The sequence below is a fragment of the Anopheles cruzii genome, chromosome 2, assembly GCF_943734635.1.
Source record: "Anopheles cruzii chromosome 2, idAnoCruzAS_RS32_06, whole genome shotgun sequence".
NCBI classification, from domain to species: Eukaryota; Metazoa; Arthropoda; class Insecta; order Diptera; family Culicidae; genus Anopheles; species Anopheles cruzii.
The window spans coordinates 57056650-57191412 of NC_069144.1; the positions used below are offsets into that span (position 1 = coordinate 57056650).

Sequence of the window (134763 nt, forward strand, 5' to 3'; positions counted from 1 at the left end):
GCGCAATAGAGCCATCACTGTGTGCGTGGGGTTGCGTCCCGGGATCGCTGAACTTATCGCGGGCGTGACCTACGAGATTTGCTTCGCCGTCCCGAAAACCTCCAAATGCGGCACAGCGAATCGATGATAAGTGGGCCCCGCACGGACCCGTGTGAGGTTTTCCTCGCTCGTGGACCGCTTGCGGTGCGCCGAACTAGGTGCGATTCTGCTAGCTCCCATCGGGGCCACGGATCACAAGAAATGTGAAACCCGCTCCAAGGGGCCCACGAGCCCGGGTCTTTGGTTTCTATTTTTGATAACCATGAAAATTCCCCAAATAGCACGCCCCAGCCCCTATCGAGCCGGACTGGATCAATGACAAATTGTTTCTCGAAAATCGGCGACACTCGGCCCCGGGCATGGGGCGCCCGGCGCTCGCGCGCGGCGGGATACCCGGTTCAGCGTGGCCGCACGGGTGGATCCGTGGTGAACAAATTACTCAACAACATCGGCCACAACATCGCACCGGGCGCACCGACAGGCCGCGCGCCAGTTTACGATGGTAATTAATTTGATAAATTAATATGTTAATGGTGTCTGAGCAGTACAAATAGGCACGAAGCGATTGCCGAGCTCATTTCTCATCGACTTTCCCTTCCCTCGACCATCGGGTGCTTGGGGCTCGGCTTCCCTCGGCAACGATTGGAATCAGTTTTCGACCGATCACGTCCCAACAAGACGTCGCGTCCAGCCAGCCACCGACCAGCATAATGGGACACGCCAGGCTCCAGAGTTCGGGAGAGAGTGTGCTGGTAGCCGAGCCTTAGGCCCACTGATCGCGCGCCTCTATCGCGGACCACGGACACCTGCTGCGATGGTAACGATTTTTGGAGATTTATAGAGATCGACCAGAACCATGCCCGTCGCGTCAGTGACTCGGGAAGGGACTATGGAAGGAAATGGAACGCGAAGGAAATCTGAAGATCCCGGAGTCGCCGGAATTAGCGAGCACGGAACAGAACGTCGGAACGGAAGTTTTCCCACCGTAAAAACTGTGGCGCACATTTGATTACTGCAACTAGACCGCCCGTTAATCGCTGCTCATCACCCGAGCGCCCGATTCTAGCCGGGAGCCACCACCCTTTCTGGGGGGACCCTAGTGCGCGGATTATGATCGCCGCGGCGTGCTCGGTTGACTAATTGCTGTTTATTGCCACCCTATTTTTACTGTCCGACCGGGCGCCTGGTACGTGTAATTACGGCGATATGACGATGCCGATGGTACCTGCTGATGGTTCCCAGGCGTCCGACGGAGCACGGGATTTTCAGAGTTTGATGGACAGGCTTTGAGGCGAAGAATTGGGCGGGAAAATGGTTACCGATCGGACGATTGATCCGAGAGTCGCTGGATGTCTTCTGCTGGATTGGGAGATAGTAATTTATTGACCGAAACGTGTTGTCTCTGACGGAGCGGGCCATTTACTGGAGTCCAATTTTCTGCGCATGCGTAAACTAGACGCCACGCACGGCCGACAGGTGCAAGTGGCCACGAGGGCTTGATTAGGGTCGACGAAACAAATCTTGATAAGGTTTAGTGAGCATCATCGCAGCAAGTGGATGAAATCGATCATCCTGGGAGTTTTTCAAAGCCATTTTAAACTGAGAACCTCAATTGATGTTACACTTTGTGATAAATCTGAAATAAATGAATACTATAAAAGATAGATTGAAAAGTTACTTCTAGAAACGGTTTACGTAGCTTAAGTTGTAGTAACAACTAAGAATTTCAATTAATTGAAATCTCAACATGATCGCTTTAAACATTTTACAACTGAAGTTAGCCTTTGTTAGCCTTTAACAACTTTATAATCGGATAACATAACTGCAAGAAGTATTAACGGTTAAGTGTCTGTATGAAATAATTCCTTAATCCATCCTCTGAATAACAGGAACTCCTAGTAGCTAACGGTATCGGAAGCGAATTGTTATAAATCGCAGGCATCGTTCACCTATCTGGGTAGTTGCTAACGTCAAGGTCCCGTTTCAGTGCCTTAACCCGCGCGGCCCGCAAAAGTCTGCCCGCCGAATTGGGCGGGTTGGGCAGTCGCCGGACAGATCGAGCCGAGGTGAAATATGCATCCATTTTTCAGTTCGCTACGGAGCTCGAAAGCTGCCCGAATTGACCACCGCCCGCCCGAAGAAAACAATCCAGAAGCCAATCGATTCGATTACCGATCGATTTCGATTCCCCGTGGAGCCCGTGGGTTCACGTATTGGATTTTGCTCGTTTTTTTCCCGAGTATTTATTTCCCCACCGAGTTCGCGGTTCGGGTTTCGCGCAGCGCGCGCCTTGCGCGGTTGCGTTAAAGTCTCCCGCCGTTTTCGAATCATCGCTGCACATCGGTCATCGGTGTCCGCGCGGACAGAAGCCAATGCCAGGCGCGCCGCGCCGTCGTCGCGCCGTCGGCTGCTGCAGCAGGATGCACCGCTGGGTGCAATCTTTGGCGCGCGCGTTTTCGGTTGCTGCCGCTGCCGCCACTGCCGGGGCACCCATACTGGGTTTGTGTTAATAATAAAATAAATTTTAGCACATTGCAAATTATCATTTGACAGTTTGGCCCAGCGGAGCTCCTAAGCTCGAGCTTCACGGGGTGAACGGTGTGCGATTTATTCGATGCAATTTCGATCGCCCGCGCGGAGGATCGCTCGCCCGTCGTGTGGGCCGCCTCGTTGACCCCTTACCTACGGTGTCGGTGTCACACTAGGTGCGCGATGTTTGACGCGAGCGGGCGCGAGGCGGCCAACATTGCACCACTCGCGGGTTCTCGGGAAGACTATTAATTTCCGCACAATTGCTGACTCAAATCGATTACAAATTTATTTACACGCACCGCGGGCAGGCACCGTGAGCCGGGTCGGAGCCCAACTGTGAGCTGTGGGCCCCTCGAAATCGATCCTCAGGCCACGGCAGCGAGTGAGACCGGTTGGCTCCCCATTGCGAGCGCTCGGCACGGATTCTCGGGACCTCAAGCGAAGGCTCAATAGGGGAGATAATTGCGCTGACGGGATTTGTGGAAGCGTGATGGGTAGTCCAAACCATCCAGTCCGTCCGGGACCGTTCCTGCTCCAAGGAGGCTCCTAGACCTAGAAATTCCACTGTGCCACTCGCATCTCGCCATAATGCGCCGTAGCGCCATCTCCCGCCGTGCCGTGTGTGGCTTTGGGGCGAAAGGGATTGTTTGCCGTGTTTAAGTACTCGCATAAAGCGTAACAAACGGCTGGATGGCCGCTGGACGCCACGGATCGTCACGTGGGGGGCGATTCACGTCGGTTAAGCGGATCAGACGACGTTCGCTTCTCGTGCAGCCCGTTGGTCTTAGGGGTGGAAAGTCATTTTTCTTGCCCATTTTAGCCGATGACGGCGGGCGCTTGGGACGCGATAATAGAAGGAGTTCCACCAATAGACCGATGTGTTTTTACACTGTGTGTGACATAGTGTTCAAAATATGTTTGCTCTTCTACAAGAGGTCCTTGATCAGTGCGCGTCGAGAAGATCGTTTTTTTTTCAGCAATGGATCAGCGAGATGTTATACTTCTTAACTCCTCAAAACATGAGTTAAAAAAGGCACCTAATTCAGTAGTCAGCAAAAAATTGTTGTTTAAGTTTCTTGATGAGCGTTAGGAACTTCATGTTTGCATAAGTTTTTCTTTCGAACTTCATTCGATGGGTTAAGAGTAGAAACCCGAAGTAATGGCGTGACAGTTAAGTCACGTTTTCTCCTACTGCGGTCCACGTGGCCACCTTCGAACGGGGAGGTTTCCGTGGAACCAACCGAGCGGTCATGGTTTTACAGCTTTTACATTCCACCGGCCCAGCCGGACCTCTGTGCGTTGTGTGACTGACAGGACTCGTAAAATGTAATCAGCAAAAGCGCGGAGACCGAATGCCAAAAAAAACAACAAAACGACCGATGGGAAAAAGGCGATCCGATGGATCAACAAATAAATAAAACCATCCCCTAGACACACACACGCACGGGTGGCACGGTGCGGGGAAAGGAAAGCGCCGTGCTACGACCACCAACCCGACGCCTGACCACGGCGCGTAGTCGATAATAATTTCTTAATTGAGAAATAGTGTTTTTCTCCCCGGCAAAAGTCCGGTTCCGTTTTCACCCGACGCGCCCGGGTCCGACCGATTTTCTCTGTCCCTCTGGTGGGTTTATTAGAACAATAAAAATTCATCAACACGCGCGGTGACCGTTCGCGCGAGGTGAAAAACCGCCGTTGCGGAGAGAAAATTGAAATGTCGGACCAAACGTGGTGCTCCCAGGAAGGGCAGTGGATCCGCGCCGATTGCCATCTGCTGGGCACTTTGACGAGTGTCAGATGATTTACGTGACAGTCCATCGATAGCCACGCGCGGACACACAGGTAGTCGCTTCGTCAACAATGTTGTTTCAGAATCGGTTCGGAAACTCGGAACGCGCGTTGTGTTGGTCCTTCCGTCTGGCCACAAAATGGTAGAAAACGCTTAGTTTCCTTTTTTTTGCTATCTGCCGGGTTTAAACAGAACTGCGCAATGACCGACCATCGGAGAGCCTTTGAAGGGACGAAAAATGTGCCACCAAACCGAACCAAGCCGTCCAATAAATTCATGTCAATTACGGGGTACAACCGTGTGCATCGGTTGTTCCCTCTTTAAGCGTTTCAATAAAATACGCCGAGCAGCTTAAAGCCGTGTGCGCCCTTTAAATTCCCGCATGTCGTTTGGCTGCTAATTGTTTTCGTTGTTAACATCCAATGGCCAGAAAGGATATCGACGGCGCCCGGAGCATAACCAGCGCTGCTAACAAGGGATTGATGCTGCCAGGAGGCTTGGAAAATGGAAAAATGGAAAGGAAAATCATCTCTTGGTTCCGGAAATTCTGGCCGTCGCGAAAAAGGGCGGAGCTACGGGTGGAAACTGTGACAAAACAAAAACGAAACAAAAAGCGTGCGCGCATGCTGCGATCCCTTTTACGCCTGGTGATGGCAGTTTGTTATTTACTCGCGGGTAAATAACGCGGCGGTCACGCGTATGCGTGAGTGCCGACCGTGAGTGCCAGCTGATCTCGGAGTTTGGGATGCGATCGGTGCTATACGAAACCGGAGGTGGTATCGATCGGCATCGGTATGGCTTTAAGCCGCCGGACGAGGAATGGAGATGTCCCGGTGCCGGTCGAGAGAAGGGTGCGCTTCATCCTTGGCCACGGCAGCGCGAAAGAGACGCCGGTGGCAGATTGCATCGAAAGCGCAGCACGCGGACGACGGAGGACGAACGTGAAAATAGCGCCAGGGTGCGCGCCAGAATCCAGTCCCTGGCGAATAACGGTCGCGATTAGACGTGTGCATATTCTCACGGCATTCGGCATTTGCCATTTGGTTTTCGCGCATTTGTTTTGGTTCGTTTTGTGGGAGCTTCGGCCCGAAATCGGAGATCGATCGCGATACGTCATCCCATACCACCGACCGGCGTCCCACCGTCCGTGTGTTCCGTGTTCCTTCTGGAGTCATCCGTTTTCGCGGAAACGAAATCGCATGCGGGTCTCGCTGGAGATGTGGAGAAGCGTGAGATTCACGCCAAGCGTTGCGGCAGTGATATGAAAATGATTTAAGCTAATTTCGGGCGGGCTCCTGAAAAGTTGTTTTGCTTCGCCAAATAATAAAACAAAGCCGAATAGATAGGATGTAAGCCGAGACAATTGAAGGTTTGAAATGTGCGGAGTGTAGTTAGTTAAAAGTAATGGTGACGCACTCGTTTCATTCATGGCTTTTATGAAAATAATATCTCTAAGTGAAGAAAGGTCAACCAACCATTTGGTGGAGCACAGAAACACTGGCAATCGGCGAGTTCATGGATACAGAGGTTAAAGTCACCGATCATGAAGGTGGGTATTAAGTGGACATTATTTTGTGTACATTTTTGTTTGTGGCTCTAACGAAGCAACACAAAATTGTTTAAGAAATATCGCTGCTGCGCCGCAAATTTACCGACGGCTTTTTTACGATCTTGGTCTCCTACTCGCCGGTCATGTGTTAAACGGATTACACAAACAATAATGTACGAGTAAAAAGAGACGCCTTTCCATTAACCATAATTCCACTCGGCCCGCTTTCAGTCAAATCTATACTAAAACTAATTAGTTGTTAGAAGTATACCTTCTGCCGGCCAATGGCGTCCGGTTTTATGACCCTCCAAATAACTTCCCAGGGTACCCTCGACGCCCCGGTTTACCTTTTCCCACCCGGGCTCAAAATGGGCCCATTAAACAAGCATAATATTTGCGGCCACGATTGAATGAATTGCATGCAGGGAGGAGGACGTTGGTGCATTTCGTGTTGGTTGGCTGTTGTCCGCCCGTTTTACGGCGACGCAACTTAGCGCGGCCCGCAGGAATTCCTTCAGTCGCAAGCGCGCAATACACTTGTTCGTCGACCGTCGTCGACGGTGTCCTGAACCGGTTTGATATTGGGCAAACAAAAAATCAAAAATATGTATTACAGTTGTGCCTGCGCGTTCCGTTCGATTGATCCTTTGGCGATCGGGGCGAGCTTTGGAAATTGATCTTTTACTGCTGCTTTTTTGCTCCTTTTTTGAAATTTATTTTGTTGCTCTTTTCGCGAATCGATTTGTGGCCATACGCGCCCCCCTCTCGGTTCCGACGAATCGGGTGAGAGGACTCTAAAGAGATAAATGACGTCCACCCGACGTGCAGACGAAGAAGAGTCGCACATCAAAGCAAGGAGCGGAAGGATTCCCTCGGGACTCCCGTGGCGAGCGTCAAATTCCCACCTGGGCCAACAACTGTTGTCATCGGGATCGGGGAGAAAGAACAAGAAAAAAGAGCAGTGCAAGCAAAAAAGGACACCAACGATTTATGGCCGCGGTCCTCACGGGCGGCGGCCCCAGCATAAAAACGCGAGCTGGTGGGACCCGGAATTTGGCACTCACCTGCGCCGCCCGTATGGAGCCGGCCGGCTCAAATCATAATGCAAATTTATGTTGTCCGCCCAGGGCTTAGAAAAAGAAAGGAAGGAGCGACACAAAGCATCCGAAAGGGGAACACAACCATTTTATCAGCCCTCGCCAAACGGTGGAGCCAAACAAGCGGGTAATCCTTTGGAGTTCGGCGAGCCGGAATTCAAGGCGCGATTCGCACCTCGTGCGGTGCAAATATTTCAAAAGGATCCTCACGCGAGAGACCCTTTTCGAGTGGGGCACAAAATGCACAATTTAACCCCATCATTAGTCATGTGCCGTGTGGCTCGGGCCGCTATGTTTCGGTAAATCTCGTTAAGTCGCTGTGAATGGGCTTTGGCGTTGTTAATGGCGCTGCCTCTCAACGATGCCGCTGGTGACTCCTTCTCAACCGCGGGCACTTTGGGCAATGAGCGAAAAGCTTCCAAAATGGTGCCATTTATTTCAGTTATAAAAATAACGTTTAAAACGTCCGCAGAGATTAGGGAGTGCAATTCCCGAAAGGATATTCTTTGCAATGCGGCCCGGTGCAACAGGTCTGAATGCTAGTCATTGATTTTACTTAGTCACTTACGATCGGATCGTGGCTCCAACGCCCCCGTTGGGTCAACATGTGCATTGAGCAGCATTGCTAAAGTATAAATTATGAGCCCCGCGTGAAGGAACGGGGCCCACAAAGCGATCGCCCACCCAGCCAACCATTGAACTTGGCCGCGAATCGACTTTGCGGACCGTGTCGGGTCGAACCAGAAAAGGAACTCGAACCGTGCGTGGAAAATCCGTCCATTTTCCTCACATTTTCGACGGCCGCCGCCGTCGACCCGGTTCAGAGGCTAAATGGGTGTGGGCCGCAGTGGCTTAGTGTGAAGATAAATGCGTGATTTGTGTCACTGCGTGTGATAAATATTGTCGCCGCAAATACGCGTAACGCGCGTGCAATCGGGCGCGGGAGTGATTTACGATAGCGGGCGCGCGCCAAGCGACGAACCCGCCAAGTCCGTGGGCCGGTCCCGGCTAAGCCGGTGAAAAAGAATTAATCAAAAACACCACCACGACCAGTGTCAGTGGTCAAAAAATTCACTCAAAAGTGAGCCGATCGTAAATCAGGCGTACGGCATCGATAAAACCAAATTTACGACCGCCCGCCCGACGTCCCCGTATCCCCGTTTTACGTAGACTTTGTTGCTGCTTACTTTCGGACCTGTTCGGAGGAACCATATGACGCTCCGATGGTTCCCAAAGGAGCGAAGTGCGCCGGCGAGAAATGTTCCAAAGTCGTCAAGAAAGAAGTCTGCCACGGCGCATGGGAAGGATAATTCTGGGCGCTTCCCGGCCCAGCGATCGGACCCGGCCCGGCACTTTGCCCGGGAGATCAATTCATAAATTTACATAAACGACAAATAAACGGCGGTAATTAAGTCAAACGGGACAGATTACGAACTGGGCCGTGCGTGGCTCGGCGTCAGGTTCTTTTTTTTTTTGGTGGGGTTTTAGTTTCGATTTTGGAACTCTCTATCTCACTCTCGCCTCGCTCAATCCAGAAACTCCCCGCAGTGGGACCCCCGTTCGTCGCTGCAATCGTCGTTCGGGTCGAAATCGAACAGCCTCCCGAGGCTCGGGGCTGGGTTGAACGGTGTGTCATAAAAATATTAAAATATTACACATTCTAAAGTAATTAAAGCGGGAAATGGCTGGGCGGCGGAGAAAACCAAAGAAAATAAAAAAAGAAATCACATCGGTGATGATTTTTCAATCTCTCCGAATCTCCCACGGCGACACTCGGCTGGCGCGGGCCGCCACCGGTCTCCCGTGGATTTAATGCGCGCGTCAAACGTGCCCAAATCATGTGCCGATGGTTCATTTCATCCCGGCAGGCCGGCAGGCTATTGGGGCCCCTTGGGGCCCAATAAAAACATTAACCATCATCAAAGGCCACCAGAGAAAGGGAATCGGGCGGATCTATCGGGCATTGGAAAGGTATCGGTTATCGGCCCAGAAGAAGGCGATCTGGAAGGTTGAAATTTAGTTATCCGACCGGGACACCAACTTTTGTTCCTTCCGATCGTCTTTCTGGCTAGGTTTGAAGGGATTATTTAACGCGGATCGCAAGTAATAAGTTAATTTCGTACCGAAATGCTCACCTACCTTAAAAAAGGAAGAGTTCCTAGTCTTCTCTAGCATAACTTGATTACATTCAAACATAGTAACAACCACGCCAAACGGCTGTATCGTAGTCGAAAACGAACTTTCGCAATCGCATTCCGAATCAGAAGTCATGAATTTTCGCTCCATCGACCCATCGAATCTCGTGTCATGTCTTGCAGCCGCGCCGTGATATCTGATGCGCCGGAGTACGTTCGAGATCTCCAGCGGGATCCAGTGTTTCGCTGGGGCCCTTCGTGGCTGCATATATGATTTCCTCTTATCATCAGCATGTTTCCGATTCCGACGCCGCTTCCAACCGACCGGGTTGCCCGGTATCGACCGAGAGTTGGAGTTGGGCCACACATTCCCACCCTTTCAGCGTGGTGCTGCCGCCGCTGATTGATGATCGCAGCAGCCAACGGAGCATGGGACCTCGACGTGAGCACTCTCGACCGACGACGGAGCAGCAGCAGCAGATGGTGCGCTTATGCGGGTTTTCCATCTGTTTTGGCGGGTGGCGTTGGTGTTTTCGTTTGTCGGACTCACCGATGCCATGATACGGACACGTCGATAAACACGTTCCAACCACAATCTGGAGTGGAGCAGGAACGAACGAGACCCCGAGAGAGGGAGAGAGAGGGAAACCATGGGAGGAATATGGAAATGGAACCGTATTTTTCATGCACAACATTGTCCCGTACGACATTGTCTTCGCCGAGAGAGCTTCGGTGAGGAGCTCATCCATTAGAACGGCACGCCCAGCAGACCGGCTCCAGATTGTAAGCCACCTACCGACCAATGCACAAATGCTAAGCCCACGGAAGTTGTTTGTGGGGTTGCTCATAAAATGGGCCCCATTTTCTTAGAACACTATCCGCCCAGAGCGACCGCCATATCTTCGCCATTCGAGAGGGAAACCCCACACTTTTAGTGCTACCGGACTTCTGACAGCGCCAGTGACACCCAGCACGTGGAGCACCCGGTCAACGGTGCGTGTCTGGGGATCGTAAAACTTGCCGGGCTCCGAACTTGCCGGAAATCGCCATAAAGTGGTCGGGTTTATGTGTTGGGCGGTTTGCCTTGCCGAATCCTTTCGCGCCGGACGGTGGGACGGAAATGGATCGTTCGTCATTGCGTTGGCTCGGCGGTCATTTTCGCACGCAAGCAACTTGGTGGTCAGCTTTTTTGGGTGGGCTTGCCCCATCAAACTCTGCGCGCGTCTGTCAAACGGTTTTACGAGGTTCTTTTGGCTGCAATCACACGACACATTTCGGCTGCTGGTTCGCTGTTCAGTTTGTTTGTTTCTCCGGGACCAACGTCTTCTAGAAGCTAGGACCGTTCGCCAACTCCCCCAGGTTCGCCTAGGTCGAGAGGCTTCGGGTCGTGACCAGGGACCGGATTCTCCGTGGGGGCGCCACGAAGAATCCGGCCCCGCATTGGATTGGGTGTTCACGTTTTTCTTTGCTGCCCTCCAGCGGAAAAGCGTGACCTTTCGTGACCTTTCACACGCACCGCGCTTGAGCGATGGTGGGAAATTCGAAAATAGTTCATAATTTCGCTAGACACGACCATAAACATTTGTAGTTGATGGCCAATGATGGGCCTCAGATAAAGTACAAGATCGCCGGCGACAGTCGTTGTTCGTGTTTCCTAATTAACTCGATGGGCCTTAGGGAGGAGAGGTATCGTATGCTTTTTGTCACTTCAATGTTCTCTTGTTTTGTTTTGTAGAAGACCTTACAATTTCTTTTACTTTAACGCATCGACTGTCACTTGGCGCAAGAACTACAAGATAGTTGGTAGTTGGCGTCCTGGAAAAGATCGCAATCTACGAGTAGTCTTGTAATTGGCAATAAATGTGTTAATACTACATTCGTGATGTGTGAAATTAACATTTTGTTGTGAACATTAAGAAACAATAACCTTAACTCAGATTGGCAATGTTACCACGGCAACGGTTAATCGATTGCACAGGTAAGTAGATCGTTATCGTTGCTCAGACCTGAGCAAGGCTATTAGAAGGCGATCGGCTCTTCGATAGTGACCATCATTAAGCTGAAGAAGATACAGATAAAAGTTAGAAGCCAACATCGGCGCACAATAAACCCTTTGGTCGCGTTTCGCCCGCTCTGGGGGCACTATGGCTTCCCGTGAACTTCTGAAACCGATCGGCGGACAGATCTTCGACCGCTGTCCGGAGCCGGGTGGGAGCAGAAAGAGAAAAATCTTACACCAAACACCCTCCCGAAAGCGAAAGAAATGAAGAACACAGAAAAAAAACAAATTAAATTTGCATAAAAAATCGTTCGATATTATTCTTATTGTCATCGCGGCGACCGGCGCAGGAAGTTGGTCCGAAGTGGTGTCAGTTCCGTTCACCCTGTGTTCTTCTTCTGCTCAAAACTGAGCCCCCAAAGAAGGGTGGGGGTGGGGGGGTGACACAAAGCTGCTGGAACCATTGCTGTCGCGATCGGTGAAAAATGGCCGCACTTTGCCCATGTCTTACTTCTGGTGTTGAACCGCGGGGCCGATTTGAATGACAAAACGCGCTGTCCAGTAAAGAAGGACACGAAAAAAAAGACACAGCTGAGAGACGGGGACCTGGCTCCGGCCCTAGTGCGGCCCCAAAAGGGGTCGGTCAAAGATGAAAGCGGCGCTGCTGTAATAATCGGCCGAAAAGTCAATCTTGGCTCATAAAATAAAACATATTTATTCGGATAAGATTACTCCAATCCCGGCTCTACCCGGGAGCGGAGATTCCGGTGGACACAACCTGGTAGACCTGGTGGAACTGGTTGCGGTCCAGGTCCAGGCCGCAGGTGCGTTCGTGTGAAGGTTCGAACACATTTTGGGACCCTGCACGGTTTTGACGTGTCGACGATCATTTGTAGCGTTTATCAGCGTATCGCCGTGAGCAGCACGAGGATGGCACCGTTTCGATAAAGTCCTCCGTAAACAACGGCTGGGTGGGAAAAAGAGAAAAAAACAATAATAATTGGTTGATCACGAGGCCGCGCGCGCGTCGTGAGGCTTGAGGACACTCGGATTTCGGTCACATCAGATCGGGCACGTTTTTGTCGATCATCCGGTCCCATGTTTATAAGTCTATCGGGACGACACGATCGTGTGTTGCCGCTGCGCTGCGATGGTGTGGAGAGGGCAACATGTGTAGCTGCCGGGATGCTGATCGCGATCTACAACGCTGTGAGCTCGATCGTATTCGGTTACATCGTGAAAGTGTTGCCGATCAGATCTATAAGCTACGGAACACTTTTCACCTGCGGTATATCATCGTGTCATAACAACACGGCTTACGATTATTAATGATTCACAGCCAGAGACCCGATATCAAGCGATACGAAAAGGCCAAAGGGTCTTGCTATAAAAAATGTTACTGAGCGTGAAGCTTTGAGTATATTTTATTGAACATTTTGTGTTCTCCAATGCCAATAGGTTTGTGGTATCTTCAAGGCGACATTGTAAAACATTATGTTTTCTGCGACGTTCGATACGACACTTGGGCACTGATAAGACCGACGTTGCGTGCGTTCGCCTTCCGGCATAGTGCTGACTCTAGCAGAACCGTGTCGGTGGCATAACAGGAGGCAACCCCCCTGCGAGGCCCAATGCCAGAACTTATTTTTAGCACTGGGCGTGTGGGTCGGACCCGCCCGCCTTGTGCCTTCTTGTTTTGTGTTTTGTGCGTAGGCCTCGTGCCGTGATTATGGGGTTGGCGTGGGACAAACCCGCGGCGTCGTCGTATTTGACTCACCACCGACGGGTAGCACTCGCACGCGGGGGTATAGCTCAGTGGTAGAGCATTCGACTGCAGATCGAGAGGTCCCCGGTTCAAACCCGGGTGCCCCCTGACTGAGTTTTTAGTACATAATAGGCGCGCATCACAAAGTTGAATCAGAGTTGTTCCGTCTACTAAAAGAGAGAGAGCGTAACTGTGATTCCACTTATTTGCTGCACGCCTTACAATCTCCTTTTTATTATTTTGCATAAAACTACATATTTTTGTACAAAAAAGGATGATAATTTTGCTCGGCTCCGCTCTACTCCGAATGAGTTCAACCGACACCGGTTTTCGTTATCCAGCTGGAAGATCTCACCCATTTCTTCGAAATAGCATTCAGCGCATCCCAAATGACTTATCGATTCTCGTGACCCCGCAGAAAACCAACGTTTCGAGGGTTACTTTCAAACTCCCTGTCTAGCTGATCGCTTCGGAGCGATTTCCACGAAGACCTAGGGCCGCTACCGCGCACACCAACACCACCGTCACTTTATAGCGCCTCCCCTTGAGAGCGCTTCTGTTCACGATCATTTGTTTCTAATGGCGAGCCGTTTTCGTCGCTTGGACGGCCGCACACATCTTGGATGCTCCGGTGCTTCCTTGGGAAGCTAGCGATCCGCAACGCACGTTCGACGCGCTATCGCTCGCCGGCCGATCTTTCGCCGAGAGACGACACATTAATTAAGTGATTTGTTTCAATCGCCTTTTGTGCGGACCTTCGAACCCCTTCGGCTGGGGAAGGTGCTGATCGTGATTTCGCGGCATCCAGGTCTCGTCCAGGACCAGGCCCGTGCAAAGAAAACTCCCACCGACACGGTTGTGGCAGGGGGGCAATTGGGCAGCCCGCCCCTAGACAGGGGGAGTGTGAAAACTGACTGACCGCGCACCGTGGCCGTGCTAATGATGATCGTTTTCCGATCGCTCCCCGAGGGAACACGCTACAATGTGTACGGCGTTCCACAATCTGTGCGCCGCCGATTGGTTCCGGAAGCTTTTCACCGGACGATCAAGATGTAGCCACGGCGCATCATCGGCATGCCGCGGCTGGCTGGTTTCTTCTTCGACCCCTTTTGTTCCAAGGTCCGAAGATAAACGACATCGCTCGTACCGTATCGCGGAACCCCGGATTGTTCCGGGAGCGCAATTTTGTTCGATTATTATTCGATTACGATGCCGGGGCGGCCATTGGAACCGGCCGGCCGGATAGAGACATCACCGGCCGGCGGTTCAGTATCTGGAACTGGAAGTAGTTGGTCGGCCCGGTCGGTTGGTAAACCCCTGGCGACAATTACAGATTCTTGACGCTCTTGTCTGGTCGGCTGCCACTGTGGGGCAGTTTCTCCCATCTCGTGCGGTTGCAGTGGGTTTCGAACGAAGACAACGACTCGCGCAGAGAGGAATGCCTCGAGATGATTGATCGTCCGTCAGACCAGGTCGTCGGGCCAGCCAGCTTTTGTCGTCTGGCGTACGACGCGTACGATGGACAACGCGGTGCTCGCGCTGCTCTAGAAACGAGCCACATCCATGGGGAGAAAAAAGGGAATGTCCCCGAGACGATGTCGCTGCACGGTAGCCGGTAGATTATGTCAATCCAAAGAAACATTCCTTCCGGCCCTGATCGATCGTACCCGGTGGCAGACATAAATACGTTATTTTCGCGAACTCTGGCTCCGGTCTCCCTGGCTACAATGGCGGTCCACAAAATGTCCGGCTTCGTCCGACTTTGACAGGACGCGCCAAGGCACGGCAGGAAGAAAGTGATCGATAATCGAGCGCAATCGAGCGGACCGATTGGTTCCAGCGCAGGCCGCAGGATGGTTCAGAACCGAAACCGGTGAGGTTTTGAACTTTTGCTAATCGGTTATGGATGGGCTGGGTTGGGATCTTTCTAAGACGATTTCCACGCTCCCCCCGAGCTCGGCACCTACCGAGCGAGCGAGAGTCTCGTGGTCCCGTGCGCGAGTCCCAAATATTTCCTCCGGGATTGTTTCCTTCTCGCCGAGATCGGGAGATTTGATCTAGACGTCATTTTTCTTCTCGCTGCCGGTCGCCGATTTTCGATTCATCCCCGCGGCAGGTTGATCGTTCCGGCAGCAGCCAGCCAGTAACCTTCGGCGCCTTTTTGGTGCGCGTAGCGAAGTAAGTTATAGACACATCGATGAGGATGTTTTTGTGGCTGTTTTGAGGCCCCCGAGCGCAAGAGATTGCTTCACAAGGTAAGCCGCAACTAAGCCGCGGCGGCGGACCGGGGCAAAGTTTAGACGCTAACTATCGATTGGTCTGCGCTGCGCTGCCCGTGGACAATTGGCCGGGGCCGTGGAAGAAGAACTACTCGCCAAAGTAACGCACGAGAGTAATTTAATAATCATCAATCAATCATTCGTAATGCCTGGCAAGTTTTGGGGAGAGTTCGTTTTTTTACCTTGATGATTTCGTCCCGATTCGGTCCGAACGAGATTGCGCCACCGCTACTGCTCTTGTGGGCCGCGTCTGATGCTTTGTAGGTTTCTGTGTTGGAGATAGCTTTTTGCTTGGGACAGCATCACCTCGCCGAGCGCCTATCCTGGCCATTTTTTCATTGTGCTCCTACAAGGCTAGAGTGTTGTCGGTTCATTGTGCTACGTTGCGTATGAACCAATTTTCCTAACCTCGTTTCAAGCCGGGTTTGGAGGGAAGAAACAGGGCACTAAGCCCTGTTTCTTCATTCACGTCCAAAGAGAAAGTGAATTTGGAAATTCGATTTCTTACTACGCAACCACCACTGGGTGCTTCTGTGAGCATTTTATAAAAGAATAAATTTTTAAAACAAAATAAATTATGTCCATTTAAAAAGTAAAGCTAAAGTTTCTCAATGGCTTGGGCTGGGTCGTCCATTCGTCTTAATCGGCGCAATAACTAAACTAGGATGTTTCCACATTCAACGAGACCCGCCATCTGGCGGGCATTACTTGCGCATGTTTACGATCCGCGCCATCTTTTAAGGCTGAATAAACGACGTATCAGCGTTTCAATGGCTTTCGACATCCCGTTCGGCCCAGGGACCACCTACGAGAACTCGCACCGGCTGTGGCCAGTCGACCCACAAGAGAGTGCGCTTCTGAAAGCCGAGAGAACCTTCCTTCGCCACCCGAAGAGGCAGGAACACCAAGCGAACCGCAGTAGCCGTCGAAATGCAACATCCAAACACCGGAAACTTTGAAACGTTCTACTGCCTTCAGAAGTGTTTCGCGGATGGGGCGCCTTGGGGCCACTAGAGCCGCATGACGGAGCCATGGGCGCAATCCAGAATAAATCCCCGTCTCAGAAAGAAGTGTGCCTTTATGTGGAACGACGACGACACCGACGGACGAACGAAAACTGCAACTGCAGTGGCATGCACACAACATGCACCGCGTTCGCCATCGCACGGCTTGCTTTGGTTGATGGTTTCGGGGACGTGAATTTTAAATTTATCGCTCCCCCGGCAACCTCCGAGTGCTCCGCTAAACCGAGCAACAAGCCGGCCTGGTCCTGGCCAGCGAGAACAGCGAAAAAAAAAACGGTGGGTAATTAAATCGGCATGTCCACCTAGAGAGCGTGCACTGGCGCTGCGCGTCCGAAACGGACTGACGACCGCCCGAAAACCTGTTCCCCAAAGCCCTACCGGCGCGCGCGTCCCATGCTGGCGCGTTGGCGGACCACAGAGTTTGACAGGTTGGCGGTTGCATCCTAACCTTCCTCCTCGGGTGCGCGTCTCGGTTTATGTCCAATGTTTATGCATATTATGCAAAAATTCCTTTACTTTCCTGTTGTCAAAAGTCGATAATTCTCTCGATTAATTAGTGAGGCGCACTGGCCGCCCCGGTCGTTGTTTTGGAGCGGAGCAGTCGTCGCGTATGGCGCTTTATGCGATCGTTGACCGGCGACTAGCGAGGAAGTTCTGGATTCGGGCGTGGGCGTCAGGTTCTGCCGTTCTGCCAATCATGCGATGCAGTTCTGCGAGGCTTCACCATCCGCCCTGGGTCCTGGACCCGGCGGTTTGGGGTCAGTAAGGATGGTGGCACCAATTTTACGCTTCCCGACCGGACCAGTGGCCAGTCTATATTTTATGTATTTTTAAACGGGGAAAGTATCTCCGTGACAACGGCACACCGTTAATTAGCCACCGACGGGGCGGCGACTGGGTGTGTGTATGGCAGGCCTGTCACATCATTCTGGAAGAGGCCGCTACGGGCGATCGCAGGCAGATCGTTAACCGCCACGCAACACTTCACGGCTTTGCTTCTCGGTTACGCAAATTAGAGGCGAACGCACCGTTTTGGATCGGAAGCCGATCCACCTGGGTTTACGATCCGTTGACTGCTCCGGGTTCTGGAGGGTACAGTAGGATTTTATATCATTTTTATACCTACCACAACCCGGGAACCCGGGATGATCCTTGGAGATCCTCGTTGAGCTCGGTATTCCCGTGTGAGTCTTCGGTTACTCGATTACCGTTTTCCAAAATTAATTATTCGTGCTCGGGTATGCAAAAAATAACACTCCGAGAAACGGCTGTAATGAATAAAAATAAGTCTCTGTGCTATGGACATATGAATAAGCAGATAAACGCATTACGCTGTAAATAAGAACTTGGTCAAAATCAACCCAGCCATGTGATAGATTTGAAACGGTCAGAAATAACTCGAAATGAATCAACTGCAAGAAATGCAGGTCAACGTTATCGGTCTACGGTTGGGTCGATAGCTCCTTGGCCAGACTTGAGCCGCCAATCAATGACGACGTTCGACCGTGAGTGCATCTGCAATCTAATCTGTCGCCGTGGCCCCTTCCTAGTTGCATCAGAGTTCGATGCACATTTTCGATTCGCTTATCGTATGCACAAACTGCACCCTAGACCGTGAGTTCAATGCACGGATTCGGGAATTCAGGAAGCGCTTTCCTTTATCCTCCTTATCACCAGCATCAGCATAGTCTAGTGTGTGCTCCGAAAATACTCACTGACCTAGAAAATGTGGCGCATGATATGGCGCATTTTGGCACCGTCTGGGGTAGGTCAGCACAAGTAACGCACAACAAGAAACACAGAAGAGATAGATAAGCCAAATCAGGATGTGTTCCGCGGGTATAAATACCCAAGCGCTCTTCAAACATCGATCATCACAAACTCGAAACGAAGATCGAAACAAGTGCAATGCGGTGCAGATACTTGCCAATTGTAGCTGTCATGCTGGGAGCAGTCTTGGGTAAGGCAACCAGCGAACACGAATCGGGCCGGCCCGTGACTCTAATCAAAATAAGGATCACCCCAAGCAGCGGCGCCAAGTGACATCGACGACGACATCGATCCCGATCGTCGTATCGTGAACGGAACAGACGCGATCATCGAGGACTACCCTTTCATGATTTCGCTCAGGAGCAGCAGCGGTGGTCATTCATGCGGTGGTAGTATCCTATCCGACCGTTGGATCCTGACTGCGGGTCATTGTGTTGGTCCAACCACTCCAGACACACAGACGGTTCAAGTCGGACGTACGAACATCTCGCGCACCGTCGACGACTCGGTGTACTCGATCGAGCTGGTCGTGATCCATCCCGAATACGAACCACGCGATAGCCACATGAACGATATCGCACTCCTGAAGTTGACCCAACGTCTACGATTTAGTGATCGCGTGCAGCCGGTTCGATTGCCGCGGTCCTTTATGGAAGTAGCCAGCTCTTCCGATCTGGCCGTTACGCTGATCGGCTGGGGTCTAAATGCTACCTACGGGTACGCACCGACCACACTGCAGCAGGTCGACTACTACATCGTGCCGAACGCGGAGTGTGACGGGTTTCACAGCAGCACCATCTATCCGTCACAAATCTGCGCGGCCATACCGGAAGGAGGAAAAGGCCAGTGCAGCGTAAGTGCTTTGTGCCATTTGACGCTCTCCAAGTGCTCATCGTTCCACCTTTTTGTAGGGTGATTCCGGAGGTCCACTTCTCTACCATGGGGTGCAGGTCGGCATCGTCTCGTGGAGTATCAAACCGTGTACCATCGCCCCATATCCGGGAGTTTTGACCAAAGTGTCTCATTACATTGGCTTCATCCGTCAGTATAGTCGCATTTTTCACTGAACGAACGAGCTCGACAGTTAATTTTAGAATTAGAATAGTCAAGAATAGTTATAAATAAACTGCTCAATTTGTACTGAGCACAACCTTCAAAAGACTTGACCAAGAGGTCCCAAATATCTTTAGAGCCAGCCCGACGGTATCTGATCCTGTGTTCCACTTTCGTGTGTTCTTCATTCGACATCGATTATTCGATCGCACCTAAAACCGACAATTTTTCATGGTGCCAACCAGAGACAGCCCAACCGTTTTGCTCGACCCTAGGGGTCACTCCTCCGTCGTTTCGGGACCTCACACTCGCACGCCCCGCAAACGCACCACAAATCATTCGTCGCAATAGAGACGATAGCTTCAATCAAACCCACAAAACCCACAAAGCTGCGGTGCGATCGAAAAGGGATGTCCTTCCACGCGAGCTCGAGATCCTTCTGCCCACAACCATCCCCGGACACCTATGGACCCCTGGAACCGGTGCTGCCGTTTGGCACACGCGTGCCGGTCCGCACGGCCAGCTGTTGCTCATAAATCTTCACCCGGTGCGGACACCTTCGCTTCGAGGCGGTTTATCACCCGGCAATGACTCGTCCTGGGCCGAAGGCTGGTCCATCAGTCATCGGGAAGGGCGTTAGGAGACGGCGGAGCCCCCGGTTATGATGATGCAACCACCCTCCCGGTCGGCGGTGCGTCGGCTGGTTCGAAAGGGCGCCTGAGTCCTTACGCGGCCCAACGATCGTAGCCCTCTGTGTCCTCACAACACAAAGCCAGGAGGGCTCGTCTCATCCATCATTGCAGGGTGTGCAGAAATGGCTGAAGTGTTCGCTCGGCAGGGATTCGACTGCCATTGTCCCTGCAGGAGTCAATTTTTGTTCCATTTCTCGGGTCCTGTTCGATGCTCGTTCGAATCCACTCCGGCCGGGAATTTGTTACCGGAAAACAAGCTACATGCGTAAATAATGTAATTGAGTGTGTCGGGCTCGGGTAGGTCCTTGAAAGTCCCGGACACACCGAAGTGGGACACCTTCTGTGTGTTTTTCTACCGCACGGTCAGTGACATGATTGTTTCGTTCCGGGTTCACCGTGGGTACTTATTTGATTTGAATGCTCTTTAAACGATGCTGTTATTATTTAAATTTAATATAATTTTGGAGTTAGTGGAATACTTTTTCTTAGTACTATAAATTTTAAAATAAAGCTCTAGGCTCGGAACCTAAACTTACCAAGTTTCGCGTTTGGTTAGTTTGATTATTAAAATGGAACAATTCCCTCTTCTCTTGACAGAAAGAACTACGCTCCTGCACGGCCTGCGGTGAGCCGATATCGGACAAGTTCCTGCTGGACGTCGGAGGCTGTTCGTGGCACTCGGCCTGCCTTCGGTGCTGCATCTGCCACACGCCCCTCGACCACCAGCCGTCGTGTTTCCTGCGCGAGCAACAAATCTACTGCAAAACGGATTACGCCAAGTAAGCCAGAGTTCCCGACACAGCCACAGACAGCCAGTCCGAGGGGCCATTAATTTGAACACAATTAGTAGTCGTGTTAGAGGAGCAAAATCAGCATCTTAGGTGATGATTTTTGAGCAACATCCGATTGTCCGTTCCTTCCGGATAGCCGGACAGGAAGCGATGCTCGGGCGATGCAAACGGAACACGAAAACATGGGTGAACGAATAATGTATGCACCACCCAGCCCAGCCCAACCCAACCCAACATCATCATCGCCGTCAGCAGCGGTGGCCGGCGTGGCGTATTTATGAGGCCAGCCAGCGAGGGCCGACGGGTTTGGGACTGTGTCAGCTTCATGCTTTTTCATGCTCAGTTAACTCCCATTAGCTATTCTAATGTAGGCGAGTGTATAAATTGTCGACCCTGTTCAACAAATCTACATCCTTGTCCGTGCCCGTGGGGCCCGTCTCCGGTGCTTCCTTCCGTTTGTTTGTAGAGTGTCGATGTTTTCGGTGTTTCGTTCGGGGACCGGATTTTTCCAGGATGGGCAATTTTTGGCCCATTTTTGGCACTGAAAATGCAGATGCTGCAGGCAGACAGCGCGTTTGCATTCCCGCCAATCAGCGTGCTTTGGAAGGAATATTTATTTAAATACGTTGTTTATCATGCCAGCCGGGAGTTTAGCATCGAAAATGGGTGAGAAAATAGAACCCAGCGCGATGCAACAATGATAGACAATCAACGGGGCCCGACAGACCGCTAGGTAATAAGCAAAATGAATTCCGCTTCCGGGGGCAAAAACTATGATCGCAGTCCGTTGACACCGACCGCATGTTCATTGACGAATTGGCCACATTTCGTGGGCATGCCTTTTGAATGATGCGAAAACCGGTCCGCGAAAAGTTTCAGCCCGACCGACCGGTGCGAGAAACCGGTGCCCAGGCTCCGTAGGACCCTGTGCTTTACCGCCGTGCGCCGTCTCAATGGTTTTCGGAACGGAACGAAAGCCCAAAGAGCAGCCCGCAACATAATTCAAGCCGCCGTGTGTCCGCGCAGTGGTTCAGTGGTTCCGTGTCCCAACACTGGCACTGGCACTTTAATTGCTGCTGCGGGAAAACCGTGGCCGCCCGTGGGTCGCAACGCGGAGCCATGCAATAAGTTTGCGCTTTAATCAATGCAACAAAACCCGCAACAACCGGAGAGCTGGTTTCCAGCGCGAGAATGGAGAGAAAATAATAAATATCGACATATTTTTTCACGCGCTTCAAGAACGTTTAACATGCAGTACGCATGTAGTACCGCGCCGATCGCCGCTCTGCGGTTCCTCCGGGGAGCTCCGGTGGCCGGGCTACCGTCCAGAAGGGCAAGCAGCAAGAAGACGAAGAGGTTCGCAAAGCGTCTGGCGAACGGGGCAAGAATCACGAAAATGTGGTACACGCCATGTCTTGGCCAGCAGACACTCTAGCACCAGTTCTAAACAATCGACCTACGACGACGGAACCGACGACGCCGGTAGCGTACTGGCAGCTAATTCCAGAGGCAATAAAATGCATTATCGCACCACCTTTTCGGGGCCTGGCCGGACCAGGCGCTTCCCAGAACGCTTCCCGGACGGAACGATGGTTCTGAAAATGTGCACGACGGCCGCGAACAAACCGGACACGGCCAGCAAATCACTTGCTGTGAATTGTAATGAAGAGGATCGCCTCGGAAAGTGGTTTTGTAGCAATTAAAGCGCAACCACGGCACCCACCACGGCCTGGGTGGGTCCACCTGGGGATCCTTCGGCGAAGCGTGGAATCGATCCGAATGCCAGCGGGAGCCCCACCGGGACCGGGACCGACCGGGAGCAAATTATGCACATAATCTTGAAAATATCTCGAAATTTATCATTCCCGTCTGCCGGCCCGGCCCGAGCTCCTGTTCCGGTCGTCCTTCGCCGGTCGACCGATCGAAGGTGCTGACGGCCCGGTCCGGAAAGCTGGTTGTTGTCGTGTTCGATCGCGATCAAGATCGCGTTCGCGGCGAGATTGCACCACACCGCACTATCGGCCACACCACATCTGCTCCGGTCGAACTTTACTGCGGGCCCGAACGGGTACCAACCTTCCTGGCAGTGAGCGTGTCAAACGGAAGCCAGGCTCTCGGGGGTCGAACGTCCTACGAGCGGGCGCGCGTACGACGGCGCAATCAATAAAGATGTGAAATCGGCCCCGTCCCGATAAAGGGGTAATCTCGGAACGCCATCGCACGGATCAGGTTTTCTACCGTGGGCCGAGTGGGCGCTCACGCACGCACACCGTGCCCATGCACTTGTGTACGCACGCAATTTTTGGGGCAAATGTCCAGCTTGGTGTGGTTTGAATAAGAGACAAGATAAATAAATATACGCATCTAAAGCAACTCATCGAGCTCGTCTTGAAATAATATTTTAGTGACATAGTTTTCGTACATTTTCATCGCTTTTTGTTCAATGCCATAGTTTTGGTATTAAATGAAGTGAATAAATAAAATCATTTGCTTAAATACCGACAGCATTATTGTTTGCTTCGTTTATCATCTTTGCACGACATTTAACAACCCGTTCAACGGGTTAATTAATATTATTATTTACTTTACTTTTCAAATTTTGACTTTCAACGCTTCCGCCGCTTTGCTGCTTTTCGCCCTCCTGCAAACGGTGAGGGACGGTTTGCATCCTTGAATGTCCTTGTGGCCCGCACACACCGATCCCTGACCGGGTGCATTTAAAAACGTGCAAAACGGTAAAGAGAAGCCGCAATCGAAATGCGCAAACAACGAAAGTGCATAAAAATAATCATTAATTTTAATGCTCACCGTCGCCACGGCGGCAAAGGTCGCCTCGAAAAGCGGACAAACTTTTGTGCCCCCGTTTTTTCGGAACGGTTTCCTCCGTTTTTCCCCCCATCCCATTGGGCTGGTCATTTGGATTGGGTTCAGTCCATTTATTTGCCTTCGCAAACCCTTCGCGCAAAGCGCACGGAGTACGTTTCGCAAACAAACACGAGCATAAAAAGCTCGTAAAGCCGATCCGGGGCGAGGCTGTTTGCTGGTGGGAACGGAAGAAAAATGGTGCCACCTTTGCGGGCTTTCGGGCGACAAGACGTGAGCCACTGATCAAATTTGTCCCGTGCTCACCGGTCTGTTGATACGGATTGATTCACTGTTTCACGTAAACTGGACTGAACGACTTCCCTTCGTTTACAAGAGAGCGAAGGCCTCCACAGTGGTGCTGCGGGCTGCAGAACGATGCTGACGACAGTCATGCAAATGAGGTGAAAATTTACCATCTACAAAGTGATGTTCTGCACGCGAAGCACGCGACCGCGGGTGCTCGGCGTCATCCTTGGCGTCTCCGGGGCGATCGCTATCGCGCCACATAATTAATGGCTGTCATAATACGGAACAACACAATGGGCAAATTGAGAGGACCAAGTGTCCACACGTGGCTCTACACGATCGGTCGGTCCGACCGCAGCTCTGATTTTGATCTTGAAACTGCTTGGCGCTTTTATTTCTTCAAGCTGTCCATGTTATTGTTTATTTTGTCAATATTTGTTGTTTAATAAATGCCGTAGTCGCCGACTTCCTATTTGTATAAAAAGTGTCTTATTGAAATACATTCAAGACCGTTAACGCTTCACTATTTGATCCCTTTCAGGACGTTCGGCACGAAGTGTGCACGGTGCAGCCGCACGATCAGTGCGACCGACTGGGTGCGACGGGCTCGCGATCTTATTTTCCACCTAGCCTGCTTTGCCTGTGATAGCTGTGGGCGCCAGTTGTCCACCGGCGAACAGTTCGCCCTCGTAGATGATAAGGTACTGTGCAAGACGCACTACTCGGAGATGTTCGACTGCGGCACCTCGAGCGATGGTACGTGTGATGGGATGTTCCCATGTTTCGTTACTTGTTACTGCTATGACCGTTGTCTTCGTTTTTCCCTTCCTGCAGACGGATGTGAAGCGGATGGCTACCAGAAGAACAGCAAGACCAAGCGCGTCCGGACCACGTTCACCGAGGAACAGCTTCAGATACTGCAGGCTAACTTCAACATCGACAGTAATCCGGACGGGCAGGATCTCGAAAGGATCGCATCGGTGACCGGGCTGAGTAAGCGCGTCACACAAGTTTGGTTCCAAAATTCACGCGCTCGGCAGAAGAAGCACGTTCAAGGTACGATCCGGACTACAATCTGAGTTCGAACATGCTGACCCACCTGACCAATGGCCTCCGTTTCCTGTTTACAGTTCCTAGAGACGGTGAAATTAACCCATTCGCCAGGCACATCAACCTGCAGCTTTCGTACACCTTCCAGCAATCGAACGTGGGGCACAGTCCGCTACACCTCGGAGCTGCCGGCGGACTCGGAGGACTTCCTTACGGTGGTGGAGGTGGTAGTAACAACAGCAGCTTCGGTAGTAGCCACCACCACAATAACAATAACAATAGTAGCAACATAAACAACAATCACTCTTCGAAGTCATCGGTCTACAGCACGCAAGGTATGTCCTTTCGATTCGGTTCGATTGAATTTTGCTAACCAATTGCTAAACGCATTTCAGATTCTTCCCTAGACGAGCTGTCGGAGGACTCCGCCATCCACTGTATGCAGAGCGAAGCGTAGCGTAAGGATGTGCAGCGCAGGATCCGGCGCATTGTTGAACAGTATTAATTTATTGCAGCACCGAACGCGTTAGGGACACGTGGTTTGTTTGAAATTGTTTTACGGTAAGCGGTGCGTTTTATTTTCTCCTGCCCGGTGGTTTGCATAAGGTTTCACAACGTAGCGTCGGTTCGATTGGTTCCATCAGCCCCGTAGTAGTAGTAGAAGTTAGTGTCGTGGCCTTATGTCGAAAGCGGTTCGTTTCAAACGTAACGTGAAATAAAGAGCGGAAAATATTTATTTAACACAACATCCCCCGTGCGATCGCGATTAGTAGTTCAATAAGGTAAAGCCAAAGCTTCCGCTTCAATTGAGGTACGTGTCGGGCATCGCACGCAACAATGAATCAAAGGGTGTATAAATGCGGTGCGGTGCACTCTTAGAATGGACAGTCCGTGAGGTAAACTTAACCAGTGACCACTAATAGCCTAGTAATACTATGGATTCGGTTCGTCAAGAAATATCCGAACGCCACGGCAACGAGGCTAGCGCGATGAACGTTTACAAGAAGCAGCACGCCGTCATGGGGATAGGATTTCCTCCGCCAGAGCTGCTGCAGGAGTGCTGTGAAGCGTTCGATATAGCGACAGCGCACCGAATGGTAAGCGTTCTTGGAGCGATTAAAATCCAGCAAATTTCAAAATATGATCAAATTATGAATTGCTTGTGGTGGACCCCTCGCGGCTGCTGCTGTTGCGCTTATCAAGTACGCGCAACGCACACCACACGTCAGTTGTGCGTAGCTCGTTGTAAACAAAGCATCACCAAACTCTTCAGCTGCCGATCTGCGCTATGCGGCGGTTGAATCGGAAGGGCACGATACAAAAAATCAAACACTACGAGTACCAGGAAGCATTAGTAAATTAGCGAGCATATCCCTGCACAAAGTACGCCCTAATAGACCCGTGCGAGTGTTGAATCGTTGCCAAGAGACCTTCGCGATGGAAAACGTTCGCCGGGAAGTGCCCATGAACCATCTGTTCGATGGCGGAGCACTTAATGTGTACGATCAGGAAATTGCTAACTTGTCTGCGGGCGCCCCGGGACCCGATCTGTTGCAGGACAGTGCGAAACTTATTTGTCAGGCCACGGAAGTGCGTACGGTGAGTGTGGGTCACACAACAATTTGGGAAAAAATACGGCATCACATGGCACGCGGCGATCGTGCAGCGAGATAAGCTGGATGCTGCTCTACACGCATTTGAAATTCGGCCGAATGAAACACATGACGAAGCGGTTTCAAAGTTCTTATCAGTACCTTCGGTCTTTATTGGTCAAAAGTTACTTTTTAAAAATAGATTAGCTGGGACGATTCTTCTAACCATCCTAACGACGGTAACGGTAGCGCTTGAAGTGGAACCAGAGCTGGAAAATGTTGTTCTGGAACTGGCAACGGAAGCCGCGCTTGTAGCTGAACTCCCACTCGCGGTTAACGATTTTAAACGCAATATCCTCGTACGGTGGCCCTGCATGGAAGCGCAACGTGGCAAAGTCCCCGTTGTCGGAGCACGGCGTCAGGAAGTACTGCGGGGTGGTGTTTTTGTTGATCAGATCCGGGTAGAAGATATTGAACTTGTAGCCCTGCACGATCTTCGGCGGCGGATTGTCCATATCGTAGTGCGTCTGGTTGTACTTGTTCCACTCGAAGCCCGTGTGTACGCGATTAAAGTAGCGAGGCTTCCGGGGCCGATACTTGTCCGACCAGAGGTACACGTGCGAATCGACACGCGTTTCCACCGAGAACTCGGCCTCATCGTTGTCCATGCCGCGCCGCGCTTCCTTGCGCAGCAGCATCTCTTCGCGCGAGTACAGTTCCTCCTCCTGATTGATGCCGAGCACCTTCTGCCGCAACACGTCCAGTATTTCCTCATCCTTGTCCTCGCTGATTATTTCGCTGCCCGGTTCGAGGTCGGATGCATTTACATACTTCGGTTCGTAGCCTCCCTTCTTGTACATCTCGAAGCACTCGCTGAGCAGATCGTTTTCGATGCTTTCGGCCGATTTGGCAACAACCGCCTCCGACTCCGACTGGGCAGCACTGTCCACGGACGATTCGTCTCCCGCTTCGGCAGCCCTCGAGCCCATTCCCGACGGTCCGGCCTCATCGTCGTCCGTCTGAGCTTCCTTCTTCACCTGGACTTCCTGTTCCTTCTTGAGCAGCTCCAGTTTGCTGCGCAGGTTGTCCTGGTGCCTATCGCGAAGCCTGGCCCGCGCCATGTGTGCCTTCAGCTGTGACAGTAAGCTCTCCCAGTACCCAATATCGAGCCCATCCTGCTGGCTGTTGATTTTGTCCTCAATCTTCTTCTTCAGCTCCTCCAGCTGGAAGGCCGTCTTGCCCCGAAAGATCTGCGTCACGTCCTTGGCGACACTCTGGTGGATGCCTTCACGGCGCCCCGTGGCCACTCGTTGCTTTTCCGCTTCCACCTTTCGCAGTTTGTGTATCTCGTCGTCCACGATGATGGTAAGGTCGGTCCAGAAGTCCAAGTTTTTGCCCTTCTCCAGCTCGTTGTACACCTTAATGTCGACTAGCAGGTCCTCCAAGTCGTCCAGACTGAGCCCATTCAAATACGTGTACGGTTCGTGCATCTGCATCTCGATCGATTCCTCCAGGTTCTGCTCGGAAATGTACTGCGCTAGCAGATCGATGGGTTTGGCGCGCCCGTCGTGAATGCGTATTTTGCTGCGGAGCTTCGCCTGGTCAAGGTGGAAACTCTCCTCCTGCCGCTGCCACTCATCGAACTGGGCCGCTTCTTTCGACCGCTGCATTAGGTACATGTCGTCCTCACGTTGCTGCTGCAGGTGTTCGCGCTCCATACGACGCTTTTTGATCTTTTCCAGCTCGATCATGTTGTCGAGCTGCGTTTTCCGATTCATCGACTCCAACTCGCGGCGCGAGATGTCCTTCATACCCTGCTTCTCGAGTTTTTTCTTCCACACAAACGGTGCGGTCTTTTCCGTCGGTTCACCCCACATTGTGGCAGTGGAAAAGCACACTGCGCAGTGAAAATACAATAATAAACACCGATTAAACGTGGAAAAGCTGCTGATTTTCCCGAAATCCACTCTTTGTTTGGTCACGACGAAATCAAAATGTAAACAATGCTCGGATGACAGCTGCATGCTTCGCATGTTGACATGTAGGTGGCGCTCAGGCTGCTCCTAAAATTGTCGTTTTTGAATCAACCGTTATTGGTTCTGATTTAATTAATTCCATTTCTGTTGGTTCGTTCTTTATACCCGGTTCGTTTTTCAATTCATTACAGAAATATGAGCTCGAAAATAATTCCTACCTCTTTCAATATGGACCAGCGATTGGAACGATGGAATTTCGCGAGACACTTGCCTCGTTCCTGAGTGAGGGCTACCACAGCGAGGTAAACAAGTAAGTGATTAAATCTGTTTTGCGCTACACAACCCTTCAGATACTCAAGCCGGGGCTTATCATCGATCAGGTCCGATCTGGTTCAAACCAGTGGTGCTACGAATGGTCTGCACCTGATACTGTCGACGCTAGTCGATCTGGGCGGTGTCGTATTCGTCGATGAATACACCTACATGATTGCGTTAGACGCTATTGCTCAGTTTAGCACACTGAAAATAGTTTCCTGTGAGTACAATCTTATCTGTGACCTTGCCAAAAACCAGCGATTCGATCGTACGTATCGTAACTGTTCGTTTGCCCTTCCCGGAGATTAGTGCCCCTTGAACAGGATGGACCCAATATGGAGGTGTTCGAGGAGCTGATCGAGCAGCATCGGTTCGAAGCGACGGCGGGAAAACCGTTCTGGGGCATCTACTACACCATACCGACCTTCCACAACCCGACGGGAATCGTGTTTTCCGCGGGTGAGTGAATCACATGGCACCCACCATGCCAGGCAGCGCCGGCAGCGGCTTTCCTGGTTGGTGATAAGCCATCGCGAGGCCCCTTTCCTATTTAGGAAATAATCGTTCCGCTTGCCGTCGCACAGAGAAATGCCAACGGCTGATAACGCTGGCCCGCAAAAGTGATATCTTGATTGCCTGCGACGATGTCTACAATTTATTGCATTACGCCCAACCGGAGGCGGCACCGCCGAAACGGCTGTTTGCGTACGACATCGAGGGACTGGGAAAAATCGATGGTTGGCGTGGAAATGTAATTTCGAATGGGACGTTCTCGAAAATCCTCTCCCCTGGCATCCGCCTGGGATGGATGGAATGTCCTCCGCGGTGCGTCGAGGCTTTTCGCAAAAGGTACGAATGGCGAACCGGCAATTCTTGCTAACTCTTCCACGTTACTGCTTTCCAGCGGAGTGCTGCAGAGTGGAGGGGCCGCCAACAATTACACCGGTGGCATAGTGACCACAATGATCCAGCTGGGGTTGGTTCAACGGCAGCTAAAGCTCTACAGTCGTCGCTACGCCGAACGCTTACAGGCTATGCTCGAAACTCTCGAAGCTAACCTACCCAAGGAGTGCAGCTTCTTCAAGCCACAGGGAGGGTACTTTGTATGGGTCCGCTTCCCAGATTACGTGGATTGCGTGAAGTTCAACCAGTTCAGCATGGAGAAACATCGAGTGGCCGGCGTTCCCGGTACACGCTTCTCCAGGACAGGTGGAGGACGAAATTTCATACGTCTCACTTTTGCCTTCCACGCGCCCGACTTTCTCCGGCAAAGTGTGGGCACCTTCTGTGTTGCCGCGAGGGAATACATGAGTACCGTTCAGGAGTAGTATTTGCACCAAGCTTTACGAATAAAACACCTTGATAACATTTCAGAAAACAAGCAAACGGCAAGCTTCATGTGGACTTTCGCTTGTAGGTTAGGATACCCTCTGGCGTCAGTTCTCTTCCGTGTTTTAGACCACCGCGGACCGCATGTTGATTGCTCTCGGGTGTAAATAGTATCGTTTTATTTAAATAATTGATAGCGCTGGTGCCATTCAAAGGCGTAGGAACGTGTTTGAAACGACCGGCCGTCTTCATGGCGCGATCTCACGTGTCGGGCGCACGCATGCTCCTGCGGCGCGAACAAGCGCAAAGAAGTGCAATGTCAATATTCGCCACACAACATCTTGTGTGGGACCCGGCCGGTGATTGTGATGCATTGGGCGCAATTATCGTTAAGCGTCGGCCGGCCGATCTCCCTTCGCCATTAACGGCACTCTTGCACCGGGAATTGAATCGCGTTATCGTCTTTTTTTTCTGATCCGTTAAATGAAGGGCCCAGAACAAATGCATTGCGCGGCAGGTTGATAGTGTTCACGTTCCTTAGTTCGCGCCAAAATCACAATTAAATTTCCCCATTCGTGTAGAACATCGTCGCGAGACGTGGAGTTGTTGTCCGCTTCGCGCGTGACCCCCAACGAGCTATTAATAACCGGACAAAGACGCGGCATAAGACTTTTGTGTACTTCTCTCTTCTTTTGCCGTCGAAAATATGTCAATTTTAATTACGCATGCTACCAGCGGCACAATTTGCGTAGCATCGATCATGGGAAAGAACGCTCCTGACGATGGCCGATCTCCGGCGAGTCTGTGGCAGTGAAGGCAAACCTGTACGCGAAAGCCACCTTTTAATCTTGTCTATTTGCTTATGAGATTGTGCACACATTCCCTAAGGGGTGCTATTGTTCCGCACGTGTCTCTTTCTATTATTAGGTATGGATTTTTGCCTTTCCATGGTCAAGGCAGTTCAGCCCCGGTTCGGTTCTTTGTCCACACGCGAAGGTTGGAAAACGCAAACGAAGGTTCGCGAATCCGGGGGGATAGTCGGTACCCATCGCTAGACGAAGATGCTTCGCGTCTCTAGATTTCATCATCTTTTACCAGTTTAGCTCTCCCCTAAAAACGGCACCAGCAATCGATTGTCTGAATCTCTTCTGGCCACGCGCTCATACGCCATAGGCCCGGCCGAAAAAGACGGCACATATGGCGCTGCGAATTTCACAACCCACTTCGTCCGAGGGGGGGCTCCATCGGCTCGCGGTCGGAACCCACAAATTGGTCGCGTACCTGTATCTTATCGGTGGAATGCTTCGCTGATTCCGCGTGCCCGGGCGCGTATTCTGCGTCTCCCTGAGACGCACCTGTGTAACGCGACGACAGAAATGGCGTTGATAAGCCGGGTACAACCGCCGCGTATCGGCTGTCTGTCTGGCAACAGGCCAACCCGCCCGCTGACCGGTAAACGAAAAACCAAACACCCGGACCACCATCGTCTCTACTTCCACCCGTCTAGGGCACAGTCTTCCACAAACCTCCCTGTTGAGACTCTTTGTTGGTTGAGACTCCGGCGAAAAAAAAAAACAGTCCCACGAATTCGGCCGGCTTGATGGCCGGCCCCCACCAATACTACAGCAGCCTCTCGGGGCGGTTGTTGATATGTTTGTTTTGCGCCGAACCACGGGGCGAGCGATACGCAACGGCCTCGCGGCGCGGCGTTCGCGAAAATTGATGCCCCTTTTCTACTCTGCTTTCGACTGGTGCCCTCGCGTATTAACGCGCGGGCGCGGGCGCAGTGTGTGTTTGGTCGCGCACGGTTCGCGCAAACCGTGGAATCAGTCGTTCGGTACAGCTGCGCCGGAACAGTCCGCTCCACGCGCGGGAGACACGGATCACGCGAGACGAAATAACAAACATAGACGAAACGTGGTAAAAAAAACGCGTAAAGGCGTAGAGAACAAACATAGACTTATAGTGGCCTTAGCACGCAAGGTCTGCGCAACCTAGTCCCAACCTAGAGTTCTTGGAAAGGGTAATAAAACCTTCACACCCGGTCAATGTGAAGGAAACGGGCGGAAGGAGCCGAAGAACTACGACGTCGTCGGGCGGGCAGTCAAAGGTCGCTACCACGACCGCATAAGCAATGGACGTCTGTCGATCGTCGAGTGCGCGAAGAAAAGGTGACCGACGGTGGCGAACGTAGGGAGAGGCAAGTGAAAATGAAACCGTAAGCGGGGATGTAAAGACCCGAACAAGCTCGACGGGACGGTCTGCCCCAAGTCTGTGGCGATACAAGTTTGGTGCCAAATGCGCGTACTGATTGCGGCTGGACCGTACGAGGCTACTCGCGAAACGTAGATTAAAGGCGCCCGAGTCCACCAACCTACGTAACTGTGGCCGCAGAGTGTGCGTGTGTTTTTCCAGGCAGAGAGAGAGAGAGAGTGAGAGACTGTATCCGGGAGCGGGCAGTGTTCGCGCCCTAACCTCCCAACACCTGTGTGGCGATCGCGAAGTACAGATCGCGTCAACTTTTAATGATCGCAAGGGATCTCGCCCCGCAAGCATACTTTTCAGCAACCGCGACTCCGCACACATCACACTGTGGCTGTTTGACGAGTAAATAAAAAGCGCATCTCAGGGAACATCAGCACCGTGTCGAAAGAGAGGTATGTTTTGGGGCGTTGAGCGTGGCGTTCCTTCAGCAGAATCTGACAAAAAAAGGGCTCAGGTTTGGCCACCGAAGCGTGCGCCAGAATAAGGCCAAGAAGTAATTGCATATTGTTGCCTCGTGCCATCTTCTGTCGATTTTGATGCTTCAGTGGTCCCGGCACTCCGCGTTGCTGTTTTTGTTCCGGCCTTCGATCATCATGCTTTAAAAGCCTTATCGTCCAAAAAGAACCACGAGAGCGGATCCGGCGAGACACAAGCCTCTAATCAACGAGGTTTTATTTCGCATTTGCGCTGTGCATAATCCTTCACTCGTGGGTCTTATGTTTTTATTTCGTTGTGGGCCATATCTTGTAGCTATGCCATAATGCCTGTGCAAAACCGTCCGTTCTGTATCGATGCCGATGTGGCCGATACACGGCCGCGTTTCTGGCCAGAACGTACGATTATCGAGAAATCTTATCGCCTGCGCCGGACCACGGCGTGTAGCAATAATCCTGGACCGGTGCCGAACATCCGATAAGTGTTACGATTAATTTAAGTTACGAATCGTACGCAGCGATCGGTTTTATTACATCACGCACAAACGGAGCATTAGGCAAACACTGCGGCCAACATTAAAAAATTGCACATTTCCTGATATAAGCTCATCTCACACACGAAAGCACTTCCGGCACAAACACTGCGCTAAAAATAAAACTCAAACACAGGAAAGAACGGGGACAAGTGTTCCCAAAGCACAAAAAACAAATCCCTTTTTTGCCCTCCCTCCGATGCTTTGTGGCCGCTAAACCTCTCGCTTTTTACGCGGTAAGATTTACGATGTGGGTAAAAAAGAAACGCCACGGAAGGTGCTCATGCGTGCCGCGATCGCGCATGGTGGTGGTGATGGCGAGATCAACCGCCGCGTACCTGTTGACAAATGATGATGAGCTGTCATAAAAAATAATAGCAAATCGCGAGGTGGCATCCAGCAGCAGCCCCTCGACGATCATTTGCGATCCCCTCGTGCCGTGCCGTTGTTCTGGCCCAATGCGTTTGGCTTTTAATAATGGTTCCGCCCAACCTACTTCCCCAACGTGACACCAGATGAGCGCTAATCGACGGGCTCGCTCGTCGGCCGGCATTCCTGTGGCCGGTTAACATTACGGACTCCAGCGGATGATTGTCTTCGTGCTACAGATGGACTCCTCAAGGGTCACGTTTCTGATCGTTTAAGGACCTCATTAACACGATTTATCAAGCGATGGCGATCTGCAAGATTGAAGTCCTTGTTTGAGATCATTTTTCACATGCTATCCCGAAGAACAGAAAATATTTAGCTCTAATTGAAGAGTGTTCCAAATTCAGACCCTAACACAGACGACAAACAGCTAGGCTAGTATCTTATCTTGAATTGCTCATTTTCACATACACCCCCTGGTCGGACCCGGACACCCGGAACCCGAGCACTCGAAAAGATCGAAGCCAAAGTCCCAAAATTTGACGCAAGTTGGCGGGGAGCCGTTTAACGTGATTACCGTGGCCAATTGCAGACCCCAACCAACAAGGCCGTCGCCACGCGAGACCGCCCGCCGGGGGAGGGTTCGAGTTCAGGTTCAATGTGAAGACTTGTGGCTTCTTCCAACGGCCCCCCCCCCCCCCCCGCTGCACGTATGTATATGCAGCACGATACCCCACGATGTACGATGCTATATATGCTGATTAGTCGCCAACGGCGGTCAGAGAGCACCGGCCAGGGCACACACAAAACGTGACGATCGCGCTCGTATCGTTGGCGCAGAAAATTTACGCCTCTCTTAGATAGTTGTAGAGTCGCGCACCAATCATGTCCGGGGCGTGATGATCTTCCGTGAGATCGATCTCGCACGAGGGAGCCTGTGCCGGCAGCGTGGCGAGCATGATTGACTACGCTGCCCTCGCTGGTAGTGGCCATCGCCAGCCCCAGGACTTTGATGAGAATTTATTGGATTGTTTTTGATGCACGGCCCACGGCACACAGTCAGTGGCGGAGGGGTAAGAAGGTAACGTGCGCACGGGCCACCGAAACGACGCTCGCAATTCATTGGTCGTAATTGACGCCATTTGCATATTTGTGGCCGGTTTAGAACTTTTTCGGACTTTAGGCTTTCGGTAATGCGATTGTCTCGAATGCAGTTACGGTTCGCTTCGGATCGTTACGTTACGGATTCAGATTCTGCTGGGGGGTTTCGCGCCGCACCGATGATCTTCGGTTTACTGATGGCAACGTTCTGTTTTTTTACAGCTCTCGATCTTCGCGGCCCCGAAAAACCGACGACGATGTTGAACAGTGAAACGGGCGAGATGGAGTACGAGTCCGGTGGAGCGTACCGGGACCGGGAGCGCATCTACCTGGACAAGGAGACGGGCGAAGTGAGCAGCTACCGGGCGGAACCGGACGTACGACGCCCCCGGTCCAAGTTCCTCGTCCCGAAGCAGTACCTGCGCAACCAGTGCGGCATTGTGGCGCGCAAACCGGTGGCCTCCACGGCGGCCCCGAGCGTGGCCTGCGCGTCCATGGCCTGCCGGCAAAAGATGATTCCGATGACGAAGGAGGTACCTGTCAAATGAACTTCCCATCACCACCCCAAAAACCCACTCTACTATCCTAGGCTAATAGACTGCGGGAAGTGAAAAACGAAGTGGCCACACACTGGCCGCACGCAGAAGAGGTATTAGAAGCACGAGTTTGTTTTTTACTTTCACTGTTTCGTTCCGTAGCAGTAGCTATCTAACCGAAGCGAACAGTTTCATCCACAAAATTGTGCGTGAACTGATACGAATGTGTGCGTGCGTGTATGTGATCGTGTCGTGTGATGGCTTAACCCGTTAACAAGAAGAAGGCTAACTACTAACAAAAGCAACGACGTGTGTGCCACCCTGTGTAACGTAACCCTTTTCTTCCACGTGTTCCGTCTTCCAGGAGGTCACGGTCGGCTACAAATGTAGCGCCCATCTGCTCTACCTTCTGCCGCTGTTCTTCATGACGCCGAAGCTGTTCGCGTTGCTCATTTCCTTCGTGGAAGTCATGCTGCACATGTGGGCGCACCGGAAGAACGGGGCCGGCGGCCGCCGCCAGGACGTGTACTTCCGCAGCCCGATGCACGTGGTGACGCGCAATTTCTGCGAAATCTGCCGCCACGAGCAGCTGATGGGCCGCGTCGGAAAGCTGCAGGATGGCCGGATGAAGCAGATGCAGAACTACTTCCGGAGGGTTACCCGAAACATTGCCTGAAGCGCACTTCGGTTTGCGAGCGCGAGTTTACGCCAGTACCGTACACATAAACGCTGCTGATAGGTGGGGCCTGGATTGGCCCCGTGCTTTAGCGTCAGCGCAGCGCTTTCAATAAACCGTGCTACAATAAGGGCTCTGTTCGTACTGTTAGCTTGTATTAAAGTTTGTGCACAAGTGGGTACATTGATTAGCTTATCGTTATCAACCATTCGTACAGTAAACATAGAGCGTGTGCCTCAACAGAGTGCCTCCGAGATGCCGATTTCGTCGTTCAAAGGGCCAACATCTGAAATGCCTTCTGAAAGAAGAGAACAATAGCGTTTGAGTTTCGCCTTCCGACAGCCGTTCCATTCCGGCACCCTACCATCCTCCACGATGTACTGCTCGGGGTCGAATAGCTGCACCTCCGATGTCTCGTCGATGTCTTGAGCTGTCTGGTTCCGTTCCGACCCGCTTGCATCTGCACCGCCAGGTTGGTTCGCTTGAGCTGTCCTGTTCCGTTTCCTACGGATCGGGTGACGACACGAGTGCTTCTTCAGCATAGTGGCCCTCAAGAAGACACTGCCACAACTAGAGCACTTGTGACTTTCCCGCTTGGTCTGCTGCAGCTCTGGCTGGTGTTTGCGCAACATGTGGGCGTCCCGGTTGGTTTTCTGCGAGAACATGGCATCGCAGAAATCGCACCGAAACGGTTTCTCGCCCGTGTGCACCGTCATGTGCTTCAGCAGCAAACTTTTGTACGGAAAGTTGACGCAACAGTAGCTGCAGGTGTACACTGTGGGGTGATTTTTACGCATGTGCTTGCGCATTCCCGACCGGTACTTGAAGGACACGTCACAAACTGGGCACCAAAAGAAACCGTCCTCCTGATGAGCCTCCATTTTCGTGTCGGTGAGCTTATTGATCACGACCACGTTTTCGTTTTGGACGATCGTGTTCAAACATTCGCGCATCGTCGTCTCGTGTCGGTGCCCAACTCGGACGTGCTGGTACAGCTTGGTCACGTCAGAGAACCGCTCCTGGCACGCGTGACACTCGTACGGAAAGTGACGCTTGTGCACCTTCTGGTGCGTCTTCAGTGCGCTGAAGCGAAGAAACTTTAATCCACACTCCCCACACTCGTGGCACCGTTCTGGATGTTCGCCCGTGTGGACCGCCATGTGCGCTTTGAGGTTGTTTTTTTGCGAAAATCTACAACAAAAACCAAGGTAAAGGCTGGTAAATAATGGTGCCCTCGGTTGGTGTTGTCGCTTAGGGTTTCTGTACCTTCGCCCACAAATATCGCATGCGTGAGGTTTCTCACCGTTGTGTACGAGTTCGTGCTTCTTAAGCGAGCTGCGGTACGGAAATCCTTTGCCGCAGTCGGCGCAAAAGTGACGCTGAAAATGGTGAAAATCGGTGCTCCAATGCGCTACATTCCTTACATTTACCGTTACTCACATCAACGCGCTCGGGGCGTGTACGGGGCGGTGGGGTTCGCATTCTCCAACTGTTCCCTCGTACGGACACTTCGTCCAGTGCCTCGATGGAATCGTACTCTTGCGATGAAATGGACATTCGATCTTCATGGACTGCACCGGCTATCCCAAAAAACTCCGTCAAGTACTCCGTCCGACAGGCCTCGGATTCCTCGTCTGAGCTGCTCGGTATCTGCGAAACGGACCGAGCACCTTCTTCAGTGGTGTCTTCGTCCGTAACGGTCTGCTGCTCGGCCACTTTTATGACCGTACCCTCAATCTGCGCTTCCACATCGTCGCAGCCATCGCGGTGCACCGGTGCACTGGCATCTTCGACATCCTCCGCCACGGCGTCCACCGTCGTGTCCGTCTGCATGCCGCCCGATCCGGGATCCATTTTGAGGAAATAGTAGTTACCGTTCGCTGACAATATGCCAATCTCTTCTTCCGCTTCCGGTACTTCCTCATCCGCATCATTCTCAATCGCCAAATCCGGCACTTTGTTCACTTCGGGACTGTCCCAGTCAATCGGCGGTACTTTTGGCTCTTGCAAGAACATCAAGTACCCCTCGTCGGTGGTTTCGGGCAGCGCAATGTCCAACAGAAGCGGGCTATCATGTTCGTCGTCCTCTTTTTCGGCTTGCAGTGCTGGAAAGATCGTGGGAATGGCATCGGGCCGCAGGAACCGGAAGTTGAACCGCGGGTGAATGTCGAAACAATGCTTCTGGAAGTGGTTGCTGCATATTTTTACGTCCCCGGCCATGAGGGCCTGTATCTGGTCGGGTTCGTGTACACCCAACGCATCTAGCCATTGCTCGCGCAGGGCTTCAGTGTTTGGAAAGCTGCGAAAAACACGATGAGAATGGTGCAGTTGGCAAACGCCACAAGTGGTTGCGCGCCTGGGAGCGCCAGCCGTACCTGACGAAAAACACGGACGTCTGGCTCACAATCTGGTCGTCCGTTTCACAGTCGATAATACAGCACCTCATTTGGCTGGCCAACAGCGTCCGATTCACGTGAGAAAAACACTCAATAGCCAAATCAATATCGGATCAAAGTTGTTATTAATCCGCTCGTCCGTGAAGCAAGAAACGTTTGGCGTTTTGTTTTCATCTCACTGACAGTTCCTCATGATGTCGACATGTCAAAAAGTCGACATAAAGATGGTCGGTCGGTTTGGTCGGAGTTCACCCAATTAAAGAGAGTTCATTCCAGAGAGTTCACCCAATTAAAGAGAGTTCATTCCCATTCGTTGAACTTTATTTTTTCATCCTTCGCTCTTCTCGTGTTCTCGTGTTGTAAATCGTTGCTCAACAATTAACAAACTCAGTATCCCTGCTTGAGACTGAGCACTTTCTGCCAGATTTTGTTCTGGTCTCCTGGAATGAAACTTTATCTGCAGGTTCTGTGAAGCAATAAAACGTTTCGAAACGATCACGATCTCTAGCTGTTCCCGGCGCGCGTCGCCATGCCTCAGTTTATCCTCATTTCTCGACCAAATCCGTTATAAATAAAATTTATATGGAAGAGTTTGTTTCTCCGGTCTGTAAAATGAAAACTCTGCAGCCATCGCGCTTTGCCACACGTTTATCTAATCGGACGCCTTATTTAATTGTATAAAACCTAGCATTCGATTACGATCTCTGCCATATAGATCAATCTTTTCCGACGACAGTAAATCCCATCATTGTGTGTCCGTACGTGCCCGTACGCAGTTGATGCAACCAATACTTATTGATAAGCAATTTACGCATTACCAATGTGGAATATAATCATTAGCATGCGCTGCTGTGCGCTCATCCTTCTTTGAAGCTCAGGCTCCAAATTTGGCGCAAATTTGTAATGAAAGCAGCTATAGAAGTGGTGGTCGCAAAGACGATTCCTTTGCTATGCAAAACAGCAATAATGTTTTGAATACATCCAACGGCAACGATCATACCTGTTAGAGCTAGATACGCAAGCCCGTCTCGGGGCATGATCAAAGGCTTCACTCGGAACAGGAAGCCAATCCGGTTCCGATCGCGGTTCCGATACTTTCTCGCGGGCCTTGTTGACCACAGTCCACCACTGCCCACGGTTAGCCCGTGCCACAACGAGCAAAGTAGTACATTGCTTGCAGTGGTCGTGTTAGAGAGTTAAACGTCGACGCATTTATCATTTGCCGTCTTATCTCCGACCGGCCCTGCAAGTGCCGGAAGATAAGCTACGTATGTTGTAATGAACCGTTTGCTGTTGGAGGAGACAACCGATGAGTCCGGGCGCAAAACTAGATACCGTAGTGGTGTATTTACACTGGCAATGGCATTTTACATTGGCATTTAATTTTTCTTGATTTAGGTATCTGTTTTCATTTTGTTGATATTTGCCTGCAGTTCACCCACCGCCACGATTAGCCACGCGGACCAATCAGCTGAGGTGGCACTTTCATTAGCATCTTTCGATGCGTTCGCGCTATTTCTTTACCGTTTAATGACACCAATTCGCCTACCATTGCTCACCCCAAAAAAGGCTGTCCGGCTGTCCGGCTGTCCGGTTTCCTTGCGGCTTGGGTCTCGTGCGAACTCCAGTTTGAGGTGTGATTTAATGAAAAATAAAATAAAAAAATCGCACCGCGTACGGAAACGTTCCCCGTTGGCGGGTTATCCATTGGCAAGCATGTGCGTGCACTATTATCGCGGAAGGCCAACCGAACGACGGCATAGATATCAGCCATCCATCATAGGGGTGTCATCGGCGAACACGCATCCGACCACCCACAACTGACCTCGGTCGCGGTGTATTTCCCCCTTCCGCCCAAAAAGCTAACGCTCCCGCATCAGTTTCCCCAGTCCGGTGAACTTGGGCTATCCCTCTGGTCAGTTTGTAACGCGATCGCCACCAATACGCGCGCACTACCGCGAACAGCACACAAAAAGTGGAACTGTGAATGCAAACAAGTAGACACTCGCTCAAGTGCTCTCTGCGCCGGTTAAGGTGGTGTAGTGTAAGGCCCCGTGGCGCGTATGCAAACAGAGCTCGCGGTTGAACGCATCGCACCCGATACCATCGCATATCGCCGACCGCGGACACGGCGACAAATCGCCGGCCGTAAGCTCTTCCACAGTCTCTCGGTGGCCTTTGATAAGTGAAGAGTTGTGGTCCGCGATCGCCGCACGCTCCCGCGATCGACACTCGAAGGCCGCGCATCGCGCATCAAGTTACACGTGGCTCGTGGTGCGCATCCTGCGCAAGACGCTGACGCTCCAAATTAGTAAACAAAATCAAAACACATAGCTGAAACAACAACAAACAACGGTCACCGGGGGTGGGGGCGGTCCAGTGTCAGGCAGTGCAGTGCTTCAACACCCCCTTCTGTAAGGCGCATTTGCCAAATCTAATCAGCTGCGGCCGGTGCTCGTTGGCGCGATAGACGGTTCCCACCGCGGGCTATTTTATTGTTTTACACACGCACGCGCTGATGTGTGTGCCCAATTTTCGGCCACCGTCCCGATAGGTATCCCGCTGTCCGCGCCCTGACTCAGAGAATGTGGAAACGTGCCCGGGAGCGGTTCGTGGTTGGTGTTCTTCTCTGGCACTCTCTGGCTGTGTGTCGCGGCAACAAGGACTGTTTGGGGTGATCATCTAGATCCAACGGTGGAGTGGATGCTGGAGTACTGTGCGTTGGTCAATAATAAACTAAGGCGAAGCAAGGAAGTGTCGTTTCCAGAAGTGATCCGGAGGGTGTCCTTGGGTGTCCGAAGTAAAAAGGGACCATATCCGGAACAATGGCGTTCAGCTGCACGCTCTGTGGACTGGGCCCACGGGTGACGGTTTTTGTCATCGGGACCATAACGATGGTAAGTAACGAGCGATTAGGCTGAGCCAGAAGTGAGTCATCTGATCGTGTTGCGCCCTCCCCTGAAAATGGTGTCTGTGATTGTGGAGCGATGTTGTTGGGTTACCTCTATCTGCGCCACAATGATAGACGTAATTAAAACACCTTCGCCGCTATCCGGAGGGTGCCCTATGAGCCTTATCAGGGGCTATTTGGAGAGTGACAATTTGTTTAAAAATCGCAGATATTGCAGTGCTATTGATTAGGCATGGGGCGTAGGGTGTTGCGAAAAGGTAAGGCAAATGAGAGCTCTTTGGAGGTCTCAGTCTTCCGGTAGGCATGAGGCGAAAGGACCTACAGGCTATCTTTATGGCAAGGGCATCTAAAAATGGATACTTTTGAAAATGACTCATTCGTTTCCTGTGTCGATCTTGTGCCCCCACAGTATCCTTTAATCCTTATCAGTAATTTGCCCTAATCTATCGTCCATTGTTTCCGCTGTCGTGCGATAGGGTTGTATTTGAGTTCATACAGCATAAGCGTGCTTCAACCATCATCGATCATTAAAGTTTTGCCATTGTGCCGTGACATGAACAGGTTTGATTGGGGGTCCAAATGGGGAGCACCACACAGCCCATAACCAAGCTTCATTTTGTCAAATAAATAATTTAAAGAACTTGAAGAGTGTAAAACAAGGTGTGAAGGAAGTGCTCATTTGATGCAAATTTTCAGTTAAATTTTTGGCCAAAAATTCCGTCAAAATGGAAGCTTGCTTTATGGGGGCTCATTACACTTGTCTCCCATGCTACCACAATATACTTCCCGTTCGTGGAGCGTTTCCTAACCGAGCATTGACGACAGTTTTATTCATTTTTACACCATACACACAGTTGTGTTTTGTGATAAAATTGAGCCGCGAACAACAGAAAATTTATTGCAATCTCTTTGCTCAACCATTAAAACATTTGGAAATTTAAATGAGGTGACCCTTTAAATTATAAGCAAACTAAAAGACATACACTAAGCCTGCAGTAAGACATGGCGATGGTTACAAAACATTAAAACGAGTCCCTTTACAACTTGGCAAAAGAAACAATAAACTCACCTGCCCACTGTGCTCCGTTGTCGAATGATTGCTAATTACTAAACAAGCACTCTGCGGCACGGTGGTGGTGCTAAAACAAGAACCTACACACCTTTGCCAAATATGACCGTAATTAGCCCTGGGCCGCGGGTCACCCACAAAGAGCGTTGTTTCAGGTGCGGTTAAAAAAATCAAAACAAACCATTATTATGCGCGGTGTCACCATAAATGTGGCTCTCCCGTTGCGCACGAATGTTGGGACGTGAAGTTTGTGGATGGCCAAATCAGCCATCGGCCTCCCGATAGGACGATGGTCACTTGTTACCGTTTGAGCTATCACGCAACGCGCAACTTTGCCCGTGCACGTTTACGATTATAGTTGTGCCAGCGGGCCAGCAGGACAAAGGAGATGAGGCCATATTTTTAACACGAACAGTGAGCGACTCTGCAAAAAATAATCCAAACATTTTAAGGGAATTTCGAATGAAATCACAACCATTGTGCCATCGCGCCACACGTGTTTTGTTACGTTGTTATCAACACACACTCAACGAGCGCCAAGAAGAGGGATAAATTCAACAAACATTACACCGGTTCACAAACGCTCCGGCGATAGTGCGGTCTGATTGGGTCACGTACTGGTCACGGCACACGACCCCCTGGGAGCATAAACCCCATCTCCATCCTACGTCTTGCTATTCGGTTCTTGCTATTCTTGCGATTCAAAATGAGCTTATTTACCGGATAACGCCAGCAAATAGCGCAATACCAGCAGGCAATTGGCACCAACAGGCGGGCATTGCGTTATCGCGCGTTTCAGGGCAATGCGCTATCTTCTGCAGACTGAGGTAAAGCTATCTGGTTCACTTGCAGGTATTCGCCTTGCTAATGGTTGGCTTAGCTACGACCGCAATACTGGCCCACAACTGCGAGATCGATATGACCGAGTCGAGGGAAGCGTACGGTCTCTATTTGTTTTACTTCCGGTGTAAGTAGCTTACGGGAATGGGACACCTTTTTACTGCAGCAACTAATCTGTCATCGTCCGTTATCAACTTTCACCGGTTTTTGCGACCTGCAGCCGAAGACTGTGGTGAGATCGATCTCCGGTACCTGGGGATCGATGTTCCACCGCAATTTCCACAACTACTGGTCCCCGACACGACGGAAGCTGTTCAGCGAACCTATGTGTTTGCGCTCGTGGCCGTTGCACTGCACGGTGCCCTAGCCGTAACGACGGTCCTGCTGTTCGGTGAGTCTATATTCCCACCAGGCACCCGTGCAAAACTAATCTCTGGGCTGCTATTTAGGTACCATGTGCGTTTCGTGTTTGGGACGAGGATGCGTCGTGTTTGGATTCTACCCCTGGATACTGGCGATGTTCCTGGTGCTGGCTCTCGACGTAACCGGATTCGTGGTGTATTTGATAGATTTCATCAACGTTATGGTTGGTCCACTATCTCAACTAGCAATGGCTTTGGATGTTAACATTTCTTTTCTCCTACAGGACGTTGATGGAGCGCTCGATTTGCTGGAAATACAGAACTCGGAAATGGTGCGCGATGTGTTTGAAGAGATAGACAGCATTTACCTGGTCGCGCCTTCGCTACTGATGTGGATTACGTTCAGTAAAGGAGTGATATTTTGGTTCATGTTCCTGATTTTCGTGTTCGTCATCATCAGTATGTCGATGCGTCTGTGGAAAGAGAATAAGCCGGCTCCGCCGTACAACAACAACCAGGCAATGCAACCACGCCAGGTGGTGCACCCAACCAGTCCTCCGCCGACCGATCTGGACGACACACGGAACGAATCAACCCGCTACATGGACCAGGCACCCCAGCAGCAGATGGCCTCGTTCCAACCGCCAGCAATGCAGCATCCACAAATCTATCCGGTGTTGCCACCGTCCAACCAGCAGCCCCAGACGCCGCAGCTTCCACCGCCCGCCGGTGTCAACATGCGCCGCACGGTCGAACCACTGAACGATGTCAACGAACTGCACCAGGACGAAAGTCCGCCATATCAACCACCGGCACAGGACGCCAATGCCCTTCCTCTGCACACGCGACTTACAATCGATCCGTACACCGACAAGCGGTTCTCCTATCTACCGGGTCAGCCGGTTCCGTTCTCATACCTGGCAGGACCACCGCCCGGAAGTAGTCCGCGCAGCTCGGTGAATCCACCACCGGAGGTGCGCAATCAGTTACCGTGGTCTTACTTTGCGGCGGCCGGCGATGACAAGAAACCTGGCGGCCGGCACCGGCTAACGACCACCTTGACGGAGCAGAAAGAGTTTCCGGGAGAAGAGAAACAGGCCCCGACCGTGAAAGTGAGCTCGCTCGCAGATGATCGATCCAGTGTAACGACGGACGAAGGAAGTGAGTGAACGAGATGAATCTCTTAACCCTAGTACCCTCTAATGATTCGATTTGTAACCTTCTGCCTTACAGAGTGGAGCGGACCCGAGTACAAATACTAGTCAAGCCGCGAAGAAGCATTGGTACCACAAAACGAAACGAAAATCCTACGCCCAATGTTGTTCCTGTATATAGTACACTAATCCATCCCTATGTCCACAAGAACTTGCGGCAGTCGCGTAGCGGCCGCACAACGTCAACCGATTTTCGTCGATACGAATGATTCATCGTTCCAGAAACTGGCAGGGACGGAACCACCGTGAGCTGAATCTTATCGAGAAAAGGAAGTCGTAAACAATGGACACCGGTTCGGTTGATGGTGATAACGAACAGTCGCTTCCCATACGGATTGCGATAATCTGCCGAAAGTGTGTATCCTGAAAGTTAAATACATTTCTTAAGATTACTTTGAGCTTGGGCTTTGAAATTACATTATCCTTCGATGGTTTGGAGCGGCAAAGAAAGCCAATGATTTTCCGCTTTTCCGGTTGACATTGTGGGCGCACTGCGTATTGCATACCCACCAGGCGCATACGTTTCAATTGGCAGTTACGGTCGAGAGCTAAGATTTGGATTTTCAATTAGAGGTTTACATTTTATTAAATTTTCTCCAAAAACGCAAAGAAAATTTAGAAACCCCCGAAAATATCCATCAGGATAACACTATTCTTATCAATCGAATCGACCTCGAAGTGAAGGATGATGCGATCGCCGCGGTCTTATCTGCCGGACACCATAATCGGGAATTAAATTTGGGTTAATCTATCAACTGGAGTAGTTTACGTTTAGTGCTTCGATATTCGGGGAACTCATGCAAACCACACGTGAACCACTACGGGTGAAGCCACTCACCAGCCGTTATCGATTACGCGACACCGCGCCGCGAGCATGGTCGCGGGCCGGACACGTTTAAACAAATCACGCATACGTCGTTTTTCTCACCCGTCGATATCGAAACACTGCTCGCCCCGTTCTCATCCTTCTCACGGTGAACTGGCCGCCTTATCGTGGTATCGGCTCCGTTTTGCTTGTAAGCGTCAGATAACAATTTGGTCTTGATCAACAAATATTAACCTTCCAATCGGTCCGTCCAGTCCAGTCCAGGAGGTGTAAGTCACCAGGTAGCCAAGAGCTAGGAATTCGTTCTTATTTCTTCGAATAAAAAGTGTATTTCTTAGTATCTACTGATTCGGCAACGTGCACAACAATGTGAAATATTCAAACGGCCGTTGGTGTACCTTCGCAATCGCAAACGAGAGTGAAAATCCGTAATTTCAATCGGTGCCTATAGCCTTTAACGCACAATGTCGCTACCGTCGTACAGTGTCTTCCGCCCGCTGGCCATTTTTGCGGGCATTTTCGGCATAGTAAGTGATTCGCCACCGCGCGATTTGTTGAGTGTTTCAAACGTTGTTTTTCCATTTGTGTGGGGGTATTTCCAATCAGTTTCAATCGCTAATATGGATCGGATTTGCCATCACCGGTATCGTCGCGTACTACTGCGAAATCAACTTCTCCGCCCAGACGGATACGTTGGGATCAATCCTCACATTAACTTTCTTCAACGTATACTTTAGGGGTGAGTAACATGTGGCTAACCGGAATTGAAATGCATTTGAATGGGATGATTAATCATTATTTGGCGTGAACTGCGTGTGCGTGTGAAGTGTGCGCGATTTTAAATCGTGCTTGGCGTTCGTTTCGTATTTTCTGAACAATCAAGTGTGTCGCTGTCGGTGTGATGGAACGGCATCCGCCTACCAAGCTGATAAGGACTAATCTTCCAAATTAATCCTTTTTTTTGTAACCCGATAAAAGCCGCTCGGCAAAGCCAGATTTATCGCCCGGTGCGTTCCTTGTGTGCGACCACGCAACGATGATGGAATGTCGGTTGACGAGGACGATTTTATGGTGAGATTGATGTTGTAAGAGCCGGATTGAAATTTGGTGCGTCGAAACAAATCTGGCGGCGGGCGTTGTCAAACTATCCTACCGCGCAGATAAAGATATACAAGGTTCGGTACAAGCGAAATGGAGGCCAAAATGGGTCGCAAACTGCGGCTGCCAGAACGATTACCAACCGAGGTTGAATCATGCCAACAAAATCTTATCAGCTACACACTCCATTCATCCGATAATGGAGCGAATTTCGAATGTTCGAAATTGTGTGGCTAAAAATTTTGTCAAACCGAACACAGTTCGGGACGACCGCGGGAATTCTGGCCAGCAAGGGTTGCCCTTGGTTTACGATTTAACGGCGGGAAGCTTGGGCCGGTGCTGTAAATAACGTATCAATTCGCCGGGACTTATGTCTAATCTGCCGCCCAATTGCCTAACCAATCTTGCAGGAACTTGCGTACAGACGAATATTCCCGGGATCGACATGACGCTTATTGAACCGTTAGGTTTACTGGCGCCGGGAGATGTGCACGCGTTCGTGTGGGTCTATTTGATACTGCACCTGTTCTGGGCGATCAGCTCGCTGACACTGCTCACAAGTAAGCCCACGATGACCCCCCCAAATGAGCCACTGAACTCTCGTCCCCTATCGACAATTTGAACTTGTTTCAGATGCGCGCCAGAAGTACGTACGTTACATTAACATTTTCCTGTACATTTGGATCGTCATAACACTGATCATCAGCGTCCTGGATCTCGCGCTGGGCATTCTGTTCGCGATCGACTATGACACACTTGTTGTAAGTTTCTCCTACCGGGGGACTAATACCGGGGCACTCGCAGAGAGATGCTGATCATTCATTCCCTTTCTTCCCCATCAGCGGGCGCTTTTCGCGTACCCTTTGGGCCTGAATCCGATAACCGGGGGTCAAGTGGTGTTGGCGACGGCGGTGCACGTGGCCGGCATAATGATGGTGATGGCGTTCCGCGGCTGGATATTCTGGATCGTAAATGTGTCGCTCGCGATCTTCATGTTTACGCAGACGTTCAAGATATACGACTACAACCAGATGCGGCGCAAGGTGAGACAGACCACGCGATAGCGTGAAGTCTGATAAAACATCGAACAAGCATGCAACACATCTTCGCACGATCGGCACATCAATCATTGTAGATTCCAAGTGATTCCGACAGTGATTTGTCTCCGATTACCGTTACCCATTTGTTCCCCATTTCTTCCGCAGAACAGCGGCGCCACGAACGGGGGGTTCGTCCCGGAACGGGAGGGTCCCCGCCGGACTCCGATCGATGCGTACGATATGCGGTGAGTTGGCTGCAGTTCGGGAATCCGGTGTCCTATTTACTCATGCACCATCGACCTTTTCTAGAGGCCAATCATTCGCTGTTCCACAGCAGACGGAATACCGGCGCCCACTGGAGCGTATCAGTGAGCGAGGGATCGAAGTGGAACCACCGGTAGTGCCGCAAACCGACTGGAACCAGCCGCGTAGCTTCGAACCGAAGCCTACCGTCCTCGTGAGCCGTTCGATTGAACCGCTGGCACGTCCCCAGTCCACGGAGCCATCGATCATCGAAGAGCGGCAGGACACGAGACCAATCCCGCCGCCGCCACCGCCAAAGAACTTCATGAACACGGTCGTCCGCAGGGACGTGGCCGCGGCCAAGGTGGCCCAAGAGCTGAGCTACCGGAATAGTTTCAACGTGACGAACAGTGGCATCGGGGCAGTCAATCTGCGGCCAACCGGTATCAATCTGACCAATCCGGGAGTGTCCCCGGGCGGCGATACCGATTTACCGACGCCGAACTACAGCCCACCGATGCCACGCGTTAATCCGTTCGAAAATCGTCCTCCTCTGCGGTCGGTCCTGCGGAACTCTAGGTTTCAGTAGTACTCGCGCGGCAGACCGTTCCACCGACTCATCCTCGACGTTCGTATCATTCCGTTCACCATCCTAGTCTAGACTAGTCGAGGCGAGAAATCAATAAAATCGTGCCGAGAGCACAGCACGAGCTCGGATCGAAAACTCTGAAGCGATTACCAGCTGCGATTTCATTGGGAGAAAGAAATGTGGGCAACCAACGACTGTACTGCGCGGTCCGTAGGGGGTCGTGTAAAGGAGAGCAAGGTTGGCAATCGGTTGGTTGGCGATGAGTTCAGAGATCAAAAGCGATGATTAGGCGGTCGATAAGGAGTAGCAGTTGGAGTCCACCTTCGTGTCGATTGATGGCGAATGAAGCGAACATATGTGAACAGAACGCAAAACAACCGTAAAGAACGAAAGTAAACGTTCTTTAATCTATTGTTTATCTTTTACGGTTGAGAAAACGTCTGTTTTGAATTCTCTCACTTTTATCGTTTAGAGCCACCCTGTGCGAACGTCATGCTGCGAGCGCGCACGGCCTGCTTTGACAACAAGTGAAATTTGTGCCCGATCCCGATCGACGTACCTACTTACTACGAGCCCTTTCGTCACTTATCGCTGGCGAAAACGGCACACAGATAGCGCGATAGAGGTCCGGGTGCCTCTGGGAGCAGCGCCGTGTCGGGCTCGTGAGTCCGTGTATCATCACCACGACCAGGGGCTCCTCGGATGCAGTGTAACCGGGCTGATAACCGAATTGCGCCCCGGGGTCAAATCCGTACGCGCCACTAATCGCGTCCTCTCATCTCGAAACGCTCCAGCTTCTCCGAACCCGTGGACCGTGCAGAGTGTGGCCATCCGTTCCAGTAAGCTTGTCGGTGTCGTTCCGTTCGGGCGTATTCTTTCTCTCAAACAACCGGCCGCAACATGGTGTTATTGTTATGTCACGTCCGCTTGACAGCCCGGTTAGCTAAACTGGTCGCCGGTAGCGCCTACCAGTGCCGATTGTTGAGCGCCACCAGTGTTGCGCTGAAAGGTAAATTTTACGCCCGATTCCTCTAGTGTTTTGCGGCAACTTTAGCAACAAACCGACGAAAGGTGTGCCAGAAATGGTCGAAAAGTGCTTGTGAGATGTTATGCAAAACATTCGTTGTGATGCGAGGAATGAAAACAAAACAAAGGGAACTTATCGTTTATCTGACAGTCGATAACACAGGGTGCCGCGTGCTGTGATAATTTAAATTTTGAATTTCGATATAGTGGTGTTGTTTTCGGTTAACAATTTGGAGTGTCCGCTTAAACTTCTTCTTCTTCTTTTTGGCGCTACAACCGCTGAGCAGTCTTGGCCTGGCACCAGAGACAATGTTAATCTCTGATGCTCTTCTGTAACATTTAATTTTTTACGGACGGGATTGTTAGCCCCGCGCCAACCCCCCTGTCACGCCGGTATCGGGAATCGAAACCATGGCCGGTTGAGTTACAACCGATCCCGGGATTCGAACCACGGCCAGCTGCGCTGACAGCGAAGAGCGTTACCGACTGCTCTATCAGCGGGGGACATCCGCTTAAACAGTTTATTAATTATTTATCATTCTGTGTCCTAAGTAATATTTACGCCAAATCGTTAGCGCAAACGGAAGTCTTGCTCTGGCACCAACAATAATACTACATAACGCACAGCGAAAAACCCCGTGCTGCAATTTACGACGTTTGAAATAGTGCGATTAAACCTTTTCCTCTAACCCTTCTCTATCGATGCGCGATGGCTGACCTTCCGGTTCCCGCGGGCTCGCGTATAACAGTTGGTTCTGATTGCTGGATCGGGCAGACAAATTTCGTCAGCCAAAACTTTTGTACACGAACTGTTGACAAAAGAGCGCGTGATTGGCTTTTTGGGGGGCTTTCGTTAATCTACCATTGGTGCTACTGCCCTAAGCCGATTGCGAGGAAGACAAATAAACAAACCAAAGCAATTAATTCGTGAAAAAAAGTTACAACAACTTCTACACTTCGTCTCGCCCAAATCACGTCGCGGCCTGGTGCGGCAGGTCAGACTGATAAGCGGTTTTATGTAGGGGGTCAAGCACGCCGTGGGTTTGCCGAAATGGTTGTCCGATTATGCGCACAGCTGTGCGGTAGCGTTTAGCACAAACTCTCACACTTATTCGCACTATTTCCTTCCCAGAGCGGCTGTTCTCGGAAAAGCATGAATGGGTGTCGGTGGACGGCGGAGTTGGCACGGTCGGCATTTCGAACTTTGCACAGGTAATTATCGCTGCACATCACCAGCGGCATCGCCGGGGGCATTTGACTGACCGTCCCGTTTCAAAAATGGTTTCAATCACCACTTACAGGAGGCACTCGGCGATGTCGTGTTCGCACAGTTGCCCGACCCCGGAACCAAGTTATCGCAGAAGGACGAGTGCGGTGCGCTAGAGAGCGTGAAGGCGGCCAGCGAAATCTACTCGCCTGTGTCCGGTGAGGTGACGGAAAAGAATGCGGGCGTTGAGGAGACGCCCGGTCTGGTTAACTCTTCGTGCTACGAGAAAGGTATGCGATCCTCCGCGCTGCCTGCCAGTGCACCGATAGTAACTCTCTTATCATGATCACGATCCCACCGACAGGTTGGTTGTTTAAGCTGAAGCTAACGAAGCCGGACGAGCTGAGCAAACTGATGAATGAAGAGCAGTACACGGAATTCCTCAAAACTGCTGCCCACTAGAAGGTGATGCCGGGGGGCTGGGGCCGGTGCTTACCCGTCACCCATTACCGTTAAGTACTATTGTAATGCTGATTGATGATAGTTTGTGGTTTCATTTGTGAACCGAATAAATGAGACACTGTTTGTGAATATTAGCACAGTTGGTTTTGGGTTACTAACTAAAACCGTGGCGATTTAGTTACATTAACTTTTATTTTCAAAGACTTGTCGAAATCCAGGGAAGTAGCCTCAGTGTAGCAAGTTTAAGCAGTTTGCTTAGAGGGCAACCGGTCGCACACCGGCGACGACGCCATGGTGGGCGCAACCGGGGCGGCAGCCGCTGTGGCAGCCGCTCTGGCAGGTGTGGCAAACTGGCCTTTCAACTCCAACCAGCTTGGTGTAGCGGCGGCAGCTGCTGCACTCACCGTACGGATATCCGAAGTACGAGCCCTCGAACGGGCACGGGCGCAGGTAGTTGTGCTGGTAGTAGTTCGTCCAGTCGACCGGCCGGACAGCATAATCGTACTTGGTATCACGAGGACAGTTGTCGCGACTGTAAGGGAACTTGTTGGGCAGGCATCCTGTGGAAAGGAGTAATTGGTTATTGCTCTAGCCTTAAGCGCCATAAGACGTTGTTCTACTTACCAGCGTATGCCATCGCAGCACAGGCCAGGATCACGCAAACGGCAATCATCGACTTCGACATGATGGTTGAAGGGTGGCGTTCGACGGTGGTAGCAACTGAATTAACTGAAGCTCTGTGGCTGTGGTACTGCAGGTGTCTGATGATTCAACCCTCACGGTTTCCCTTTTATACGTACCCCATCGTGTGCGTTCTACGGCATATGTTCCAAGCCCAAGTTCGAGCGACGAACCCACTAGCTTCATGATCTCACGTTTTGGGAGATAAACTGCGTCGGGCATGCGCCAGGGATTGCTGCGTGCTACGTACCGATTTTTTAGTCTCTTCCCTATCGGCATAAAATGTAGCCACACAAAAGTGCATGCGACGAAATGTTCAATTGATAAAATTCAATCTACCATCCACGTGTTTGAAGATGTGCGCGAAGCATGTGAAAACATGCCGAGCCGAGTGACAAACAATGTTTGCCCAATGTTCAGTCAAATGAATTCAAATGTTTCGTGGCTGAGAAGTATAGTAACTTCTAACTATAATAACAGAATAGTTCTATACACTTACTCTATTCTATTTAATCATTATTTTCGATGATAATAAATCAAATCAAACAGGGATTTTAGTGTCGAAAGTGGGAGGGATTGAAATTCTTCTTCCAATACTAATTCTACGTCGTGCAATTGAGCATCGATTAACAGTGAGAAAACCAAGAAATAATTTCGATTATTGATCTTAAGAGCAACTTGAGTGCAAAACATTAAGTTTACGGCTTACGGTTCACGGTAATACGGCACTATTCGTTCTGATAATAATAAAAAATCGAGTTTCGTGAATATAATAAACAGGAATTCGTTTTGTCTTCTTTCCTGTAAGCTACGTGCCACGTGCCTCCGGTCCGGCGTTTTCCGGGAATGATTGTGACGAAAACAGGAAAAAACCAATGTGTTGTCCCCGAACCCACGTGCCTTTTAAAGAACGCGGCGCCTCAGGCAAAACGTGCGAACGGCTTGCCTCCTGCTTGTCATATTTCATTTTCATTTTTCATGTTTCATTCCTACACTCCAACTCTTGGTGCAAATTTGTGTAGACAAGCAGAATGTAGGACATTGGCCCCTCGGAAAAGAAGCCCCGGGTGTTGGACTGGGGGAATGTTTAATAACCAATTCAAACAGCTTAACTGAAGCGCAATTTGCTGGTGTTACAATTTAGGAAAGTTTAATAACCTCAGTACCTACCCAATCCTCTAATTGTTTTAAACGACACCATTGAAAGTAAACGAATAATTGTATTTTTAAACAAAAAGTGATAATTTATTGTGTTCTATATTTCACCTATGTTGGGTGCCCTCAATCAGAAATCCGGATTGAATCTTCCAAGGCCGGTGCTAGGGTCCCCTGCCCCGTATGTATGACAGTATCCTTTGTGGTAGCAGTGATTGTAGTGGCGGAAGTGGCAGACATTGGAGTAATAAGGATGCTGATATCTCGGGTCGACACTGTATGTATGGGAGCAGCTGGGTTCGACATGATCTGGAAGTTAGTTCGGTTTCACTTTAGGTTTCACAAGTGACAAATACCAGAAGAATATGGTTCAATAAAATACTTACGAGCTGCCACTTGCGCAACAGAAACAATCAATAGCATAAATGAGATAATCGACCTCATAGCTACGAAGGGCATCAACTTTTTAAAAGAGAGGTCTAGAGTGTCGAATCTTGCTGCTGGGGATTGGCCACTAACTGCTTACTTTACAGAACTGGCCATTTATACTACTTCCGTGGACAAAACCTTGTGCATATCACATGAAGAAAAAAACACGTCCCACAAATGAAGTGCGCAAATCTCCCATCCCACGCAACAAACATTTTGATGGTTCAAGTTGCACATAAATTTTCGGTTTGCGTATGAATCGTGTCGTGTGTTTTTATTGAATTGATCTAAATAAAGTATTTCTGGTTACAAATTTTAAAGCTAACGAGCTACGTTTACCAAATTTTTCCGGCAATTTGCATGTGTTGTTTAATAATTTCGAACCATTTTGCTTAATACGACGCTTTCTATCTTGTTCATGCCAGCGATCTTTTTCCTATTTTGCGTTACACGAAGCACACCTGCATTGAGGTCCGCATGAGCATGGGTACAGATTGTTGGAGCGTTGGACGAGTTTGACGCAAGAAACGCAATCCGGAACACACTGGCATCCTTCCAACTTGTAGCCTATGGGACACGCTCTGCATTCGACGCACTTGACCTCAGTCGGGCATTTGCAAGGATACTGAGTCCGCAGAAGGAATACTGGCTTGGAGCACGAAGAGCACATCCTGGTGTAACAGACAGACCCTGTGAAGCCGGAAAAGAGTTTGAATAAAGGGCTAATTTTACGATTGTGTAGTCAGTGAAACTACCTGACGAGATCTGAGCCACGACCACAAGCAGAAGCACAATCCCGAAGAAATGTTTCATGATCGTTAGTAAGCTGAAGTTGGATGTGTTGGCTGAAGAACAATTGTAGGAAAGATGTCCCAGTTGATGACTGATTAAAGACCCAATCGATGAACGCTTTTATATCCCCAGTTAGTACCAAACGGTTGTAATGATACGATCACGTTTTCTCTAAACTGTTTTCAAATCAATTGCAACAGCTACGGCGTTCTAATAGTCGTCCTAAGATTGTTTGTCCAAACTTCACGAGCGTCGCTGCAGTTTACTAACAACTGTCTGTTGCATTAGCTCCATTAGTTGGATCGTGGTGTCTTCTTGAAACATTGTAGTCTTTGAATAAATTTTTTTAAACTATCGTTACCATAATTCATGCCTTAAATGGATCAGTGTAATAGGAGAATACAAGTACTTTTGATGGGTTGTTTGAATTTATTTAATGCTTTGTGAAGGCTTCTCGTCATCAGATCTTTTCTAGCATCGGTTCGTTCATTCAGCTACATCCTTCGGTACGCCTTAGAGGGCCAAGCCATAACGGCCGTAGTCGAAGTCATATCCGAAACGATGTCCGTAGACGTCGTTGCGTCCAAGGCAGGTGTTGCAGCTGCCACAGTGGCAGGGCCGCTTGTGGCAGTATCCTCGCTGGTGGAAATAGTTGTAGGGGAAGTAGTCACCCAGACCGGTGTAAGGGAACACTCGGTAGTTCTTCTCTACATCGCACTGTCGCGAGGGCTGCTGTCCGAGGCATGCTGGAGACATGGGAAATTTCACAATAAATGATTGTCTTGTGCCTTTCCCGAGACGAAGAACTTACCGGCGCTGGCGTAGGTCACACAGGCGATGAGGAAAGCAAAAGCGATGAGCGACTTCATATTGGCGAAGTTTGTTGGTTTTGCAAGAATGGTTGTTGAATGTTACTATTACAATTGCTCACTGACTACTGAGTTTACTGAACTCGCCTTATATACTTTGCCAGACTCCCCGGAGTAGCAGGTCAGGACAAAGTATTTTAGATAGCGCACGTTTTACAACCAGGCTAATGATTGCAGAAACCAACATAATTTTTCTGATTGAATTGCTACAAATTAAAACGACACAGTTCCTGCTTTCGATTGGCAGAGCGCTGCGCACTACAAACAACAAATTATAGTAAACAATAGGCTGAACTTAGTTACAGCTGACGGTAGCAGCCCACCATTGTCGCGTGTAGCGCGTACTCTGCTGATGTTTAGCGCAAGACGAAATCAGTGGTATGAATTTCGTGCGCTCTAGCTTTTAACTCGACAAGAACCACGGTGCGTTAACAATTTGGAAATATTCGACTAACAGAGTGTAGTGAAGAACTTTTAATGCTCCCCATCGGTTGAATTCGTGTTTTTGTAACTACTGTTTGTCAAGGCTAAAAATTCCAGACATGATCAGCATGTGCCTCGTACGTTGATCATTACTGGGTACGCTTGAATGCAAAACTTGTGGTTGATTATACGGTTCGGATCTTACTGATAAAATAAATACAGCCATGATCAGCATTTTGTGGTTCTCCAAGATTTTCATTTGTAATGATAGGCACATCCATTCAATGAAGTATTGGCGATGACGAATTAGAGTCGCAACAGAAAATGAATCTGTACGTTATCTGTACACGATCTTGCTATTATCGGATATAATTTTTTATATATGAAAAGGTTTAACATTCATCAGAAATGCGGAAATCCTTTTTCTTTTATTTATCGTTGGAACGGACAGAGACGTTTTAGGCACCAAGTTAGAGTTTTGCCCTCAAATTGATTCGTTCGAGAGCTGACAATAGTTCGAGCTGACGTATTTCGCATAGAATTCAATTGATCGATGCATCGGCAGACGGATTATCTACGGACCAGCCATACCAGAAACATGTTGCAAGACGAAAAACAAGAAAAATTATACAATGAAATATTATAGTTTGAAAATGACTTATTTGCATCTTTTATTATAATTCATTTAGTTTTGCTCCATAATTCCAATAGGTATGTTTCTTCTCCCTCAGCACTTGACGCACGGTCCGTGGGGTCTGTACGGGCACGGGTACAGGTCGTTGGCGTGCACTTTGCAGCCACAGTTCGGAACTCGGTGGTGGCACAAGTTGCCATGGAACGGAGCGTACGGAGTAGCATAGTCCACGTGTCGTGAGAGGCAGCCATAATGGCAAAGGCCACATCCTGACTCAACGGGCAGCAACGGTACTAATTGGGGAAAAATAAAGAAATAGTACATTAATGAGGTTGAATTTAGACAAAGTACACTGTCAATATGTCTGTCCAACATACCGGAATACACCTGGGCAGCGCAAGCCACGAGCAGGACGAAGGCCAATAGCGACTTCATGTTTGCTAACTGTTTTCTTTTGGGTCGTTAAACTTCGGAGTTCTCTTCAGATGTGTTACTGACTCTCGGAATCGTTGGATGTTGCTTTTATACTTAGAGCATAGATTCTACACAAAGCACGGCTAGAAGCAATTACATTTTATATTGACACGTGCGTATAGCGCGTGCCTCGCGTAAACTTTGTTTTATTTCTGTTGCATCAATGAGATAACTCATTGTGCAATGTTCCAATTTAATTATTGATGTTTTATTCTTGGAAACCGTAAAATCATTCATTCGTTCAATTAAATGCCATAAAGGACTTGTCGTAAAATATCGTAAAGCATATGTTCTTGGGTCTTTACAACGAAAATATATTCTTTATGGCATTTGAATAATTGCCTGAATGTTTTTTTATTATCTGAATAGTTTGAAGAAGATTTTCTTCCGGAAATCCGAAACATATGTAAAATTCCGCACACATTTCGTATACGTTATTTCTTTCGTGATTTTGGATTTCATGGTTTCCAATGATTTTGAGGATGTGGAGAAATATTTATTTTCGAGATACTTGAAATTTCGTACAATGATTTACGTTTGCGCAGAACGTTTACTATTCTCTAAAGCTTCTATCTTTTAATCAGCTTCAAAGGTCCTTGGTGCCATTCTAAATTCACTTACAATTGCATGGGCCATGAGGTCTGTATGGACAGGGGTATAGGCTACTGGAGCGTTGGACGAGTTTGACACTGGAAGCGCAATCGGGAACACACTGGCATCCTTGCAACTTGTAGCCTATAGGACACGCTCTGCATTCGACGCACTTGACCTCAGTGGCGCATTTGCAAGGATACTGAGTCCGCAAGAGTAATACTGGCTTGGAGCACGAAGAGCACATCCTGGTGTAACAGACAGACCCTGTGAAGCCGGAAAAGAGGTTTGATACTGCGCAAACTTTACGATCGTGTAGTCAGTGAATCTACCTGCCGAGATCTGAGCCACGGCCACAAGCAGAAGCACAAGCCCGAACATATGTTTCATGATGGTTGGTAGTGTGTTAGCTGTAGAACAATTGTAGGAAAGATGTCCCTGTTGATGACTGATTAAAGATCTAATCGATGGACGCTTATATAGCCCCATTCAGTACCGAAAGGTTGTAATGATACGATCACGTTTTGTTTGAAAATGTTTTCAAATCAATTGCATCAACTGCGGCGTTCTAATGGTCGTCTGTTTGGCCAAACTTCACGAGTGTCGCTGCAGTTTATTAACATGCTTCTGTTGGTTTTTAACTATTTTCATCACAAGAGGCTTCCTTCAAATAGGAAGATTGCAGCATAAGAGAGTATATTGTTTCATAAAACAAATTGTTGGCAAGGCTCTTGGAAAATAGTCCGGAAGCACGATGTGTAAAGTATTTGAGAACAGGAGTTTGATACATGGCTGAGTTCGATGAAAACGTAAAATAGGCCAAGGATTTTAGGACACTCGTTTTGTATTTATTCTATGTCTCACACAAGCTTGATCTGATTCATTCGTGAAGTGTTGCTCGCAGTGTCTGCGATAGGGGCGTCTAGTAGAAGTTGTCGCGCACTCCGCGGCAGGTTTTGCAGGTTCCGCAGTTGCAGTCCCGATGTCCATGTGCATGTCCGTGTTCGTATCCATATCCGTGCGCATAACCATGTCCCAAACCGCACGGATGACCACATCCATGGTGGTACCAATGGCCTGGACGGGTGCAATGATTCACGTACCGATATTCGACAGCTCGGTTGTACTCCGCTGGGTAGGGTTGTCCGTAATAGTCTAGAAAAGAGATAGAATGTTAAAGTTTCCGTTTCAGAATTTTGTACAGGACCCTTCTACAACATACCAGCGCTGACGTAGGCCAGGCAGGCGAGGAGAAAAGCCAAAGCGACGATCGACTTCATATTGGTGAGGTTTTTTTGGGTTTTGTAGGAGTTGTTGTTGAATGTTACTCTTGCAATTGCTTACTGACTTTTGAGTTTACTGAACTCGCCTTTTATACTGGCCCTGAGCATGCAAAGATGCGTATGAAGCGGGTTACCCAGAAGAATATTCGGGTAAAAAGCACGTTTTACAATGGCGCCAATGTAAATCTACAAGCATGCCTCAACACACGAGGGGTAACATTGTGTCATATCAATGAATTTACTACCGCGTATTGTTTCACGCTAAACATACAAAATATTCTTCGCCAAGGAGCAAAAAATAAATCCTGACCATAATGAGCTTTGCTCATTTATGCGTACAGACCAAAAGCTCCGACGCGGCATAAAGGTGCTACGATTGTTGGTTGTTTACATAGCAAAGCATGTACGGTGTGATAATATGAAGCTTGTTGAAACGAAATTGAACAATTAAACATACCAAAGTGACCCATAAAGTAACTGAGCTGGATCAAAATAGTAGGAATTCGTGTTTCGTGGTGAACTGTTTGAGGTGTCAATGACCTATGAATCCCCTCCTCGTGGCTATCACATGAAAGCATAACGCTTCGACAGCACTGAAAGCGTTGACCTTACTGTGGGCGAATTGTAGAATTGTTGATTGTTGTTGATCAACAACATTCCAAAAATTTATAAAACCAGCAGCATAGCTCAACGACTACAAATGATTGGATTATGAGCTAGGTAAATAAGCATGTCGTGGATCATGTAATCATGTGAGTGATCTTGGACGTTTAGATATTCCGCAACACCAAAAAATTAAACACACAGTTTACTTTTTTTCCATTTAATATATTTTTCATTAAATATTTGCCACGCTCTCTCTAACAAAGATTTTAGTTAGCGCTGAATCGTACTCATATTTTCCGAACGAATGTGGACATCTCTTCCATCGACTAAAAGATTGGCAACGAGCCAAGGTACTCGAGGTGCAGGATATTGCTCGTTTTGGGAGTATTTTTAACCATGCTGAACATTACTCTAACTTTAAACTCTAAACACAAGATCCGTCCATCTCCCCAGAGCATGGCACAGTCTTGGTAGTCTTGTGACGCCACAATGGCAATTGTAAAACGACGCTCTTAGGTTCTTGGGTTTTGTAACTATTTTGGTTTATTAAATTGTTTTATGTTTCTCAATTCTTCATTTGGCGTTCTTGGTTCAGCACTTGACGCACGGTCCGTGTTGTCTGTACGGGCACGGGTACAGGTCATTGGCGTGCACTTTGCAGCCACAGTTCGGAACTCGGTGGTGGCACAAGTTGCCGTGGAACGGAGCGTACGGAGTAGCATAGTCCACGTGTCGTGAGAGGCAGCCATAATGGCAAAGGCCACATCCTTGCTCAACAGGCAGCAACGGTACTAATTGGGGAAAAATAAAGAAATAGTAAATTAATTAGGTTGAATTTAAACAAAATACACTGTCAATATGTCCGTCCAACATACCGGAATACACCTGGGCAGCGCAAGCCACGAGCAGGACGAAGGCCAATAGCGACTTCATGTTTGCTAACTGTTTCCTTTTGGTCGTTAAACTTCGGAGTTCTCTTCAGGCGTGTTACTGACTCCTGGAGTCGTTGGATGTTGCTTTTATACTTAGAGCATAGATTCTGCACAAAGCACAGCTGGAAGCAATTACATTTTATATTGACACGTGCGAATAGCGCGTGCCTCTCGTAAACTTTGTTTTTTTTTGTGTTGTTCCAGTGAGACAATTATCAATGTACAATTTATTGACTGTATAGTTGCATGTTTCTTCTAAACACCTTTTTGTACATCTTGAACATTGTATCAAATTAGTAGTGTTCAGGTCTTAGTCCCAATAACATTTAATTATTGTGCAAGACTAGGCAAAATCTAAGACTGCAAGTATTTTGTTTAATTAGTTTCTACCGAGACCTATAGCTATTTAATTAATTATCGGTCATAATAGTTCCGCAACTTCATCGAATGTACAAGTAGAGCAGACTGAAAGCCCAACTTGTTCGATTATTATTTTGAGTTAGTTGTGAAATAAAGATAGAACAAACCCCACAATGCACGCCATAGAGTCACAATTTAGAAAGTGGAGGACCTTCTCCATTTCCTTCTTAATACTAGTGACTCGCTTGACGGCGGGGCTTTTCAACCGGAAAATTGCCTTTCCCACTGAATGAAATTAGCAATCATAACCATAACTAACCAAAAACAGAAATAACGTATTCTACAGTCGGCTGACTATTGGCAATAGCAATAGGTATTAGCTTTCAACACAAATCGCTCGGCAGCTATTTATTTACTTGAATAATGTTTCGACTAAGTTAACTAAATCAACGTGTGGTAGCATCGTAACGCATATCACGTTTAGACCCCATAGCTTAAACGTAGGACAATGGAAAAGTTTGCGTTTTAAGGGTAATCACCAGTTTAAGCTTCATGAGTTTCGTTCTTTTGTCATGCTTATTTTATTTGTTTTTAATCTTAGAGGAACGGATTAGGCCGTGTTTATTGCTCCATCATACTTATGTTTCATCCAACATCGAATATCGAATCGAATATAGGAATAATATTCTAGTTTCCACTGTTCCTCTTCGTGTGGTTTGCTATTTGAAGAAAATGAATGTGAATGTGAAATTTGAAATGAAAAATTTAAATAAACCAATAACAATACATGTAAATAAAAGCAATACAAATATGTGCAATGCAATATTTTTTATATATATTTCATTTTTCGTATAGATCACATTTTGTCAAAGTTTCAGTGGAATCGTTTTTTAATAGTAGCCAAGACCATAGCCATCAGCATTGCTGAGACGTGCAACGCAGGTGTTGCAGGTTCCGCACTTGCAGTCGCGGCCATATCCGTATCCGTGTCCGTAGCCATATCCGTGTCCGTAGCCATGGGCGTGACCACATCCTCGATGGTACCAATTGTTTTCGGGGCACTCAAGTCCATGGCGATAGGTCGTCTCCAAACCGAATGCTCGTGGGAAGACACGTCCGCAGTTATCGGGTTCCACAACTACAAAAGTTTGTTAGAAAATGCTGCCAGCTATGGACAAGTATGACAACTTACCGGCGCTGACGTAGGCCACGCAGACGACGAGGAGAGCGAAAGCGATGATCGACTTCATTTTGGCGAAGTTTGTTGGTTTTGTAGGAGTTGCTGTTGTTGTTCGATGTTGCTCTTGCAATTGCTTACTGACTACTGAGTTTACTGAACTACCCTTTTATACCCAATCTGCCATTGAACTGATGCAGCAGGGCGCACGTTCCAGCACCACGTGGAAGAATCTTCTCATGACCACAAAGTATTTTTTTATCATTTAAACTGTTGCTGCAAAATGTAACATCAACTTAGTAGTATACAAACAAACAATGAACATCGACAATTAAGGACACCTGCCCGTCACGTCGTTATTGGCCAACCTTTGTAACATTGTTATGTACGATAAATCCACACAATTTGAGGAACTCGTTTTTTGAGGGGTATATGCGGACAGCAGGTATTTAAAAGCTTTAAGGTAAAGAAATTAAGATGCTTTTTATGATGGGAAGAAATATTTATTTTCGAGATACTTAAAATTTCGTACAATGATTTACGTTTGCGCATACCGTTTATTATTCACTAAAGCTTCTATCTTTTAATCAGCTTCGATGGTCCTTGGTGCCATTCTAATTTCACTTACAATTGCATGGGCCATGAGGTCTGTATGGGCAGGGGTACAGGCTACTGGAGCGTTGGACGAGTTTGACGCAAGAAACGCAATCCGGAACACACTGGCATCCTTGCAACTTATAGCCTATGGGACACGCTCTGCATTCGACGCACTTGACCTCAGTGGCGCATTTGCAAGGATACTGAGTCCGCAAGAGTAATACTGGCTTGGAGCACGAAGAGCACATCCTGGTGTAACAGACAGACCCTGTGAAGCCGGAAAAGAGTTTGAATAAAGGGATAATTTTACGATCGTGTAGTCAGTGAAACTACCTGCCGAGATCTGAGCCACGGCCACGAGCAGAAGCATAAGCCCGAAGAAATGTTTCATGATCGTCAGTAGTGTGTTGGATAAAGAACAATAGTAGGAAAGATGTCGCAGTTGATGACTGATTAAAGATCCAATCGATGGACGCTTATATAGCCCCATTTAGTACCAAACGGTTGTAATGATACGATCACGTTTTCTCTAAACTGTTTTCAAATCAATTGCATGAACTGCGGCGTTCCAATCGTCATTCTAGTGGAAGTTGCCAAGATCGGCGCGGTAAGGATACCGATAGGTGGTCTCCAAGTTGCACGGTTTCGGGGAGAGTTGCGTGCCATCATGGTAGGAGTTTTGGACTATAACAGAACCGAAGAGTAGAGTTAAATAAATGATTCAAACCTTACGAAACAAACAACCAACTTACCAGCGCTGACAGCGGCCACACACACGACGAGGAAAGCCAAAGCGACGATCGACTTCATATTGGCGAAGTTTGTTAGTTTTGTAGGAATTGTTGTTGAATGTTACTCGGGCAATTGCTTACTGACTACTGAGTTTACTGAACCCGCCTTTTATACTGGCCCTGAGCTTGCTAAGAAGGGCATGAAGTGGGTCACCCAGAAGAATATTCTGGCAAAAAGCACGTTTTACAATTGGGTAAATGTAAATATAGTAACACGTTTCTCCTCCAGACAGCTAACAATGTGCCATATCAACTAATTCGCTACAAAATGCCACCGTAAACAATGGGCAACCACTGATACGGAAGTTCAACTACCAAGGCATGCGCACAATTGACTTGGCTCATTTGTGCACAAAAAAAGCTTACCGAGCCTATTGTTGTTGTGATAGGCAGTAACACGTGTAAGGGTTTTTCGGTTCGTCAGGTTATTTGGTTTGGCTACATTCGTGCATCTTCTGCATATAATTTATGTCTTTAATAAAGGATTCATGTTGGTTTCGATATTTAGCAGATCCTCGCGATCCTCGCATTAAACCAAGTCAGATACCAGATGGATTCGGTGAAGTAAATAGGCCTTAGGTCTTAGATAAGTCGTTACAAAAAAATCCGATAACTAATATCATCATTATTCGTCATAATTGTACGCCAATTTATCATACATTGGTTTGGCACTTTTGTTTTGCGGGCAATCGGGCAAACAGATACACGATCCCTCTTTTTATGTTTGTTGAAGACGACTGGTTTATTGACGGGAAACTGTAATAATCTGTAACATGACATAGAACTGCTTCATAATTTCATAATTAATTTAAATAAATTAAGATATGCTTGGTTATTTATCTTGAAATATGGTTTAAGGTAGGTAAGGAATAAAATGGTTTAAGGGACCATTTGTCACTTTTTCTTTCTCTGTTTTCGAACGCCTCTCACTGTGTTTAATGTACTCTCGTCCTGTGTGAATCACATGTCCGGAACACTTCTGGTTTACAATTGAGACATTGAAAACTCATTGACCTTGTTCCCCTCTCGACCACTGTTGTCTTTAGTGTTGATCAACAACAGATGTGAACCAATAGGAGTCGATAAAGAAGATCAATCGATGACTTTTTCTGAACGTAATGGTGGCGTTATGGATGGCACTTGAGATCCGGAAAGGCTTGCCGAATCCGGAAAATGAATGGGAAATGGGAATTTTGATGTGAAAGGTTCAACTTTCCACAATTCCTTCAGGAGCTAATCATATCATATCATTTTATAATAAAAATTGGAACAAGTTAGAGTATTTTATAGGTACCATTGCCATACCAAGTATAACCAAAATTCTTTAATAAAATATAATATTTCACAGTTTGGTTCAGCACTTAACGCACGGTCCGTGTTGTCTGTACGGGCACGGGTACAGGTCATTGGCGTGCACTTTGCAGCCACAGTTCGGAACTCGGTGGTGGCACAAGTTACCGTGGAACGGAGCGTACGGAGTAGCATAGTCCACGTGTCGTGAGAGGCAGCCATAATGGCAAAGGCCACATCCTTGCTCAACAGGCAGCAACGGTACTAATTGGGGAAAAATAAAGAAATAGTAAATTAATGAGGTTGCATTTAGAGAAAGTACACTGCCAATATGTCCTTCCAACATACCGGAATACACCTGGGCAGCGCAAGCCACGAGCAGGACGAAGGCCAATAGCGACTTCATGTTTGCTAACTGTTTTCTTTTGCGTCGTTAAACTTCGGAGTTCTCTTCAGATGTGTTACTGACTCCTGGAATCGTTGGATGTTGCTTTTATACTTAGAACATAGATTCTGCACAAAGCACGGTTGGAAACAACAATATTTTTGGATTGACACGTGCATATTCAATTGTAACCCTTGTAAACTTTGTTTTAATTTGTGTTGCATCGAGTGGGAAAATTTATGATTACGCAATCTGTCAGAGTCATAACTCCGAAGTGCTCGTTTGAAATCATTTTTGTTCTTTGAAATAAATTATGCCATTCGCATATGTTACCCCATTTTTCTCCATCAATCTATACAAAATCAGTGACTGGATTAATGGTCATCAATTATCAAGTCCAATTCAGTTGGACTCCAAGCAGCGCATCAAAATGATAGATGCAAATAGCATATTACATCGCTACAGTTTTTGGCTACTGCATGTTTCAGAATTAGAACTAATTACGTCTCCATAGCTCTGTTTTGATTTGATTTACACGATCTTGTCGTATGTCGATATGTCGTTGATCTAACTTTCGCCAACTAATAATGTTGATTAATTATTAATTATAGTAATTTAAGTATGTTTCATATTCATGTTCAAATATATATCGTTTAACAGGGATGTGTAATTCTTGACCGAAAATGGAAAGTTGCAGCATAAATACTGTCACTGTTTATTCACCGAATAGAATTGTACATTCACGTTTTCCGTGCATTATAATACATATTCGATGAAATGTAGTCATCAGTTTGTCCCTGGTTTTCCCCGATTTGCTCTTACTTTGCTCTTACTTTTTTGTTGATTAAGCCGTATTTTTTTTAAATAAATAAAAAAAAACGTTTGAAATGCTTTTAGTACAGTTATTTTATTGTTGATTCATATATCACACAAGTTGCTAGGGGTTTTCTTCCAGTTTCAGTGTTCTTGTGCCACGTTCTTATAGTACTTTCTTGGCCGGGAAGAAGCCCAGTTCGTGTCCCGAAGGGCAGTGGCCGCACTTGCAGCCTTCCGGATGGTAGTATCCACGGTGCAGTCCATGGTGTCCGTGGTGTCCATAGTGCAGTCCATGGTGTCCGTGGTGTCCGTAGTGCAGTCCATGATGTCCGTGGTGTCCGTAGTGCAGTCCATGATGTCCGTATCCGTGATGGTGGCCCAAACCGTGAGCATGGCCGCAAGCCGGAACTATAATTGACCATTAGACAATTTGAAATAATGTTTCAGGCTTAACAATATTCAGGACTTACCGTAAGCAGCGCCCACAATGGCAACACAGATGAGGACGAAAGCAAAGGCGATGATCGACTTCATGATCGCAAAGTTCAAGTTGATTTTCAAGGAGTGGTTGTTGTTAATTGTTCCTGCTACGAGTGCTTACTGACTTCTGAAATTACTGAACTGGCCTTTTATAGTAACCCTGCGACTAAAATGATGCACGTACTGAACCGAATAAGAAAACGCACGTCTCGCCTACACGTAATTGAATCTGTGGCGATATGTCCACCGAACAGCAAACAATGTTTTGTATGAGTTAAATTGATACATAATAATATACAGTGTTCGGTGAGTTGACGGTTCGGGGTGTGTTGATGGTTGGTAGACATTGTTTGCCCCGCACAAAACAACACTCAACTCCTCGTTGATGCTTTCAAACACATGGCTTTTCGAACACAATGAACCACGGATATACAATGCAATGCATTGCTAAAACAACACAGCAACAACAATATGTAACGATCGCCGTTTTTGTAGTGATCTTCATGTGAAAAGGGTTATACTTTTTTCATTCTAATGCATTTTGTCTATCAATTTCACCTAAAGCACCGTTTTGTTTCATTTAGTTTTTTTTTTAATAAGTAACAGCTTTGGGAAATTTTGGGCAATGTTCAGAAAGATCAATTCTGATCCTCTGTATACTCGGGATGAAGTATATAAAATGGATTTTCGGTATATTAGACTGCACTAAGAACACGCAACTTAAATTTACGAAATACACAGAGAGTTAGTGGGGCGATCTTTCAAGGATAAATAATTATTCATATGTATGAAATATTACAAAAATATATTCATTCAAATTAACACACCATGTAATTTAATATTGATTGCATCCGATGTTTTATTTCAAAGGTATTACGGCACCAAACAACATTATTTGTGATGTTTTTGGACACACATCAGCAAGGAAGTTTCAATTGACTCGAGTAGTCCTGCATACACAGCTGACCGTTCCATGTGAATCCCTTCGGACACTGGAACTCTTGAGTTGGCTGATCGTTGACTTGGCCGCAGCAGCTCGGGTCATAGTCACAGGGAACTCTCTCGCACGTCGTCCTGCAAACCACACACGTTTGGCAGCATGGGTTCCCCACAAATCCGCCGTTTCCTGTGCGCGAAGAAATGGAAGTGTTACATTTTTCGTACAAACAAAGCCGTTGGACATATTATTACCTGAAACTATGCTTAAAGTGCACAGTACCACGAGACAGTAAAGAACGCGCGTCATTTTGTTACTGCTTAACTGCTTCTGCCGCTACTTCGACAAGAAGGTGCGAACTTTGTTGTAAACCATGGATGCTTGCCGGATCATCCTTTTAAATACGTTTTGCGTTCCACCACCACCACGAGTTGGGTATCGTTTCGCATTGATTCGAGTCTTTGTTTCCTTTCATGGTTGATCGATAAATAAAAAAACGTGTCATCCGAATGGCTGAAGCTGGAAACCGTAACTGATTATGTTGCATTTGCTAAGAACAAAAGCGGGCTTTTGGTCTCAGTTTTTATGGTATAATAGTTTGTTGTTGAAATTTTAATTGAGGAAATTTTAAAATACCTGCACATTGATTTGATTGCTCATCCTTTGATTAAGTCAAACCTAATGCAACAAAATTGTATTAATTGTTATTTTCTTTCTCACAATTGGCACACCTCAGCATCAGCACGCCGAGGTTCGACTGTGCCAGCTCGCTGCAACAACGCGTCCTCTATGAAGCAGTAGCGCAATGAAGCCGCTTCAATTGTTAACGAAACAATATACATTTTGAAATACACGTCGTTTCCTCGCTTCATTGTTGCACGTCACCGTGATAGTAAATTGAAAAACTACGCAACTAAGCCAGGGTTAGAGGGCGTTAGTATTTGAAATTGTCAAAAAACCGTAATTCGAAATAGCAAGTGTGTTTGATTTCAACTTAGCAACAGCAAGGTGCCGAAATTAACGAATAATCAAATCACGGTCACCTAGGAGGAAATACGAGACGAATGCGATTTGAACGGCCGTTCACGTTCCAAACCGAAGGTCAGGTAAGTGGTGCACGGGCAGAGGGGAGAGAGACCAACGATAGAGTAGCCTGTTGAACATTCATTTTTTTCGCACTGACCGCACATCTGACCTTACATTATGGTTTCACGTTACGAACGGGAACGCGCCCGCGAAACGACACACCGGTCAGCACAGAGGAGCATGCGTCGCCCGGAAAGGACACACCTCTCTGCGCCGTTCGGACCACGATAAGAGCCCGGGCGAGCTCCAATCAGCTGGACAGTGTGCAATCAACTGTCTGCTACAGCGCCTGGCCGCCTGAATCATTGGCCGCCGTTCTGTATCAGCCACATTCGAATGACCTCCACAAGATTAGCGCGAAACGTTCGCGGTTCGCAACCACGCGGTCCGCTGCGCACCGGTGACGTCACCATTTGGACGCCGCTTTTGCGCGGATTTCGGGAGAGATGGTGCGTTTTATGAGCGCGGAATTCACGGGAACGGCGAGCGAACGGCGACGGGAAGTACCGCTACCTCACGCTCATTGGTGCAGCATAATCGAACGATGTGGTCACGCCGCGCACACTCTCCGGTCAGCGATCGCGGCACTTGGAAGTGATCGTAGAGTCGCGGCTCGTCTTATCTACATGTTGGCGTGCCGTGGATTAGGTGCGCATGCCCACGGTTTGTGGGACCGTTATGCTGCGGACACTGATTGCACTGACCTTGCTGATAGCGAATTTCTGCTTAACGAATCGTATGATCTGTCGTTGCCATTATGCGTCCATTTTCGGCAGTGGCCTTTGTGTTGGACAGTCGAACAAATTCGTCACCATATTTTGTGATATCGAAGTCCGTCCTTAAAAGTAAAATAAAAAGTCTCGCGGCCCAATTAATCATCCGGCCACAGTGACACACCACGGTTCAATGTTTTAAAATTACCGTCATTGGTAATTGTTCAAAGTTCGCCACCAGAACTGACGAAATCGTCCGTTTCGGCACGTAACCTCATTAGAAAAGGGGGTCTCCAGGAGGAGCATTAAGGCTTATCGAAACGAGGTGTGTGATTTGCAGACAATGTGCTGCGTTTGGAAAATTTCACCCGCCCTTATCGCGTACAACAATCGTTCGCGACCCGAGGCGTAGGGTAATGTAAGAATATATGCTCGACGACACGTCGGTGACGGTGACCAATTCCGCAACGGTGACTTGGCTGTGATGAAAGTGAACTAGTACAGTCGCAACTTGACCGAATTTTGACGAAATCTGTTTGGCGTAACGGTGTTTTTGTTTACGCCGATGGCTCAGGTCGAACTTAATCACGCTTATCGGGTCGTTATTGCGTTGCTACACGAGTAACTTGAAGCAGAAACCCAGAATCGATCGCTGTCAACAGTGTTTTAAAGTAGGTTTCGTTGCACACCATTTCATAGGATATTAGTTTGGAAATTGGAACAGCCGTGAAACTAGCGCCAAAAAAATCTTGCACTAAAATTAAATTAGCTGATCCTTTGAGTGCCGCTTTTTGAACCATGTTTTCTCCAACAAAATCAAAATACTTTTTCACCTAAAAGGCAATTGGTTCTGTATAGTCCTCTGCCAATGAAAAGACACACTGCCAATTAAAAAGTTAATACGAAACGAAAGCCAACGGTTGATGGACGGGATCAGAGTAAGTGAGCCCTAACGCTTGGACATTCGAAAATGATAAAGAGGATTCTCAGTGAACCGTTTTGCCTATACTGTGTGACGTAGTAACCCACACGCACGTACTCCCAGTAGATTGTGTGCCGCTCTGCACGCATTGCCAGAGAGCAAGCTGAGCGCGTTAGAGAACGAACGACCGCATATAACAACTCAGCGCGGTTCCTAGTAACACTCAGTCATTTCAATCTTGCCACTGCGAGCGGAACACGGATTAGCGCCGGCTATTGTTCCGACTGTACCGTGTGAACTCTTCTCCGAAGCCTTAGATTGTGTGAAGCACACCTGGCATCAGGGCGCGAGGGACCGGGATTAGACGGACGGATTCGCTGCCTCGTGGGAATTGTGAGAGCGAGTGAGAAAGTAAGAGAAAGAAAGAGTTAGCAAAAGAGTGAGCAAAGAGGTAGTGTATTTACGCGACCGTAGTGACAGGAATCATATGCGCGCTCAAAGCAGCCTAAACTATAGATACAACACGCGGAGCGAAGCGTGGAGTGTGTTTTCGATATTGTTGACTTTTCGCGGCATCTACTGAGTGAGCGAGTGAGCGAGTGAGAGAGTGAGCGGGAGCGAGTAAACAATCCCTTTTGCTCGCGACGGTACCGATTTTTGCAACCATCCGCCCGCCGTCAGTGCCGATCGATTGCTGCGAGGAGTGAAACGTTGTTGAAGGCGCCTCCATCAGGTGCGCTCTGTATGACCAACCTTTGGCAAGTGGCTTCTTGAGAACCACAGGCGTGCTTAGACAGTGGATTAGTCGCGTGGGCATTCGTTTTGCATCGCTAGTGTACGTGTGGCGGTGCTTCGGAAGAAAGAAAACCCCTTTTGAAAGTACTTCAACAAATCGAAAATGCCTTCGGAACCGCAAATCTTCAATCCGCACCCGGAGGTGGCGGAGAAGGCGTACATCAACAGCATGCCGCAGTACCAGGAGTTCTACCAGCAGTCGCTAGAGAACCCGGGCCAGTTCTGGGCCAACGTCGCCAAGCAGTTCCACTGGGAGACCCCGTACGATCCGAAGAACTTCTTCTCGTACAACTTCGACATCTCCAAGGGTCCCATCTTCGTCAAGTGGATGGAGGGTGCGTCGACCAACATTTGCTACAACTTGCTCGACCGCAACGTCAAGAATGGTCTCGGCGACACGGTGGCGTACTACTGGTAAGCATGGAGGCGCCTAGTGAAGGACGGTTCGCGTGAAGGACGCAATAGAATTATGTAACAGGAAGTAGCTCTCATCGAGTAGAGGAGTTCGAGTTTTCCAGCGTCCGAGTGAAAAAAAACGGGAAGGAAAGAGAGCGCGAGAGCGTGAAAAAGAAAGACCGAGACAGAGTGAGAGAGGCAGCGCTGACATCCCAGCGCCCGGAGCGGAAAAACCAAATCATGCCTTTGTTGCACCGTTCGCGGCAAGGACGCACGACTTACGTCAATTTCGATCATTGATTTTTGGGTTCTTCCCACGCGGAACCCAGAATTACGTCTGCACTTTGTCTGCCGTTTTGGGGTGGGAATTCGTTTTCAGTATGCACTCCGCAAGAGAACCGTTGGGTCGCTGAAGTTTAGATGCACGGCCACTAAGGTGCGGCGGCGGTCGGGCAGTAGACTTCTTGGGCCAATCGCCACAAAGTACGTCTACACCGCGCGCGCAAGCACCGCGTTGGGGACACAAATGAATAATTGAAGGAAACGGAGTGTTAATTCAGGTCGATTTAATTCGCTCTCCGCACCGGGAGGTCGCAAGGCGTAAAGCCCCGAAAGAAAACTGGCCCCAAACGGGCGGGTTTCTGCCGTTTCTGCCGATTCCGTGTTGGTGGTGGTGGTGGCCCCACCGTTTCTAGGCCGACCGCAAGCGATTTGAATCGCCTCTGCATCGGGTGGTGCAAAAGTTCAACCGCACGTACTGGACCCTACCCGTGCTCCGGTTCCCTCGTGTAGCTTTCACTTCCCATCGGTGTGGCCGCACGGTTACGTGACCATTTCGGCGCGCACAGGAAGTACTCGGTTCCATTGTGGTTCTCGAACACGGGCCCTCGAGTATTGTTTCATTGCACTTCGCAGCCCGCTCGGATTCGACACCGATGGAGAACGGAATCCTGCAAGAACGGCCCAAGGACGAGCCGCCCTCTATCTATGCACCGTACGTTACAAGGTCAACGAGAACTTCCGTCTACTGCTGCCACTTCATCTGGCGTTCAGTTCTACATTCACGAGGCGCCATTCTAGGTCTACAGGTGTTCAACCCGGAGGGGTCCTTGAATCCGGCGCACGATTCGCGTTTTAATCAATCAGCATCGCAGGCAATCGTGCATCGCGTTCGCAAGGTGAACTTGTACCTTCGGATGCAGAGTCCAGTTGGTGGCCCCGTTCGAATCGTGTGGCCTTGCCGTGTTAGAACGCACGTACACGGCGCATTCGATGGCGGAGTCTGTGTGTGTGTGTGTGTCACACATGATGTGAGGAGCGTCCCGGAGGCCCCATCTCAGTCGCTAACTTTTTACGCACGCATCGGTCATCGGTTTGTTTACCTATTTCGCAGGTTATACTTTTTCTCCGTAACTGACCAGTAACTTCGGTGCGTTCGGTGGGTCCGGATTTACGTCACTCTTGGCCCACGGCGCCGTTTGACGTTGGCTTATGGAAATGAGCTCATGTGGACGGAAGACGACAGCAAAAAAATGCCACTAAGTTTAAATAGAAGCACCCGGGTCGGCCGCTACTTCGTGCTGCATCACTTCAGCTTGAGTACTTGAGCCCGTGAGAGAGTAGCCTCTTCTCAGCCTCGGGGCTGAAAGGAAGGATATTGTTTCTGAGAAGCTGCAAATGAAAAAGCTGCACGTGACAGATGCACTCTGTACGTGACTTGCCGGACCGGGCGACGATAACGCCCGCGCGCGGTCACGGGGCTCTCGAGTAGAGTTGGTTCCTCCTTCCGGTAGGTGCCTTTTCTTGGCCAGACTGAACAATTACTCGCCGTAATCATGTTGACTCACAGCACCACGACCACCACGGAATCAATTTGGACACGCACGAGTTGTTAATGAGGCGTCGTGTTAGCGATGCAACAGCGAAGCGCTAAATTGTGGACACAACTTTTCGAATGAAAAATTCACCCTCTCCTTTGCGGTGGCGTGATTTTGGCTCCGATGATCGTTCGGCCTCGGGGGGGGATCCGTGCGTGATGCACGCGGGTGTGTGTTACGTGATAACGGACAATTTGTGCACGCTTTTCTGCGACCCGCCCCGCGGTCGCACGGGTCCGTTATCTGTCCCATTATCTATTAATTGTTAAATCACTCGACACCGGCAGTGGGCAGTGATTTAGTGGCCGGTGCTTGACCAAATCGACTTCTTTGACCTGGCTTGGCTCGGATCGGATGGGTTGGATTTCAACAGATGGGCGGATTAGCGATCTTTAGATTAGGTCCTGATTGTTATGAGTCAGCCCGTCAGGGAATTGAGCAAAAGGCCCAATTCGTTTCAAACAACAACCATCATTAACTCATTGTCGTTAACATTCGTAACATCAAAACGACTGTTCAAAGGCTTTAAAGCGCTTCGTCCGTTTTACTGTTTTGACGTCAAACAACGTGCTTGAGCCTCATCGGCAAGCTCTTCGCACTTCGCCGCGCAAACGATATGCGCAATGCTGGTGGAAACAAAAAAAGGGGCCGCACCATCATCAACGCCATCAAACACGCTCTCATCAAACGGTGTTCCTGTTGCGCGGCTGAACTTCAATTACCTTTAGCTGTCGCTCCGTCAAGGTCGCCATCGGTCGGTTAGGTTGTCGAGGACGGCATGCGGCGGCGTCGTGTAGCAAAAACGTGCCCCGATTCGCCGGGTATCAGCCACAACACGTCACAGATTACTATCAGGCGGCCAGGAGTCAAGAGTTCATCTTGGGTTTTTTTTGTTTCGTTTCTCGTTGTCCATTACAGGGAGGGCAACCATCCGGACGATTTCAGCCGCCTGACGTACCGGAAGCTGCTGGAGGAGGTATGCCGCTTTTCGAACGTCCTGAAGGCGCACGGCGTCAAGAAGGGCGACCGGGTGTCGATATACATGCCGATGACGATGGAACTGCCGGTGGCAATGCTGGCGTGCGCAAGAATCGGAGCCGTCCACTCGATCGTCGTAAGTGTAATGTATTCCGGACTTGGCCTGCGCACGCGCTTACACCGTGTGTGTTTGCTTTCGACCCACAGTTCGCCGGCTTTTCGTCCGATTCGCTTGCGGAGCGCATGCACGACTGCCAGGCGAAGGTGCTGATCACCGCCGACGGGGCCTGGCGGGGTGAGAAAATTTTGCATTTAAAAGAGATCTGTGATATCGCCCTGGACAAGGCGGAAGAGCTGGGCCACCACGTGGAGACCTGCATCGTGGTATCGCACATCAACCGGGTCACACCGGGCAAGGCGGACTGGGACGGTGCGTTCGACGTGAGTATCCTGCTGCTGGTCTCCTGGTTAGCCTTTGGCAGTGTGCCTTACCGCCGTCGTACCTCCGTAGACCCCTTGGACGGATGATCGCGATTTCTGGTGGCACCAGGAGATGGAGGAAGCGGAACCGGCCTGCTACCCGGAGTGGATGGCGGCCGAAGATCCGCTGTTCATGCTGTACACGAGCGGTTCGACGGGCAAACCGAAGGGCGTGCTGCACACTACCGCCGGTTACCTCCTGTACGCGGCCACCACCTTCAAGATCGTGTTCGACTACAAACCGCAAGACATTTACTGGTGCACGGCCGACATCGGGTGGATTACGGGCCACACGTACGTCCTGTACGGTCCGCTGGCGAACGGGGCCACGTCCGTCATGTTCGAAGGCACGCCCTTCTTTCCGGACAACGGCCGCTACTGGGAGATCATCGACAAGTACAAGGTGTCTCAGTTCTACACCGCACCGACGGCCATTCGCTCGCTGATGAAGTTCGGCGACGAGCCCGTCCTGAAGCACGATCTCTCCACACTGAGGTACGCACGGTTTGGCTCTTGTTCCGCTGTCCGGTCCGCTAATGGTTCGTGCTTTACAGAGTCCTTGGCAGCGTCGGTGAACCAATCAACCCCGAGGCCTGGCTCTGGTACTATCGGTTGATCGGCAAGGAGCGCTGCTCGATCGTGGATACCTTCTGGCAAACGGAAACCGGTGGCCACGTCATCACGCCCCTCCCAGGAGCCACTCCGATGAAACCGGGATCCGCTGTAAGTATTTCCGGTCTTTGTGAAGGTTCACAATCGAAAGGGTTCACATGGTGTCACTGTTGAATTGCAGTCGTTTCCGTTCTTTGGCGTGAAGCCAACGCTGCTGGACGAGAGTGGCACAGAGATCACGGGTGAGGGCGAGGGCTATCTGGTGTTCTCGCAACCGTGGCCCGGAATGATGCGCACACTGTTCAACAACCATCCTCGCTACGAGTCCACATACTTTTCCAAGTTCAACGGTTACTACTGCACGGGAGATGGTTAGTAGATGCGTTGATCGGCACGCGTGAACGCCTTAATCCAATGTCCTCTGCTCGGTGCTAGGTGCCCGTCGGGATGCGGATGGCTACTACTGGGTGACCGGGCGCGTTGACGACATGCTGAACGTATCCGGGCACCTGATGTCGACCTCGGAGGTGGAATCGGTCCTGACGCAGCATCCGCGTGTCTCGGAGGCAGCCGTCGTTTCGCGGCCCCACCCGGTCAAGGGCGAGTGTCTGTACTGTTTCATCACGCCGAACCAGAGCGAAGCCTTCGACAAGACGCTGGTCAACGAGCTGAAGGTGCTGGTACGGGAACGCATCGGACCGTTCGCGCAGCCCGACGTCATTCAGCATGCCCCAGGCCTGCCAAAGACACGCTCCGGAAAGATCATGAGGCGGGTACTGCGCAAGATTGCGATCAACGATCGCGATGTGGGAGACACTTCGACGCTCGCCGACGAAGCCATCATCGAGCAGCTGTTCGCCAATCGGCCTACGAACTAGGGAGCGGGTGCGGCCCGTACGCTTTAATTTCCTCCATCATGGCGCTAACCTCATCTGGCTAAATCTGCTAAAGTTCACTGTGCTAAAAAGAAAAACCAAAAAAACCACACAAATCGAATGCTGGACATCGGGGAACAAAAAATGGCGCGCTACGTCGGTTAGCAAATGTTTGTTTTCCTGTACAGGACCGCGGGAAGAACAAGGCCACAGGCCACAAATTGCTGTTAACGAGATTGGCATAGTTTATTATCCGCCGGGTGGGCTTGAACCTACCACAGACCTGCGTAACGCTGAGGGATACCTTTAAGTAGTAGATGTTATTGCACACGCTAACAAATTTAAGGCTAATTGTTTTAGTATTAAATGTTTGCTAGGCCAGGAGCCACGGACCGGACGGTCTGCGCTGTCGTACTGTTGGCAATCTCAAACGCTTCATCGGATTTCGCATTAGCAAAAACGGACGACGGAGACGGGAAGGGCGCTGTCGTTGGTTGGTGTTATGGGATGCGATCACTTGGCGATCGTGAACGGACAACGAGAATGCGGAGCATTCGAAGGATAGGATAAACGCTGATCACACACATCTAAGCCCCGAAACATACCCCACTCACAAACCATACACGAATCCATCGTATGGTCACGCCGGAATCATGCAAAGCTATGTAGTTGCTGGTGCGCTTTTATCACCGTGATAGCATGCGTTTAGCATGCGTAGGACAGCGCGTACGCAGTGAGCGCGATAGTTTGCTTCTGTTTTGTTTACTTTTCCTCTCGTTATAAGTTTTATCACAAATAAACTCACTCACAAAGCATATATCCAACGTAGACTACACTTCACTTGCCATCATCGCCCCACGAAACACTCGCACCCTGATGACACACACTCCCCATTCACCCAGAGACCTCTGTTTGTAGAGAGAATTGCTAACAAAAAATATATGGTATAGCTCAATATCAACCACATATCAATTGGGAGGATCGATCGTTATTAGTGTCCGGTGCTACCGCAACGGTTAGATTTTATGAAATGTTAATCCCTCTGTAGTGCTGCTGGTTGGAAGGGTTTTCCCACGGAACGGAACAGAAAAATACGGTTTCCTTTACGGTCGGAGCGTCAGGATTGTGAACGGCAAAAGCACCTAACGTCTTACTACGCTGAACCGATACATATCATTGTAGAGTGTGCCTGAGGGTGGTCACGACGCGCAAGTATTCTTCCCCCCACGTGTGTAGATGGTTTTTGAAAGAATACTTTTGCGACGGAACACGGTGAGCCGGAAGTCCCAACCGCTCGCCGGTTCGTTCCCTTGCGGTTTTACTGTGTAACGCTGTTGATGCCACTATTTGCTGTTATTCGTTGTCGCGAATCTATATACAATTGGACATATTGGACATATTGGAGCTCATTCCAAAGTTAAGGCAAAACAAACGAAACCCTGTACTGACCTAATCGGAATGGAATAAAAATACTACTGTGTTATTGAAATATACATACATATTGTGCAAATAGTTTAGCTATTACGTTTTGCTTTATCGAATTATTCATGTATCGTACCCAATACGATACTTGGTTGCAGATTCAGCTGTGCTTGCGGTTGACCATATGGGGTTCAGTCTCGTATAGCTCGCTGGTGATAAGAGCACCGTGACACACTTTTCTCTCAAACCCTTATCGGCATCGCTGTGACCGCAACGCACCGGAAAGATGCAACCGAAATGCTGCGGCGAACCGTCTCACTATGAGGAAAAGGCGGTCATAAACAAAACTACAAAAAGTTAGGATTTCCGTATTCCTAAAATACATATATGACCATCTATCTTACCCAAATTTCCCATAGTGCGCCCGTGAGCCCTGTCGGCTAAGCTGAGCTTGCTCACCACGCTCCCGTTTGACAGGTATTTATTTATGTTCTCGCGCCAGCTGCTCGCAGTTCGTCTTTAAAGCGCGTAAGTCTGATCGATTTTTGCCAGAGAAAATCACTAATTAGCCTAATTTGTTCGCAAATTCAAGTACATTCCATCATGAGTCTCAATTTGGACGAGTGCTACGAACATGTGCTGGGACTGGTGGAGAGCGCCGGAAGTGTAAGTGTACTATGGGCTGTGGGAATTATCGATTCACTCTATCATGGCACCGTCTTTTGCAGTTGATTGCGTCGCGGAATTCCGATCGAAAACGGGTGTTGGAAAAGTCCAGCAACATCGACTTGCTGACCGAAACCGACCAGCAGGTGGAACGACTGCTGATGGACGGCATTTCCGCCAGATACCCTGACCACAGGTTTATCGGTGAAGAAGAAACGAGCGAAGGCAAGAAAGCCGAACTGACCGACGCCCCTACCTGGATTATCGATCCCGTCGATGGGACGATGAACTTTGTGCACAGCTTTCCACATTCCTGCATTTCGATCGCCCTGCTGGTGGCGCGAACAACGGAAATCGCCATCATTTTCAATCCCATTCTCGGCCAAAAGTTTACGGCACGGCGCGGTAAGGGTGCGTTCCTGAACGGCAAACCGATCCACGTGTCGGGGGAAACGAGATTCGCGTACGCCCTTGCCACCACCGAGTTTGGCACCAGCCGCGATGAGGAGAAAACGGCCGTCGTACTCGAGAACATTGGGAAACTCATTCGCCAGATCCATGGGTAAGTGTCTCCGGGATGACACTTTTCCAGGCTCACCACTAATCCGGTCTTCCTGTACCCGTGCAGAATGCGAAGTCTCGGTTCAGCTGCACTCAATATGGCCATGGTGGCACTCGGTGGGGCAGATTTCAACTACGAGTTCGGCATCCACGCCTGGGACATTGCCGCTGGGGATTTGCTCGTGCGTGAGGCCGGTGGCGTCTGTCTGGATCCGGCCGGCGGTCCGTTGGATTTAATGTCCCGTCGGGTACTGTGCGCCAGTACGCAAGAGCTCGCCGATCAAGTGGGCGCCGCACTGACGCAGTACTATCCCGAGCCGAGGGATTAAGGCTAGTGTCTGCGGTCCCAAACGAAAGTTACCCTTGTGTACTTACCTCAGGAGACGAAGGTATGCCAAGCATCGTTATATTTTTAGCAACCGAACCCCATGTTCTGTGTATTTAGTAGTTTGTGCAATAAATTAAATCCCAGGGCTAGACGATTGGTTATTTCTAAAAACATTTGCTTTTATTCGAACTCGAACGAAGCATTCCGGTCGGTCCGGCAAGTTACAGTTTGAATGGCCGAATTATCGATTCACATTACAACCCAAGAATGGCAAAATACACGGTTCCTTGATTCCTTCCTTCCTGTCGCTTAAACAATCGTCAAATCGAACGCTTTACGAAGCAGCAAAAAAGCGGTGCAAACGAACTGGCTCACCCGAACAAAACGGAAGATGGCGCAAAGTCTCTGTCTGCTCGCCGTCGCTTTTGGACTGATTTCCCACCGGAATCGCTTATCGATCGCTTCCGTTACGGCTCTAATCAAAGGCAACAAACATGTAACAAAATATGTATATATATATAAGTGTATAGTAGTGTGTACAGCTAAACCGTTAAAAATCTCGATCTCTCGCTCCGAGTCCTGCGGTGCCTCGGTGTAATAGATAGTGGTAGCTCAGATGGATGCGCGCCTAGCGGTCAGCAGAGAAGGTCAACAAAGATAAATAGCGCACAATAATCGTGTCGTTTTAGGCGGTTGGGTGTCCCTCTGCATCTCGTTGCACCATTTAAAAAATATATGTGTGTATAAAAATGAATCTATCCGGTCTCTTTTAAAACATCCAGCGCTTACAACCTAGGACAGTGCGCCGCATATAGCAGTGTGTGTGCGTGTGCAAGCGTTTTAGCGTTGTCGGTAAACTAAATGGCCGCCCCCGGCAGGCACTCGGCCAGTATTGTCGTTTGAGAGAATTAGGGAATACTCAATGATTGGAAGCGAACCTCGTCGACGACGTCGCATCGTACTTATTAAAATTATCAACAATATCTCGCCGCGCCGCAGACTCACCTTGCCTCTGCTAGGGTTCCTCCGCCGCGGACGGCGAATCTGGCTTCGCTGGATTAAAAGTACACGGCGCGCTAGGACCTTCTAAAATTAACATCGTAAAGTTACAGCACCAGTTTGTTCACTTAAGTGTTAAAAAAGTCTCAATTTGCCTATTATCATTATCCTTGCTTTTCGGTACTATGATTGTGCTACGTTTAAACTATGGCCCGTAATCGCCCGGTCGGTTCTGCACCCATTGCTCTAGTTATGTCGGGTTTTTCGGGTTACCGGACTCATGTGTAATAATTCATCTAACGCTGCTACGCGGACTACGGAAGGAGACGACCATTGGTTGGTTCCTACGCCCGATGGCCACACCGGCCACTGGGGTCTTTTCTGCGGGGTTTAAAGCAAATGTTGTGGCTTACCGCCACGTTGTGGTTTACTGATGGTGCTACTATTGCCCTCTTTTGAACGACTTTAGAGAGTCACACGGTTAGATAACGGCCTTTGTGGCCGGACGCCGGACGAAGCCTAGGAATGTGGATGGTAGTTGTGGTAGAGAACTTCACATCGATAATCGTGATATGTTGATAGGTAGTATTTAACTTTGATGTGTATATGCTGCTTGTAGATGTCGCGCAGAGCTGCTGCTGCTGCTGCTGCTATCAGTAGGTTGTGTGTGCGATTGTTTCATTTCGAGCTCAAACACGACTCCGGTGTACGGTTTCCGGTGGCCAGTAGAAAATTTCACTCTTGCAACTGGGATTGTTTCGACGGGTCTCGGCGCGGACAGCGTTTTGGCAACTTTTGTTTAACGGTTCGGCGACTCACTGCAGATCCTCTTCGCACTTGGGAACGTCGAAGATTTCCGCAAACAGGGGCGGCAACCGGATGGTGTGCCAGTTCGTCCGGAACCACTCCAGGTGGCCGGAGTGCTTCTCGCCCAGCATGCGCAACTCGTGCACCTTAGCCTCTAGCGCTGGCATGATTTGCAGAGCGTGGCTGATGCCGTTCGCCCGCGACCTCGTGATTTGTACTCGTAGTGCTTCCGCAATGCACTCGCGGGTTTTGAGAATCATCTTCGTCTCCACCAGCCCGGGCCGGTCGGTCAGCAGGATGAGGGCCGAGTAGAGCCCAATCTCGGTGTCGCTCAGGCAGCACCCGTTGAGACCGCTGGTGAAGTTGAACAGCGCGTCACTGTACTCGGGCTGGAAGGAAAAGGAAGGAGATCAGTCAGAAAAGTGGTTGTCGACGGAAGTCCTGGCGTTATACACACATCGTAGATCGTTTCCAGCTGTTGGCGGGTTATGTAGACTCCGTCGTCGAACGTAAGCGTCGCGTCACTGGTTGAGCGGGCCACGTGCGTGAGCCACACCTCGAAGAAGCCCAGCTTGATCAGTATCAGCTGATCGTCCTGCAGAAGCGCCCCGAAGCCCGGCACCCGTTTCGCGAACTCCACGATACGCTGGACGGCCGGCGTCATGCGCATCGCGTACTGCTGCCACAGCCAAACCTTCTGCTCCTCATGCGACTCCAGCGACTGCAGAACAAACTGTGGGCGAAGAGAGGCACACTAGAGAAAGGCTCTTCGGATACCGGCACCGGCGGAAACCCACGTTGTTCTTCTCGCTGTAGTTGACGAGCGATATCCGGCTGAGGTCCTTCACTAGCTCGCTCGTGTAGGTACAGTGGCCCCGGTGGGCCTGCGCGATGCACTGGATGATATCGTAGACGGACAGTTCGGGCGGAGTGAAGGTGAGTGAATCGGGCAGGATCGTGTTGCCACCGGTCGAGGTGCTAATCTCGGTGCAGTTGGTCATCGGATTGGGGTTTGGTGTGCTGCCGCTGGTGCTGGTGCTGCTGGTCGTGGTCGGGGCCTGGGCCGCCTGGGCCGCCGCCACCGCCGACGTACTGCAGCTCAACTGGCCGACCGTCGGTGTGGTCGAATTGACACAAATGTTCATCGTTTCCTCCGGGCCGGTTTCGCGCGCCTTCTTCGGAACCCGACCGTACCGAACGGCTGCAAAAGTGGACGACGAGGGACACGAAACGAAAGCCACAATCGTTAGTGTCGCGCGAGGCGCGAGTGTAACACGAGATCCTGTCCCGAAAAATTTACCGAACCCAACTTTCGCGTATCACCGCGGAGACCTCTTCAACTTTGCGCCTCTTTGCGCACAACATAATTGCTCCGTCGCCGGTGCAACGAATCGATTATGCACTGGTCTGGTCGCCTGTCGGACGCCCGGGGTTCACTTTCATGGCGGCGAATGGCGCACGATAAAAAGGGGGCGAAAGGCAGCAAAAAAACACCGTACCCACCGTGCATTTCGCTGCCCACTTCAAATGGGGAGGTTAAGTGTAGAAACCCGGCGAAGAAAGAATGGGCAACCACCGCACCGCAGGGAAAAGTGCAACTGCACGTTGGTCTATGATGCAAATTTCATTTTACTTCCGCATCGCATCGCGGTTCGCGGTTGGGCAAGAGACTGGAACGTTGTTTGAACTTTTTCACTTTCGCGCTGGCTGGTGATGGGGAGCACCGAGAGATAAAAAGAGATAGTGGCCTGTGGTTGAGGTGCTGGCAGCCTTTCCGACGAAGGGGAAATGAAGGGAGCACCCGAAACCCCGGCACGGGAGACATTCTCTTTGTGCAACTTACAACTTACTGCACGCGGAAGTAACCCATTGCTTTCTGTGCGGGCTTCACAGGGTCTGTGAGTGGTGAAATGGGTGTTGCTTTTATTGTTTGACACTTTTAACACAATTATTTGGGTGAAAATCGCTTCAGTCGTAAAACACTTCAGTAAAAGTGATGAAGTAATTCAATCGAATTCAAAATTGCATAATTTTAGACGTTTTGGGAACAGGCATATTCTAAACAGAACATGAGGTGCTAAAGCGCGAACTGCCTGCATCTAGGCGCACTAAAGAAGCAATTTTGGGGCCACCGTTTCGAGGGAGGCTTGGAAGCAAAATTAGTTTTCATTTTATTGAAAACTACGCCCCAATCAATTAGGAGGTGCACCGGAATGGGTCCACCAAGTGCTTCCAGTGCCCGTTTAGGGGCCCACGATGTAGATATGCAAAAACAGCATGACTAACTGACCCCCGTCGGCGACGACGACGTTCGGTTCGGTTCGGTTCAGCGCCCTTTCGCGCATCGGGAAGTGTGTCATGCCAGGGCGGCACAAAGAAGTTCAAAGAACTCCAGCGCCATTTTCAACACGGAATGCAGTTGGCCCGCCAACTGCCCGCCAGAGAGGGATCATAAATTGCGCCAAGAAAATGGCAAGCATACACCCCACGGGTGAATGTGCATTACTTCATTGCGGCCGCAGCCGCAGTCGTCGGCTTGCTGGCTGGTTCGTTGGCAAAATTATGCTACGATACGAGTTGGCCCGTCCCGACCGGCGGCGGAAATGTGTTTACACCGCACCGGTGCAACAAATGTTGGCGTCCCGGGCCCCCCCCCCCCCCCCTCGGCTGCGCATTATGCTGTGTGTGAGGCTCGGTGGATTCGCACCGCACGCGGCCAGTTCCTGGTTGCGCTTTCGGTTGGGCTGTGATTTGTTTTCCTTTCGGTTTTAGGTTGACTTTCTTCGTCGTCGTCGTCGGCTGGTCGGGGCGGGTTCCGCGGCACGCGATGCTCTGGTTATCGTAGCACCGAAGGAAGGCGGTTTTGTAGCGCCCTTTTGCCAATTGCATCACATTTATGCATTGCCGGCAATCCATCAACCGGGAAATGGGTGCCCCGGGTGCGGCAGCGATATGGGCACACCGTCTGGGTTCTGTGGTCAGTGTGGCCGTTGGCAGGGCGGTGCTTCGGTTACAATGCACCAGCCCGATGGTTTTGTTGAAGTTTGTAATGCATTAGAGTGATCAATTGTGCCCGTAATTTTCGAGTATCACGAAACCTACGGTCCCCACGGGAGAGAGGCCCAGAATTGGTATTAAAACATAAACTAAAGCTTCACACTGAGAGGATTCAGTCACAAGGTTCGAGCTAACACAACTTATGGACAAGTGAGTCAGTTAGCAGCTCCTCTTTAAAATTTGTTCAATAATTTAGTTTCCAATTCAGCTATTAAAATGTTAATCCACATTATAAAGCTACATAAGTAAGATAGTGTTTATGAAACTAATACGCCTTGGTCTTTTCTTCGAGAATAGAAAACTACTTCGAAGGCAAAATTTGTTTCAAATAAGAAGCAACTCCTTATAAGACTACATATTTTTTATTGAATGATCGTAAAAAAGAATGTAATTAAAAGAGCTCTCAAAATTGATCAATTCTGTAGTAAGGTAAGAATTTGGAACTTTGAAAAAATTTAAATAATTTGTGAGGGGCCTCATATTTTGAGCTAAATCATACACAACAATCAAACGTTCTACTCATCATTTAAGCTTCACGAGCGTTGGAACATCGTTTACGCTCAGTCCTCGTTCACTTGAATCCTTGTTGGGAAAGGGCACGCCATTCAACGGGCACGAAACAATATCAAACTTTTTTCTTAACTGCCAGCTCATAAAATCCCAATTCACTGGGAGCACGAATACAAAACAAACGAAAACCGGATAATTACTCGTTACGTTTTGCTGCACGTCAAACTGCATCGCGCGAGGGCATACTAACTCCGGACCTCCCCGGAGCACTGATTATGTGGTACGAAGGATTCTGGCAGGACACTTTCACTCGGAGCCAACAAGAAACCCCTCAAAAACACTCTCACTCACTGTGTACGTTTGTATTGACTCAACGAGCGGCACGAAGGTCCACTTAACACTGGAAGCTATCGCGTCCTGTCCCGTGCCTGTGCCTAGGAGAGTGCCACGGACCGAACTGCGCCGCATAATCCGCCCTAAACAACAGTCCGCCTGCGCAGCTGACTCGGAAGGATTGGTTCGGGCGGCGTGTCGGGCGGCATAAGCCGAACTAAATCGAAACCGTTTTGCAAACGTGTCCCCCCAGACGGCCGACGGCCCTTATTGGCCACCCCGCCACAGGCCGCCGGCGAAAGGTGAGTAAACACACAATCCGGAAAACACGGCTTCGGCTCACACACCACACTATCACTTTCCTTCCGCCTTCGATCGGTTCGCTCGTTGCATCAGCTGCGGGTGGGGCGGCCGGAACGAGGGGTTTGATGCAACGCCGATGCACCGCCACCGTGGCAGTGGCACCGAAAACCTGCACTTCCGGCAAAGGGGCCGAACCGAAACGAACAACACACATCCACGGAACTGCGCCAGCTTCCGGGGCTTCCCAATCTGCCCCACACCGTGCCGTAATGCCGAGCCGAGGAGCGGGACAGCCTCTTGCGTGCTGCACTCGTCCAACCGCCGACGGTGCATCGGGGGGTCGGAAAACTTTCTCCTGCCCGACGCAGATGACACAGACTGAGGAGCCTTTACGCCAGAAAGTGCATGCGATGCGTAGTGCGAAGTGCACGAAAAGTGCGATAAAGCGAACCGAAGCCCCGATCTCCCGGTGAGGGAAATCCCACCATCCTACCGAGAGGTCTTTCTCCGGTGCCAATAAAGGGTGCATCACCGTTGCACACCGTCTGGCTTGGCGCACGAACGTTGTCGGAGCGGCTCGGAAGTGCTCACCACACCGTGACACACCCGGAGGGGTCGCTTCCTATTGCCCTCCTTTTCCAGCGGCCGGGCGAGAGCCAAGGGCTATACAAGGGGTGAAATGCATCCCTCGATGCACCGGTCTCCCGTGCTCTCGGTTTAAGAAAATGCGTGGCAGATTGCTCTTTAGGCTTCGTTTGACAGTTTCTCTTGACCTTCGCTCTGGCACCTTTCGCCAATCCATCCTAAGACGCTGGTCTGGGCGCTGTTCCATCTGTCCGATCAATTTCCCGGTGCAAAATGGATCATCCGATCACGGCTGCGTTCCGTTGCATAATTTGCTTGGGAAGAAACTGTTAAAACTTTTGCCATTGTGACCTATTAAAGTGATTCTCATGACATGACCAGCCGACCGGAGCCTGGCGAGACACATACGGGGCCAACAATCAAACTGCGGAAGTTCCTCTCGGACACGGCTAACAGGGTTTCAGGGTTAGACTTGGACAGAGTCCGTTCTCAGATACTGCGTTCTGGGATTCTCAAAGCACCTTTACTTTATTGCAATAACCCTGTATCGCAGCGTGTCCTCAAACGGACGGACTGTGATCAGTCGAATGTACGCCACTGCAACACCACGTTTGTTCATTGTTGTTCCTCCGCAGCCCAAAGTCCACCAACGTCGTGTGGGCAAACATCATAAAAGCGGGTTGTCCGCGTTGCGAAAGGGCGACCAGAGTGTAACGGTACCGACAACAGTTAGAAGAAGCGCGCCGCCCTTGGTCTCGGTCTGGTCCTTGGTTTGGCCGCATCTCCCGCAAAAGCAATTACCGTGTTTCGTGAAATCTCATTTCCTCCGGATAGTGCGAAAGGACCTGGAACCCGTCGGAGGGGTGGCCCTGAGAACTGGTTCACGGGCGAGCTCAAGACGAAGGAAATCAATAATTGGGAACGTTTTGTTTTCGGAGAGCACGAAGGGAGGCACCCGGAAACCTGGATAGCACGCCATGTCATACCCTTCAATTTGCGAACCCTGTAGCCGAGGGCTGGGGGGCGGCCGCGCAAGCCGAATTGTCGAAAAAGGGTGGCAGAGAAGAGAGCCACGATGAAAGGTATGCAAGCCGACCGAACGACACAGACAGGGAGAGCGAGAAAGAGGACCATAAAACCGGTGTGCAATCTTCGGTGCAACGGCACCCATCATCGAGCTGACCAAGCCCCCCCTCCCACCAGAGGGAAGATTATCTTGAGCGCTCCGCTTAAGACGCCACCGAGTGCAGAGTGCATTCGCCCTGCGCCGCCACCAGCGCTTACCGTTCGTCGTGACGCGACCGACCCAAACAAACAGAAGCACAGCCCTTTAGCCGATAGGGAAATCTTGGCCCTCCGGTCCGAGTCCCGTTACGCAGCTCCACAAGCTACCGTGCCGAGCCAGTTTCCGACGAAAGAAAAACCCGCACCCGCCACCGTGGCGCCCTGCCATCGGTGTAAGAAAATTGAAAGTTTTGCCAATCAACTCCACCGACGCGCTCCTTCGGTGCTTGGTGGTGGTTGAATGTGGGGAGAATATCCAGTTTTTCGGGTTGAGTTTTTCCGGTTTTTCTGCATGACATGCAGCCCCACACACACACACACATCCGCACCGGCCCAGGTGGTTGCGTCATGGCGCCAGTATTGCTCAATCCTCGAGATTCTTGGTGTCTGAACTCAACAGTGTGTTGAGCAAATTTCCCACATCAGGTTGATGAAGGATCCGTGCCCTGGGTACTTACAGTCGCGGCTCATCCCGACGGAGAGACACTTCTTGAAGCGACAGTACTGACACCGGTTGCGGTTGAGACGAATCACCAGACACTTGCCGTCGCGCAGACACCGGTACTCGATCTGCTTCTGGATGCTGCGCCGGAAGAAGCCCTTGCAGCCCTCGCACGACGTCACCCCGTAATGGTACCCGGACGCCTTGTCGCCGCATACCTTGCAGGCGACGAACGTTTTCGATGCCGTCGTCGTCGTGGTGGCCACCGCCGTCGTCGTTGTCGAGCTGGCGTCCGACGCACCGTTGGCGCACTGGTGATCTGTTGATGAGCAAACAAAAAACGAAACAACGTAACAAAGAATTCGTGTTATCATTCAGCCCGATGAGCGGTCAGCAGAGAGCGCGATTGCACGCAGCATCCATATCCAGCCCGTATCCATAAAACATCCGCATCGGTCCTGCCGCGATCGTGACCGATCGTGACTGTGTATGCTAATTGCGCACCAGGCGTAACATTGACCCCCGCCGGCGCCGCAGCAAGGATGCACAATTTATGCAGCGGCCACCGGCCGGCCGGCCGGCCAATCCCTAACCTATCCCTACGCGACGCACCTTCGCACTCGCAGAGCCCTTTGGCGGCCGAAGGCATGAAACTTTCAGCAGCCCGAGCGCGCTGCGGATGAATATGTATGGGCTGCGCTCGCAATTGCATTCGTAATCCAGCGTTCTAAGCACCCAGCGATCGATTACGAACGATTGCCCAATTACCATTCGGAAGCCCTATTTAAATCTGCTGCTTTCTCTTAAATATTTTGAACCAACTTTCACGACATTCACACCCCAAAGGTTAGGGGGGCGGCAGAACCGGCGCAAAAAAAGCGCCGAACGCTTCCCGAATGTCATCCAAATCGAAGGAGCCACCGGCCATCGTGTTTGGTGCTTAGTGAGCCATTAAAGGTTTTGATGAACTGCCACAAGGAACTGTTTGTAATGAGACCACAAAAAGTTTAAAATTACCGACAATTTAAAAATTCAGCAGAATAAGAAGCTTTTTTGGTGTTGGATAAAACGCGAAGGATGAGAGATGAGATCGTTGAGATGAAATATTACTGATGTTAGAGCCATAGAGAGAGTGCGACAGACAGCTGAGTAGTACTGGGGCTCGTTCGGAATAAGGCACACATTTATTGACAGAACAAGTGTTGTTTTTAAAACGAGGAACTTAAACAGAGAAGCAGAGTTGAAGGTGGTATCATTGGAAAAACTAAAACATAACTTGAGGAGTTCTTAACGTATCACTGTGCAAAGTTCCACAAGTGAACGATCGGACTGCGAGCCAATTGCTCGATTCACATGCCCAAAAACGTGATTAAATTTTAACCTTGAAAACATAATCCTCCTGTTGCTTAAAACCAGTTCGAAATTCAATTATGTTCCCCTGTTGCCAAAGGTGATTGAAAATTGCGCATCAATCCCTGCGTTAATGTCTTACAAATGTGGTCGATTCCTTCAACTGCGGAGCAAAGCGGAGGCACGTTGGTTCGGCTTGTGGAACCAATAAATGCAACTGCACTCGTGGTGCATATCTGCGGTGCAACAATATTGATGTTGTGGCCAGGGCAGCAGAATAATCATCGATTTCATCAGGGAACACGCCGTGCTCCGTTTATGCGATCGTTCCGTATCATACCGAGAACTTTCCCGGTCCCTGGCTATCCTGCCCCTGGCACCCACGAAGCGCGTTATCTTTATGTTTCACCACCACCACCAGCATCACCCGCGCGGCCACGTGCATTTACAATTGCAAATATTTCAATTTCAAATCCATTGATCAACATGATACCCGCTTTCCTTACATTTCTGCTGTTCCTTCCCGCGGTTCGACGGAGGTGGGCGCGGGACGAATATCCAGTCCGGTCCTTATTCTCCAGTCCGGACGGCCCTTTGCCCCCCTCCCCGCCCCGTTGGCATGGTTCAACCCGGTTCTCGGTTCCGTTCTCGTCGGTTGCCTCGGCGAATCGCGGCGAATTCGAGCACCATAAACGGCCAAAACAAACGCAACACGCGACGCGGCAGGTCGCGGGGTGAGGGCAGCCGGGAGGGCAGCCCGGGGGTTCAATGAACTCGCAATCCGCTGTTTTTGTTTTGCTCCGCATTCGTGTGCCATTAAAACCGGGTGCGGCCGAGGCTGCGGGGCTGGCTGAGGCACTGAGAAGAGCGCGCTGCAAGAGCTTCGGGGTGCACGGAGAGAGCTTTCCGCAGCATAACCGGGACCCGGGACCCCGACAGATATCTGAGGCGTGATTTTTCCCGACTTTCACGCGAATTTTAGTTCTTCGGGAGCTTCACGGAGTTTAGCGATTCACAGTAAAAGTACTTGTTTTTGTTTGAGATTTTCTACTTAACCAAGTGTTTATCAAACTTTTTCTTTTAATTCAAGAAAAAAACAAAAATCGTAATCAATCGCCAGCGATGTTACGCAAAATGTGACCCTCGGAGGCGGTCCTGAAATGCTTACTTGTACTTATTAATAAACTTATACATTTATAACGGTACCCGGTGGCTCCTTCTAAGCGTTGCCACAACAAAAAGCTCACGAGTCCCGCATAGAAATTGGCCCTAGCTTTGCTCCGCAAACGAGCGAGGACGACCCGCTGATGATGAGAAGCAGAAAAGTATTACGCGGACGCTCGGGGGCGCAACAAAAAAACAAGAAACGTCTAACCACACAGATATTCATCATCTTAGATCATCACTCCCCTTCGCACATGATCACGAGCAGCGCCACAGAAGAAAACGGAGCCCTCGGGGCGGGGGCCCTGCGATCGTTCCCAGCACAAAGCGCCCCCACAGAACACACGCTCCCGGGGGTGCGTATGCTTCATGCTCGCACAATAAATCGGCATTAAGATCCAGCGCACCGCCGATCCTCCTTTCGAATCAAAACGAAGATCAAATCGTTGGCGAAGCTTTTGCTGCCAGAGAAAGGCCAGGCGTACCTCGAAATGTTGTGGCTACACCGCAGGAAATCAACACACGCTGCGTCTTATCACGTTTCCGCGATTCCCGTACGTTCCGATGTCGCTGCCATCCGTTCGCCAAACGGCCCCGTTCGATCGCGGATTTGACGTCGTCATTCGGGCCGTCACGTCATCAATTATGATAAGTTTGCGTTGCCCTTCTTCCCTTGGCTCGCGGAACGCCGCGTAATCCCGATGATCTGACCCACGGATTGGCCCATTATTTGGAGGAGGCTCTTGAAATGTTGGACCGCTTTTTGGGGCGCGCACAGGCTGAGGTCCCGTTAAGCATCGATCCGGGTAGTCATCGATCAGTGTGGTGGCCTTTTGTGTAGTCCATCTCTCTCGCACTTTGTGTGCGCGATATCACCGTGTTCCAATCAGCACAGCTCATAATTAATGAGTTATGCTCATGTACGGACGAGCAAGGTGATCATCTCTTCCGCCGATCCTCGCCCGCCGTGTCTATTTATCTATTTGTGGGCTCCACTCGACTCCGTGTTTTGTCGTTTCTTCATCAGTTCTTCCTTTCTTGATGGCTAGGCGCAACCGAAGTGCCTCCCGCCGTTAATGTGGTCACCGAAATCTCCGGGTAATGGGTCCGGGTTTTGCAGTGGTTCCCGGGCGACGGGCCAAATTTCGTATGCCGCTGACGTTACTACACGTGCATTAGCATCGCGGGTTCGCGGGTTTTGCAGTTGCGTCGCGATGGCGCGGCGTTACGGGCGCCAATGCAGAAGCCCAATTTTCAGTGCAAATGGGCAGGAATTTTAGATTTTCGGCCCACTCTCCCTAACTCCGGCTCCGGCGTTCCCATCGCGGCGTTCTGGGCTTTCGCTCCGGGATAGGTCCCGGGTACCAAACCGGGTTTGTTCTTGGTTGGTCCAAAAAATTTTATGTACATAAATTTCCCTGGAACACCTGGAACTCGGTGGCAGCTGCCCAACCGCCGGCCGCAGGCTGCTGGCCGGCCGAGTTCTGCGTCAGGACACGAATTTCAATTGTCCGTCCAGAACGGTCGGCCGGCCCGAAATTATCACATTGGACATTGGAAAGTCAAGAATAGTTTTGGCACTTTTCGGTGCCTCCGGGCCACCGGGAATCGGAGGCCAGACCAGACGAGCAGAACAGAGCCCCCACGACACCGCCACCGATTTACAGCCGACCGCCGCACAAAGTTCAACGGAATACTTTTAAACTTCGACGTCCGCCGTGCCCTTTCTGGTCGGGGCTGCGGGTAGTTAAAGAGCAAACGGCACAGACGGAGTAGAAGCAAACGATTTAATTCCATTCCTGTCTAATGCTTTTTGGGCGTTCTAGTGAACTCGCTCCGAGCTTACCAACGGGGAGTCCGGAACAGGAACGTTGAAGCCCGACGGCGGCATCGTAGTTGGACGAGGACACTTTCATCCTTTCCACGGACGCCGTGTTCGTGGACGAGATCAGCAAACCACCGGCGCCGGCGGCCGGAGCTCTCATCGTCACCATCCCCAGTCCGAGGCGGCAGGAGGACACTGGACTGGGCGGAGTGTCCCGGGCCGGCGACTCACTGGACTCGTGATCGCTGAACCCGCTCTGCGTGTTCGAGTCCTCGGGTGTGTCGAAGAAGTGCAAATTAAACTCGGACCCGGTGTCGAAGTTTACCTCGGCCAGATCGTCATCGATCTTGGCCAGGGCCGGGCTGAGCCCGGTTCGGCCGGCCCCATCCAGCGCATAGATATCCATGGCCGGGGGGCAACGCACACACTACGGCACCGATCACTACGGCCCGGACAGCGGAGAATTGACTAAACTGAAACCTAGTAAACTTGGGGCACTTGGAGACATGGCACTGGCTGGCACTTCGATTGGCACTTCGGATTCAACTGCACTGCACCCAAACGGAGGCACCTATTCTAAGCGCGATTCAGAGGCGAAACATCACTGGACCGCGACACACGCAAGCGCGGCAAAAGAAATCTGTGGTCAGGACGCGCGAGATCCGATCTCACCGAAAGCTCGCCAAAGAACTCCGCGACTTACGCTCGGCCGGGCGCGCCGTCGCTCCGCGTATCATCCATTCTGGCGAGAATCTTAACGCAAACTGAAGCAGCACGGCGGGCAAGAAAGTAAACACCGCTTAATCCAGTCCACTGCGCCCTCCGGGGGGACCTGAGCCCAGGACCGGGACTCTCGGCGCTGCGAAGCGCTGTGGCTCTCTTCTGGCCTGTGTTGTGTGTGCACGCGCGCGCGCGATCGTGCTTCTCTTCGGGTGCGTATTCGTACGTTTAGGACGTAAATGAGGTTGCTCCATCCACGGCGTCAGGGAGGCCGGGCGTCGGTGCTAGAGTGGGACCTCCAGCTCCACTTCAGACCAGAAAGGCTCACGTTTCTATGCTGGCGATCGGTGGCGATATCGTGATCTGGATGTCGAAGGTTCCACGTACTGCAAAATTGGGACCATTTCACCCGTTCCAGGTCTGGAAGCGAGCCCCGCTATGTGTCACGGAACCGGGAAGTTCAATCAAACGTTCAGTCAGAAGCTTCAAGCGATGTCAACTAAATTGTAAAACAACTCCTACGTAGCGTCCCTAGAACACCAATGGGTGGTTGCAGCTCAATAACGGTCATTGTGCTCCCGAAAGAATGAGAAAGAGAGAGAGCCATCGGCGATCCATATGTGACCCCTTCGTGGAGCCGCCACGTTCAAGTTCAATGTTGCACACCGCCGGACCGGAAAAGAACGTAGACGCAGAAAGCCTCGTATAAATCAACGACAACGGCTGCGAACGTGCCGAAAGCTCCGCAAAAGATGCTGCACGCCAAGGCACGTCTCCGTCGTCGTCGTCTTCGCCACGGTTCCCGCTCTCCGCCAGGTGGTGCGGAGAAGTTGCGAAATCGCAGCCACAGGAAGAAAGAGAGATAGTTTCGAACTCCCGGCGGGGCCACTCAGCTGTGTGCGGCTCGCGGTCATCGAACGGTGGGATAAGCGATGCACCCGGAGTAGGATTTATGGATTGGGTGATTATTGGGGTGGTTGTGGTGGCAGAGGGCCCCCGGGGACGACGGCGGTCTCTCCTCTCGGGACGAGGAGAGCATAAAACAAATGGCGAGAACATCCCGAGAACCACCATCTCGGGGGTCCATGGCACAGCAAAGGCACGGGGCGTCGTTGCACGTTGCGTCGGCCAGTTAACGCTTAATGTTTTATGCTTTTCGGTCGCCAGTGCGTCACCCTCGGCTTGTCGCAGCATAAACACCCGCTTGAAGCGGACTGCGGCCGGGACTGCGAACGACGATGACAAAACATCAGCTCCGGAATCGGCGGTGCTGGGTTTGCCCAAAACTAGGAAAGGGGCACCACAACACACAGAGAGCATAAACGGCGAGATGCTTATAAATGGGTACAAACAAACAAAAAAGCATAGCGTGCCGGAGAGAGACAGAAAGCGAGAGACACAAACGAAGAGAGGGAGAGAGAAAGAGCGCACGGCCCAGAATGGCCTATGTTTTTCAGCGATTGGAAGGAGATTGGAAGGTGAGACAACGAAACTGGATACGTGAACCGCACCCGAACGCACTCCGGGGCCGGCCGGGGAACCGACAGGGGCAGCCTGCCGAGGGCCGAAGGGGCGAGGTCAGTGACCACCGCAGCGTCGTCGTCAGGCGGGCGAGAGATGTGATTCGACGATGTTGCGCGTCCCGCGGATGATAGTGCGGTTTGACCGTTGCGGGATTCTCGCGCGAACACCTCGCGGGCACGCGGAGACCCCCCCGCCCTAAACGGATTAGTGGATCCGATGGATGGTGGAATAAAGTTAACTAGTTCCGGATCCGGAGGTCGGAGCGGTTGTGACGGGTGTAAGCGACTCAATAAACTGCCGCCAACTGCCAATTAGTTTGACCCAAATTTCCAGTGCGCCGAAAGTTATGCAACACGAACTCGCAGTTCTCCGGTTACTTTTGTGATAATTTCTTGATATTTTTTTTAGCAAATGAAAGCTTCAATAAAGCTTTCTTCAAATAATACCATTCGATGTTTTAGCGAACCATCTAAAATTGATTGCGGGTCATTGATTCCGAGTGGATTATGTAATCGATGTGATTGCCTCAGAAACTACCGCATGACAGGTGACCTACTCTGTTCCCGAACACACACACACGCCCATGTTGTGTCCCAAACGGCTCAGTTCGCTTTTTTTGCACCCCGAAAAAAAAACCGTTCTAATGCCTTCGTTTCGCCATTTCATGCTCCAAAGTTCTGGCGGGCCAGTGATTGTTGCCAAATTCCTGATCGGATGCCGCAGCCTCACAGCTTGTCATCGTCTCTCCAATTGACGTTAACGATTGTTCACCCACTCGTACCCATAGCAAGGGCCCGGCGAACGACCCATTCGTTGCATAACCACGGCAGACCCCGAACACACCGGCAGCAAAAAAATCCTTAAAGGTCTGCGAGGTTTTACGGACCTTCTTTTGCGGGGAGGGAAAGAATATGCGAGGACCACTTGCGACCACCTGCGCCACACTCGGGTGATTTGTTGCGCTTCCGCATCGTGCCACTCTTGAGACGGCCCAACGGATTAACTTCCGCCTTAAATTCTTTCGGCGCATTTGAATTTTTGTGAACGGAACGGATTATCAATCAACTCGCGGTCCCTCTGTTACGAGGCCCTTTTTGGGCGCCGAAGTGTAATGCACCGCGAGCTCGGACAGCGCGCAGCGACCGCACCCGATAAGCATGCGCATATCAAATTCGCGCGAAAGTCGTGGGAAAATGGACAGCCGGCCATTGAACCCTTTCCAGACGGTAAGAACTACCCAACAAGGGGGGGTGCAGCAGTTAAAGGTAACGATCACTTTGGCTCTGGTGCCATCGTTTTCGGTCCGATCGTGCGTAATGAGGCTTAACGCGTGCGCGAGCGCGCGCACGCGGCCGACAAAAGGTGAACGACCCCCGTTCCTGCCGCTGGTTGTCTTTTTGTTGGTCAAGCCTTTCAGGGGCTTTCTTGTGCCCCGTGCCCCGTCGTTCATTCTTATGCTCTTTTGGGTGGCGCGAGGAGAGATTCTTGTTGCCGTTGCTTCCTGCTGCTTCGCGCTTCGCTTTATTTTCTGTGTTCTGCGCGCAACACGGGTGTGTATGTGTGTGTGTGTGTGTGTGCTGTTTTTATTTTTGCTCTTCACCGTTTAATCGTCTCTTTGCACCTTTCTTCGCAGAGAGTTCCCTTCGCTGCGGGTGAATCGAACAGTTTGGTCGACAATTTAACCAAACACAACGGCCCTAACAACTTGAAACGAATTGTTCGCGCAATTGTTTCCTTCCACCAAAGCGTCCTTCTGTTTTTGGAATCATTTAGAGATCGCCAAATCCTGTGCCACTCAATAGTGAGTTTGAACATCAGTTTTAAATAAACCCATATGGGAATTTTATTCGTTCAATTTATAGTTTGAACTTTTCTGCTGTCAACAAAACAGGAACCTTAAAAACGGCGAACTAAATTCCAAAAAGAGGAAATTGTGAGCTTTTTGGAAGGCATTTTTCGAACCACCCTCGCGTGTCTCGTTGCTGTTTGGCTTCGGTTCCTTCTTCACATTCACCCAATGGCCCTCGTGGGGATGTGGGTGGTGGGTGGCTGTGGGTCCAATAGTAAATGAGGTGAGGGAGAGAGGATCGAAAACATGACACACACACACAAACACATATGCGCGAGACTTTTGACATCTTGATAACGAAAAAACGCAACGAATCGATCGGATTGGTTGGGTCGTGGAAAATCGGGAACGATTTAACGGTTCGTCGAATGGCGCACGAAGAAGGAATCCTCGATAGAATTCGCTCACCCCAGCACACCGAACCCCCCGCGCGCCGATCATTCTCTCCGCTCTCCGAGGTAGGTGGAAACGGGAGGTGGATCTTCGCGATCATCAGCCGGTCGAATGGAACGTGCAAAGAGCGCTAAAACCCCGTGGACGTTCGAATGGTCACCGAACGGTGGAAGAAAGTCCAAAACGGGGCACGGTTTCGGGCGAACGAGAAGCGAAAATGTAACGAAGCAACATAAGTGCGGCGAATGGGTGCTGGCCGACGCGGAAGGCGGAAGTGCGGAGCATAAGTACCCTGGAGGGTTTTTAGCGCGAGCGAGCGAACGGCAACCGGGCGAGCCAAAGGTCCGCAGAGCATTCGTTCTACATATCTTATGAGCCTTCGCCGGCGACAATTAACGACACGCCATGTGAAAACAACAGCAAAGTGTTCTCTTTAACCTCCTTTCGATCGCACAGGTTTTTTTGTGGTCAATTTGGGCGATTTGCTGGCGAATAGTGATGCGTAAAGGTGAACCAATTCTACTAACCAAAGTGATTTTTTAATCGCAACGAGTGATTAAACAAATGTACAACAATATTCATATTCATATTGAAATTCATATAGTGTTTTGTTACAGAACTTTTCAATAAGTTCCCACATTAAGTAACTAAACTGAAAATAAAACCTAAAAATATCGAAAATGTCTGCCAAGAAATGTAGTCGCGAGTTCTGAAAACCCATACAAGGACATGTGAAAAATGGGTTTTCTCTTCGGTGACTACCCTCTGAATTATTTATACCATTTGACATTTCGCAAGATGGCAAAAATTGTTATTTGTGAAGCCCCAGCTCACCGGAAACCGGAAACGAGATCGTTCGGCCCAAACCTCCCCAAACCTACCTTCAGTCCGGAGATCATCGACGCTCGATGTCGTATCGTCCGCCGACCCGACACTGCACGTCGAGGACACTTCGCCGAAGCTGCTTCTCGCGCCTTCCCTCGCGCTGCTCCTATCGGCTGAGGCCGTGGCCAGCACTGTCGTTGTCGAGGACGCGATGGCCGAGCTGAACAAGGAAATTAGGCATTAGCGACTCATTGCGACGGTAAATGAAATAATCGAGCAAAAACCGGGAACCGTTCCGCACCAACTGCAGATTGGCCGCGTAAATGTCACACGCTCTCCCTCTCTCTCTCTCTTTTGCTCCCGTTGTCTTCCTTTCTCTTTTCGGTATCCCTATCTCTTTCATCTCTACTCTCGCTGGCTCGCCGGTTATCTCTTTCCCGGGCCCCGCTCTGGTTTTCGCTCCGGTGTCCTGCATCCCGCGCGCGCGGAGAGCGTCAGAGTTGAGAAACAGAAACAAAGAAATCGTTGACCCATTTTCCACTGATCAAACCCCCCGTTTCCCTGGGTATCCTCATCCCCGCCGGCAGGGCGGGAAATGACTTTTTGAGCTCCGGGAAAATGGGGTCAACACAGGCACAGGGTTCGGCCTGGCCGGTTAACGGCGTGGGGGACGGTTCGCGCTTACCTTTCCGAGCTGTTCGAGTTGCAGGAGTACAGCGAATGATCCATCTGTTGGTCGTTCCAATGGACGGTCTCGGAGTGCGGAAGTTACATCGTGTTCCCGGAACCCTTCGAGCTACCGGAAACGTCACTGAACCACACACACACACGCACAGCACCACGTAATCCCGCTGTTATCTAATCACATCTTCTTCCGGGGACGTGACACTTTGCTTTGCTAGGCCGACTGCGAAAACCCTGATGCGACCTTTCCGCCTCGAATGCACCGGAAGTATGCACTTTGCGGATCACTGAGTGAGTGTGTGCGTGAGCGCGTCAGTGCACTACTTCCGGTGCAGCGCAGAACGGTGCGAACGCAAAAGGACCCGCTTGAAGTGTCTCTGCCGGGGGACGCGACTACACACTCGACATCCTTTTCCGCAACTGAGGGCGCACGCCACACCGGAGGCGGATCCGATGTCGAACTGCCGAGTGCAAGGGTTCAGGCTACGCCGCCAGAGTGCGCGACCTCAGGTGCAACCCGAGCACGGATTGCATTCGAGAGCGCGCCCACACAGCTTCGGCCCGATGGCTCTTTGGCCGTGTGGGTTTTGCCGGCACGCCGAGGCTCGTACCGGAGATCCAGTTTTGGGGAATGGTACTTAGGGGGTCCTATACTCGCTCGCTCTCGCCCGTAACGCTCATCTCGACCGGGTGGCTTTTTTCGCTCTCATTTTGATATGTCTCTCTTCGTCGGTCGCTTCCTTCAACAACCACCATCCTTTCGTGTTCGTCCTTTCGAGTCCTTCCCGTCACCGAGAGATGTTGTTTACTTCGCCACACGACCGGTCCTCACGCGAGAGCGGAGTTGGAGAAGACTTTCGTAAAAGTTGATGGCCTGCCGCTTGGCGCCGTTCCGCAACAACCGGGGCCCACTGGCGAAATGTTACCGCAGGTCATGGACACACTGCCTTACATCGGCAACATGAAAAGTGCAATGGAAGCGTCGCTCCGGTTCGGGGACAATGTTCTCCTTACGACGGTGCAGCCATCCTCTCCGGAGTTGAAGGCAGTTCGGTGGCTATATTGCTGTTTCCAGGATATTGTAGGGTTCTTTTCAGGAAGGGATTTTTAAATAAACCGACAAGGTTTTTTACCAAATAAATGAAAGAAAACTAATTTGACATTTTAGTGAAACTGTTTTATTTTAGTTAAAGTTGGTGCATGGGTTATTTAATCACCCTATTGCTGTTGGTCATCAATCGCGAATTCGTTTTAATGAAATTAGACAACGATTTGGTTAGGTTTGGTTTTCATTATTCGATTAAAATACAAGTACACTGCTCTAAGAACTACAACGCACAGTTGTTAGGTGTGAGAGTTTAAACGCGTCGACAAATGGATAATAAAAACGAACGCCGTAAAAGCACGCCGCTCTAAACATGAACCGTGATTTTGCTTTGCTTGTGCGGGACTAGTCCCCGGCCGCAACGGCAACTAGTACGAGAGGCCAGGGGAAAACAACTAGTTCTTTGTTACATTCGCCAAACCGTGTTGGCTATTGTCTACTGTTACACTGTTTTAATACTTTTACTCCGATCGCTCACTGGCACATCCACACATACGTAACATGAAAAGTTTTAAAACGTTACACAAAAACCCGGCGGGGGGGCAAAAAATAAAAGTCTTAGTTGGACAATTCGAGCATTACTGCAGCGAATTCGAAAACAACGGCAAAGTAGAGGTAAGTAACAATAAATAAAATCGAGCATTTCGTTCCGATGCTGCAATCGAAAGGCACTGTGGGTCAGCACTGTGTAAGGCACCGATTGTCGTTGTGAAGCCGGGAAGGGCCTCCAGCCTAGCGTTTCATTTTATCCAGGATTGGTAATATCATGTCGAACGTTGGGCGTTTGCCTGGGTCTTCGTTCATACAGATTTTGATCAGCTTCGCCAGGTGCGGTGACGTTCCGGGTGGGATCGACACCCTTAAGCCTTCGGTCGCGATGCGCATTCCTGCTTCCATCGGGGTAAGGTCCGCAAATGGAATCTCGCGTGTCGCCAGCTCCCAAATGCAGATGGCGAAGCTCCACATATCGCACGCTTCCCAGTTGCGATCGGTACGCTTCTTCTGCAGCATCTCCGGACTCATCCAGGCAGGCTGGTACACGCGACCGCGCTCCTGGAAAGAGAACTTTGCGTCTGCCATGTTGATACGGGCGGTCAGGTCGTCATCAATCTGCACGAGAGAGGGGAATAGAATATTGCCATGGTTACACAGCATACTTTTCACGGGGTGAAAGAGAAAGAGACTTGAGACTTGCCATAACGTGGAAGCTGCTCAGGTGATACTCGGGGATGATTCGTTCGAGTGAGTGCAGATAAGCCATACCCCGGGCGATGTCCAGCGCAAACCGAACGGCTTGCACCGTGTCCACCACAATCCCCGAACCACCGTGCAGCAGATCGTAAAGGGAACCGCGCGGCATGTACTGATTGGTCACGATCAAGTACTGTGAAGTAGTGCACGCACCAATCACGGGCAGAATGTTGGGATGCGAAAAGATGCGCAGCTTCGGAAACTCTTCATTGAAGTCGCGCGTTACGCGTGCGCTGCACTCGCGAACCGTCAGCATCTTGGCGATGATCTCATTGTTCTGCCAACGGCCACGCCAAGTCTCGCCCGCCGGCGTTATGGCAATCTTGTTGAGCAGTTGCAAATCCTGTACGTTGATGCCCTTGAAGCGCGAAAGCGTTGCGTCACGCGAGCGTGTCTTCATACCCATCCAGTTTTGATCCTTGAAGTTGATCTTCTTCAGCTCCTGGCCACTTTCCACCGCCAGATTGTGCAAACTGCGAACGGGAAAATCGTAACAAACATCGTAACGTTCTCCTTCGATTGGGTCAGTGCAGGGCACCGAAAGAGGGTCGATAATTACCGCGTGGTCAGCAGCGCTTTGGCTTTATCGAGCGGCGTGTCTCCGTCTTTGTTGGCCAGCGAAATCAGTGCACCATTGTTGACCAGTTCCTCCGCAATGGCCTGATAACCCCAGAAGCACGCGTAATGGAGTGGAGTATTTCCGTGCTCGTTCGCCGCATTCACATCCGAACGGTGCCGTACGAGCTACAATCAAAACCGAACCGAAGATCTTAACGTGGCCAAACGAGAACAGTCGCACACTGGTGCCTACCATCTGCACAACTTCCAGGTGGCCGTGAGCCGCGGCCAAATGTAACGGTATGTCGTCGCCCATGTTCGTTGCGTTCACACGAGCCCCACGGAGCAGCAGCATTTCCACCAGTTTCGAGTGTCCTTCCTTGGCGCACCAATGCAAAGGGCTGAATCCGTGGTCATCGCTAAAAGGGAAAATACAAATTAAGGCATCGTTTCTGGCCGTGGGAGTTCGGATTTCTCCCTCCCAAGATGAACATAAACATTGGCACTCAGTTGAGGCACTCGTTACGCTCCACGAATGACCCATTCATTTTGATGGTAAATAAAAATGACGTCACTGTTAAATATTCCGTAAATTTACATATTTTCTTAGTATTGCGCTAAGATTCGGGTCCGAAACTTTGACGCCACTTCGCACGTTGCTCCGGTTCACCGTTGACTCTACCCACTCGCAGCATTGCGCCTGTCTGCACCTGTTGCAAATTTCTTCCTTTTATGGTGCACGGCAACAGCTTGTCCCCGCTTCGGATTGCTTACCCCAGATTCATATCGTGCTCGGTGTCGTCTAGCCACACGCGAACCTGAATAGAGTTGCCTTCCCGGCACCAGTGGAATATATCCTCCATCGCAAAGCAAAAAGGGTTGACCGCGGCTGGTAAATGAAGCTTGGATTCCGTTGGATTGGTCCACTCCCACACTCGATGACTGAGGTGGCTGCAAACTTTCGTATTTTACCAAACCCACGGAAACGAAAACGAACCAACTGTTGGCTCCGAACAAAGTTTACACACAACCGAAGCGTTTGGGGAACTTCTTAGGTACAAATTGGCACATTATTGGCACATAGCGATGGGTTTTAGGCTCACTTGGGACCCTCGTCTCCCGTTTGGAGTGTTATTTTCGTTGAATGACTACGCGCGTGTGTGTGTGTGCGGTGGTCACATCCCGAAGCAGTGCTGCCAAACGTCACGGTTCATCGGTTATTGCGACAGTACAATCGCGCGGATGACAAATGTGCGGGCTGGAGAAACGTCAAACGGATGGAAATGTCAACACACGAAGCACGAGCAGGAAAATCCCGAACAAACCCGATTCCCCGAAACCCGAAAATAACGAAGCTACGTTTTTTTCTCATTTTTCCTTGCGCGTTCGTAGACGCCGGAGTTTCGCGCGTCGAGTTTCTGCGTAGCCGAAAAAATCTGTGGAATCTTTAACAGTGATAAAAAAAGCTTCATTAGCCAACAATTACGGCGACAAACGCCAAACAACGGCTTTTGGCGGACTGTGAAAACTGTGCGGAACGATTGGAAAAGATGTCCGAGCAAGCGGACCAAGCAGGATTGCCTCCCGGGTGGGACTGCAAATATGATGCAAGAACGGGTCGCTAGTAAGTATTTCCGTGCCCCCGAAAAGTGTAAACCGTGACCGTGTGAAGCCCCGGTGACGCCACCCGTGATACGAAAACAAGGGTGGCCGGGAAAAACATTGGTGGAAAATTCAACATGGCGTTCGTGTGCGATGCGTATTGCATAACTTACGGGGCTTTCGTCCTTCGTTTTCCAGCTACTACGTGAACCTGTTCACGAAAACCACCCAGTGGGAGGACCCTCGGGCCAGGATTCGTCAGCTGCAAACTGGAGCACCGCTGCACATCTCGAACGACAGCATTGCCATGCAGGTAAGGAAGAGGAATGTGTGTCACACGGACTCAACGGTCCTTGAGGCCGAAGCCGAAGCAATGCTCGAGGCGTGCCCCTCGTTGCGCGCTGACTAATGAGTTGCAGCGTAAGGGTTGTTTGTAGATACGTATCATGTTGCCACCCGTTTCCAGTTCCCCAGTTCTCTCCAGTAATTTTTGAAGTATTATCTATTTGGACTCCTTTCAACTTACTCTGTGCCTTTCTATTCTGTTTCTTTCCGCCGCTCAACCGATCCGTGTATCTGTGCCGTGTGCCGTGTGTCCGTGTGCTTGTACCTTCTCTGTGTAAACAAACGTGAACCGCGCCGTGCCGCGCCCCGCCGTAAAACCAAAATTCCACACTCTCTTCCTCGCGATTCGGCCGCCGCCTTGTGCCCCGTTAGCCCATGCATGGTTCTCCCTATCATGTGTATCCTGCAAGTAACTCGTTCTACCCAGCTCAGGCCGCCTTCCAGAATCCGCCCTCCGGTGTGCCTAGCCTTACCGCTAGCCCGAACTTTGCCCAAAGGCTGCACCAGCAACAGCTCCAGCAAAATCACCACATCGTAAGTATCGTGCTTCTCCATCAAACCACTCGCTCTCTCTCTCTCTCTGTCCTACTATCGGTTCCTTCTGACTCCTCTCCGGTCTCTAACCTCAACCACGTTATCGACCTGCGGCGCAAACCGTGCCCAAAGAGGGTGAACCCGCTCCCGGGGCTGTAAACTGATAATCTAATTAAACTCTGCCCACAGGAAATGACGCCGATGGCACGGTCCAGCCCGCGGATGGGCCTGGGACGGCAGGGCATGCTGGAGACCACGTTCAGCACGAACGTAACGGCGGCGGAAACCGATCTGACGGTGGCCAAAATTAACTCCATGTTTCCCACCGTACCGGAAACCCACATCCGGATGCTGCTGAAGAAGTGAGTACAGCCTCCGATCGCCATTAGCGACACAACCCGCGGAACCCGTTTTTTTGCGGTCCCAAATGGGGTTTGCCGGGAACCTGTCTCAGAATGCGGGCGCGAGTTCCGCTGTTCCGATTGCCCATACTTTAAGCTATGGCTTATGGAATTCAAAATGACTTTTGTGACTTTAAAAATAGTAAAATAGAATGAGAGTCAGAGTGATGAGCATTTCAATGGCCACCCTTTGGTTGGACGATGGCAAATGAGTTTCCGCCGAAGATGACCTCATTTACGTTCCACTAATGACGCTATTCCGCAGACGAATGACACACTGCCCCCTTTGGCCCCCTTCAGCTCCATGTCCGATCTAAATATTGAAGGTTTTCTATTCTCGCATTCTCGACTCGGCCTTTTGCTATTCTCGTCGCCACACAGTTCCCCAACGCACACACACACACAGCGCCCAGAGTCTTTTTGTTCGAAGGACGAAGCCGGAAGTAGACGAGCGGATGCTGTATCTTTCGGATGCTTTTAAGTTGCTGCTTCCTGCGGCCTGACGACCTTCACTGCTGCAATCCTTTTAATCTGCTGCCCGTTCCGGGCGACCTGCTTTATCGTTGTGCTTTGTGGCATCGCTTGATGGTCCATGTGGTCCGTAACGGAAACTCACGCTTAAAGATGGCACCGTTTGCGTTTCCTGCTTCTGAATGAAGGTTACTACTTTCTACGTCAAAAGTGTCCCAACTTGTAACGATATTAGGAACTTTTATTACTTACAATAGGAACTAAGATGTTATTTGCTTATCTAATTTTGCCCATAAAGTCAGTGGAATTCGATTCAATGTCCCCAAAGGGGCACAGTTTGAGTTGTTTCTTTTAACCGCACGCAATGTCTCTTCGCTTCCCCCCCACCAACCAACTGACCGAATCACACACCAACACACACAAAAATCTTGCTACCCGCAATTAATGCCCTCTACGCGCAGGTACTACAACCGGGAGGCCGTCGTCATTAGTGCGCTACAGGTGGAGAAGCATCCACTGACCACGCCCGGACCGTACACGCCACCGTTGGGCCACCGACCGTTCCACAATACCGCCATGGGCGTCGTGTCCGCGTTCCAGATGACCCCGGTTCTAGGCGGACGCAGCGACCTGTCGAGCTCGCGGACCGGAAGCCCGGTGCCGCGCCCTGCCAGCGGGGCCAGCGGCAGCTACGGATACGGGTCGCCGCGCAACTGCCCGTCGGCCGAGGGTTACCGCAGCTCGCCGAAACCGCACTCCTCGCCCAAGATGAAGCTGAGGTTCCTTAACAAAACTGAAACCCTGCTTTCCCGTTTTGGCGCTTCCGTTACTCCCGTAGCTGTATTGGTTTCCGTGTTCCTGTGCGCTTCTTCTGCTTTTGTTGTCCCCGTTGCTCATGCTTCCGTTTGGCCCAACGCCGAGAGTTCCGTTCCGTATCATCCGGCGATCTGTCGTCCATCGAAGGCGTTCCCTGTTTTTTATTGGTTCAATCCGTTCCTCAGTGCGCTAGTCAGCCTGCATGCAGTATCGTTTTCCGTTTGTTTCCTAGATAGACATTCATACACCTGAGTTCCTTCAGCTCTTCAGGAGTTGCACCTGAAGTGGACCAGCAGCTAATCGGGCTTCCGTTTCCCTGAACCCTCGCACACAGATACATGAAGAGCATTTTCCCCAAGGCGGAAGAAACTCTGATCCTGGATGTGCTGGCCAACGCGGACAATAACGTCCAGTCCGCCTCGCAGCAGCTGCTCAAGATGGGCTACGACAAGCGGGAGCAACCGGTCCCACAGCGCGGCTCGTCACGCAAGGGCACTGGCACGTCGCAGGGGGCCGACGACGAGCGCAAGGAGGAACCGAAAACGCCGACACCGAAGCTACGATCACCGGAGGAGAAGAAGAAAAGTAAGTGCGGCGCGGAAACTTCCGTGGGGCCATCATACTGACGCCGTTGTTTTGTAGTCAAGGCACGGCTGCAGACTAAATACAAGGACACCCCGGAGAAGATCATCCTGATGGCGCTCGAGAGTGTCGACTACTCGGAAGATCGTGCCAAAAAGATCCTCAACATTGTCATCCAGGAGGATCGCGAGAAGAAGAAGAGTGTCAAGATCGAGACCCCCCGGAAGTCGCTCGACGAGGACAAGGAGAACGCCCGCACGGCCGGTAGCGGTGTGCCCAGGTAGGTTATCGACCCCGGGTGGTGTAGCGACCTGCCGGAATCCGGAAAAAAGGAACTGGTGCTTGTAACGTTCCGAAAATGGGCTGATCACCGGGCCGGAGGGGGAAGGGCGCGCACATTAGGTGCGCGCTTGATTGCCCGAGATTGCCCAAGACTCTGCCTGCTACCGTGTATTTGCCGCTCCTCGACGATCGCTAGCGCCAAGGTCGTGTGGCCGCTCTGTAAACCCCGTCGGTCGTCACCCCGTTGCTGCATGCGTGCGTGTTTCATACGCTTTCCCTGCGCCAGGTCCTTGCCATAGCCGCAAACTAGTTCCCGGTCCGGCAGTTGTGTGATCTGTCTGCGTATGCGTGTATGTGTGCTCGTTCTGTAGATGTGACGTCGCTTGTAGACGCGCGCTCGTTTAGAAAAGCCTGCTCATCGGACCCGTGACAGCGCTATACCAGTTCCGGCGGAAGGCGTGCGCCAGTATCTGCTCTTTCTGCGCTCCTCATGCTGGTTCTCCATTTACTTTTCTTTTCTTCTTTCCATCCCAACATCATCCACCGGCCACCCACCACCACCCACTCATCTCACCACACCGAACAAAATAATTCCGAAATAACAACAAACAAAACAAAACAACAAAAATTCACAAACGAAAACCATCAACAACAATCGCGCGTGTGCTGTGCGTGTAACATCTTCCCAACTGACCTCTGTGTTTGCGCGTGTGTGTGTGTCGTGGCGCACCGGTGTCTTGTGTTGCTTCCTGTGGCACTATCAAACCGTTGTGTGGCCAGTCGCAGCAATAGCACCACTTCCTCGCAACCGCGCACACCGCTGGCCAAGCGAGCGCACGATGGACCGCCGGCCAGCACCGCCATGGAAGACGCCATCAAGACACCAGGAGTAGCAGGACCTAGCACCGGGGCAGGATCACAGGAATCGACGATCGAGGGCCTCATCGAGCAGGAAGCGGACGCAAACGGAGGCGAGGTGCTGTGCGCCGATCACACCGATCAGCCGGACTCGACGACCGCCAGTGCGAAAAGTTCGCCGGAATCGCCGGGCGGTCCGCGCGCCAGCGCAGCCCCACTCGTCGCCAGTGGTGGTGGACCCAAGCAGAGCCGCCCGAAAGCCAAAACCGATCACGCAAAGTATGACCCTTTGACTACTACCACTACTACTACTACTACTACAACTTCCTCTTGTGTACTTGTCTTCTTTCGAATGCCACGTTTCTGTTTCCTCCGCCACTCCACGTGGCTGTGTGTGCCGTGGCGTTTGGATCTTGTGTGTGTGTGTGTGCGTTCTGAGTTCCGTTTCCGTTGCATTGGTTCCGTTTTGGTTTGTTGTTGTTGATTGTTTCGTCCACCGTTCCCGGCGCCAAACCCGATTAGACAAACCCGTCGAACATCGCGGAGGGGGTTGGGTGCGTGTCGGTCGGTCGATCGATTGTCTTTACGCGATAAGACGACCCGAACTCGGTTATCAGTTCCGCCGATCCGACAGACCGACACGTTCCGTCAATCATTTGCCCACGCCCTTCATTCATGTCGTATGTCGTTCAACAGCAGTCACACTTTGCACCTTGGTTATTATTCCGTGCCTTAGTTTACCTGGGCCGCTAGTGGCCTCTAGATAGTACCTGTTGGCCACCCTGCACCTAGCTGTGAGTGTGAGGCTTTTCGTTAGCACATCCTGCTTGCCGCGCAACCCGTAGTAGAGAGTAGCCATCACCCGTAACCTCGAACCACGTATGTTTAGAGTTTTTGTACATTATGTTGCCATCCGCGTGACCGTAGGGCACCCTCGATTACCTAGTGGACCCCCCGCCCCTGCACTTGACCCCTGTTGTGCATGACCAGCATGCAGTACCTCCGTTCGAAACGGTTTCCTCCCGGGATTCGATCTTCCTCCGTGTGCCTTCAATGCCTACCCATTGTTTTATCACAACCGCAACAAAACTCTCTCTCTCTCTCTCTCTTCTCCCTATCGCTCTCGATTCTCTATCTCTTTTTCCTTCGCCTTGTCCTTGCATTACATTTTTTGGTGTTCGTCCCATGCGGTGTAATGTTTAGGTATTCTATTTTTAGAAGCTCTTCCTCGGAAGACGAATCCGGAGACCTGACACAGGGCAGCCCGATGGCGGACAGCCCGCAACAAATGGCACGCACCGCACCCAAGGGCCCCAACGTGAAGCTGTTCAAGGGTCCGAACGATGATCTGCTGCTGTAAGTGACACCAGACTCGGCGCTTTGCATCGTTTCTTAATAACCACCGTTCTCCGTAGGGCCGATTACGTGACGTGGAACGGAGCGAATCCCGATCTGGCGAAGGGCACCCAGTGCAAGGTGGGCTCCGGCGGAATGGCGGACCGGTCGGTTCGGGCGGAGCGCACGTACAAAGCGCACGGCCCGAACGGGGAGCTCTGCAAGGGGCCGGTCGCTTCGCTGGCTAAGGGTAGCATGTACGCGCCGATGGTGAACGATGTGAAGTGCAACTAGTCGCCAACGTCCTAAGATGCGCCCTCCGGGAAGGATATCTTCGCGCCGGCGCCGGTGCTTGGCATCACCATCTAATCTCCCATCCAGAGTCCATCCAGAGTTTGTGTGTGATGTTTTGTGTAAACCGACGAGTGGGTGCCCTACGATTAACGTTAATGTAAGCGCCGGTCCGCCACGCGAACGAGGAACTATTGGGTTTGGTACGAGTTTTTTTATAAAACATTCAAAAACATTATCAACGCCGCAACGCGTTGCTCAATGTTAAGTTAAAAATGGCACTAACTTTTTTAAGTATCAGACATCTAGATTTATTGTCCGACAAACTACTTACGTTTTGTACTTCCGGAACGTGGCCCACTAAATATTATCCACTAAGCAGTATGCAAACGGGGAAAGCGCGCCATCGGAGCGTTGGAAAAGAAGCCATTAAATATAACCATTCAAATGAGACACATTCGAAGGCCAGTTACTATTCATCGGGCGGTTTGTAGCCCCCATGGCCAGCTAATATTTAGGATACTTAGAAACATTACTATACACTCGGCACTCGTTACTCGCTAAATATTGAACCTAAGCGTGAAGGGCGGAAACTCGTGGAAGGAAAGATGGAATATTTTTGTAGCAATTTAACAACGGAAGCGAAACGGATAGCGACCCCTTCTGCACGTTACAGCATGCCATAGCCAAGAGCGCAGACGTAAATTATCGCAGTTTAAATCGTTCGATAGATTGTTCATCAGATGCAGTTAGCTAGTTCTTTCCCATCCAGTGAACACCCTAGGGGAGTAGTGGACCGGGTAGAGGCGACAGTATTAAACATGCCTTGCGCTTTCAGCACAGCGAAACATCCAACCTGCATTCCGTCAATCATCGTAGGTTTTTGGTAGTGCAACAGTGCTCGTCGGATGTACAAAATGGAAGCGGCCGCTGTACAAACTATGTTTAAAGCCGCCACATTCGTTAGCTCACCTCGTCGTCGAAGCGCAAACTTAGTGTGAACCGAGCATAAATCGATTGACAGCGTTCCTTGTGTGACAAATGTACCTTAAGAGCGTAGACGGCAAACAACTGCAAACCATTCGTCCTTTTTGCAAAAATCCTGACAGCCATTTGCATCGGGTCCGGTAGCGGTAGCGTATTTAACACTCTTTCTCTAATGTTCAATGTGTAAACACGGTGTGTGTGTAGCCAAACGAGTATCTAGCGGGGTACGAATATTCTTCATCAAACAATAAACTAACCCATTTACGATACTGACGCTGTGCTTTGTGTCCCTTTTTTTGGGGGGTTAGTATTAGTATTTATTCTTAACAATAATATAGTCGCCTGTTTTATACTTCGTCCTCATTCAGTAGCATGTTGGGCACCCCGTTGTTGATGGGGAAAATGCGACCCGTTTCCGGGCACTCCAGCGTTCCCTCGACCACGTCCACGCACAACAGCACGTGGTGCAGTTTCTGCAGCAGTTCGCCATCGTTTTGGATTTCGGCGGGCATTGTTGCCGGAAGATCGGTACCAACCTGCAAGAATCACGTGACAGAATTGTAAACCGAGCGTTTCTGAAGCGTTGCGTTCATTTACATTCGTCGCCGCGCCACAAACGGCACTCCAGTCCAACCGGGGCAGCATTCGGGTGATGAATTCCGAGCTAAAGTCCGCGTTTACGATCTTCTTCTCCACGATCTACAAACGTGAAACGTTGGACCGATTACAATGCCACACCGATCCGGGCGATACCTACGTTCAGTTTGAGCGGGTAGCCCACTTTCACTCCGCGGATACACTTTGATGTGAGAAAATTGTACGTTAAAAGCTTCATTTTCACAGGTTTTTGGCCGAAACAACGTGAATCGATTTTGCTTGTCGGCGGAGCCGGAGATTAATGTAAACAAAGAGCTGTCAAACCAGCCACGTGTGTGAGTGAAACAGCAAACACGTTGTGATTGGCTAGAGATGGCCATAACTTGTGGTTCAAATTTAAAATACCCAAAACTGATTTTCGGTTAACTCTTGTACTTTGAATTAATTTACTCAATTGAATTATAATTTGCTTGGTGGTTTATTAGTCGAACACTTTGTATCGCAATCACGAGTGAAGAAATGCAGAAAAGGCATTGATGCGGTACTGAGTATGTCTTGAGAAGAGAAAATGCGAGAACACTTAAACGACTGCAATGGGCTTCACACCCAACCGTTCCGAGAGTTCCGTGCAGGTCTTAATTTGGTTCACGTGGTACGCCAGGCCGCCTTCCTTGTCCACCTTCTCCATGTGGTAGCGCTCGGGGTCACCCGCCACCAGCACCGGACGGCTGGGATCAGTCTGGAAATGGGAACAACAAACGATACCACGTTAGATCCACCCGTCGTACGATCGGAATACTAATGCACCCACCATTGGCATGTTGCGCAAAATGCTGTGAAGATCCGACAGGCGACCTTCGAAGCCCGGCGCAAAGCACGCTGGATTGATGGCAACGAAACACTGGCCCAGGTCGGCCTCGCTGTCCGCACCGGCGTGCGTCCATTTGCGAACTTTCGTGGCGTAGTTCGCGCCCGCCAGGACACCGCAGAACATTTCCACCATAGCACCGAGACCGTAGCCCTTGTAGCCGGAGGTCAGCTCTGTGCCTCCGAGCGGCATCAAACAAGCCGTATCAAACGCAACGCCCGCATCCGTCGTCGGATGTCCGTCCGGTCCCTGTGCCCAACCGACGGGGATCGGTTCGTTCTTGCGGCGCTGCATTTCGATCTGGGAACGAGACAGCACACGGTCACACACACACACTGTTCGAGGTTTGGCACTCGATTCCCGTACCTTGCCAACAGCAACGGCCGTGGTGGCCATATCCAGCACAAACCCGTCGCCATCCTTCGCCGGGGCACCGACCGAAATCGGGTTAGTGCCCAGAGCGGCCTCCTTGCTTCGGGTGGGGCTAGCCAGCGGAGAAGTGTTCGTCATGGACATTCCGATGCAGCCCGCATTCATCGCACGCAGCGTGTACCAACCAGCGATTCCATAATGGTTTGATCCTGCGGGGAGAGAGTTGGCAAACAAAATCAGACGCAAACGGTTCGCAAACGCTCGCATTCGGCAACTTACGCTTGGCACAAACCCAACCGACGCCAACTTCTTTCGCCTTTTTGATCGCCAGATCCATGCAGAAATTTCCGACGACTGCACCAAGCCCGTTTTTACCATCGACCCAGGCCGTGGCCGGGGTTTCGTTCAGCACCGTCGGCGAGGCCTCGCCACTGCACGCATTCTTGTGCAGATCGTTGATGTACATCTCCAACCGATTCATGCCGTGGCTAAAGTGACCACGGTAGTCCGCCTCGACCAGCAGGTCCGCTTGTTGCTTTGCGTGACTGAGGGGCGTCTTCGATCGGACCAAACAGTCGACCATGAAGCGCCTCGCTTCTTCCACCGCTACCAGCCCTTGTTTCGAGGCTACGGAACTCATGTTTCGGCTCTGAGGATGGCTAAATGGCCCTGCAGTCGGAAACGAATTAAAAACGTTTAGAATTGGGCCTGTCAAAGGTTTTAATGAGAACCACATGGGGAGTAGTCAGACAGGTTTTTTGAATGTATAATCTCCGATGATTCTGATCATTCCCTTTGTTGCAAACATCTTGTACGAATCCAAACCCTTTTAACACTTCGAAATATAATTAGACTCGAATCGAATGCTTTAAAAAGACCAACAAAAATCCCGCAAAAAATGCGTCCACATTATTATGACAGCTTTTCGTGGGGAAGATTTATGTACATAAACAATTTGTCTGGCCCGTCACAAGTGGCCACCGTAACAAAAACACCGAAAAAGTCGTGTTGCTAAGCACCGTTGCACCGATAAGAGGGTGTGTGCCGTCTGGTACTCGCGACACATATCAGGCCTGTGTCATTCGTTTGTATTCTCTGATAATCTGGACAGTTCCAACGGGGGGCGCGCTGGTTATGATTGCATTTGTCCCTCTCGTTGTTGTGTAAGATCAGCTGTACGAGCCCCGAACCAGTTACAACAGCAAACACAAGATTTGACCTTGAACCGAGAAGTCAGACTCTTGGCAGACTTCACATACCACACCGATGATATCTGAATTCACAGTAAGCCACACGCGGTCATACATTTTACTGATACTTTAATCGTTCCGTTCCACGTTGCAGATGGAGGAAACTTTACTTCGACGGTTTCGACGGTTCCGATCGTTTGGGATGGGTCTTCGGTAAACAAAACAATAGCGGATATTGGCTACACCATAGGCACTTACCGATTTTGGCGGATGTAGCTCGAGAGTGATAATACTGTTGATTCGGGCGCGTTAAGCTTCCGACGGGTTCCTCCAGCAACACGTTGCGTTCCGGACGGTCTGTTCGTATCTGGCGACGCGCCGAGCTCGCGCAGAACGGCGACTGGTCCGCGAACTCTTGCGCAAAGACCACGTGCCGTTGTAGTGGTGATGGGCGCAGACCTTTGGCGGAAGCGCACAAGAAACGCGAGACGCAGTGCGTATGCATGTTGGCTTTGCGTGCGTTGTTTGTGTTACGCCGAAAAGGGAATTCAAAAAGGGTTGGCTCGCGCGACGGAAGGGTACCACATACGGTTTATAGCGTTGGTGCGACGATGAATGGACTGCAAATGGAATGAATCTTGGAACCGCCAAGCCAGCATCGCAAACAATGAAACCAACTTATAAAAGACGATAAAAGCGGGAATTTTATGAGCAAAATGCGATGCGGATGCGTCATCATCTACTGACCAACCTCAATATCCCATCTTCATCCGATTCTGGTGATAAATCATCGAACTTTAGGTTTGAGTTTATGAACGATCTTCGGATCTACGGAGAGCCACGATGGTCCGTAGGTGCAATTGAACCAATCTTTAAACATAAAAAAACCAAGCATCAAACCAACAACAGAACGAAACACTTGAAACATTGGAAAAAAGCAGCGAATTAAAAATACTTGTCCTTGAATGTAACCTCTGTGGTGCTTGCGGCCTATTCAATTGTAACGGAAATATTCGATTGTACCGTTTTGTTTGGCTCACGTTTGGTTTTCGTTTACATTTGTCCTAATTTTTACTACCTGCTCTGTGTTCGTGTGTGACTCCGTTTTCGATAACGTTTCATTTGATAACGCTTTGCATTGTTTCCAAAACTGTAAGCTACACTGTCCGACACATACAGGCCTACCGGCGACGGTAGCGCTCAACGCATAATTCACCCAACACCATGGTGTTGTCCATCGAGCGCCAGGTTGCATCGAATGCACACCGAATATGCACTCGCCCCACACGCCGTTGGTGTGCTGGTGTGCGTGTCGTCTGGCTGCAAATGCACTTGCACACCGAGCTATCACTCCGCACGGGGCGTCATTATCTCGCAGCTTATCACCTAGGCCCACTAACGACACTTTCGATGACAGCCCTTTACGTAACCACAATTCGTACACCGACGATCCACTAACCTTCGAGGCCACTGCACACGCAGTTGTGACGCGAAGCGAATCCAAGCAACGACTGGCCAGCGGGATCCTATCAACTTGTGCTCATGCCGGATACCCAAGGTTGCCGGTCGGTCCTCGGTCGGACAGTTGTACTAACAGAGCATACTAAATTTAACTTTTTATCCCCACCACCACCACTGCCACTTGAATGATCTCGATCGCATCGGACACTTGTTTTCTTGTTTTATAATTTTCTAGAAAGTGACCGTGTTCGGGAACGAACTCGGTGCGGTACACAGGAGTACAAGGAAGCTTTCGAGCCAAAAATCGATACCGAGAACCCGCGGGACCCTCTCGCGATAACTTTCCTCAAAGAACTTGCCCCGTTGCGTGGGGTGTTTTGATAGAACGAACCAAAAGCTTACATTGAAAGCCAGCGAATGACCAAAGCGGTCACACATTAGCGACGCGAAGCCCCCTTACTAACGACTGAAAACAATCCACCCTTAACACCGAGCAGCTCCACCCAAGCTTGCATATGCGTCGGTTCCAAGGGCCGTTAGAATTCTACTTACTACTACACGTAATGGCTTGTGGTGGTTGTTGATATTGTGGCCCCCGCACCAAGCCGACCGTTGTACCGCGCGAACTGTAAACCATGAATGAATTTACTACGCGCCCAAGCACGCCTGCGTCTGTACAGTGTGTGGCGCAGGTTGTGTTTCGTTTGTGATTCGTATTCCATAAATTAGAACACCACGAGATCGAGGATCGAATTGGTCAGCCGTAAACCACCGAAAAGTACTTTCCAATTTCATTTAGCTTGAATTTTTATTATCTTTATAACAAGGACGAAATGAGTATAAAAGTTCTTCTTTTAATAATTCATGCTTCATTCTGTTAGTAATTCATTGGTTTTGTTACGAGAATGTTTTTTTCCTAAAAAGGGTTTTCGAAAAGACCGTAAAACGTGAAAGAGTTCGTAAAATGTGACCCACACCGATTACCAAGTACAGTTTCGCAGCACTTGGACGAGTTGTTGGCGAGCGAAGGGAGGAATGTAGCGCGGAAAATACACTAAAAATAGAAAAAGGAACCAAAGTTGTAATAATTCTGCGTGAGCATCCGCCGGGACACAACACAGCCTTACAGGAAAACATGACACGCAGATTGCCGCGGCCGGTCCCGTCGAGCTTCGGCATACCCTCACCGTCGAACACGGCAAGCATGGTGATGCACACTTTGGCCAGTTCAACCACCAACATCTTCCCATCGATTCCCAGCAAATTTATCGTACCACCGGCCAGCGCCTGCATGAGCGATATGTAGCATGTGCAGAACAATGACGGTCCCGCGCGTGTGAAGCGAGCGTGAGGTGTTTCCACTACTTCAAAAATGACATCTCCTGGCACGTGGTCGTCGCACTCGTCGCCCCCAAGCAAGCACAAGATCCGGGTTCCTGGCAGTAGCCCTGGCGTAATCGGAACACTCGCCGTTTGACTGCAGACAGTAGTTATGCCATTATGTGTGACGCTCTTCTTGTAGTGGACGGATTTCGTGGCACCGTGGAAAGCTTCTTCCAGAGTCACATGCAGATAGTACAGTTTCGTTGCACACTTGCGAAGCGTAGGAACCAATGCATTTCCACAGGGCGTCAGTTCTCCCAGCAGCGTTAATTTCTCCCAGAAGGGGGCAGAACTACGACCGCCCTCCGAATGATCATCAAGCCGAGCCGCCTCCATGGCTTCACTGAAATACAGGCATTCCTCCGGATAAACCGTGTACCGAGGGATTTATGGCGCTTCGCCATGCCACTCTGTGCTCAGTTCTACTCACTTGTAAATTCTGTCGCAATCACCCGAAAAAGTGTAACCCACGGTTCCGTCTTGGAAAGTGAATGTCCGCAATCCTTCTTCGCCCAGTGAATCGTAAACATGCCGGCGAGCAGCATCCGCTGAAATACACGATCAGTGAGACGGAACTCTACACCGGAAGTTGGGCAGACTTACACAGCACTTCGTACGCTTCACAAATCAGTTCCCAGTAGCGCCATTGCGGGATGGTTTGGATCGGCATTTGTTCGGGGTAGTAGTGGCCGCGCATTGGGTGACACGCACGAGCCACGAATCGGTAGCTTTTGAAGAAGTATTCAACACATCAACACACTTTCTTATCCCGCTTTTCCCCCGACCAAGCCAAACTTACGCCAGGTTGATTGCACTAGCCGATGCGCTACGCCCTATTCCCAAGATGGCGTAGTAATCCAGCCCCATTTGCAAAAGCACGGAGCACCAAACGAATCACGGAAAGAACGTCAGGGCGTGCTGAGCCGATGGCGACTAGATCGTGATGCGCCACAAAAACTGCACTTGATTCACGGATTTGAGCACGAAGAATTCTGCAGAATCGCGCGATTGGCCAGGAACGAACATGCTCGCGATCGGACTAAGGAACTGTCACACCGGTTTTCTTTCTACGCCTTCGCGCAAGACAAGCTTCCTTAGGAACCGTTACTTTTGCTGCATCGGCCCGGTAGCTTGTGCTGCAAGGGATGACTTCGCAACACAAAAAATAACACAATTTAAAAAAGGTCGGTTGTCAAAAATTGATTTATTGAACTCGTCAAATTAACTAGATTTTGATTGATTACGGTTGGTATTTTCTGTTAATGGTATAATGCGGTAAACATGCGCACGTGCTTTCCGTTTTTTTTTAATTTGAATTTGGTTGATTTGAACTTGTTTGTTTCATTTTTATCAGTTTTCATAAAGTTTGCTTTCGGTCGCGCACGTGGTGGTCGTGCAACACGAACAATGCTCTCTTTAGAGCTCATGGTGGATAATACCACCGGCATTGCAAATCGTGTCACATTGCCCCGTGCTAACATTGGGCCGCACGTTGTAAGCGGAACACATTCAAGATTCAAACTCCGAATTTCTTGAGCTGTCTCATTTCGCTACCGGGCCAACAACGAACGACCTTCGCGGGGGTCACACCTGGGGAGAAGGTTAATTTTCTTTTTAAGGATTAGCATTTATCACATAGAAAAGGGGTATTCCATATTCTTACACTACATCATTTGATTTTTGTTGTTTGCTTTCTCCACGCAGTTTCCCGTTTCGACAGGAAGTTAAAATTTTATAAATTTTTTATGCTTTTGCACCCTGGACCATCCGGGGGGGTACACCACCGCAAATGTTGTATCGTAAATTTACTGTTTAAACAAATATTGGCCGCCGTCGTGTGATGTTTTCAAGTGGGGTTTGGTTGGTGGTTTCTCGTTCAGATCGGTTTGCTGCCGGGTTTATTTTTCTTTCGTCCGTTATTTTATAGGCCCTTGGCTGGTCCTTCGAAACAATACCCAACAACAAGTAAGACGGTAACTGTACACGCATGCAATTGAATATCCGTTAAAATGGCCTTCCTTCCCGCCAACGAACCAGAGACGACCCCAAAAGCCTATGCTGTCTCTTTCGATGTCGTGTCTCTGTCTTCCATGCTCCACCCGCTTGACCACCCTTTACTACACGCGTAAATTGTTTTAAAAACGGTCGAAAAATGAGCCAGTGTACAAAAAAAAATCCCTTTCATACTGATAGAATCGGTAACGGGTCTCAAGTGGTTGGACTGTTTTGCGCCTCAACCAAAAAAAAAGAAGTGTTCCCAGGAACGGAAGATCGGCCACCGGATTCACAAGATAAAATGTTAAACTGTCCATTTCTTTCTGTTCTGTGTTCTATCAAAATCGGGTTTGCTTTACGAGTAACAAAAGCACATTCTATCGCTGGTTCAATTTGGCTACTCAACTAAATCTAACAGAACCTGTCCGCACCGTTTCGTAGACGTAAGAGTAAATGACTTGTCGTTAAGGCACCGTTAGCGTTTTGTGTTTTCAATCTGGTTGGCCACTTTGTAGCTTTCTCCGTGGTCACAACTCCTCTCGGTGTGTAGTCCTGCTCTCTGATTACTACTTGCGTAATTTTTCTGTTTCTGTCCTAGCTTCGCCGTGTCCTAACTTCCATTCAACGTCAATTGATTACATCGCTTTACATTAATACGGGTTTGTTAGATTAAAAACTGGCAGCGTTGCAGCAGCAACGGACTGTACGCCACGTGTCACGCATGAGGACCTGAAGACGGTTACAAAGATGGAAAGAGACAAGGTTTCGTGTAATTGGCAAAGTAGTTTAATGCTGATTCCGGAACGCACTGGGACGAATCACCGTACATGGGAAGCGATGCCGATATCCTCGCCTGTCCAAGTGATCAAAGGTGGCTAAGTCCTGCACGGTTTGGTGGAAATGATGATCGTTGTGCTTTTTTGTAATTCGATTATTGTGAATGAGTGACAAGAAAAATCGAACATCACCCCATTTTCGGAACGCCTTTCACCTGTCATTATCGGAATATGAGGGACAACAGTTTGTCCCCCCTTTCCCGTGGGACCCTGTCGGTCGAGAGATTCGTTTACTGTCCTTTACTGGACGCTCCCACCCGGAGTACAACAATGAGTTTCTAGGAGAGTATAATACTAGTTTTTAAAACTTTGCTGCTAACTCTTCGCCACGGATTCTCCTCTCCGACGGATCGCTAAATATAAGAGACTATGTACAAACTTGAACAGCACCCTTTGGGGAAGAGCTCTCTTCCTTACCGATGTGCGGTGATTTAACTAACTTTGGCCTGGCGTCGTGTTTCACTCGGTAGATGCTTCCTTCCTACCCTTTCTGGTCGCGTTTTACGACGCTAACTCCAACGGGTAGTTTGATTGATCGCGGTAACATGGCGAAGTGTACCAAAGACTTCGACAAGAACCGTCGTGGCCATTGGTGGCGACTTGATCTAACTAATTCACAAACTCGTTGCATGTCATTTCGCTAAAGTAGCTCCCGAGCGGCGAGTCTACCGCGTGGTCGGAGTAGGAGGACGATTCGAAGTACGACGGATGAAAGGAGGTCCCGATTTGCAGGTGGTTGTAGCCGGTGCAGCCCTCATACGATTCGGCCGTAGCCGGCGCCGCCGCTGGCGGAGGTGGTTCCCAGGACTGTGGGCTTAACGTGTCAACGTCGGATTCGTACGCGTTCAGCGAGTCCATCAGCAGCTGTTGAACGGCGCCATGGTGGTGGTGCTGCTGCTGTTGTTGTTGCTGCTGCTGCTGTATCCGTTGTTGTTGATGTTGCAGCTGCTGTTGCTGCTGTTGTGGATGGTGCATTGCGTGGTGGTGTTGGGATGGACTGGACTCGTTCGGTGTAGGGCTGCTGTTGAAGAACACCTCGGAGAATTTCCCGATCTCCGTCGATCCGAACGCTTGCTGGAAGCCCGGAAGTGGCGTGACGTTCTGGAAAAGGAAACACACTTTAACATCTGAAGTCAACCGTTCATTCTTGTGTCTCTGTACCTTATTTTCCACGGGGGGCACCGACGTCACGGATGCGGCACTGTTTGCTTGTTTTTCTTTGCCATCGGACGACTTGAGCTCTTTCTGTTGCTTGGTCTGTTTTTTAGGCCGCCGACCGGCTCCGGTAGTCCTGCTGGGAGATGCCGCAGCACTCAACTCATGATCGTTGAGATCTTGCTACAAGGTTTTTTTTTAGAAATTGGAGAAATTAGTCCACTACCTCGTCCACTCCCTTAGGATGTAACTCCTAATGCTGCTGCAATCACCTTTCGACTGTTGGCTCCATCTTTAGACTTTAATCCGGAGGCGTTTGAATATTTTCGCATCTTACTACTGAACTGCTCCCCATCGGGCCAGCACAGGTTCTGCAAAGAGGCATCGTTCAAAGAATGGATTAACGTGCATAGCAATCGAGAATGATGATGTTGGACCGAAGAAGAATAAACACTTTTGTCAGATTAATCCTGCTAAAAGGGTTGCCGCCACAGATTTCGATGAGCCTAGAAATACGTTGGGCTTTGCCACTCACGGCGAGGAGCTACTAATCCGCGGTTTGACCGACGGCACTCACACGGGACGGGCGCCAAGCAACAGGTGTCGGCCCTACTCGTTCGAATAAGTGTTCCGACTTTCTGCGTGCAAACACAGTTGGAGAGCTCCTCGCAGGTGTTTTGGATCGGGAAAACTTTCGCAGGTTGGCCAGGCATACCGAAGAACGAATCCAAAATAATAGAAGCTTGTTGAAGAAGAGCGTCCTCTCTGAGGCGGAATTGACCCAGCTTTCCTCTGATAACTCTCTTGTTTTCCAGCCTCTCTCTATTTTCCATTTCACATGCCGTTCGTTCGTCTTATCAGAGTATCTGTCTCCACGATCATTCTACCAAACCGTTGGTCCATTTTGAACGAATTGGCCAGCGGTGTTTTGAATCAATCAGCGAATTGACAACCCACCCAGAGAGTCTGAAAACCCTCAACCCTTTTCAGTAACATCTTTCTTTATGTTTTGCAGCGTTTAGTCATGGAAAGACAATAACAATAAAATATTGTTCTAAAGTTTGCAGTTTAATAAATGCGAACATACAGTATGTCACGGCACAAATGGTTCAATTAGTGTTTTTTGTTGATTGTTTTGAGAAATTAGAAACTCTGTAGAGTTCTTAACATCAACCACCATTTTATGGATCCTCTACGATTCGGTTCGCCTTACAATCGCTCCGCCCGTTTGGGGTGGAAACCGTAGACGGCGGCTCCATGAAGTTTGCATCCATCGGACTTTCGGACGTGCGCGTCCGCGAGCCGTGTGGCGATCGATCGAAAGTCTTGCCAATAAGTAGCAAGATACCAAAGCGCACCTCGTGTAGCCACTCTGCCCATATTCACCCCTTTACTTCTAACTCCTGGCTCCGCCGGGGGGTTCCCTTTGCGTCCGTTCTTGGCGTTCTTAGGCCCCCCGATGGGGTGGTGGTGAGGCACAACATAATCGCATATAGGAAGCCGAATAGCATAGGGAGGGCGGCCGACCCTGTATGTAAGTCGACCCGGGGCCACCCGTGTCGGACCGCCTTTCCCCCCAATTCCCGGCGGTGGCGTGCTTGTGTACGCACCACACACCGGAGCAGCTCGATCGATCCATCCGTGGCTGCAGAGAGCGCCAGTGGGACACAGAGCCGTGGTGTCCGGACCGTCGCCTCTATTGGAAGGCGATTTCGACGGCCCTTACTCACATCATAGCTCTTCTTCCCACGCGCTCAGCAGAGCCCGGGGTGGTCGCCCGGCGGTGGTGAGAGCTCACTGCGGAACAGCAGCGTCGGCACCACCATCAACGTCCCCGACGACGACCAACACATGACGACAGTTTCCCGAGAAAGCAAAAAAACGGAAAGCGGATCTAATAAAAAAAAGGCACACAAATTTCGCGCGATGGTTGGAAGGTGTTCGGGTTTCCGAAACGGCTCGGCGAAGGTCTGCGCCCCACTTGAACGCAGCAGCAGCAGTAAGGGAGCCGCCACCAGCCGCCGGACGAAAGCGCGCGCCACAGCACGTTTGGCCCATTTTTACTGCGCAGGATCGATAATGCTCCGAGCGACCGATGTGCGACTAGGATGTGATGGTGTATGTGTGTCTGCCTGGCGGATTGGTGGCCATGGGCGGTATACGTTTGTGTGCGGACGCATTTTAGGCGCGAATGGGCGCACCAGAGAGAAAAAAATCACAGGCAGAAAAGGACACACCGCAGACGCCACCGACTCCTGCCGAGTGCTACACGGCAGAGGGAGAAAGCAAGGTCTTCCTGTCCCTCTCCCTTCCTGGCCATTGCCTACTTATCCCCTGCTGGTTGGGGAGAGAGTTTGGCTTGCGTGCGTGTGGCGTCCAAAAGCGCGTGCCACGTGCGTCGGTGTGTGTTGCCCGTGCCTCCGCGTCGTTGCTGCTCCTGCTGCTACTGCTGCTGGGGCCGTTGTCATGGAAGTTTCGCCGGTATGTACACTTCGATCGAAGAGCACACATAGAAAGCATCATGCTCTCTTTTGCTCTTTCTCTTTGGCGCTGGTACATAAGGCATGCACTTCCGGCCGAAAGGAGCCGCAAGGGGGGGCTCTCAAGGGTGGTTCTGGGACCTGGACATCGGCATTCCAGAGCGCACACATATTCCCGCTTCGGGTACGCACACGTACAGCGCGCGCGGGAGTGAAAATATCGGGCGGCCGAAGGTGGGATTGTGAGCATCAACAAAACAATAGCGAATGGCACGGGTTGGCCTAGCCGAAGGTAGGCAAAAAAGACACAAAAATGGCCTCGTAATTAAAGTGGTTTCGGGGCGGGCGAGAGAGCAAGCGAGAGAGCGACAGAGTGCCGTCGTCGTGTGGCTACTGCCCTGGAATCGATGGCCGGAAGAAGGCGCGCTTCGGGGCTTCACGGCGAGCCGCCGTTGCCGCAGCCGGATGTGTCATGTTGTGCGAATTCCTGGCTACCATGATGTTGTTGTGCTGTGTTGGGTGGTGCGCCACAGCCGTAACGTCATCAGCGCGCGCTTAATCGATCAGGCGCGCTGCTGCACGGACACCTCCGTTCGTTTCGTGTGGCACCGGACCAGGCACCAAGGAGAGTAGGTAGCTCGGCTCCTGCTTGGGGCGGCATGATGTCACAGGGGTTGCCTTGTAGCTGTTGGGGGTGCGCCGCACTGGAAACCGTGGGCGACACACACATCATGGAGACCAATTACCAGGTGCGGTTCCGGTCTTCGATCCGCACTGATTCGCGCAACTTTAAAGCCATCATCATTATTTGATGCTACTCCTTCCCGTCGACTGCTGGGCCTCCCCTGCGGACTTGTTGAAGGTAGATCGATATTTGAGAAGGCGTACGGGGACGCTAAAAGGCTCTTTGGCAAAACGAAAAACGGGATACGCTAAAACACCACAACAAAAAAGAAGGAACAGTAAAACCCGACTCCCGCCGGAGCGCATTTCGGGACCAAGTGCATCCTCTCTCTCTCTCTTGGCATCTCGGCCCACTGCTATGTACTTACTGTAAGTGCATCCAGTGATTTCATCCTCGCCGATGCACTCGCTGCCGCCGCTGCTGTGGGGCTGCTGGCTCGACTTCCAGCGCTACTGCTGCTTCGCCCACCAGCACCAGTGCCGTTGGTTTGACCACCGTACATCATCCCCCGTTGCTGTTGCTGCAGCTTGCGCTCCTTGGGCTTTCGGGTCCCTCTCGCTTCCTTCGGGCTACCGCCATCCGGGGAAAACTCTGTGACACGGTGGCGCGTTGGAGCGTTGGTGATGTTCGGAGAATCGGTTGAAGGCCACGCAGCAGCGGGAACAGCGAAAATGGTTAAGAAACAGAGGGTACACCATTAGTGGTCACGGTTGGGAACGGTGGTCTCGCGGAAAAGGAAAAAAAAAGTCCCGCACCAGAGAGCCACAGCAGGGCTGTCGATGGTGGCGCAGATGATGATGATGGTGAAAGAAGCAGAGGGAACCGGGCGGGGGAAAGAAGGTCCCGCTCCCATGAGACGGACGGGAAATGTCTTCGCGTTGGCGTTCGCAGCCCTCAGCAGCACAGTACATAGGACCGATGCCACCGATGCCGCCGCCGCCGCCGGGTGGCCCGTGGTGTGCCATTTACTCTCTCCTTCGTCCGCCCATATCGCCTCCGTCACGGGGAGCTTTTTTCGGGGCAGACGCCGGAGAAAATGGGCGCAGTGAGGACCATGATAAGGATATAGGCTTGGGGACACAGCTTGACGCAGTGACACACCAGAGAAAAAAACAATGTTGCAACTGGTCGGAAAGACCCCACACAACAGCGCCCTCGATTGCGGGTTTTACAACCAAAATGTCTCTTCATTCAATCATTTGATAATTCATAAAGGCCATGCTGATAGATCGATCTGTCGGTGCTGTCAGAAGAACGCTTCGAACGCGTGAGGCGCAGCACTCGAGCGATCGAAAGTAGCAAAAGGATGACGTCAAAACGGTGTGTGTCACCTCCGAAAGGAGTCTCGCCACCGCAATTCGTGGCCTGCTGCTCTTCGACGCGGTTTCTATTGATTTTTTCGAAAACTCCCAGGTCCGTAGCACCGTAGCTCGGTAGCTCTCGCAGTGTGCTCGCTTCTCTGTCAGTGTGGCCAGGCATGGAACTGCAAAACAAAAACAGCGCTGTGTGTGCTGTAGGGGAGTAGTCCCTGAGTTTCGCCCCGGGTTACTCCCCGTTGTGGGGAGCTTCTATTGATGCGCGATCGAAGACTTCAGACTGCTGTGTGTGTGTCTGTTGGTGTCCGCCCTGTGCGAGTGTAGGTGCAGCGCGTTGTTGTCGCCCCAGCTTTCGCTGGAGCCTGGCCAAGCCTCTCTTCTGATTAACTTTGGAATCCCCCGGTGGTGGTCGCGTCGTATTATCGTTTGCCCGCGACGCCGTCCAGCCAGCCAGCAACACATAGAGAGCCCATCCGTGGTGGAGCAGTGTCAATAGCGCGCGCTATGTACAATGTATCGATTTTGTGATAGAGCACAACGTTACAACACAGCAGCAGCAGCCTGACACCAACACACGCACACACAGACGTCATGGCACGCGCGGGGAGAACTGTCAAACGAGTAGTAGAGCAGGCGATGGGGCGGCGCATTGTTTTCGTTTTTTCTTGGGGCTCGCTCGGCTCTTACCTACACCAACGCGAACCGACCCGTGTGTGTGGGGAGAGCATCCTTTTTCTCACGCTCTCGTTTTCTCTCTCCCCTTATAGCTTGATCTCTGTCCCTCTCTCGCTTCGCCACGGTTGTCAACGGTTGCCATGCTTACGAAGCCCTGCCTTGTTGGTGGTGGTGTTGTTGGTGGGTCCCAAAGCGGAAGCCAACACGCAATCGATAGCGCTCTCGGGAGTGTATGTGTGTGTTGAAGCGACCCTTTCCGCGTACATACCTGTTGCGCCGCGTGCGGCTACTGCCGCATCTCTGCGGGCCTCTCCCTCGTCCGGATCGGGCTGAAGCGGAAGCTGTGGACTGTCGTCTGCTGCCGTGGGACCATAGGACGCAGAAAGCGGACTGTAGCCAGAGCTGGGCGAATAGCCGTTCGGGAACAGGGATGCCGATGGAGACCTGGCGGCACTATCCAGGGCCGCACTGGAACCGTTGGAACTGTTGACCCCACTCGGAGCGCTGGGCAGGGCGGAGGCAACGCTGACGGGTCGTTCAAGGTGGCTGCTTCCCGTCGTGGTGAAGCCAGGCGATGATGTCGCGTACGGCGATTTGGCTGGCGGTGGATCGCTGGGGGTGCCCCCACCAGAGCCCAGGCTGCTCCGGAACGGGGTCGGTATACTGCCGTAGCTGGCGAAGCTCGAATACTGAGGCTGTTCCCCGCGCTGCTGGGGATGGTGGTACAGATAGGAGTCTCCCCGGGCAAATCCCGGGTGCTGCGGTGCCAGGGTGCCCGATCCTTGGTAATGTCGTCCCGGATATAGGTAGGCGGCGCCGGTTGTGGCCGCACCGTAACCGCGGGAGTAAGGAGATTGCGACTGGTGACCGTAATAGTGACCGTAGCCACCGCCGATATTGTACTCGCGGTACGCCGACGAAGAGTAGCTCCCGTAGTAACCGGAAGTCCCGTAGCCACCGCCGCCGTATCCGTCGTGCGGGTAGCCCATGCTGCTCGCGTAACCGAGCGCGCTGGACCGGTGATATTGATATCCGACGGCCCCGTCGGGGCCGTACCGACCCGGTGCTGCCAACGGGTAAGGGGACGCACTTCGCAGCATACTGGGCGTGTACGGGTAGCAGAAGTTACTGTTCATCGAGTGATGTCTATAGTCAATGTAGTTGGCACTGCTGCAACAATCCATGGCGCCCCCCCCGGCAGCCACCAACGGACGCGGGACGCACGCCGTGACGCACAAAGGAAGCGCAAAAACACAGTGGCTACACGGCCCTTGCTTTGCTAGCGTCGCCCCTCTACAAAGGGACGTCCGCGAGTCTCGAGGACACTATTTTTACGCCACTAAACCAATTATAAACTATTTATAGTCGTTGCTGATAGCGTCGCGGCCACAACGACGCTTCTGGACGATGGTGGAACTTTCGTTAACTGTGGCCCTTGCAGTAGCAACACCGAAAGTACCGCTTCTGCTGAGTGGGCCCAAGGTGCGTGGATAGGGCACCGGAAGAGTCCCGGCACGGTTAACATTATTGGGACACACACCGCGCGCGCTTCTAACCACACACACACAAACACTTTCCTTAGCTTTCACAGGACATCCGAGGTGTGGTCCGACGCACACACACACACTCGTCAGATGTAACCACTTTTGTCACCTGTCGAAAGTCCAACGAGGCGCATTTTATAGGTTATGTCACGCGTCGGAAACACTCGCGATCGGGAAGTTACAGTGACTTTGTATCAGGCTAATGGGGCTGCGTGCTGCTGAAGGGAGAGCCTAAAAGAGGTAGAATCGCGCTATGAATAAAAGGTCCTTGTCTCTGTCTGATGCTTATCCTCTTTTGCAATGTTTAGAATAAGATATTGTAACGTAATATTGTTAGATGAACTAATGGACGAACTTTTTCCGCGCGAAGTAAACCAATCGAAAGTGCTCCACGGTGAAGGTGACCGTCGTTCGGAGCGGCCCCGAACCGTAAATTGCGAGAGTCGATGCATTCAACGCTTGGCGAGGCAATGGTGCTCCGGACACGGAGTTCGGCAGGACCTGCCTGGCAACATCGTGCGCGCCACCGAAACTGACCTTCCCCCATCGGCCAGGCGACGTGTCCCCGCACACACTTCGAGAGAAGCGTTCCGCGGGGTTCAGCTGGTGGCTGGCCACATCCTGCTCTCATTATCACTCCTTTCTCTCGCTCTCTCCGTTCATTTGCCTCTCATTTCGCGACACGCTGCTCACGCAAACCGCACATCGCGGCACGTTTTCACGCTTCGCGCGTGGGTTACACACGCAGCGCAGTACAGCACCTTCTCCTGTGGGAGGAGATTTTATTGATTATGGGGAAAAGTTGGGATTACGACACACACACAACCGCGGCCGCAGGTGCTGCAGTTGCGCTTCATTTTTGTCACTTCTACTTCGTGCACAGCGCAGAGTCGCGGATCGTGTCACGGAATTCCTTTGGTCGAGTGGCAGAGAGAGAGACATTGAAAGCGTGAAGCGCGCCCGTAGATGGCCAGGAAATGGAACGGGGAGCAACACATCCAGCGAAAGAGAGCGAGAGAAAGTGAAAACGAAACAGAGAGAGAGAGAGGAACGCATTTCGCCCTAACAGAATGACCACACCGCGCGCTACTGATAAGACGGAAAATCAATTTCTGCTCCGTAAAAGATGCGTTCTCCGTTCTAGTCCATCCAGCGGACAGCAGGACGACGATCAGTCCTTCGGGCGAGGGTCGTCCAACGCCTCTTATCAGTGTCCCGAGCGCGGTCGAAAGCCCTTTTCGAAACACTTTTATTAGCTGTGCTCGCACATTTACGTCTTTTATCACGCGGGTTTTGACACGCAGCACTGTGACGAGGTGACGGTTTAATGTTGAATGGCCTCTTTTGCGACGGGACCGTTCCGTGGACTTGCTTTTCACCCGTTCCAGTCGGACTTCAAATCGAGTCAACACATAAACAAAACGACCAAGTCGCTGCACACTCTTCTGGAGCGACGATAGGCACAAAGAAATATTCGAACAAAAGGTCGAGCAACTATTGCCACCATCCGGAGGCCACTGAACAGCTTTGTTTGGTTTGAATAGCCACACTTCTTGCGAACAGAATTCCGATCGTCTTTCCGGAACACGTAATACGTCGTAAAATTTGCACGCTGGTCCTTCGCTCGATAGTCTGTCGCGTGGACAATAGCATAATAATAACTGGTACCTCGGCCAAAGGATGTCAATGCCAGTATTGACATTCTCAGCAATACCACGCCAGATGTACCGTATAAAATTGTCATCCCTAAACTATCGGATTTCCCTGCGCCAGCCACATATCCAAATGATCAATCTTACAACGTAATAGTAGTTTAGTGCCCGTCACAAGATTACTGTGTTGTTCCACTGAACACTTTAGTTTATCTCTTTTTCTTAGCCGATCTGAGACGATCGTGAGACGACTGCACACAGAATGCGAAAGGCGCGTAGAAGCACGTCTTTACTGGGCAACGGGTTAACACGAACTGGCCGGAAACGGAAAGCACTTTTTTCCGCCAAAAAAGGCACTCATCGTGAGAGGGGCACTCTCGCACCGTGAGCACTCGGAACCAATTTAAGGAGGCATTCTACCGGAAGAACTTTCACCATATTAAAATACACACGCCCCATTCAAGTTTTCGAAACGTTTTCGTTTTCGTTTCTGCTTTTTTATGTGGAGCTACAGATATTAATAAACAAAATAGGCAATGTACATTAACAATAAAAAAAGAAAACCAAATTCGTAACGATCGCACGATCGTAGTTCATTGTCGCGTCTTTTATCAAGTCAGCCCCACACACAGGGCTCCACAGGGATGAATCAATAAATTATCTTCCAGAGCAAAGCTAACGGCGTGTTATCGCCTAAAAAACGCCTAAAAAGGCGCCTAAAAAACGGAACGACCACGAACGGAAGAATGAGATGCATCTTTCGCTGGTATTTCACGCCTGGAAAAAAGGGTGAAGTCTACAAAAGGAGCAAAGGTATTCTGTTAAGCCACAGATGCTGGCGAGCGAGAAAGGGAAAAGCTTAGTCCACTAGCAAAGAACGAAAACGGGATGATCACGAGGCGTGTGATCGCGTATTCAATCGATCAGCATACTTTTGTTTATAATTATTTCCTGATGAACTCTGTAATGTTTTATTCGGAAACGAAATGTATTTTAGCATATTTTTCTGTTCGCTCTGAACACTCCCAAACGCCCCGACGGTAACCGTGGGTGAGGCCTGTTTCTGCGAAGCGTCTCGTAATTTATGTATTGTGTGAAAACGAAGTTTTTGATGAATTAATGATTAGAACTCAAGAGTTAAGCTTCTAGACGTCCAGTGCGGCTAATGGTGCCTGTTGCTTTACGTTTTACGTTAGTGCGTCTGAACGAGATGAACGACACGAAGATATTGCTAAAATAAAGGAAAATAGGTCTACTGAAAAGATGTTTAATGCAGTGATCTTAGCTTCAAGCTTTCTAGTTCAAGCCGCAACTGGATGAAAGCGATTTGAGTTTCGGTAAGCAATTTTTGGCGCATAGCTTCCATTCTGATTTGGAGAACTCCTCTCACGGCCCGGACCGGACAATTGGGTGGCCAGAAAAACTGGCCACCATATGGTTCTTGACTTTTATACGATCCCGGCCCCGGCTGTATCGCGTTACGCGAAGCTGTGGCAAGCGACCTGACAAACGGAAAAACAGCAATCTGTCCCCACCAACCAGCAACCCGTTGGTGTAAGGTTTCCCCGGGACGTGGAACGGGACGGAACTGGGGGCAAATTTCATTTCCCACATGGCCGCAAGCAAAACGCGTGCAATCCGAAACATTGTGGCCGATTTGTCGATCGATCCGGTCGTACCGGGTCCGGGTCCAGGCCGGAGTGTGCGTGTGTGTGTGGAGCGTGTCAGGCGGAAATCAGTTTCCAATCAACTCATCCCCCGGGCAATGAAAGTAAATTAATCAATGTCCTATCCCACCGCCCGGGGACGATGGAGACATGCCGCACCAGACCAGGGGCCATGGTACGCTGGTGGCAAAAGCCGGCCTGGAGTCGAGTCGCTGAGCGAACCAAAAATCGTTTCCGTTGTCCTACCTCGCTCTCTCTCGCTCTCTCTCTCTCTCTCTCGCTGGGTGGCTCTCTTTACTTTTCGCATTCAAGTCGTGGACGATTTCCTATGTGTTTTCCACCACCCAGCGGCCCTCCGCGAGCCCGTGGCCGCGAGGGAACCATATTTTGCCCGCCAATATTTTCACGGTTCTCTGTTCACGGCTCAATAAGAACACTCACACCAGCGTACCCCGCCGTGGGGGGTCGGGTGGCCCGGACCGGGCGCAACTATGTGGGCCCATCGATTTGGTGAAAGAAAAGTCGTTAGAAAAAAGAGACACGAAACCGGCGGCTCGGTGTTGGAAGTTCGAACTGTCAATAATGTTTCTCCCAGCCGTACGGCGTACCCTTTGGCCATTCGCTGGTTCCCTTTCCGGCCTGTGGCTTGGGCGGTGTGGATCAAATTTCGGTTTTTGGAGCCACCACCGCGGTGGCTTTGCGAGTCGGGCCGGGAAAATGAGCAAAGCCATCGCCAGAGGCGCCGCCGTTATTGACGGTGTCTCCTCTCAGCCTGTGATCGACGGCGGGTATTGCGTTTGGCCGCGCGCAAAACGGCCACCGCCAGTCAGCCGATTCGGGATGGCGCCGGTCGGAGTTTGCCGAGCGCTTGCGGGAGTGAAACTGTTTACTCATTCCGGGGCGGTCAGGGGCGATTTTTTTGCATTTTACAGCACGTGGGTTAGTTAACAGCGATTAGTTGTTTTGTGAAGTATAACCTTTTATGTCCAGAATATTTAATTTTATCTTGAAAATATCGTGACCATTCGCTAAAGCAAAGAGCAATTAAAATCGATTGAAATAAACTTGGTATGGCTTAGTTTAAGCCGTTCTTAGACCATTTCAACTGTTTTCGATTGCTGGTGTATAGCAACATTAATCAAATACCACTTTTAATCATTATTTCCACGAAACCGGCGTAGTAAACGCGGCCGCTATCTTTCAGGGGACCCCCTCCCGAACGGTTTCGATAGATTCCTAGGAGCGTTTGAAGTCAAAACTCTGCCGACGAGATGACATTCGAACCAAAGCCAAAGGATAATGAAACGCTCTCCTGATGCATTAATTGGTAACCGAATCCTTGCTGGCGTTTCGGTACCGTGATTTCGATCGATGCGGCGGATTCGCCAAGCCAACCGACGCTCTTATCAATCACATCAGACCGTGGCCAGCGACCCCACACTTTTTGTGACCAACTTCCAGCGTGTCGAGGCGTTCTCTCTGCGGAATGGAAAAAATGCTAGAAAAGGCTACGCGCGACAAAAACAGGAACACAATTTATCTGCCACAGGTCGCCCACCGTGCATCCTTTTAACACATAATCAGGTGGCACACACACACTCACCGACACACCCAGCCGCGGAAAGGCCGCGAGGCGTCGCTACGCTGGTCCATGTCCATCATAGACCAGCGAGACCGACCAATCATCGATCGTTTTCCTTCACTTTCTCGATGACGGTCACACCACCCTCCGAAACCCCACCGGAAGCGTCAAACCGAGCCGACCGTGGGTCCGCGAGGTGCATTCCGTCACTCGGTGTGGACTGTTGCATACAGACGGCGGCGGTGACGACAATGCCCTCCGCCACCTCCCGGGGGCCGTCGTCTGGGGTGAAAGAAACGGACAGAGCATAAGGGGATGAAAACAAATGCAAAAATGTACTTGCAGCAAAAAACGGATGCAACCCTTTGCGATAGTGTGGGAGCCGGTGGCCAACGCCAAGCAAAACCTGTTCGCGGCATCCTTTCGGCTGTGGAGGCCTTTCGGCACGCCCGAGCTTGTGTGTGTGTGTGTGTTGGGCGGAACGTGTATCGATTTATCTCGCCTTTCCGTCGGATCCTTCCTCGGACCAGCCAACGGAATGGCCAACGGCGGGAAAGTTGGAGAGTGTAGGCGCGACCTGCAGAGCGAAAGAGAGCAATGATGAGCGTGAGAGCGCATCGCAGAACTTCCCAGACACGCTCCGGCGTTCCCGGTGGATCAGACACCTTCTTTTTTTTTGGGACTCGCTAGACCCACGCACAAATACACGGTTAATCTATTCGACTTGTTTCTGGTTTTTAGTGGTCAACAAGAAAGCGAATGTATATTTGGATCGCGCTAAAAATATTGAGCTCGATATAGGAAAATGCAATGAATACGATGCACAGTGTGCAGAAAGGTGCACTCAAATACGGCGACAATGAACGTTTAAGACACTATGAATTGTTCTATCTATAATGATCGGCTTAGAATATTTTATGTATCGCAAAAAATTGTTTTTTTTAACCCTGCAGTCGGGTTCGGACCATTTGGTCCATTTTTCGTTCGTTTTTTTAAACGAATCTTAAAAGAAATAGTTAACGTACTGTCAGTCGGTTCAGATTTGAATGTTTTCCTGCCCGCTCCTTATTGCGCCTAGATCTAGGCAATCCAGATGCACGCTGAAAACTGTAAATTTTATGTTTGTCTTTTCATTCAGTTTTTAATGTTTTAAAACACAATTAGTCATTTGTTTGACTCTTCAATTGATGCAATTAACTCAGATTGTGTATGTTTGATCATTTCAATAACAATAAACAATCGTTTCAATCGAAAGTGACTCCACGCGACCAGTAATCGTTACCTCGTAGACGAAAGCTGTCAAACGAGCGCCCAGCTGATCCGAGCCGTCAACATTCCCGGGTGCAAACAAAAACAAAAATAAACCGTGTGCGTACTAGAAATCTGTGAGAAATACTCAGCAAAACAACGACGTATATATATGTCGATGTGAGGCCGCCCGGGCCGGCCTCGGGGAGCAATGTTCGATATTTTCGGTTTCATAAGAGAACTGATCCACAACATGTTGGCAATTTTTTCGTTCGGCAAGAAGAAGCTCTCCAACACACTCAGCGTGTACGTGAAGACCACCACCGGCAACACGCTGGCCGTGAACCTGGAGCCGCACATGGAGATAAAGGACGTGAAGGAAATGGTCGCCCCGCAACTCGGCCTCGAGCCGACAGAACTGAAGATCATCTTTGCCGGCCGCGAGCTGTCCGATACGACGACGATCAGTGTGAGTTGGCGTAGGCGACCCAACATCGTACACCTCACGCCACGAGTTTGTTCCGTAGGAATGTGATCTGGGCCAGCAGTCAATCATTCACGTGGTCAAAGCGAGACACCTACCCCGGAGGCCAATGTCGCTCGATGGTCCCATCTCGGAAGAGCCCACGTCCACGGATGAGCAGACACCAACGGCTCCACTGTCGGAAACGATGACCGAGCTGTCGGAAACCCAGCACGGCACCGACGGGCAGTCGGGGGTGGAACGCAGGAAGGCACACTTTTTCGTGTACTGCTCCCAGTGTGAGAAGGTGTGCACGGGGAAGCTGCGGGTACGGTGCGGAATCTGCGGGGACGGAGCGTTCACCGTGCACCGCGATCCCACCTGCTGGGATGATGTCCTGAAGAAGAAGCGCATCACGGGCCATTGCGAACACTACGAGGTGCCATGTGTGGTGAGTAGGGTTGGGTCCTGTTGGGACTGTCGCTCGACGCGCACCTGACCTCCGGCCCACCATTGCAGGAGAACGACGACGGAGAGCCACCGTTCACGGAGTTTTACTTCAAATGTTCGGAACACTCATCGGGCGGGGAGAAGGATTTTGCCGCCCCGCTCAGTTTAATCAAAACCAACCACAAGAACATCCCTTGCCTCGCTTGCACCGATGTCAGGTAATTGGCGCTGGGAGTATTCATTTGGTGTGGCTCGGCCAGTGGTTATTGGTGGTTTCTTTCGTTGCAGTGAAACCATCCTGGTGTTCCCGTGCGCCGCCGGACACGTGTCCTGTCTTGATTGCTTCCGCCAGTACTGCGTAACGCGGCTGCTCGAGCGTCAGTTCGTGGAACATCCGGCCGGCGGGTACACGCTGCGCTGTCCGGCCGGGTGCGAAAACTCCTTCATCGAGGATGTGCACCACTTTAAGCTGCTTTCGAGTGAGCAGTACGATCGGTATCAGCGGTTCGCCACCGAGGAGTACGTCCTGAAGAATGGCGGTGTGCTGTGTCCACAGCCTGGCTGCGGCATGGGATTGCTGGTCGATTCCGAGTGCCGCCGGATCCAGTGCCAAAGTGGCTGCGGTGTACGTCGTGCGTCGTGCTTGCGGGTCCTGCGTCGGTGCTAATTTGTGTCCGAACCTTTGTCTTCCCCCACAGTACGTCTTCTGTCGCAGTTGTCTGCAGGGATACCATTTGGGGGAGTGCCTTGAAACGCCAACCACGCTGGGTATTGGTGGAGAGCAGGGATATGCGATCGATCCGTTGCGTGCCTCGGAAGCGCGCTGGGACGAGGCGACGAAGATTGCAATCAAGGTGACGACGAAACCGTGCCCCCAGTGCCGGACAGCGACCGAAAGGGACGGCGGATGCATGCACATGGTTTGCACGCGCTCCGGGTGCGGGTTCGAGTGGTGCTGGGTTTGTCAGACCCCGTGGACTCGCGATTGTATGGCCGCACACTGGTTCGGTTAAGCATCGGGCACCGGAGAGAACCGTTTCGTAGCATAATTGTTTGCGTGAATAAAAAGAGTAGGCTTTGTACCTTTTACCAAAACCGTCGTTCAATAAGACGCCCTTCGCTTTGATTGTCTGCTAATGCTTCCTTCCTTTACTGGCAACTGTTACAACTTAAGCTATGCATGGTAACCGGGCTATGGCAAGGGCCAATCAGAACGGGCACTCCGATTGTTCAATGCAACGATGGCCAAAGAAGCGCACGAATCCCGCCTTGCAGAAACATCCGACGGTGCAGCTTTCTTCCGGGCACAGCTCCAGCTCGGACGGCGGGCAGTTCTCCGGACACCTGGGACCGCACGTGAGGAACTCTTCATTATCTTCCGTGCACGTTGTTTGCCGCTTTATCTTCCGTGTTCCGCTCGCTGTTTATGTGAACAAGAGTGGGGAAAAACTGACCGATTGAAACACGGCTGATAACCACCTGACTACGCAGTCTTACCACAATGGGCCGATAGCGCCAACACCGCGAGTAGGGCAGCCATTACTTGTACGGTGGTATCCAGTTTTTGAGTCATCGCGTACCGTTACAAAGTTGGCGAACGTCTCTAGCTGTGGCAAGACTGATCGATTGTGCCGAACTGATGGCGTCAGCGCCACCGTACACGCTTTATGTTAGTCAAGACAACAGAGGGCCAGAGTACTGATGTGGTAGTCACAACGATCTCCCCCGCACGTTCCTACGCACATTAGGGCGAGTATTTGTTAAAAATGTGGCACACGCTCTACTTAAACAGGGGGAACTATGGTTGCAGAAATTCGACGGCCTTTTATTGTGCGTATTGATTTTAAATCATGGTACCGCACATTGCGTACGGCAATTAGTGGCTTGTTACACTTGGATGTGCTGGGTTGGATGTGGATAAACGGGGATGACCAACGGGGTTATTGGAGATAGATGTATTGATGGACATTTTAGTTTCAATACGAATCGGTGGGCCACAATCTTACCGCAATGAGCCGAGAGCATCAACAACTCGAGCGTGGCAGACCGTTACAATTCGCTTTATATCAGTAAAGTAGTCATTAGTATTGGTGATGAAAGCGTTTGAAAAAATATCATTTAATCAAAATTGTTTGTTTGTTTTGAGGAACGCATTTTCGTTTCTAATCTTTAATTTACGCAAAACTATCGAGCTTTCGCATCTGGTTGCAATCGATCGAATCGACCAACCGATTGTGGCGATCTGATTATGTGTCGTACTCCGCTAACGGAAGAGTTTACTGATTTTTTTTCCTTCGTGCCATTTATTCAATGCACAAAGTTGTTTTAACCAACGTGGCACCATGCCGGTTGTAACTGCAATCAATTAATGACTGACGATTCGTTCGATTCTTCTTCGTAGAAATGCTTCGGTCTACGGCCAGGTTTTTTAGGACGGGACCGGGTAGGGTTTTTGCGTGGACGACGTGGCCGGACAGGTCTTTTGGAAGGCGGATGGATATGGGTTGTTGGATGTATATGGACTTCCGATGGTGGATGGATGTTGATGTCTGGGAACGGATGAATATTGATTAT

General features: G+C 50.4%; 20 protein-coding genes and 1 non-coding gene across 29 annotated transcripts; 12 read left to right on the top strand and 9 right to left on the bottom strand.

Annotated features, from left to right (window-relative positions):
- The first annotated feature begins 12941 nt into the window (after positions 1-12941).
- Positions 12942-13013, top strand: Trnac-gca (transfer RNA cysteine (anticodon GCA)). The gene has a single exon. It is a non-coding gene; the product is annotated as a tRNA-Cys (tRNA).
- A 5137-nt stretch (positions 13014-18150) lies between these two features.
- LOC128267060 (chymotrypsin-1-like) lies at positions 18151-19046 on the top strand. Its single transcript, XM_053003852.1, has 3 exons — positions 18151-18169; positions 18240-18832; positions 18891-19046. Exons 1-3 carry the CDS (start codon positions 18151-18153, stop codon positions 19044-19046), a joined length of 768 nt encoding a protein of 255 aa, XP_052859812.1.
- Positions 19047-19619: 573 nt separating this feature from the next.
- LOC128267061 (LIM/homeobox protein Awh-like) lies at positions 19620-25177 on the top strand. The gene is made up of 6 exons (XM_053003853.1): positions 19620-19667; positions 20322-20503; positions 24168-24382; positions 24461-24682; positions 24757-25011; positions 25072-25177. Exons 1-6 carry the CDS (start codon positions 19620-19622, stop codon positions 25131-25133), a joined length of 984 nt encoding a protein of 327 aa, XP_052859813.1. The 3' UTR covers positions 25134-25177.
- A 434-nt stretch (positions 25178-25611) lies between these two features.
- LOC128267062 (2-aminoadipate transaminase) lies at positions 25612-29887 on the top strand. The gene is made up of 6 exons (XM_053003854.1): positions 25612-25773; positions 28436-28554; positions 28625-28779; positions 28869-29018; positions 29144-29408; positions 29464-29887. Exons 1-6 carry the CDS (start codon positions 25612-25614, stop codon positions 29885-29887), a joined length of 1275 nt encoding a protein of 424 aa, XP_052859814.1.
- LOC128277572 (splicing factor Cactin) lies at positions 26433-28221 on the bottom strand. The gene has a single exon (XM_053016048.1). The coding sequence runs from the start codon at positions 28143-28145 to the stop codon at positions 26499-26501; it is 1647 nt and encodes a 548-aa protein (XP_052872008.1). The 5' UTR covers positions 28146-28221; the 3' UTR covers positions 26433-26498.
- Positions 29888-31734: 1847 nt separating the features above from the next.
- Positions 31735-36045, top strand: LOC128275724 (uncharacterized). Its single transcript, XM_053014326.1, has 3 exons — positions 31735-32545; positions 34813-35123; positions 35491-36045. Exons 2-3 carry the CDS (start codon positions 34848-34850, stop codon positions 35800-35802), a joined length of 588 nt encoding a protein of 195 aa, XP_052870286.1. The 5' UTR covers positions 31735-32545; positions 34813-34847; the 3' UTR covers positions 35803-36045.
- Positions 35943-38314, bottom strand: LOC128275709 (zinc finger protein 34-like). Of its 2 annotated transcripts, none has more exons than XM_053014314.1 (5): positions 38178-38314; positions 37243-38101; positions 37069-37181; positions 36167-36993; positions 35943-36097 (listed from the first exon to the last, which is right to left on the bottom strand). In XM_053014314.1, the coding sequence occupies exons 1-5, from the start codon at positions 38246-38248 to the stop codon at positions 36039-36041; spliced, it is 1929 nt and encodes a 642-aa protein (XP_052870274.1). In that variant the 5' UTR covers positions 38249-38314; the 3' UTR covers positions 35943-36038. The 2 variants fall into 2 exon arrangements, with proteins under 2 accessions (XP_052870274.1, XP_052870265.1); XM_053014305.1 differs by having other exon boundaries at positions 35943-36100.
- A 2081-nt stretch (positions 38315-40395) lies between these two features.
- Positions 40396-44948, top strand: LOC128278326 (uncharacterized). Its single transcript, XM_053017036.1, has 6 exons — positions 40396-41095; positions 43031-43145; positions 43239-43409; positions 43468-43604; positions 43665-44541; positions 44614-44948. Exons 1-6 carry the CDS (start codon positions 41024-41026, stop codon positions 44640-44642), a joined length of 1401 nt encoding a protein of 466 aa, XP_052872996.1. The 5' UTR covers positions 40396-41023; the 3' UTR covers positions 44643-44948.
- An 894-nt stretch (positions 44949-45842) lies between these two features.
- LOC128268040 (uncharacterized) lies at positions 45843-48408 on the top strand. The gene is made up of 7 exons (XM_053005037.1): positions 45843-45947; positions 46027-46159; positions 46929-47078; positions 47152-47279; positions 47361-47561; positions 47724-47803; positions 47868-48408. The coding sequence occupies exons 1-7, from the start codon at positions 45885-45887 to the stop codon at positions 48388-48390; spliced, it is 1278 nt and encodes a 425-aa protein (XP_052860997.1). The 5' UTR covers positions 45843-45884; the 3' UTR covers positions 48391-48408.
- Positions 48409-48925: 517 nt separating this feature from the next.
- On the top strand, positions 48926-51208 carry LOC128277957 (glycine cleavage system H protein, mitochondrial). Its single transcript, XM_053016571.1, has 4 exons — positions 48926-49399; positions 50549-50628; positions 50718-50913; positions 50988-51208. The coding sequence occupies exons 1-4, from the start codon at positions 49291-49293 to the stop codon at positions 51083-51085; spliced, it is 483 nt and encodes a 160-aa protein (XP_052872531.1). The 5' UTR covers positions 48926-49290; the 3' UTR covers positions 51086-51208.
- Positions 51209-70116: 18908 nt separating this feature from the next.
- Positions 70117-76338, top strand: LOC128269203 (acetyl-coenzyme A synthetase). Its single transcript, XM_053006599.1, has 7 exons — positions 70117-70717; positions 73495-73690; positions 73762-73995; positions 74066-74529; positions 74589-74757; positions 74828-75017; positions 75082-76338. Exons 1-7 carry the CDS (start codon positions 70407-70409, stop codon positions 75522-75524), a joined length of 2007 nt encoding a protein of 668 aa, XP_052862559.1. The 5' UTR covers positions 70117-70406; the 3' UTR covers positions 75525-76338.
- Positions 76339-77377: 1039 nt separating this feature from the next.
- LOC128277872 (inositol monophosphatase 1-like) lies at positions 77378-78959 on the top strand. Of its 2 annotated transcripts, none has more exons than XM_053016462.1 (4): positions 77378-77420; positions 77536-77609; positions 77672-78171; positions 78238-78959. In XM_053016462.1, the coding sequence occupies exons 2-4, from the start codon at positions 77547-77549 to the stop codon at positions 78497-78499; spliced, it is 825 nt and encodes a 274-aa protein (XP_052872422.1). In that variant the 5' UTR covers positions 77378-77420; positions 77536-77546; the 3' UTR covers positions 78500-78959. The 2 variants fall into 2 exon arrangements, with proteins under 2 accessions (XP_052872422.1, XP_052872423.1); XM_053016463.1 differs by lacking the exon at positions 77378-77420 and adding an exon at positions 77449-77471.
- A 1353-nt stretch (positions 78960-80312) lies between these two features.
- Positions 80313-91563, bottom strand: LOC128277439 (ecdysone-induced protein 78C). Its single transcript, XM_053015894.1, has 5 exons — positions 91179-91563; positions 86835-87137; positions 81102-81505; positions 80762-81037; positions 80313-80693 (listed from the first exon to the last, which is right to left on the bottom strand). Exons 1-5 carry the CDS (start codon positions 91561-91563, stop codon positions 80313-80315), a joined length of 1749 nt encoding a protein of 582 aa, XP_052871854.1.
- A 6825-nt stretch (positions 91564-98388) lies between these two features.
- LOC128275089 (integrin-linked protein kinase) lies at positions 98389-101189 on the bottom strand. Its single transcript, XM_053013479.1, has 5 exons — positions 100841-101189; positions 100320-100485; positions 100068-100252; positions 99453-99981; positions 98389-99367 (listed from the first exon to the last, which is right to left on the bottom strand). Exons 1-5 carry the CDS (start codon positions 100927-100929, stop codon positions 98990-98992), a joined length of 1347 nt encoding a protein of 448 aa, XP_052869439.1. The 5' UTR covers positions 100930-101189; the 3' UTR covers positions 98389-98989.
- Positions 101190-101587: 398 nt separating this feature from the next.
- Positions 101588-108809, top strand: LOC128276055 (muscle M-line assembly protein unc-89). Of its 5 annotated transcripts, none has more exons than XM_053014528.1 (10): positions 101588-101690; positions 101867-101981; positions 102386-102547; positions 102737-102909; positions 103881-104198; positions 104570-104820; positions 104878-105097; positions 105880-106236; positions 107161-107313; positions 107373-108809. In XM_053014528.1, exons 1-10 carry the CDS (start codon positions 101617-101619, stop codon positions 107584-107586), a joined length of 2037 nt encoding a protein of 678 aa, XP_052870488.1. In that variant the 5' UTR covers positions 101588-101616; the 3' UTR covers positions 107587-108809. The 5 variants fall into 5 exon arrangements, with proteins under 5 accessions (XP_052870488.1, XP_052870495.1, XP_052870516.1 ...); XM_053014535.1 differs by having other exon boundaries at positions 107176-107313; XM_053014556.1 differs by lacking the exon at positions 105880-106236.
- Positions 108810-108911: 102 nt separating this feature from the next.
- Positions 108912-109450, bottom strand: LOC128268062 (multifunctional methyltransferase subunit TRM112-like protein). The gene is made up of 3 exons (XM_053005069.1): positions 109328-109450; positions 109168-109269; positions 108912-109106 (listed from the first exon to the last, which is right to left on the bottom strand). Exons 1-3 carry the CDS (start codon positions 109403-109405, stop codon positions 108918-108920), a joined length of 369 nt encoding a protein of 122 aa, XP_052861029.1. The 5' UTR covers positions 109406-109450; the 3' UTR covers positions 108912-108917.
- Positions 109451-109674: 224 nt separating this feature from the next.
- On the bottom strand, positions 109675-113518 carry LOC128277648 (uncharacterized oxidoreductase YjmC). 3 transcript variants are annotated; one of them, XM_053016138.1, is made up of 7 exons: positions 113461-113518; positions 112349-112467; positions 111856-112234; positions 110687-111076; positions 110402-110616; positions 109979-110335; positions 109675-109906 (listed from the first exon to the last, which is right to left on the bottom strand). In XM_053016138.1, exons 3-7 carry the CDS (start codon positions 112100-112102, stop codon positions 109748-109750), a joined length of 1368 nt encoding a protein of 455 aa, XP_052872098.1. In that variant the 5' UTR covers positions 112103-112234; positions 112349-112467; positions 113461-113518; the 3' UTR covers positions 109675-109747. The 3 variants fall into 3 exon arrangements, with proteins under 3 accessions (XP_052872098.1, XP_052872099.1, XP_052872097.1); XM_053016139.1 differs by having other exon boundaries at positions 111856-112467; XM_053016137.1 differs by lacking the exon at positions 112349-112467 and having other exon boundaries at positions 113057-113506.
- A 1349-nt stretch (positions 113519-114867) lies between these two features.
- On the bottom strand, positions 114868-115308 carry LOC128267063 (dnaJ homolog subfamily B member 13-like). Its single transcript, XM_053003855.1, has 3 exons — positions 115241-115308; positions 115045-115169; positions 114868-114989 (listed from the first exon to the last, which is right to left on the bottom strand). The coding sequence occupies exons 1-3, from the start codon at positions 115306-115308 to the stop codon at positions 114868-114870; spliced, it is 315 nt and encodes a 104-aa protein (XP_052859815.1).
- Positions 115309-117881: 2573 nt separating this feature from the next.
- LOC128267065 (AF4/FMR2 family member lilli-like) lies at positions 117882-124767 on the bottom strand. Its single transcript, XM_053003856.1, has 5 exons — positions 123852-124767; positions 121960-122183; positions 118700-118798; positions 118434-118610; positions 117882-118373 (listed from the first exon to the last, which is right to left on the bottom strand). Exons 1-5 carry the CDS (start codon positions 124765-124767, stop codon positions 117882-117884), a joined length of 1908 nt encoding a protein of 635 aa, XP_052859816.1.
- Positions 124768-131434: 6667 nt separating this feature from the next.
- On the top strand, positions 131435-133259 carry LOC128278346 (E3 ubiquitin-protein ligase parkin). The gene is made up of 5 exons (XM_053017059.1): positions 131435-131745; positions 131804-132190; positions 132259-132407; positions 132478-132814; positions 132888-133259. Exons 1-5 carry the CDS (start codon positions 131488-131490, stop codon positions 133200-133202), a joined length of 1446 nt encoding a protein of 481 aa, XP_052873019.1. The 5' UTR covers positions 131435-131487; the 3' UTR covers positions 133203-133259.
- A 64-nt stretch (positions 133260-133323) lies between these two features.
- On the bottom strand, positions 133324-133821 carry LOC128268441 (venom peptide SjAPI-2-like). The gene is made up of 2 exons (XM_053005535.1): positions 133687-133821; positions 133324-133609 (listed from the first exon to the last, which is right to left on the bottom strand). Exons 1-2 carry the CDS (start codon positions 133760-133762, stop codon positions 133398-133400), a joined length of 288 nt encoding a protein of 95 aa, XP_052861495.1. The 5' UTR covers positions 133763-133821; the 3' UTR covers positions 133324-133397.
- Between the last annotated feature and the right edge of the window lie 942 nt (positions 133822-134763).

Excerpts from the sequence above, each read along its gene's own strand:
- LOC128278346 (XM_053017059.1), top strand. The coding sequence starts at position 131,488 with ATGTTCGATATTTTCGGTTTCATAAGAGAACTGATCCACAACATGTTG. Across the intron at positions 132,408-132,477 it reads CTCGCTTGCACCGATGTCAG|TGAAACCATCCTGGTGTTCC; the intron begins GTAATTGGCGCT and ends CTTTCGTTGCAG. Across the intron at positions 132,815-132,887 it reads AGTGCCAAAGTGGCTGCGGT|TACGTCTTCTGTCGCAGTTG; the intron begins GTACGTCGTGCG and ends CTTCCCCCACAG.
- LOC128269203 (XM_053006599.1), top strand. The coding sequence starts at position 70,407 with ATGCCTTCGGAACCGCAAATCTTCAATCCGCACCCGGAGGTGGCGGAG. Across the intron at positions 70,718-73,494 it reads GACACGGTGGCGTACTACTG|GGAGGGCAACCATCCGGACG; the intron begins GTAAGCATGGAG and ends TGTCCATTACAG. Across the intron at positions 74,758-74,827 it reads CGATGAAACCGGGATCCGCT|TCGTTTCCGTTCTTTGGCGT; the intron begins GTAAGTATTTCC and ends GTTGAATTGCAG.
- LOC128277957 (XM_053016571.1), top strand. The coding sequence starts at position 49,291 with ATGGTGTTATTGTTATGTCACGTCCGCTTGACAGCCCGGTTAGCTAAA. Across the intron at positions 49,400-50,548 it reads CACCAGTGTTGCGCTGAAAG|AGCGGCTGTTCTCGGAAAAG; the intron begins GTAAATTTTACG and ends TTTCCTTCCCAG. Across the intron at positions 50,629-50,717 it reads GCATTTCGAACTTTGCACAG|GAGGCACTCGGCGATGTCGT; the intron begins GTAATTATCGCT and ends CACCACTTACAG.
- LOC128277648 (XM_053016138.1), bottom strand. The coding sequence starts at position 112,102 with ATGCATACGCACTGCGTCTCGCGTTTCTTGTGCGCTTCCGCCAAAGGT. Across the intron at positions 111,077-111,855 it reads AGCTACATCCGCCAAAATCG|GGCCATTTAGCCATCCTCAG; the intron begins GTAAGTGCCTAT and ends TTCCGACTGCAG. Across the intron at positions 109,907-109,978 it reads TTTTGCGCAACATGCCAATG|ACTGATCCCAGCCGTCCGGT; the intron begins GTGGGTGCATTA and ends TCCCATTTCCAG.
- LOC128277572 (XM_053016048.1), bottom strand. The coding sequence starts at position 28,145 with ATGTGGGGTGAACCGACGGAAAAGACCGCACCGTTTGTGTGGAAGAAA.
- LOC128275089 (XM_053013479.1), bottom strand. The coding sequence starts at position 100,929 with ATGGAGGATATATTCCACTGGTGCCGGGAAGGCAACTCTATTCAGGTT. Across the intron at positions 99,982-100,067 it reads AAAGCGCTGCTGACCACGCG|TTTGCACAATCTGGCGGTGG; the intron begins GTAATTATCGAC and ends TCCCGTTCGCAG. Across the intron at positions 99,368-99,452 it reads TGAGCAGCTTCCACGTTATG|ATTGATGACGACCTGACCGC; the intron begins GCAAGTCTCAAG and ends TCTCTCGTGCAG.
- LOC128278326 (XM_053017036.1), top strand. The coding sequence starts at position 41,024 with ATGGCGTTCAGCTGCACGCTCTGTGGACTGGGCCCACGGGTGACGGTT. Across the intron at positions 41,096-43,030 it reads TCATCGGGACCATAACGATG|GTATTCGCCTTGCTAATGGT; the intron begins GTAAGTAACGAG and ends GTTCACTTGCAG. Across the intron at positions 44,542-44,613 it reads TGTAACGACGGACGAAGGAA|AGTGGAGCGGACCCGAGTAC; the intron begins GTGAGTGAACGA and ends TCTGCCTTACAG.
- LOC128277872 (XM_053016462.1), top strand. The coding sequence starts at position 77,547 with ATGAGTCTCAATTTGGACGAGTGCTACGAACATGTGCTGGGACTGGTG. Across the intron at positions 77,610-77,671 it reads TGGTGGAGAGCGCCGGAAGT|TTGATTGCGTCGCGGAATTC; the intron begins GTAAGTGTACTA and ends CGTCTTTTGCAG. Across the intron at positions 78,172-78,237 it reads CTCATTCGCCAGATCCATGG|AATGCGAAGTCTCGGTTCAG; the intron begins GTAAGTGTCTCC and ends GTACCCGTGCAG.
- LOC128267060 (XM_053003852.1), top strand. Across the intron at positions 18,833-18,890 it reads GAGGAAAAGGCCAGTGCAGC|GGTGATTCCGGAGGTCCACT; the intron begins GTAAGTGCTTTG and ends ACCTTTTTGTAG.
- LOC128267063 (XM_053003855.1), bottom strand. The coding sequence starts at position 115,308 with ATGGGGCTGGATTACTACGCCATCTTGGGAATAGGGCGTAGCGCATCG. Across the intron at positions 115,170-115,240 it reads GCTAGTGCAATCAACCTGGC|CTACCGATTCGTGGCTCGTG; the intron begins GTAAGTTTGGCT and ends CTTCTTCAAAAG. Across the intron at positions 114,990-115,044 it reads TGAAGCGTACGAAGTGCTGT|CGGATGCTGCTCGCCGGCAT; the intron begins GTAAGTCTGCCC and ends CGTGTATTTCAG.
- LOC128267062 (XM_053003854.1), top strand. The coding sequence starts at position 25,612 with ATGGATTCGGTTCGTCAAGAAATATCCGAACGCCACGGCAACGAGGCT. Across the intron at positions 25,774-28,435 it reads TAGCGACAGCGCACCGAATG|AAATATGAGCTCGAAAATAA; the intron begins GTAAGCGTTCTT and ends AATTCATTACAG. Across the intron at positions 28,780-28,868 it reads CACACTGAAAATAGTTTCCT|TGCCCCTTGAACAGGATGGA; the intron begins GTGAGTACAATC and ends CCCGGAGATTAG.
- LOC128277439 (XM_053015894.1), bottom strand. The coding sequence starts at position 91,563 with ATGGATATCTATGCGCTGGATGGGGCCGGCCGAACCGGGCTCAGCCCG. Across the intron at positions 81,506-86,834 it reads CGTCGGGATGAGCCGCGACT|CCGTTCGGTACGGTCGGGTT; the intron begins GTAAGTACCCAG and ends CCACTTTTGCAG. Across the intron at positions 80,694-80,761 it reads AGCTGGAAACGATCTACGAT|CCCGAGTACAGTGACGCGCT; the intron begins GTGTGTATAACG and ends TTTTCCTTCCAG.
- LOC128276055 (XM_053014528.1), top strand. The coding sequence starts at position 101,617 with ATGTCCGAGCAAGCGGACCAAGCAGGATTGCCTCCCGGGTGGGACTGC. Across the intron at positions 101,982-102,385 it reads ACGACAGCATTGCCATGCAG|CCCATGCATGGTTCTCCCTA; the intron begins GTAAGGAAGAGG and ends GTGCCCCGTTAG. Across the intron at positions 106,237-107,160 it reads GCCAAAACCGATCACGCAAA|GTATTCTATTTTTAGAAGCT; the intron begins GTATGACCCTTT and ends TGTAATGTTTAG.
- LOC128275709 (XM_053014305.1), bottom strand. The coding sequence starts at position 38,248 with ATGAGGTGCTGTATTATCGACTGTGAAACGGACGACCAGATTGTGAGC. Across the intron at positions 37,182-37,242 it reads CACGCCCCGAGCGCGTTGAT|CGTCACTTTTGCGCCGACTG; the intron begins GTGAGTAACGGT and ends CACCATTTTCAG. Across the intron at positions 36,994-37,068 it reads TGCGATATTTGTGGGCGAAG|ATTTTCGCAAAAAAACAACC; the intron begins GTACAGAAACCC and ends TTTTTGTTGTAG.
- LOC128267065 (XM_053003856.1), bottom strand. The coding sequence starts at position 124,767 with ATGGATTGTTGCAGCAGTGCCAACTACATTGACTATAGACATCACTCG. Across the intron at positions 122,184-123,851 it reads AGCCGCACGCGGCGCAACAG|AGTTTTCCCCGGATGGCGGT; the intron begins GTATGTACGCGG and ends ACCGTGTCACAG. Across the intron at positions 118,611-118,699 it reads ATGGAGCCAACAGTCGAAAG|CAAGATCTCAACGATCATGA; the intron begins GTGATTGCAGCA and ends AAAACCTTGTAG.
- LOC128267061 (XM_053003853.1), top strand. The coding sequence starts at position 19,620 with ATGACTCGTCCTGGGCCGAAGGCTGGTCCATCAGTCATCGGGAAGGGC. Across the intron at positions 19,668-20,321 it reads CATCAGTCATCGGGAAGGGC|AAAGAACTACGCTCCTGCAC; the intron begins GTTAGGAGACGG and ends TTCTCTTGACAG. Across the intron at positions 24,383-24,460 it reads CTGCGGCACCTCGAGCGATG|ACGGATGTGAAGCGGATGGC; the intron begins GTACGTGTGATG and ends CCCTTCCTGCAG.
- LOC128268441 (XM_053005535.1), bottom strand. The coding sequence starts at position 133,762 with ATGACTCAAAAACTGGATACCACCGTACAAGTAATGGCTGCCCTACTC. Across the intron at positions 133,610-133,686 it reads GGCGCTATCGGCCCATTGTG|CGAGCGGAACACGGAAGATA; the intron begins GTAAGACTGCGT and ends TCACATAAACAG.
- LOC128275724 (XM_053014326.1), top strand. The coding sequence starts at position 34,848 with ATGTTGAACAGTGAAACGGGCGAGATGGAGTACGAGTCCGGTGGAGCG. Across the intron at positions 35,124-35,490 it reads TGATTCCGATGACGAAGGAG|GAGGTCACGGTCGGCTACAA; the intron begins GTACCTGTCAAA and ends TCCGTCTTCCAG.
- LOC128268062 (XM_053005069.1), bottom strand. The coding sequence starts at position 109,405 with ATGAAGCTTTTAACGTACAATTTTCTCACATCAAAGTGTATCCGCGGA. Across the intron at positions 109,270-109,327 it reads GCTACCCGCTCAAACTGAAC|ATCGTGGAGAAGAAGATCGT; the intron begins GTAGGTATCGCC and ends TCACGTTTGTAG. Across the intron at positions 109,107-109,167 it reads TTTGTGGCGCGGCGACGAAT|GTTGGTACCGATCTTCCGGC; the intron begins GTAAATGAACGC and ends TGATTCTTGCAG.
- LOC128268040 (XM_053005037.1), top strand. The coding sequence starts at position 45,885 with ATGTCGCTACCGTCGTACAGTGTCTTCCGCCCGCTGGCCATTTTTGCG. Across the intron at positions 45,948-46,026 it reads TTGCGGGCATTTTCGGCATA|TTTCAATCGCTAATATGGAT; the intron begins GTAAGTGATTCG and ends ATTTCCAATCAG. Across the intron at positions 47,562-47,723 it reads ACAACCAGATGCGGCGCAAG|AACAGCGGCGCCACGAACGG; the intron begins GTGAGACAGACC and ends TTTCTTCCGCAG.